The sequence below is a fragment of the Mytilus trossulus genome, chromosome 5, assembly GCF_036588685.1.
Source record: "Mytilus trossulus isolate FHL-02 chromosome 5, PNRI_Mtr1.1.1.hap1, whole genome shotgun sequence".
NCBI lineage: Eukaryota > Metazoa > Mollusca > Bivalvia > Mytilida > Mytilidae > Mytilus > Mytilus trossulus.
Window position 1 is genome coordinate 68,257,951 of NC_086377.1, and position 144,179 is coordinate 68,402,129.

The window sequence follows — 144,179 nt, forward strand, 5'->3', positions numbered from 1 at the left end:
CCCTTAAACAAATATATACTAGTTCAGTGATAATGAACGCCATACTAATTTCCAAATTGTACACAAGAAACTAATATAAAAATAATACAAGACTAACAAAGGCCAGAGTTGGGACAGGCGCAAAAATGCGGCGGGGTTAAACATGTTTGTGAGATCTCAACCCTCCCCCTATACCTCTAACCAATGTAGAAAAATAAACGCATAACAAAACGCACATTAAAATTCAGTTCAAGAGAAGTCCGAGTCTGATGTCAGAAGATGTAACCAAAGAAAATAAACAAAATGACAATAATACATAAATAACAACAGACTACTAGCAGTTAACTGACATGCCAGCTCCAGACTTTAATTAAACTGACTGAAAGATTATGATTTCATCATATGAACATCAGGCACAATCCTTCCCGTTAGGGGTTTAGTATCATACCATCATAACATATATGAGAAGAACATAACCCGTGTCATGCCAACAACTGTTTTTAGAATAAATGTCTTTAGTTATAAACAGCTTTCAATATAGGGTTTTTAATTTCAGAAGGTGTGTCCCTGACAAAATGTCCACTACGAAACGAAGTCATCAAAACTTGCCAATAAACAGTTTTATAAAATCAATGTAATTTTTGTTTGCAAGAGATATAAACATAAGGGTTTTACAAAAGAAGGGATGCTTTTGTAACGGCAATTAAATTGTTGGTAAGAAAAATTGCGCACATCAAATGGACCAGAGTGATACGGTAATTTTGTTATTGTTCACTTCGAAACGGGTCAAATCTACTTCAGTATCTGGTTTTAAAATTATGCAAAAAAAATATCAGTGTACAGCTTAATACATGCTTTGATGAATAAAAACAGTCTTGTTACTACTGCAAAAAATGGATTGTGGGGAAAAAATAAAATAAATGCGAATATGTCCCCTACGAAACAAGTATGAGAGAAAAAAAGTTTCGTAGTGGACACTACCACTACATGCAGCCTTTTTTAATCTTCTTTCAATCATATTCGTGCAAAACAAATAACAAGGGTTAGTTTCATGTAATTTTTATCATGTTTTTATTAACATATAATAGGGTTGATGTCAACTACAAAACTTTTTGTCCACTACAAAACTGTTTTGTCAACTACGAAACGCATCAACATGTTCACTACGTAACATGAGTTGTACCTTCCTATGTGAAGATCTGTCTAATATTTATCGATAAAAAAAAAAAAGGTTCTCCGATTCAGAAAAAAATGAGATTTTTCTAGTATATAAAGTAAACAAACTGGAATGTCTATAGGAAACATTTAAGATTGCAAAAATATATGTGTGTTTAGAAGCAGTTTCTTAGTGGACAAAAGTCCCCTACGAAACAGTACACAAAGTGTGAAAATAATATCATTTTAAAGAGTATTTAAGATTGCACTTTTTGTTTACAAATAGGTCTATAATAGAAGTATTCAAAATAACTCTTGAAATAGAATTTTAGACAAATTGATTTTCCATTTTGTTTAGGTCTGAAAGTTACGCTTTTATTGAAAAACGCCCATTAACGTTTTTACGACAAATTCAAAATCTGGACACATTGTTTTTTAAATTTCTATCGATGAGGATGAGATTTTGTCTTCCAGAGGCCTTTTGATGTTGATGTTGTTGTTTCCCATTGACGCTTTTCATTCATACACTCCTTTTAAGTCACACAATAAAATACTCCATCAAACACAAGGTTTTCGTTACAGACATCCCCCTATTCTAAGAATAACTAAATCAACTACACAATCGTAATTTGTTTTTTAATAATAAAGTATAACTGTCTGTAATACATTTATATCATACACGGATTTCATAAGTCATTTGATTACACAGGATTTCAGAAGTCGCAAGTTTTCTAAACAAATTAAATCACTCTATCTGTATTTCTTTGACGAACAAAATAAAAACAATGTAAAGATAGTACTATAAAAGTAACTAAGAAGTTCATTAGATTGCTATATTCAAATTAACATACATCATAAATCTAATGCAACATTTAAATTAAATAATCATGAATATGTTAACATTTAAACTACTACAGTGTACGCAAATAACTAAATTAACGGTTTATTATCGTTTAAGATGAAGCCGAACGATTGCATGTGTCCTAGAATAGAAGCTACTTGCTAAGCAATGGTACAACACTGGCAGGTATACAACGGTACAGATGAAACTAAAAATATATAAAGATAAATATTGCAAGTCTATTGGCTGTATTCAGGAGAATTATATAGGAGCAATTATCAAGTAATGAATAGGGTGTCTATTTCAAAGCTTTGAGCTTTTACGTGCAGCGTTTTATAACTGTAATCAATTATTTAATGAATAAAATCTATACAATTCTTCTCATCTATATATATTATATTTTTGCTAACGAATAAGTTCCAATGTCTCACTTGTGATGCAATTCTCCAATATGAAAGTTTGAAACAATGCAATTATTTGTATATTGTTAAATGTGAGGCAAAACTTGTATATGCTTCATTAGACTGTTTATTACGTCTATGCATTTAATGCGTTTAATGTGAACTGATATTTAGGTTCTTTTATTACGTTTTTCATTGGTTGTTATTGAACAAGCTTTTGTTAGGTTGGGGTAATCTAAGATTGGTAATATGTGACGTTAGTCTTTATGTTAGTATTTTTTTGTGCTATGATACGATGTGATAAACTGGGCGCTTTCTATTTAGTTCTACAGTGTTTACTTGTGTAATTCCATTAAGCACAGTTGCAGGGCAGATTAACACAACCCTGAAATATGTTGCCCGTTATTGAGTTCATTGCAACTCAACTGACCTTATATTTGTCTTTATATTTTGTAATGTGTATACAATTTGAATTTCTCGTGAGCACCTTTCGAGTAGTTGTCACAGCAATAAATGCAAATAAGTCTTTTCCGGGAAAAAAAAACCGACGGAAAAAGCAGTTGTCAGATACCAACAAATACTGACGAGTAGTATGAAAAAGAACTGCGAACATTTCTACCAGAGCAAACTCGAATATAAATGGTTATATTCAGCTGAAATTGATAAACTTACATTGTCCATGTCTCCTTGGAATGACGCCCATTTACTGGCAGCGCCGATGATAATGCCGGTTTGTCTTGTCTGAATATCACCTGTGTAAAATAGGAAATTACAGAACAACAGCTGCAAATAATTGAAAACTCATTTGAAAAGCTCACGTTTAAAGTTTTGAAATAGTACCGTCGTGTAAATATACTTATCATAGAAATTGAAATGTTGTACGGCAGACGCGAGTGTGGTATACACAATTACCATCAGTGACATTCGAGAAACTATAAGTTAAAACTAGGGGAAGACTTGTGTAAAGTGTAGAAAAGTCAAATGTTTTTATACTATTGGAAGATAAAAGAGTCTTAGATAAGATCTTGAGAATTAATTAGTATCCACATCTAATTCACGCCACCTCTAGTAGGATTTTTCACAATTACTTTAAAGCCCGGCTTTGATTGCTGATAAAATTGTGATAATTTAGAAAGAGGTTAGTGCACTTGGAGGACCCAGGAACATACCGTTGTTTGAAATGACATTTATGGGGTTAAAGTATCCAATACAATGATGGAAGATCCAGCATTTCATCTGGTTGAAAGTAAATTATTATTAGAAATGATCGTGAAGTAGAACTTAAGATGTGAACTGATTAATGATGGATATAGCCCAAGAGTTGATTGCAGAGGAAACTGAATTAAGATGAAGGATATTGCTTTAGGTAGATAGTAAGGTAAAGTTTAAGAAGCTTTTTTTCTATTCAAATGCGAACTGGATTGAGAATTCCAAGAGGTTTCCAAATATAAGTCGTACAGAGAATGAAGTTTTGAAAGGGGTAGTGAATAAAGCTTCGTGCGAATATTATGAATACCTAACTGCTTTTATATAAATCACAACCGATCATTAATACAGACATTATAGAGAGTATGGGATGTATAATGACAGTAATACTATCTATTTACCAGTCAGAAAGGACTGAACGACCATTGAATTTACAGCACAGATCATCCTTTGGCCATCGTAAATATACGTCACAGAATTCATTGCTCCAGGCTGTAATCAGATACAAATATTAGTACAAGTCAAAATGTTTTTCACTTCTCTTTAAAAAAAAATGTCAAATTGATTCAACAACATTTTCTATTCACAATTCATGATGATTTAGCTATAGTTTTCAAATTCTATTGATTTATTCGTGTATCTTCGATAGTTGTTTTCAACAATTGTTTTGCTACAAACTTGAATAGATTGAGTTTTATTCCTGCCGAATTTTTTTCTTGCTTGGTCGCCCATTTTATGATACAGCACTTTCTCCCCGTCATAACGTTTTTCCTAATCATTTCAACCGTTATTATGAAAAGCGATACAATTTATGAAAAGTCTTTTTCTTATAAAAATCATTGCTTCAACATCGTCATTAACGATGATCTAAATACAACATAATACAAGAAAACTATTTTTAACCTAGATATCTTTTGGTTTTTTAGCTCACCTGGCCCGAAGGGCCAAGTGAGCTTTTCTTATCACTTGGCGTCCGTCGTCTGTCGTCGTCGTCCGTCGTCTGTCGTCGTCATCCGTCGTCTGTCGTCCGTCGTCGTCGTCCGTCGTCGTTAACTTTTACAAAAATCTTCTTCTCTGAAACTACTGGGCCAAATTAAACCAAACTTGGCCACAATCATCATTGGTGTATCTAGTTTAAAAAATGTGTGGCGTGACCCACCAAACCAACCAAGATGGCCGCCATGGCTAAAATTAGAACATAGGGGTAAAATGCAGTTTTTGGCTTATAACTCAAAAACCAAAGCATTTAAAGCAAATCTGACATGGGGTAAAATTGTTTATCAGGTCAAGATCTATCTGCCTTAACGTTTTCAGATGAATCAGAGAACCCGTTGTTGGGTTGCTGTCCCTGAATTGGTAATTTTAAGGAAATTTTGCTGTTTTTGGTTATTATCTTCAAGATTATTATAGATACAGATAAACTGTAAACAGCAATAATGTTCAGCAAAGTAAGATTTACAAATAAGTCAACATGACCAAAATGGCCAGTTGACCCCCTAAGGAGTTATTGTCCTTTATATTAAATTTGTACATTTTTACTACCGGTAACATTTTCCACAGAAACTACTGGGCCAAGTTAATTATAGATAGTGATAATTGTAAGCTGCAAGAATGTTCCGTAAAGTAAGATGTACAAACATATCACCATCACCAAAACACAATTTTGTCATGAATCCATCTGCTTCCTTTGTTTAATATTCACATAGACCAATGTGATCGACACAGGCTCTTTAGAGCCTCTAGTTATATTTCATATCTTAAAAAAAAACAATTTGCACATTGCTGATGATTTTATAATCGCTCTAGTTGTATGATTGATTAATACCCTCTAATATACTAGGCAGTATTTATCCTTGTTACCTGAGTAAACTTTGTCATCTTTTAAATCTATAAATCTGCTATAAACTGGATATCATAAAGTATTCTAAAGCTTTTTACAGATAGCAACTGCCTTCTTTTATTAATAATATTATTAAAAAAAAAAGTATACTAAGAATAACTATAATTGTTATAATATCTTATGAAGTAGTAAACTTTTAACTTGTACACCTACTATGTACGGGGCTGATATTTCTGATGTTCCTTTGTCTGTTACGGTACGAAAAAGAACGGTGTTACTCCCACGGTTGGCTACGATCAGTAATGATGCTTCCTCAAGGTCGCTTCCGATACAGTTAGAAACCAGTGCCTCACTTTGAATACCGGAACCAGAAGTTTTAAACTGGAATTCAATGACCAAGCGATTTTTTAGTTCAACATTAGAGAATCGCCAAATGTTTAACATACTCTGTCCATTGAAGGCCGCTGTATGTCCGTTAAGAACGATGTTGAGGAATCCTGCCAGAACGCCATTGCTAGAACTGTCTGTTATACCACTACTGCTATTGAACTCATAAGAAACATCCGGGCCACAACCTACAACTTTAAGAGACATCAAATATTACCAACTATGCTACTGTTAACTATGTGTTTTACACGAAGTTCTAATATACTATTACACATTTATGTAATTCGAAATTTATTTGTACTCTCGCAAGCCAAACCGCTATAATATTATCAATTGATTGATTGTCTTTAACGTCATTGTCAGCACGGTTAGTTATTTTTGGCGTTACGTTATTGTTAGAACCACCAAACTTCAGCAAGAACGTCATTAATAATAAGAGGTTAACGTATTTGTCGATGAAGAAATGTAAGGACTATGAGGAATTTCATTGTCCACGCCCATACATGAAATTGACGTCTCGTCATTGGATGAATATATATTGTTAATATTGTTGTTAATTTACCAATCGCAAAATTCATGGCCGTGTGTTTAGTCATAAAAAAGTAAATAAATCATGTTCTCCCAGACAAAGGTGCCAATCCAATCACGTCCAACGTATTTAATATAACGGCTAAACATATTCTAAAAACCCGTGACCTTGTGTATCTGTCATAATCTAATTAGTAAATCATGTTCTCCAAGGTATCAATCAGTACAAATCTATCGTATTTAGACTCAATATTTTATTTTTTCTTATGTATATGTCATAAACTCCTAAAATATTAGTTTTCTCACAGACTAAATTATCAAGCAGTACATATTCCAACATATTTAGCGTTAATAGGTTTTAAATAGACTGAGATATGCATGACATTATGACCGGGTCAAACAGAATCAATATTATTCAAACAGCTTTGTCATTTATCCGTTATCATAAAACTTATATATCTGTATGATGGTACATGAAGACTTAATATAAATGCATTTGCATACATATACATGTCATTTTGTGTAATTACATTATTGAACATGCTGTTTGTAAACTTTATGCATACGATAAAGAAAAATGACGTCCTACTAAATATACTATAAGGCCCTGGTATTTTCTTCACATTAATTTTAAAATTTTCTTCAACAACTCGATCTATATTTTACTGATTTCTCGTTATTTTGGACATACATTGAACAGAATTACCTGATTATAAATGAGTTATATGTGTAGTGGCCTGCGATTTGTTTACTGTGGCAGAGCACGTGATCTCTGCCACATCCTTTCTTTATTAGGGTTTCTCGGCATTATTCGTAGCCGTCGACCATTTCTATTCCGGGACAACATTTTTGGCGACCATAAATTGAAAGAATCGCCATTTAATTCATCTACGAAAGCACTTTTCAATAACGGTCGTCGGTTTGCCTGCCATACATTGAAAAATTCTTTTCCGTTCAGCAAGACTGCTCTTTGTTCAATTAATTCGTTATTCAATGAATTCCATATCTCTATCGACTTGTCTCGCTGGTTTCCAAAAGTTAGGAACATATCATATGTCTCTTCTTGTTTCATATATTCCCCTTCACCTTTAGTTGTCTTCCTTGTTAGTTCATCAGGGAAGTGTATAGGTGCTGAAGAAGACATGCTATATAACAGATATATGGTAGAGATATATATTATCATAGATATATTTGTTTGAGAAGATTTGAGAAGCATTAAACACATATAATTGTTTGAGAAATATGCATTTATATAGATTTATTGTTTGAGAAATATACATTTTAATAGATTTATTATTTGAGAAATATACTTTTTTATAGATATATTTGTTTGAGAAATATACTTTTCTGTAGATATATTTGTTTAAGAAATATAATTTTTTATAGATATATTTGTTTGAGAAATATACTGTTCTATAGATATATGTGTTTGAGAAATATACATATTTTAAAATATTTATTTGAGAAATAAACATTTTAAGAGATACAACTTTTTGTGAAAAAAACATTTTATAGAAATATTTGTTTGAGAATGTACAAAATATAGAACACCCCCAAATATAATATGCTAGAATGAAAACCATACATTCCAAATTCATTTTGTAATATACAAATGCTTAATAGTTGTCTCTAATAAATAATATAATTTGATACAAAAAATAAGAAATCGTTTCGTATGAGGTGTATACTGGACTTCATTTGAAAATGGCGACGTTCACTTTCACTTTGGTGGAGGGGTACCTTTAATATGTTTAAGGGGGCTCCTGGGTATAAAGAATTTTTTTTTTCTAATATAGGATTTGGCTATATTTTTTCATAAATGAACTTTATCCTATACTTAAAAGAAAAATGAAATGAAAAAATGGGGTCACCGTTCATTTAAGCTAAAATCTGCCTCTGGAAGAAGCATACATTTTTGTTAATGTCCTTTTTTTCTGTTGAACTAATAGGAGAAAAAGAGGAAATATCGAAATAAAAAAATTACCTAATATAAGAAATCGCTTAAATTTTACAATTATTTAGTTTATGTGAAAACAATAATAAAAAATGTAGGTCACCGAAGAGTTAAAAAAGATATTTCAAATTTAAGGCCAAAAAATGGCATTTTTGCACCAAAGGGAGATAATTTGGAGCTTTTTCAATTTTTAAAGTCATCTTGGGCGAAACCAAATCATTTTTTTGGGTTGTTTTTGGTACCATATCATAAAGTAACAACTAATAATGTAATAAATAAAATTTGTAATGAAAAAATTAAGGTTTAATTTTTTGCTAAAATTTTTGTACCCACGAGCCACCTTAAGTGAAAGGGTGATCAGCTTAGACATTAAGTTCATTCAATACCCCAAATATTTTATAAATACAAATATGTAATTCAGTAGTATTGAATTATTTCAAATAATAATTTCATTAATAAAAAAACAAAACATTCTTATTCTGTATTGCATGTACATGTCTCGCCGTAATCATATATTATTAAGCTTATTACAGCTAACTTTTCCCGTCTTAAATGAGCCCCTAGATGCGATTGAATCAAAATGGAAAATAAAACTGAAACATTAAAGAGTCATTCAAATTATGTGTACTGACATCAATGATTAGCTTCTTTCACTATTTTGGTCAGGAATTTGTTCAAATGCAGACACTGGTGACAGAGTACATGTATTCACAATCTAATGAGTTTGAGTGAACTTCATAGAAGTAATACCTTCAGTCAACTAGTGCAAATGTATAGGCTCATGTATTTCCCGAGTTGCTTCTGAGTCAAATATGCATTACAATATTAAAATATATAAGTATACATTAAGGTGTAATACCACCAAATCATGGTACGTCACATCCGGTTGAATACGAAAATAGGTCGAAAAATTTTAGGTTATTAACCATACATTTCATTGCATTGCAGTAACACATTTTCTGTGTCATAATCATATGTCTTGGGTATTTCAAAGCACTATTATCTTTTTTAACTGGGTTTTTTATAGAATATTTTGGAAACTTGAACTTACATGGCTACTAAAGCTTGTACACAGGTTCAATAAGGGGAAAGTTTGATTGGTTAACTTCCAGTGACAGTTTTATATGCAATGAAATGTTATGTGCAAGTTTTTCTATAGTACTGGACAAGATGAAACTTTACTCATGCCAAGTATTTCTTTATTTGAAACAAAGATAAAAGATGCAAATTTAACAAAGACTAATAGGGGAAGATCATTGATGGTATTACACCTTAAATAGATATATATATATAAACATTTTATACTAGTAATAGATAAACAAAGAAAATAAGATCTTTAGCATTAAAGACAATTGAGGGTTATAGTAAACACAACGTGATGCGGAGCAGTTGCAGTGTTACTATTTACAAATATTACACCGTCTTCTTGTCTCTAAGGAATCGTTTTTGCTGTATCCCTGTCTGTTTCCCTATATATCAAGCATGATGATTAATTGCACAGCGATTAGTTGGGTTGTATCTCTATCACCAATAAGATTTAAATTAAGTTCAAAGATATATATAGGTATATGAATGTACATGTAAAGATCTTTAACTTGATTAAAATAGAACACGAAGCCACAAATGTATAAATAATGTTACCCTGTATATTTCCAGAATTCAAACCGGAAGTTATAGAACAAGAACACGTGTTCTGATCAAACCATGTGCCTGGTGCACAACTTCGTGTGATGTTGAAACCATGATTTTCTTCATAATATTTGGACTGGTCTGGTTGATATGGATATCTGTAGCACTCTGTAAAATGAAAATTGTGTTATAATGTAATTATAGGATCTTTTTGTAATGACACTTTTTAGATATGATAGACTGATTACTGATACTAAATTGTCTATACATCATCTTTCAGAAAAAATTACAAGCATCAGATAAATTTGTTCAGGTATGAATCCTAATTGTCGACATTCAACTTTCGTTCAATGTGACAAAAAAAACACAAATAACATATGTTGTTGTTGAATTGTTAGGCACGTGATATATCGCGCAAAAAAAATGTTTCACTATTACTAATAATATACTGCTGAACTTAAGTATGTTAGTAATATATCTATTCCATGTCAATGTTCGAATACGGACCGAAACCCCCATCCTACAATATACATGTAGTCAGAAACCCCCATCCTACAATATACATGTAGTCAGAAACAACCATCCTACAATATACATGTAGTCAGAAACAACCATCCTACAATATACATGTAGTCAGAAACCCCCATCCTACAATATACATGTAGTCAGAAACAACCATCCTACAATATACATGTAGTCAGAAACCCCCATCCTACAATATACATGTAGTCCGACACCCCCATCCTACAATATACATGTAGTCAGAAACCCCCATCCTACAATATACATGTAGTCAGAAACCCCCATCCTACAATATACATGTAGTCAGAAACCCCCATCCTACAATATACATGTAGTCAGAAACCCCCATCCTACAATATACATGTAGTCAGAAACCCCCATCCTACAATATACATGTAGTCAGAAACAACCATCCTACAATATACATGTAGTCAGAAACCCCCATCCTACAATATACATGTAGTCCGACCCCATCCTACAATATACATGTAGTCAGAAACCCCCATCCTACAATATACATGTAGTCAGAAACCCCCATCCTACAATATACATGTATTCAGAAACCCCCATCCTACAATATACATGTAGTCAAATCCTGTAAATCTATTGAAGGACATATGTGTCCACTCTCATTACTTACGTTGTGGCACTTGGATTCTATTTGAGTCATCGTCTGGACAAGGTGTTGTACAAGAGAAATCCTCTAAACATCCAACACCCTGTACGTATCTTTGGTTTGGTCTCGAACAACAGGTGGCGTTCCCTCGGAAGTTAGAGCATGTCCAATAACCACTGCATACACCAGGCATGGCTAATGTCCCGGATGAATAGCTTCTACATGGATCTAATTGGGGGAGAAATCAAAGAACACGATTAAATAAACGAACAGCTGCATAGACAACAGGTTTAAAATACGACAGACGGGCGTTTTCGTCAATACAAGTATGAAGACCAAAATAACATTTTGTAAGACTTTTAGCTTCTTATAATTAGATATTTTCAAAAATGCGGATATCTTACCGTATACACAGTTCACCATCCATGTATATTGACATGTTAAGTACGTAGAGTCCCAAAAAGTTCCGAAAGGACATTTCTTCACATCCTGTATTGCTCCACCGTTTTCATCAGGTCTAACATCATAATATTTGGTGCAATCACCCGGGTAGGGTTTATAACCATAATTAACATCTTTCATACAATTAGGACAGTACTCTGGAACAAAACACAAACATATGTCAGTGAGTATTACATTCATATACATGGATAACAACTGTCATATTTCTGACTTGGCTTTTCTAATGTAGAAACAGGTGGATTAAACCTGGTTTTATAGCTGAGCTATGAATAGAGTTAATTGTCTCCCTCGTATGAACCAATCGAAATTTGGCATTTTAACGTAATGTATAATAATTGTTATATCGGCTTATCTTCATAGATGGGCATAATGCTCACGACCAAATAACTAAAAACTATAGACACAAAGCATCGACAAAAGAGTACTCGTAGCTACTGAAAGTTATTTGATAGTCAATTACAACTTATTAATAAATTAACGACATGTTCTCCCGAACTTAAATATCAATCAGTACACATTACCCGGCTGTTAGTGTACTGTTTACCACAACTTCTCACATCATATATTTTGTATTGTGTTTTATTAGGATTCCAAATTGAGTCTTTCTGCTGCTTTGATGATGAAATATATCGTTTGCCGAGGTTAAAAGGTCAAAAGGTTACTTACTGTCAGGCACTAGTTTTTCTGTTGATGGTAACATCGGAATGACTGTTGTGGTCGCTTTTTCTGTTGTTATTGAAACTGCAGAATAAATGGAAAATATCAATGAATCTAAAGCATTCTCCTTACCTCCAATTGGTTTGGTCACATTTATATTGCAATTTGATTGAACTGTTTTAATTTTTGTATTTGGAATATTGCAATTTTGAATTGAAATCCTTTTAGCACGCAAACACAATCGTTTGTTATCAAATGTTAGGTTTTACGGATGGAAAACCTAGCTGATAATCCTTTGTGATCTGGCTTATATAACAGTGTGCAGAATATTGGAAAACAGAGATCAAGGACGTATCAATATAAAGAATCGAGAACGAGGAGGTTCTAAGATAAAGAATGATAAAGAGGGAAACAGTTAGAATAGATCGAAAAAGGTAGTAAAAAACAAAAATAAATAAAATACAGAAATGAAGATCACCGAATCCAAATACTCATAAGGACAAAGTAAAAATCAGTACTTTATTTTTTTTCCTTTAAAACAGTTGGTACTTAGAAAACTTGTGGATTATAAATCAGTGGTATTACCTTCACAAACACGTGGTCTGAGTTTATCTTCAAACTCCTGTAAGAAGGCTGGGTCTGTCATACTGTTAGTTAGAATCAGAGTCTTCTGCGAATCTGACGCAATTTGTTCAAGTTCATATCTGCAAAACAGGTCTGCAGGTAAAGAACACCATCGATGGTTGCATTTTGTTAAATTGAGCTCGATGAATAGCTTAAAGCGTAAGAACGAGACAGTTCGATAAGATTTGTTGTTGATGGAAGATATAGTGAAAAAATTATGTTATATTCCGTAACTTTTTATAAGACTGAGAGCGATTGCTTGACCTTTAAAATGTTGACCTCAAGATGTCATTTTTTTCTTTGTGTCATTGTTTTGTCCTCTCTTTTCGTAATTTGTACATGTTGAAGGCAAACGCCAGATCTTGCAAATATGCATGTTTTTTTTCTATGCGACATAGCTTTTATACTATTGTCACATAAATTTGCTGCTTTAAAAAACACGTAATTGTCATAAAATGTACAACATTTAGACATATTTCTTTGACGAAAAAAAAACAAAGGACGAAGCACGAACTGGACTTTCTAATCACACACTTAAACAAATTTCTGATTTTGAGGCGGGTAATATTTTATTATTAAAATAGAGAATGAAACTGGGGAATATGTCAAAGAGACAACAACATGTTTTCATATTCATGTGATTTTTAAAACCGAAATATTTAACTTACAAAAATATATATATATAATGAGGCTAGGCAATTATTTTATTATTTCAAGCTACCACATTAGCATATAATTTTTATTTACTATTTCACATGTACGAGTGAGTAGAGATATCCTGGGTTTTGTCAACATTGAATGTACTAATTGCAAGTGATGTGTAAATGCATTTGTCATCATGACTTGACATACCAAAAATGAAAGGTGTGTCTTGTTGAAGTGCTGAACGATTGGAACAATCGTTATGCAATTTTGCATTGCACATGCGCTGTTCCTTTTTAATATTTGACCAGTTACCTGCACGTTCTGTTTTCCCAGAGTGAGACTTTGTATGACATCAAGTACGAACTGTTTCGAGGCGCTAAATTCTGATTCTTTTAGACTGTCCGATCCATCCAGAACAAAAACCAGGTCAACAGGAACATTGCAACTTAAATCGATAGCTAAAATAATAAAACAATTAAGTGAAATAAATAAACGAATACATGATAATATAACATGAACGTAAAACTGAAATCAATACAGAGAATAAATGCATTTTCGAATAAGCCAATGACATGATTGCAGTATTAAGTATAGATCATGAAAAAACGTTTTATTTGTATTTTATTTTCTCTAAGGAGTCAAGTATTTTAAATTAAGAATGGAAATGGGGAATATGTAGAAGAGACAACAACCCTACCAAAGAGCATAACAGCTGAACGGTTCGCCTTTTTTTTTTTTGGTTTGTAGTAGTATGTTGTACTGTTTGGTATACGAGCTGAAAAGCAGAGAAATGATTTCCAATGGACCAGTCATATTCAAGTATTTGAAGATTAAATTTTGGATCAAAAGGCTGAAAAGTAGTCCAAGCAATCGACGTGAAAATAGTACTAGACAACAATGACCTTTTCAAAGTAGAGCATCTGGTTTGGCTGTCTGGGATGCATAAATAAGCAGCCACGCACATTCAGACTAGGACGTTAAATCAATACCAGATAGGAAAATACTTATAAATATGTAAACAATCTTCATACATATGCCTAGAAAGAAAAGCAAGCCAAAAAAGAGATTTAAAACTATGTCGGGTTCAAAAGATAAAATCAAAAATACTTCCAGTAAACCAGAGCCTATTACATCTACACCTATTGCAACTTCATCTATTAAACCACACCATGAGCAGAAACGAAAGCGTGAAGCATTGTCTTCAGATTCTTCTGCAGATTCTTTCGTCCTTGATATTGATTCAGAACAAATAAAAGTCAAAATTCAGAGGATAATCGAAGAATCCGTTAATGTGGCTACAGAAGCAGCTATCCAAGCTGCCAAAAAAACTATCCAAACTGGTCTCGAATCCATATTTAGTCACAGAATTGACATCTTAGAAAGCAGGATCTTTGACTTAGAAAAGAACTACGATAAACAACTTGAATGGAATAGTAAAATTTCGAAAGATCTCGTCGAACTTCTAAACGACAATAAAGCTAAAACATTGAAGATATCCACACTTCATTCAGAGCTGAACATGGTACATAAAGACTTAAAACAACATCGTTTCCAAATAAATGAAACTGCTCAATATACAAGAAAAAAACACCGTGAGAATATTTGGAATTGTACAAACAGAGGAGAAAGAAAATACTCATGATGTCGTTCAAAAACTATTGAAAGAAAAGCTCTCTCTTGATAACATTGACATCGAAATTGCACACAGAATAGGTCCGGTCAAAGATTCTGATGAAAATGTTAACACCAGAAGACCAATCATCTGCAAAATGCTCCGTAGAACTGATAAAATCAAAGTCATAGCATCCCGTCGTAAACTTAAATTAGGCCAAAAAGTTTCTATTAGTGATGAACTTACTAAACTAAACTTTAAACTTTTAAAAAGTCTACAGGAACATGAGCTTATAGATCAAGCTTGGTCTTACAATGGTAAAATCTTTGCTAAACACAAAAACAATGATATCAAAAGAATAATTGACATTGCTGATGTTAGTAGTCTTCGTAAGCTGATCTATTTACTGAAATCACATGTAGTACTGCTGAAAAACTTGTTGTTTCTCGTGAGTTAATGCATTTTCTTTATAATATATATACATATAACCTTATTTATGTTGATTCATGTAACCGATTATTTTTATATTTGTATAAATATATATCTTTAATTGTAAAATTATTTTACTAATCTCATGAGCAACAGATTCCCATGGTTTGCTTCAGTTTCTTTTTTTTTTTGAAATATATCACTTTTGCATTCTTCAATAGTTAAGTTTACAGCAATAAACCTCTTAATTTGTAATTATCAGTGTTATTAATTTTTTATTTTTTTCTTTCTGATCCTTTTGAGTTTTAAGTTTTAATGATCCTCTTTTTTTTAGTCTTGATAATAACCAAATCTCAAATTATTTAAGGCATATAAAGTATGTTGCCAAATTTATAATGCTTAATTGTTTATTGTGTGCATTGGATATCCGTTTGCCTGTATTCATTTCTTTTTTTTTCTTCTTTTTTTTTTTCGCTATGTGTACCCTGTTTGTATTTTTTTGTCAACTTGTATTATATTGTTTGTTTATGTATACGTTTTGCTCAGTGATCCATAATCCCGCAACATTCAACTTGCTTACCTATGATCGGGGTTGATCAGTATAGAGCGTGTATCGGACGATTTCATAATACTATTGTATCAAAGCAATTACGAATAAACAGTTCTCACTTTTTGAATAGCACCTTGTCACACTCTCGTTACGTGTACGTCTTTTGTTCAGTTATTACTGTTCTTTCATTTTCTGTTTCACTACACAAGCTAGCAATGATGATATTTTTTAGTCACATCGGGAACTATTCATCCTAATCCGGGTCCGTCCGGGGATCTATCTGTATGTCACTTAAATGCACGTAGTTTATATTCTTTTGATACCGTATTAAAGTCCAACCGAACTAAGCTAGATGAAATTGAGTTCGTCCTGTGTAACGAACTCCAATATGATGTGATCTGTATAAGTGAAACTTGGTTAAAACCAGATATATCATTTGAAGATATTAAGATTGATAATTATAATACTTACAGGCGAGATAGGGCTGACGGGTCGGGTTACGGTGGTGTAGCCATATATGTTTCCGACCGACTATATTCTATGCGCCGTCAGGAGTTAGAAATACAGGGTCTCGAATTCTTATGCATTGAAGTCAAAACCAAGGATAAGTCTATCCTTGTTAGTGTTTGTTACCGACCGCCGAATGTAACGGCAAATGAACGTAAAAAATTCACTGATAGCTTTACTGCAGTCATTGAAAATATGAAATCACACAGCCCAGATGTGTGCCTGATTCTAGGGGACTTCAACGACCGGTGTGTTTCATGGTTTGATAGTCATAGTCACAGCGAGCTCGGTCTAACTCTTTTTAATCTGGCCCATAGGTATGGTCTATCACAATTAATTGATGAACCGACCAGGTATACGGATAGCAGTGCGACATTGTTAGACCTTATATTCACTGACAATAAACGTTGTGTATCGGACTTCGGAGTTAGCCCACCCCTACTTAATCTCGACCATTGCATTATTTTCTGTAAACTATCCCTAAAAGTAAGTAAATCACGTGCCTTTCAGCGTCGTGTTTGGGATTACAAGTCAGCTGATTTTAATAGTCTGAATACCGCATTATTAAACGCTCCCTTTGATTCCGCATATGAAATTTTTGACGATGTAAACGACATTGCTAGTTATACGAGTGATCTTATCACCTCCGCTTGTTCTGAATTCATACCGAATAAAATAGTAACTATTCGTCATAGGGATAAACCATGGATGAGTAACGAGGTTAGGCGAGCGATTCGCAAGCGTGATCGTTGCTTCAAAAAATATCAACGGACTCGAAGAGACGAAGACAAGTTATATCACATAGTTGCTAGGAGAGAGGTCAATCGCTTAAAACGAGACGCAAAGCAAAAATATGAAATTAATATCATTCGCTCATTTTCTAGAGAAAACCTTAATCCTAAGAAATGTTGGTCCCTTAGTAAATCTGTGTTAGGTGACAATTCAGATAGAACTATCCCCCCTGTAAAAGATAACATGAATCTGATATCTGATGATCTTGAGAAAGCTGAACTCCTTAATTGTTATTTTTCTGCTCAGATGCACTTGGGTCAACATGAAAATGACTTGCCCGCTCTACCGCCATTATCTTTTCTTACAGTAGAGCGACTTCAGGAGATAGTAGCTGTCGAAGAAGATGTTCTTAAATATTTACGCCAATCTAACCCCCATAAGTCATGCGGCCCAGATGGTATATCAAACCATATCCTAAAGTACTGTGCTCATTCTCTGTATAAACCACTCACTAAACTCTTTAACTTCTCACTCCATTCTGGAGTATATCCATCTCTCTGGAAAGTATCTAATGTGTGCCCAGTGTACAAAAATAAAGGCGATAAAAATATCATGTCTAATTATCGACCAATTGCTCTACTATCATCTGTGTCCAAGATCCTTGAAAAAGTCATCTACAAGGCTATCTATGAGTTCTGTGAATTTAATGACTTACTCATCAGTGAAAATTCGGGCTTTAAGAAAAAAGATTCAACAGTGAATCAACTAATTACTATTACTCATGAAATTTACAAGTCATTAGATAGCGGTAAAGATGTATGTACAATCTTTTTAGATGTTTCAAAGGCCTTTGATAAGGTTTGGCACAAAGGCCTGATTTTCAAACTTAAACAATTTGGCATATGTGGCTCACTTTTGTCTCTTGTACAGAATTACCTCTCAGGTCGTACTCAAAGAGTCGTTATTAATGGTCAGACATCATCGAGTCAAAACATCTATGCTGGTGTACCCCAGGGCTCTATACTCGGTCCTTTGCTTTTTCTTATATATGTGAATGATATTAAAGATGGAATTGTCAGCAATATCAAACTGTTTGCTGATGATACGTCCCTTGTCAAACAAATTGATCACATCTCTGATTTTTTCCAAACTCTGAACAGTGACCTCGTCACGTTGAACACATGGGCCCAGCAATGGTGTGTAACATTCAATGCAGAAAAAACTGAGTATCTTATTACTTCTAAGAAGAAGCAAATACCACACTACCCTCCATTGATCTTAAATAATGTAAATATAAAGAGAGTAACATGCCATAAACATTTAGGTCTTATTTTGAATGATAAACTTTCTTGGACCGATCATATTGCTGATATTTGTAAGAAATGTCATAATAAACTGAACACTATCTTGAGGATGCGACATATATTACCTAGATTATGCATTGAAAAATTATATAAAACATTTGTCCGTTCATTGCTAGATTATGCATATGTCATCTATGATAACTGCACTAGCGCCGATTCTGCAAACATTGAACATGTACAGAGACGTGCCTGCATTATATCTACTGGGGCAATCAGGGTCACAAAACATGTCAGCCACGCGGAGTCAAAATAGGACGTTAAATAATAAATACGCAGCCACACCCAGTCAGAATAAAAATTAAGTGTCACGCGCAGTCAGAATAGTACGTTAAATTAAGTGTCACACCCAGTCAGAATATGACGTTAAATTAAGTGCCACGCGCAGTCAGAATAGGACGTTAAATTACGGGTGTTTACTTACGTGCTGTAGAAGCAAAGGAAAGAAGAAAAGCCACGACTAATACTTGAACAACCATGGTATTGTCTATTTCTGTAACGTTTTATTTCTGTAAAAAAATAATAAACATCGTAATACTTGTACAACATGGTTGTATTATTTCTGGATACTATTTCTGTAAAAAAAAAAAATAAACATTGTAATACCTATACAATCATGGTATTGTCTATTTCTGTAAACGTTTTATTTCTGTAAAAAAAAACACATTGTTATACTTGTACAACCAAGTTACGGTCTATTTCTGTAAAAAAAAATAATAAACATTGCAATACTTGTACAACCAAGTTACGGTCTATTTCTGTAAAAAAAAATAATAAACATTGTAATACTTGTACAACTATGTTACGGTCTATTTCTGTAAAAAAAAATAATAAACATTGTAATACTTGTACAACTATGTTACGGTCTATTTCTGTAAAAAACTTCACCCATCGAAAGTGCAAAAGGTGAAAACATGTATATATATATATGCACTATTCCCATTCCGTTTAAACCCATTTCAATATTAATAACATTAAAAACCCCTCTTCCTGTGGTAACTGTTTCGTATGTATACCATACAATCTCTGCAATCAATTATTGTCCGCTTTATAAGACCGTTCTTTGACCAATAGTGGTTTAATTTTACTAATTGTGACTTGGATGCAGATTTGTCTCATTTGCACTCATACGACATCTTCTTATATTTATAGACTTGAGAACTCCCAATCTGATCTGTTGAGCGAGTATAATATAAATCTAGCAATAACGAGTCAAATAACTCATGATATAATAATATTCTGTTTTACAGTGAAACCCTGAATATTAAACTATTATTCTTCAAATATCTAAGTAAAAATAAATTTAGACTGCATTTGAAAAAAAAAGAATAATTTTAACAGCAGAAGAACCTTAAAAATTCAGTCTGAGCAACCACAGTTTGAGAATAGAAACTAAGAGACATGAACGAAAACTAAATACAATTTCAGGAAAACTTGAAATTTTGTCCTGATGTGATAGGCTCTGTCAACACAGTTAACTTAATTTGATAGAAAATTAGCGTCATTTTGTTTAAGAGTGCCCTATATATACATGAGTTAGCTCACTAAGAATGGAATTCTCACAAAATTTGATTGCAAAAGTTTTCAAATCTGAAAAACGAGAATTTAGAAAATCCTTTTATCTAGATAATGACAAATAAAGATTTAGTTTTTAACGCCGATTTAGTTTGTGACCTAAAAATATCAAGATCAGAATAGAAATAGAAAGACCCAAAAGTAAAGATATATATAAATAGAGTTCTTACTCTTTGTATCGGCTCTCTCTACTAGGGCAAAAATGCCACACATGTGTCACGCATGTACCTAAAAACACATGTGTCACAGGTGTGTTACATGCGTTATACACATGTTTCTTGCCACGCATGGGAATCATGCGTGATACACATGCGTTCACATGCGTAACACACGCATGTGAATCACATGTGTCAAAAATACACCTGTGTCACGCATGTGTTGGATAACGCATGTGACCCATGCGATATTTGCATGTGTAACACATGTATAGTAAAACGCATGTGTAACGCATGTTTGACACAGGCAAATTTTGTTGACGTGAAGTTAAATTTTTCACATGATTTTTAGGTAAAATTATTCACTTGAAATTCACTAAAAAAAAAAAAATCAAAATTAAAAATCAAAAATTGTTTATTTTTAACATCTAATACCTTGCATTTGCCTTGTAAGACATGTTTTCCATTGAAAATCTTAATTTACTTTCAAAAAAATCTATTTTCAGTGAAATTCATGTGAATAATTCATAATAACAATGTTCATGTGAAAAAGTTAAATCAATTTTATCTGAATTAAAACATGGAATTAATTAGAGATTAACATTCTTGAGTTCAATTTTTGTAACATACATGTAGATGTACATGATGTATGAGATACAAATTCACCTGAATTTTACTTAAATTCCAAAATTTACTCCATTTTTTATTTGAAGAATTTAATCATCAAAGCTATTTACCTTTTTCTGAAGATTTTCCATAAAAGGGGCACATATATAAATCATCAAATGATTATAATACTTATCTTTGATTTTGCATAGATTATCTCCCTTGATAGTGGATTAGATGTAACTACATTTTTTTTTAAATATTTATCTCTTGTTGTCATAAGGGTGGAATTTGTATATATACATATGTGTGTGTTACGTGTGTATACATATCTGGTTTTAGTTTCCTAGATACCTAGATTAATTTGAAGGACTAATATTGCTTTATCAGTAATATCTCTATGATTCTAGGATTAAACACATGTTTTCTGGAGGTTATTGATGTGTAAACCAGAATGATTAACTCAAACACTGAATAAAAGTCCTTTGGTAATGTTTGTGAGTAAAAGCCCCGGTTTACACATTTTATTAAAATAACCTCTAGGAAAACTGTGTTTAATCCTTAGAATTCTTAAACCAACATATATCATGTATATGTTATAGACTAGTAGACTAGTCTTAGGCCAAACAGGTGCTTCATGTAGTAGGTAATGGCACTTAATTAAAGATTTGCATATCTTATTTAGGATTTTCTTAATATGTATAGCCCTTTTGTTTTAAAAATGACTGAATGTACAATGTTTATGTACATATACATTGTACATGTGAGGCTAAATTAAAAATTACCTGGCAGTTTGGTTGTTCAAACAAACGTGACCAATACATGAATGTTGACCATTCTGATTATCTGTCCAAGTACAAAACTATGCTAACAAGAAAAATACACATGAGCATATAGAATGTACTTGAAAAAGTTTCAGAGTATTTGTCATTGAGGTCTAAGGTAATCTATCCTGTCAGTCAATGCGGCTCATAAGGTTTAGGGGAAAGAAACACTAATATCGTGTTTAAATCACAACAAACACCAGTCACTTAGTCTAAGATCGTCTAATACTTCCTGGGCCTCCCGTAGCAGTGGCGGATCCAGAGGGGGGGTTCCGGGGGTCCGCACCCCCCCTTTATTTTGGCCGATCAATGCATTTGAATCGGGATAATTTTGCACCCCCCCTGCACCCCCCCTTTGCCCTGGGCTAGCACCCCCCCTTTCGAAAATTCCTGCATCCGCCACTGCGTAGGCTTAAACCTTGTTCAATGTATAGAATAATATACCTGTAACCATATAACTTTATCATACATTTCTTCATCTTTTGTTTTGGATAAAAGCAAAGGGCATATAAATAACCTGCCTCTGTTTAGTTTTTAGCAAGCACTTGATGGTGGGTTTACTGTTATACACTTACCACCTCCACGTTTGACCACCTTCTTAGTGTTGTCAAAAGTTACACATGCTTGTGTTCTTTCAAAGTTTATAACATGGGAAATATAAAATGTCCCCAATTTCTCTATTCTATCTATAACTTAAGGGGAACGTAAATATAAATGTTGCTGCCTTCCCGGCATTCTGAGGGAACTAAAGAACTGAGTTTTAAGAATAGATCAACCACGGATTTGTATATTGGATCAACAGTGATAATATTTTTAATCTGTGATACATATTAAACAGTCTTGTTATGAAATTATGCCCCGGGACCGATTTCTCCGGCCTGCAGGTGAAAATAAAACTTTTTAATGCCAAGATTAAAAAAATACAATACATAGACTTTAGCTGTGGGTTTGTTGTTAACAGTGAAATCGAAACAGGATACCAATTGCAATAGTAGTTTATAACCATACATCTATAATGAATTGAGAAAAGTCAAAAGAACGAAAGGTAAAAACGACAGTGACCGTTGGACTTACCATCACATACAAACTAAAATTGTGCCATGCAGTGATCATGAGGGACCTATAAATTTTCATAAGAGTCCCACTGTCGGGCTGCTTAAGAGATAGCCTCTCTAGTCATGCTTCAGTGATACCTAAATAATCAATAAAGTTTTGCCCACATAAAGGGAAGGGGCACAGTGCTCTAAATCAGCCTATGTGCAACACGTACCTCCAAAATCACAGGCACTCGTCTACGAATTTGTTTTCCCTATATACCTTAAAATTCTCTATATACCTTAAAAAGGTATACACAGGCGTTTTTTTTAGATGAGTGCCTGTGTCCAAAATATGATGAGTGAGTTTAGTTACTGTGAATGATAAAATTGAGAAAACAGTTACGAACTTCATCAGGAGCTTCCTGCTCAACATGTGGCAACCTATAATGTTTTAGAATATTTCAAGTGACGGCAAATTTAGTAAGTAAACCTTTGATTTGATTGTTCATACTCCCTCTTTTTTCAATATGACTAATGAAGCAAGATTTAAATTTTTGTATACGTGTGTTGAGACTGATATAATTAGAATTTAGTATTGTTAAATTTATAAGCGACATGTACATTTCTAGAAATGCTCTATTAAGCACTAAATAACTTTGTGGTACCACCTCCGCATATAATGTTTATAAATTTGGTATGATATATATATGTTTGTATGTTTGTAAGATTGAAGATGTTTGTGTATAACAAATTTGTATTGTCTTGGTATCAATCCTGTGATTTTGGATTTTAAACCAATAAAAATTACTTACTTACTTACTTCATTAGTGGCAAGGTTTCGGTGCAAAATATAGTTGACATGCATTTTGTGTCCGGACACATGGACACAACGATAAATTACAAATACTGAATACAGTAATTCAGTTTAACATATATGCTTGATTTAATATAAATGACCACATGACAAATGACACAATTGAAAATTCAATCAGATTCAATTTTCTTAAATAAATAAATTATACTGCAAATCTCTTTTTGCATTGTTTAGGCACCGGACACATCCATATAGAACACCAATGGCTATACTAATATTTGAATTTTAAATCATTCCTGGATATAATCAAGATATTGAGTGAATTAATCGTCAACATAATACAATATTATACCCTTATATGAAGTATGAAAAGGGACAAACTTGCGTTGGCCAAATTCTTGCAACTTTTATTTTTATGAACTTAAAATACGAAATGCGCATGCGCACGTACAATCTATTAATCCAGGGTACAGGGAAACCACTTGAAGGTGTAGAGCCGACTTTTAAATTGGTCCTCCGATGACTATTGATAATAAAATCAAATGGCAATGCAACTATTTCAAAGTAAGAATATGTATTATATACCTAGATAATTATCAGATATCTATGCGTATTAGACGTTTCACACTCGCCTGGCGTTAATGTTCATAATTATAGCGAAAAAATGGGGGAAATAAAATATTTATAGCAGTATATGTAGTATAACACTAAATGATATAAAATATTTTAGTATAACACTATTTCAAACTACTAAAAATATTTTATTTCCTCCTTTTTTCCGCTATATTAAAGAAATTGTCAGGCGGCTGCATTTCTGTCATTGACCTGTATCCTGTGGGTGTTTCACAATTCTCAGGGTTACCTGTGATACTCGCTAGTCCGTTAAATAACCCAGGAATTCCGAAAATGATCCGTTTTCATTATGATTCCTAAGCCATCAGACTGATTTCTTAAGTAATTTTCCTTTGAAATACGGCAGAAAATTCGTAATTCTAGCTACAATGACCAGGAAGGGCCGTTTAACTAGCTGTGTGTGCTGTCAAATTAACTGACCCATTAATTGTATGGCTTCTCTTGACAGCTTTGGTGTCAAACAACAAATGGAAGTTTTTAACGACCTTGACTGGCTATACAGCCCTTGCACGGTCGGCCCTGGCTTGCGCCTTTTTGGGCATTAAATAATTTATATTTTTACCATCACGGTGGTAATTTAAATAATTTAGAAGGTATCAAACACACTAATTACCTTAGCTTTTATAGGTTGTAAATAATTTGTGTATTTCAAATATAAAAAGAATATGTGGTATGCGGATTGTCATATCCGACCGTGCGAGGGCAATAACCCAGCCAAGGTTGTTAAACACCTCCATTTGTTGGATTGCCAATGAGACAATTCTCCACATGAGACCAAATGACACATAAATTAGGTTACCGTACGGTCTTTAACAATGAGTTAAGCCCATACCGCATAGTCAGCTATAAAAGGCCCCAATTCAAAACAATACAAACGAGAAAAATAATATAACGGCCTAGCGTATGTACGAAAGTTGTTTACAACAATTTGAGTTACTTCCTCTTTTTGTCACCTTTCAAAACAAACTCCTTGGATTTACGTTTATATAATTTGTAAAATAGACTAAACAAATCTAAAACAAATCAAATTTCAAATACATATTACTTTTCATTATTTTTCTACCTTAGTACAATTACAGCGTCTAGAACACCCACATGCTGGATGTCGGCTATGCTTCACATTGGGTGGCGTTTTCGAGCGGAGAAAAACGATCCCGGCAAGTTCAAGTACCAAAATTTCTTTTTTGAGAGTTGTTAGTACCAAATGATATATTGCACGGAAGGAACCGAACCATAATCTGTTTCCTGCAAGCAATAGTAGACGTTTCCAGTGGCCTGTTTTCTCAAACACCTCTCCCTAGTTCTTCAAATGCAAGTTTCAGGATAAAATACTACTTTTGACGATTTTTTTCATGTATAATTTACTTAGAAATGAAGTTCAATCATGGAATTTAACCAAATGCCAGCTTGAGGATGTATTCTTCTGACATTTCATTCTCGTTCAGTCTCATTGAAATCTCGTTCTAGAATTATTTCCAAAACATGTCACATAAGAAGAAAATAGCAATGAATTTGAAAATTATCATAATCAAACTTAACTCTGTGAAAGAATTGTCTATCTTATAAATAGTTTTTGAGTAATGAAATTTTCAAATTTTATTACTAATCAAGTCAATCTTTTTTAGTGAAATTTTGAGAAAAATTGGTGAGCGGTACAGAAAAAAATAATTTACCAGAAACCTACCCATTCCATATACCTTTAATTGTCTTTTCAAATTTCATAGATATGTATTTTTGGGATACGATTGCTGTCAAGCAATCTGTAGACTTTTACCATTGACCCTATGACACACTCCCTCACGTCATTCGTTTTATTCTAAACATTCGGCAACATCTCAGATTCTTATGATTGTCTTGCTTTAAAAGGTAAAAACAAGCAAAACAATTGAACATAAACAACTTTCCTGTAATGTTTTACTCATAATCTTCATGTGTGATATTTTCCTTGACTTATATGCGTGTTTTTAACAATACGGAAAATCAGAATTAAACAGTATTTTATATTTAGTGTTTTTATAAATTTAGAAACACGTCAGAGGGAATTCCCAAATTTTGATAACTTGCGAGAGTTCTCTGAAAGCCGATCGATAATTCTATTTCTGTCACAAGAACTGAAGTGGAGTATTTCTATATTTTACCGTTATGAAACTGATATTTGATACTGTACTCTCATAAAGAAATGGAGAACCATTCATCATATCATTTAATAAACGTTCTTGTTCCAAATCGCAAGTCGCGGTTTGTTTATGTATTAATGTCCATGCGTGGTCTCACTAATTAGAGACAAAAGGAATTGTAGAGACAAAAAGCGTCAAGAAGCGACAAGAAGAATAATATTAGCAACAAGAAACTATTTAGCGACAAGAAAACATTTTTTTTTATTTATATTACTTATTCGAAATAAATATTAAAAAACTATGCAAAAGAAAACAATTTCAACGACAGGAAAGTTAATTTTGAAAGGGGGGAAAATGAAACTTGTAAATCTAATTCAATTGCTACATTTATTTTAATAAATGATATTTTATAAGGTATCACAGGAAGTATATTTTGTCTTTTTATTTGTTTTTAAAACCATTTTTGTACAATATATAATTAACTTGCAAAATGCATTATTTGTGCATAATTGTCCAGAAAATACATACACAAATTGTGAAATACAAATTAAGAACTGAAATCAAACAAGAGGAAAACATAATTAAAATGTGAATATTTTTCATCATTTTATTTAGTGTATTGTCTCATTTAACGATATTTTTCATGTTTATGCATATAGATTGAAGATTAAAGGAAACTGATGACAATCTTGAGTTTTCAACAGGTGTTCACTATTCGGTACAATAATTTTATATTCTGGTGCGTGTAATTGATGAAGGTGTTAATGGATGTTATTGTTGCAATAAAACAAAGGACACGCACCTAGTTAATCTCATGTGTTGCTCTTAATTGTGTATTACCTTAGAGTGAAGCCACAGCTAATGTTGGTCCTATCAGGAAAAATTAATTGTACAGTTAGGAAATAATATTTCATGTTTTTGTTTTATTAAATCCTTCAAAAGGAAGGTGACATATCTTTGTTTTTATTTTCATTTTATAGCGTTTACATTTCCTTTGCTCTTACACATGTTTAATTTCTACATCTATCAATATGATAATAAAAAGTACACAATCTCTTCATCGATTTTTTTTTATTTCTTCATCTTTCAATATAATCTTAAAAAATATTTTAATGTATGTGATAACAAAATGTATTCTTGTCGCTAAATAGCTTCTTGTTGCTTTTTGTCACTTATTATTTTTCTTCTTGTCGCTTCTTGACGCTTTTTGTCGCTAATTAGTGAGACCCCACCTGCGTGTAGTTTTCCTGATTTCAAGGGGTATCAGATTGAGTGATTCCCCGCTTCATTGATTAATTTGAAACTCATGGGATTCTTTCTATGTCTGTCTGCATATGGAGGGCTATTGTTGTTGCATAATTTTAAATCACATGCATAATTTAAATTAAAATAAATGTTTCATCGTAAAAATTACCTATAACACCCCTTCAGCAGAAATGGAATCTTCCATGTTATCGTTTCGAGTTGTCTCCCTTTTTGAAGTATTCGTCAAGAAGAATTAACTCGTTAATGCCGGTAAACGTCGTATTATATTAAGAACGATCTCAATGTAAACAGAGGAGTGTGTACGGAAAGGAGTCATGCCCTCTGACCCAAAGGAACTTCAATAATTAAAGAGTAAGAAATGGGTTCCTCCTAAACTGGTCCGCCGTTCTATCTATAGCTACGCACCGAAGGTCAGTGTAGCGATAAGTGAACACAATAGGGGTCCAGTTTAGGGTTCCTCCTGGAATTACGGTGATAAGATACGGAAGCAAGTTAACTCGTACCACGGCATTGGAACCAAAAAAGTTAACTTGTACTACTGGGAAGTCGTAACATTCAGAAAAATATATAAAAAATATGATGTTTTATGGGTTTCTGTTTGTAAACTTAATAGAAATAAAGTTGAATTACTTGAATTTTACACAGGAGTTAAATGAAAACTTAGACAAAAATAAAGTATGTTTTAAAGCATTAATGTTTTAACTGATCTTTCAAACTAGAACATAGGCGGATCCAGCCCCCCCCCTTTTTTTGTGGAAAAAAATTGGTTGATAATAAAGGGAATCATTGAAGCATGACTGGAGCGGGCCCCCTCTTAGGTCAGTCAGCGGGCCCCCCCTTGGGAAAAGTTCTGGATCCGCCACTGTAGAACTCAATCCAGAGGAAAGTTAAAACATTGCTTTAACTGTACCTTATTAAAATTGAACATGTTGAATATGTATATATCCAATTTAAGTTAATTAAAGCTGTAATCCATGATCACAAATTGAATGCTATGTTTACAATTGTTGAAAGCAATGTGCTTTTTTTGCGGGGGAAATGCGGACCCCCTTAACAGGAATCAGTTCAATTTCATTGTTACATTTATTTATAGACAGTAAAAATAATTTTGGCAATCATTTTGACTAACTGCTAAGATTTAATTATTCATGAAAAATTTTCTTCGGGTGAAACTGTATATACCTTAATTATCTACATCTGCCACAGTATTTTCTATCCAATATACAAGGAACATAAGCTACAAATTGATCATTGTACTTTCAAATTATATACATTTTACAGACTTAAGAAGTATTGGGTGAAAGTAACGTATATCATGTATATTCATCATTTAACACCATTTGAATGCATTTAAATAAGTTGGTACGAGTTAGCAATGGTACGAGTTTGCATTGGTACAAGTTTTTTTTTAATGGTACGAGTTTACAATGGTACAGGATAACTATAATTCGATAAAACACAATAAGTACATGGCTCATACACTTGTAACGGGGATTGGCTATTCTTTAAGTTGAGTGACTATTCAGATTGTTACATTTTGCATGTGCAGTTGAATTAGTTTAGAGAATAATACTATCCAGCTGTACCAGGGTTACCGGACAAAAATGCTTGAGACTCGCGCATGTTCATGCTTTTTTTGCAACAGTATTCTTGGATCTATTTCTTTCCTCTTTGATCTTTTGAATTTTGGCCAAATCTCATGCATTTGTTTAATGAAAATTTGGCAGAACTGCTATACATGTGTCAATGAAAACTATGGCAATCGTATCCCTCAGAGCATTCTGCTCTTTGATTTTCAATCATTTATAACAAGAGAGTTGAAAATATGCATTTTGTTCTTTAAAGAGAGAAAAATAAAAAAAATTACAAAATTGTCAATATGGTAAATTTGACACGAAAAAGCATCAAAATCTGATAAAACTGTCTTGTATTAACACCTACCTATAGTTTTTGTGAGTTGAATTTATTCAGATTGGTCCCCTTCATCTTTATTGACAGTTTGAAAAAAAGTTTAATTGTGGAACTGTGATTTTTTTTCACGATAATTGCCCAAAAATGGGTAAAAACTGATTAAAAATGGAAAAATCTAAAAAAAAATTGGGTACTTTCAGAGGCCGTAGCAAAAAAAAGAAGCGCACCACCATATATTTTTTTCTTCACCAATATTTTTTTTACAGTCATATTAATCCAAAAATCAGGTTTAGAAAAAAAAAAAAATTCTAGAAATTTTGGGCTCCTCAGAGGGGTACATCCTGAAATGATAGTGACATCGATTATAACCAACGTGACGTTTCGACGATGAATGAACTCACCACACGGTGAGATCACTATGGTGCAGTCGAATGCGCGAACTTTGACTACGAAAAGCTTCAGGAATTGATGAGATGCCTGCAGTAGTTAATAAAAAACACAGCAGCCATTGAATTTTTGTATATAATCTGTAACGATTGTTTCGAACTGGGAAAGGTACCAGATAAATGGACTAAAAGCATAATCAATCCAGTTTTTAAACCTGGACCTGAAGATAGAACGATTCCTTTAAATTACCGGGTAATTACATTAATATCTGTCCATGTTCTCAATACTCGTTTTATTTCATGGCTCGCAATGTACTGTGTGATTAACAGAACGGATTCAGAGAGAAACGAAGTTGCAAGGAACGGGCATAAATGGAAAGTTCCTGTCTGCGATTCAGTCTTTGTATGATAACGTGAAATGTGCTGTAAAAGAATGGCAAGCCGTTCTCGTCAAAACTATGTTTAAACCATTTTTTTTTTAAATTTACATACTGAGAATTAAAAAGAAAACACAATGAGATTAAAAAACCTAAAAACACACACTGAGAATTAAATATTACACAATGAGATTTCATAAAGACGAACTGTCTTTCTGAGATTACAAAAAACCTAAAAACACACATTGAGAATTGAAAATTACACACTGAGAATTGAAAATTACACACTAAGATTTCAAAAAGACACACTGAGATGAAATAAACTGAAAAACACACATTGAGAATTGAAAATTACACAATGAGATTTGTGCGCACATTTTATGCGCCCATATCTAATTAGTATATTTAATCTGAATCTATTACAAGCTTAAATAACTAGGGGGCAGAACTCGCTTTTCATCTGTAGCCTAGGTTCCTGTCTCCAATTGTCATTGCAATGCGAACTCAGAATAGGACGGGATCCCAGACTATTCTTATTTGGCGCCATGGAATCCTTACAATTTTCTCAAGTAACTGTGAGCAAGCACAACAAAATTATGGCAAGCCGTTCTAGTCAAAACTATGTTTAAACCATTTTTTGAAAAAATTACATACTGAGAATTAAAAAAAAACCACAATGAGATTAAAAAACCTAAAAACACACACTGAGAATTAAATATTACACAATGAGATTTCATAAAGACGAACTGTCTTTCTGAGATTACAAAAAACCTAAAAACACACACTGAGAATTGAAAATTACACACTGAGAATTGAAAATTACACACTGAGAATTGAAAATTACACACTAAGATTTCAAAAAGACACACTGAGATGAAATAACTGACTGAAAAACACACATTGAGAATTGAAAATTACACAATGAGAATTGTGCGCACATTTTATGCGCCCATATCTAATTAGTATATTTAATCTGAATCTATTACAAGCTTAAATAACTAGGGGGCAGAACTCGCTTTTCATCTGTAGCCTAGGTTCCTGTCTCCAATTGTCATTGCAATGCGAACTCAGAATAGGCCGGGATCCCAGACTATTCTTATTTGGCGCCATGGAATCCTTACAATTTTCTCAAGTAACTGTGAGCAAGCACAACAAAATTATGGCAAGCCGTTCTCGTCATAACTATGTTTAAACCATTTTTCGAAAAATTTACACACTGAGAATTACAACAAAGCACACTGAGATTTAAAAACTTCAAAGCACAAACTGAGATTAAAAAAATACACACTGAGATTTCATAAAGACGCACTGAGATTACAAAAATGAAAAACTAACACTGAGAATTGAAAATTACACACTGAGAATTGAAAATTACACACTGACATTTCAAAAAGACACACTGAGAATAGATAACTGAAAACACACATTGAGAATTTAAAATTACACACTGAGATTTGTGTGCACTTTTTATGCGCACATATCTTATTAGCATACTTAATCTGAATCTATTACAAACTTAAATCAAATAGGGGACAGAACTCGTTAGTCAGGCCTTCGATTTGGTTCCAAATTATTTATAAAAAAAACTTTAGAAATACAAGAACAAGAAAAATAGCCAAATAGTTCTTGTGGATGGTCAAAAGCACATGTCACAGAAAAAGAGCACATCTCTATACCTGAAACTGAGGTTAATGTACACTGGCCGAGATATATTTTTTCTGAAACAAGTTCGTGTCTGGATGATGAATAAATGACAGGAAATTCAACCGCACCGTAATAACTTTTATATTGTAGTGATACAAATCAGTATACTTAGGACTAATAGTATTATACTTATATAGTATACACAGAAAATTGGTTTTTGCATTTGCATTCCCGAAGTTACTCATCTCTTCCTTCCTTTATACTGTTTTTATACTAAAGGTTACAATTGAATTCAAAGTTATTTGTGCAAACATGCACATACAGAGTAAACAAAAGAAAATAGTAGCATGAATTCCATGCGTATAGAATTATAGCACTTTTCAGTATACACAACAACGAGATTGGGAAATATAACATACCTGCCAACTGTCACTATTTGCGGGGGATTTTCCCCATGGAGGCTCTCAAATTCAAATTTTGAAAGAGCAATTGTGTGCACATTTTAGACAACACAATTAATTTTACAATGACTTTAGGCTTATGAGAGTATGAAAATTAAAATGTATTTGAATACCCCCTGTAAGGTTTTTTAGGACTATGACAGCCATCTTGCACGCAAAACCCCCATGGGCATTTTGAAAAGTTGGCACCGGTATGCGTTATTTGTATAATAAAGTACATAACCGCCCTTGCATGCCTATGTTTATTTATTAAACCCTGTGCGGGTCAAATTTGCCATTCCAGGATTGGCAAATCTGACTTTGTCGGTTTACAATATATCAAAAATATTTTTTGCCCAAGTGATAGATAATCAAAAATGTTAAATTTCCCCATATGTCCCAACATGTCACCATTGTCACTATTGTCACCACAGCTGATTAAAAGTACATTTCACATGGGAAAAGTTAAAGTTCCCATGGGAAAGGAAAAGTTCCAATGGGAAAAGTAAAAGTTCTCATGGGAATTTTAAAGTTCCCATCGGAATTTTAATATCCCATGGGAACATTGGTAGATAGTTTCTTCCCATGGGACATTTTTTCTTCCCATGGGAACTAAATTTCTTCCCATGGGAAGACATATTTTTCCCATGGGAATATTATTTTTTCTTTTTTCTTTTTTTCTTCTTCAGAATTTGTAAAAGATCTGTGTAATATCGCAATGGACTGACAGTCACTATAGTAACAATGACTGGAACAGTTTAACAAGCATTCCATTTGATAAATTATTTCAACACATTAAAAGTATTTATATCATACTTTTACACTCAAAAGTCTTTTAACATCGTTGAATGATTGATAGAAATTCTACCGTCCAGCGGCGGATTTTACAATTTGAATCTCTCACATTTGTGTTCGGTCAATAGCATCGTGTATTTCATGTAATAGTGTTCGCTGAACTGTCAAGTATCAGAGCCATGCTTTTGTATTTCAGAATTTAATTTAAGAATAAAAATCATAATTCTGTTTTAATCTATATATACATGGGGAATCACGAATCATGTTTAAAATTATTTTCTAATTAAAACCCTATAATTTCATGAAATTGACATCATAATTATTATTAATGTACTTATTCTCTTTCGTCGACGTAACTCGACATGTGTGGTTTTCGCCACTAGAAAGATGTACACTTATTTTTTTTAAATTTAGTTTCATTGATTTGGTCAAATTTCCTAATCATGCTAATGCAATGTTGTTACTCGTCTACACAAAAATCTTTTATTTCTATTCATTTTTCACAAACTTTTGAAAGTCTTGTTAGATTTTTCTTTTATGATCTCTCAGGTAAATATCAAAGAGAATCCAGAGTTTTCCATTTCCAAGGACGAATCAGGATTAAATATAATCTTTATGATATATTCACTTGTACTTGACTCGTAGGCTTTCTTCGTGTAATTCATAGTTTAAAGGAATTATTTGATGAGTTTAACTGTTGATCAACTCTAAAAATATTAGGGTTTGACTAACAGTAGTTCCGTAAAAAAATCTTTCTATAGTTAAAATGTTCTACAATTCATATTTGTAATGGTACTCGTCACCAATGTTGTTTGTGTCATAGAGACGGCAGATTATGTTTTCTCTCTTTAAATCCTGCCACCTTCCAGATTCAATCGGCAAGTGGCGACTGACTACCACATCTATATTCATTTTGCATATTATATAAATGAATTTAGTAAGGTAAATATGTCATTATGAAAAGTAGTTTTCAAATTATTAATTCTTTTTGAAAATACAACAACATTAAGTTTTATGCAATTATGTAATAACAGATAAGCATTCTTGTTGAAACTGGTCTTTGGGTTTCCGTTTGATAAATATTGACACCCATTTATCTCTAACTGTGCATTATAATGACTCTATAATATTGAACATACTCATACCGCAGATCACACAATTATCAAAAACATTTTTTCATATATGATATCCACTTAGTTTCTATTCTGTTATTAGCATAATCAGAGACATATAATACATTATGTCTCTGGCATAATCAAGGATTTCGAAATATTTCGAAATATTTGTAAATTGCAATTTTTTTTAATTTGTATTTTTTCCTCACTAGGTACGTGAAATAATATTTTTAATTTATTGAAAAATTGCATTACGGGCACATTCTATACTTCTATACTTCTAAGTTTGAACAAGGAATTGTATATTTAAATATACAATTCCTTGGTTTGAATTAAGAGTCTAAACTTTTTCAAATATTGAATACGCAACAAAATCTCTGTAAAGGCATTTGATTGGGTATTAGTTTAAAGGTAGGCGTGGTTTTCGGTAACTTTCCTCCAATCATGCACCTGGCCTATTCGACAAAACTGTGTGCGCTGATGCGCGTAAACTGGCTATTGTAACGGCACGTGTTTTACATCGGAATCTGTCGTGCGTGACCAATGTTTATTGTATAATTTCTTGTCATGTGGTCAAATTATGTGACATATACGTTTTAAAGGTTGAAACTTAAATTTGCTTTTTGAAAGATTATCGGCAGTGCCGATATACGGTGTAAAGTGTTTAAAAAAAACCAAGACTTTTAATAATAAAAGAAGGATGCATATCAACAGAGAATATAATCAGGGACTATTATACTAAAGTATTATACTAAAGTATTATAGTCCCATATAGTATAATACATGTATTATATGGCTCAGATATTTTAAACTATAACGTGTTCTGGAAAAAAATTAAGTGTCCGAGAATTTGAATTACCTAATAAGGCAGTGGCGGATCCAGCCATTTGAAAAAGGGGGGGGGGGGGGGGTCCCAACCCAGGACAAAGTGGGGTTCCAACTATATGTCCCCACTCAAATGCATTGATCTTTCAAAAAAAGGGGTTCCAACCCCCAGAACCCTCCCCCTGGATCCGCCACTGTAAGGACATCTCGATCACCTTTGACAAAATATTATTGCATGAATGGTAAATCGCTGATTTATAATCGTAGAAGTGATTTGTGACTGTTATACGTAGAGACATCTATACGCATTCTGGTTTACGTTTACAATGAACACACTATAAAATTGAGAATGGAAATGGGGAATGTGTCAAAGAGACAACAACACGACCAAAATAAAAAAAGACAACAGCAGAAGGTCACCAACAGGTCTTCAATGTAGCGAGAAATTCCCGCACCCGGAGGCGTCCTTCAGCTGGCCCCTAAACAAATATATACTAGTTCAGTGATAATGAACGCCATACTAATTTCCAAATTGTACACAAGAAACTAAAATTTAAATAATACAAGACTAACAAAGGCCAGAGGCTCCTGACTTGGGACAGGCGCAAAAATGCGGCGGGGTTAAACATGTTTGTGAGATCTCAACCCTCCCCCTATACCTCTAACCAGTGTAGAAAAGTAAAAGCATAACAATACGCACATTAAAATTCAGTTCAAGAGAAGTCCCAGTCTGATGTCAGAAGATGTAACCAAAGAAAATAAACAAAATGACAATAATACATAAATAACAACAGACTACTAGCAGTTAACTGACATGCCAGCTCCAGACTTCAATTAAACTGACTGAAAGATTATGATTTCATCATATGAACATCACTGAGGCACAATCCTTCCCGTAAGGGGTTTAGTATCATACCATCATAACATATATGAGAAGAACATAACCCGTGTCATGCCAACAACTGTTTATAGAATAAATGTGTTTAGTTCCGACGCAAAGACCTTATCAGTGACTCAATATTAACGCCAAAATATGCAATCTTTAATGACTTGACAACAGTATCGTAATTATATCCCTTCTTAATAAGTCTATTCAAATGTTTTGTAAGTTTATGAGGTGAATACTGACACCTTTGTGCTTTATAAAGAATATTTCCATAAAAAATTGGATGTGAAATACCTGAACGTATAAAAAGTCTGCATGTTGAGCTATATTTACGAATGATGTCTTTATACCGATGATAAAATTTAGTAAATGTTTTGACTAGTTTGTGATATCGAAAACCCTGGTGTAATAATTTTTCAGTAATACATATATTTCTCTCGTTAAAATCTAAAACATTGTTACATACATATATATATATATATATTGAAATGTCACTGTGTCCAGTTGTGTCCACCTGTAGCCAGCAGATTTTATACGTTTTATATAGAAATAACGTTGTGTCCACTTGTGTCCGCCTGTAACCCCCCATATCAAGAAGTTTTATATAGGAATAGGACTGTGTCCAGCTGTGTCCACCTGTAGCCAGCATATTTTATAAGTTTTATATAGAAATTGCGTTGGGTCCACTTGTGTCCGCCTGTATCCCTTCATTTCTAGAAGTTTTATTTTGAAAAAGTACTGTGTCCAGCTGTGTCCACCTGTAGCCAGCATATTTTATAAGTTTTATATAGAAATTGCGTTGTGTCCACTTGTGTCCGCCTGTGTCCCCTCATTTCTAGAAGTTTTATATAGAAATTGCGTTGTGTCCACTTGTGTCCTCCTGTGTCCCCTCATTTCTAGAAGTTTTATATTGAAATAGCACTGTGTCCAGTTGTGTCCTCCTGTAGCCAGCAGATTTTATAAGTTTTATATAGAAATAACGTTGTGTCCACTTGTGTCCGCCTGTAACCCCCCCCTATCAAGAAGTTTTATATAGGAATAGTACTGTGTCCAGCTGTGTCCACCTGTAGCCAGCATATTTTATAAGTTTTATATAGAAATTGCGTTGTGTCCACTTGTGTCCGCCTGTATCCCCTCATTTCTAGAAGTTTTATATTGAAAAAGTACTGTGTCCAGCTGTGTCCACCTGTAGCCAGCAAATTTTATAAGTTTTATATAGAAATTGCGTTGTGTCCACTTGTGTCCGCCTGTGTCGCCTCATTTCTAGAAGTTTTATATTGAAATATCACTGTGTCCAGTTGTGTCCACCTGTAGCCAGCAGATTTTATAAGTTTTATATAGAAATAACGTTGTGTCCACTTGTGTCCGCCTGTAACCCCCCATATCAAGAAGTTTAATATAGGAATAGCACTGTGTCCAGCTGTGTCCACCTGTAGCCAGCACATTTTATAAGTTTTATATAGAAATTGCGCTGTGTCCACTTGTGTCCGCATGTATCCCCTCATTTCTAGAAGTTTTATATTGAAAAAGTACTGTGTCCAGCTGTGTCCACCTGTAGCCAGCAAATTTTATAAGTTTTATATAGAAATTGCGTTGTGTCCACTTGTGTCCGCCTGTGTCCCCTCATTTCTAGAAGTTTTATATAGACATTGCATTGTGTCCACTTGTGTCCGCCTGTGTCCCCTCATTTCTAGAAGTTTTATATTGAAATAGCACTGTGTCCAGTTGTGTCCACCTGTAGCCAGCAGATTTTATAAGTTTTATATAGAAATAATGTTGTGTCCACTTGTGTCCGCCTGTAACCCCCCATATCAAGAAGTTTTATATAGGAATAGTACTGTGTCCAGCTGTGTCCACCTGTAGCCAGCTTATCTATAAGTTTTATATAGAAATTGCGTTGTGTCCACTTGTGTCCGCCTGTATCACCTCATTTCTAGAAGTTTTATATTGAAAAAGTACTGTGTCCAGCTGTGTCCACCTGTAGCCAGCAAATTTTATAAGTTTTATATAGAAATTGTGTTGTGTCCACTTGTGTCCGCCTGTGTCCCCTCATTTCTAGAAGTTTTATATAGAAATTGCGTTGTGTCCACTTGTGTCCGCCTGTGTCCCCTCATTTCTAGAAGTTTTATATTGAAATAGCACTGTGTCCAGTTGTGTCCACCTATAGCCAGAAGATTTTATAAGTTTTATATAGAAATAACCTTGTGTTCACTAGTGTCCGCCTGTAACCCCACATATCAAGAAGTTTTATATAGGAATAGTACTGTGTCCAGCTGTGTCCACCTGTGTCCACCTGTAGCCAGCATATTTTATAAGTTTTATATAGAAATTGCGTTGTGTCCACTTGTGTCCGCCTGTATCCCCTCATTTCTAGAAGTTTTATATTGAAATAGCACTGTGTCCAGTTGTGTCCACCTATAGCCAGAAGATTTTATAAGTTTTATATAGAAATAACGTTGTGTTCACTAGTGTCCGCCTGTAACCCCCCATATCAAGAAGTTTTATATAGGAATAGTACTGTGTCCAGCTGTGTCCACCTGTAGCCAGCATATTTTATAAGCTTTATATAGAAATTGCGTTGTGTCCACTTGTGTCCGCCTGTGTCCCCTCATTTCTAGAAGTTTTATATAGAAATTGCGTTGTGTCCACTTGTGTCCGCCTGTGTCCCCTCATTTCTAGAAGTTTTATATTGAAATAGCACTGTGTCCAGTTGTGTCCACCTGTAGCCAGCAGATTTTATAAGTTTTATATAGAAATAACGTTGTGTCCACTTGTGTCCGCCTGTAACCCCCCATATCAAGAAGTTTTATATAGGAATAGCACTGTGTCCAGCTGTGTCCACCTGTAGCCAGCATATTCTATAAGTTTTATATAGAAATTGCGTTGTGTCCACTTGTGTCCGCCTGTATCCCCTCATTTCTAGAAGTTTTATATTGAAAAAGTACTGTGTCCAGCTGTGTCCACATGTAGCCAGCAAATTTTATAAGTTTTATATAGAAATTGTGTTGTGTCCACTTGTGTCCGCCTGTGTCCCCTCATTTCTAGAAGTTTTATATAGAAATTGCGTTGTGTCCACTTGTGTCCGCCTGTGTCCCCTCATTTCTAGAAGTTTTATATTAAAATAGCACTGTGTCCAGTTGTGTCCACCTATAGCCAGAAGATTTTATAAGTTTTATATAGAAATAACGTTGTGTTCACTAGTGTCCGCCTGTAACCCCCATATCAAGAAGTTTTATATAGGAATAGTACTGTGTCCAGCTGTGTCCACCTGTAGCCAGCATATTTTATAAGTTTTATATAGAAATTGCGTTGTGTCCACTTGTGTCCGCCTGTATCCCCTCATTTCTAGAAGTTTTATATTGAAAAAGTACTGTGTCCAGCTGTGTCCACCTGTAGCCAGCAAATTTTACAAGTTTTATATAGAAATTGCGTTGTGTCCACTTGTGTCCGCCTGTGTCCCCTCATTTCTAGAAGTTTTATATAGAAATTGCGTTGTGTCCACTTGTGTCCGCCTGTGTCCCCTCATTTCTAGAAGTTTAATATTGAAATAGCACTGTGTCCAGTTGTGTCCACCTGTAGCCAGCAGATTTTATAAGTTTTATATAGAAATAACGTTGTGTCCACTTGTGTCCGCCTGTAACCCCCCATATCAAGGATTTTATATAGGAATAGTACTGTGTCCAGCTGTGTCCACCTGTAGCCAGCATATTTTAAAAGTTTTATATAGAAATTGCGTTGTGTCCACTTGTGTCCGCCTGTGTCCCCTCATTTCTAGAAGTTTTATATTGAAAAAGTACTGTGTCCAGCTGTGTCCACCTGTAGCCAGCAAATTTTATAAGTTTTATATAGAAATTGCGTTGTGTCCACTTGTGTCCGCCTGTGTCCCCTCATTTCTAGAAGTTTTATATAGAAATTGCGTTGTGTCCACTTGTGTCCGCCTGTGTCCCCTCATTTCTAGAAGTTTTATATTGAAATAGCACTGTGTCCAGTTGTGTCCACCTGTAGCCAGCAGATTTTATAAGTTTTATATAGAAATAACGTTGTGTCCACTTGTGTCCGCCTGTAACCCCCCATATCAAGGATTTTATATAGGAATAGTACTGTGTCCAGCTGTGTCCACCTCTAGCCAGCATATTTTAAAAGTTTTATATAGAAATTGCGTTGTGTCCGCCTGTAGTCGGTAGTATTTTTATGTTTTATATAGAAGTAACCGTGTGTCCAGCTGTGTCCGCCTAAATCACAAGTTTTATATAACACTTGGGCTTCTGTAGTAACCTTGTGTCCAGCTGTGTCCGTCTAAATCACACGTTTTATATAACACTGGGCTTCTGTAACCACTATAATAGACATTGATTATTTATCTGTTTATATAGTTACATACATACGTGTCCATGTATCCCCGGACACAAAATGCATGCTAACTATATTTTGCACCGAAAATAGGACATATCTAACTTACTTAGACGTAAATGCGCGTCGAATACGGAAACCGGGAAATCTTTCACCGTGACCGTTTTTTATACTATGACGCAAAAGGACGCTCGTCTGCTGATTTTACTGTTTGAAAGGATGATACAAAGATTGAAACATGGTTCACAAAGCTATTGTAAACAGATATATTGAAATGGGTTGCATTGTCGATTAACTGGAAGAAATCGGGGAACGAAACATACATTTTAGAAAGTGTAGGCAGTGTATTGTTTGAGTACTTGGACCATCAATGACCATGGGAAAGCGTAATGGCCAAATGTCAAAATATTATGAAAGGTAAATATCATAGACCCCCATCATAATCATGCACATTATTTAGGAAGATGATAGTATTATACCTTCATGAAAAACATAGGGGTCACTGTGTTCATGTCATGCATGTAAACCAGAAAATCAGTCAAAAATTTACAAAAAGTTTTAAAACGTAGGCAAGTCAACTCGCCCCACTGGTAAAACGCCCCACTTTTTTAACAACAGAACCTTCTTTTTTTTTTTAAATCGCCGAACTCATGTTGAGGGAGCTTATAGTCTATGCCACCATTTGTATTGAATTGGATACAATTCAGTGGGTGGTGGGGGTTTGATTGAAATTGAATATAAAAGCCAGGATAAAAAAAGGGTTACTTTGACATGTTTGAAAACAATGGACAATGCAGGATAACATTTTCATCCTAGCCAGCCCTCCCCCCTTTTTCCCCCCAAAAAACCTAGTCCAAATAGCTATAAATAACTACCCAAACCCTAGTCCAAATAATTATGATGTCTTGAAAGGCTATTATAATGTTGATGTAAGGCGTCAAAGAAAAAAATTATAATAGCCTTTCAAGACGTCATAATTATTTGGACTACCCAAACCCTTGAAAATCAAGTGGTTATACATCTTATCGCTTGTCGATGTAAGGCGTCAAAGAAAAAAATTATAATAGCCTTCAAGACGTCATAATTATTTGGACTACCAAATCCTAGTCCAAATAATTATGACGTCTTGAAAGGCTATTATAATGTTTTTCTTTGACACCTTACATCGACGATGTAAGGCGTCAAAGAAAAAAATTATAATAGCCTTTCAAGACGTCATATTTGGACTACCCAAACCCTTGAAAATCAAGTGGTTATACATCTTATTGCTAATCCCGGCTGACCCGGTCGCTTGAAATTTTGACGCATACAACATACACTTTTCCATTGTACATGTGGCATCATATATTTTGTATTGTGACGTTAAAATTTTACAGGGACTTGTGTGATATCCAGTAATGGGATAAAATCATGGGGGCGGATCCAGCCATTTAAAAAGAGGAGTTCCCAACCCAGGACAAAGGGGGCCTGAGGGTTCCAACTATATGTCCCCATTCAAATGCATTGATCAGCCAAAAAAAGGGATCCCCCTCCCCCCCCTCTAGGTAAAAATATTTTTAAGTCTGACAGTGTGGCCCAGGTTAAAAAAAAATAATTGTCGTCAGTAAAACTGCATTTTCGGCCATCAAATCAACAATGGACGGTGGCAAATCTTCAACTACTGTACTGTTATTCCGATTCTAATGCATAACAAAAAGAAATAGTATGTTCATGATGTTAGAGCTTGAAAAAATGTATAAATTTGACATACTAGTACAAAAAAATTCCCAAAACTTCATGAATGAATTTTGCGCAAAGAACTTACATTTTGTAAGTCATGGCTAAATGTCATTATGTGACTTGAATCTTCATAGAAATGAAAACGTTCAAATTGGAACCTCTTTGATACCAATTCAAATAAAATAACTGTAAAACGGAGAATTTAAGATGGTGTTGTTCTATTAATGACAACATGTAGTAATCCAATCAATTCAAAATTCAGATCCCTCATTAGTTATCCCTGGTCATGCTGGTTAGCTGTGGAATTGACGGTAATTATATAAACTTTAGCCAATTGTAGGATAAAATTGCATTAGAATCACTTATTTACTACATGTATTATTTAATGTTTGCATTTATTGGAGAAAACATTAATTAACTAACCCGTCGCCAGTAAACTTAATTTGGGACCATCAAATCCACAATTGATGCCGTCGGAGCTTAAAATACAATACAGTTATCTCCTAAAAGTATGCATGGTCACAAAAAAAGCTGCCTGCCGGGTTTACAAAAAATTCTCATGTTAGGGGAAACCAACAATTAATTATCCATGGCCTTACACTAATGAAAAAAAACAGAGATCAAATTACATCAATTTGTTACCAACTATTTATGTCACCATACATCCTTTAACAATGAGCAAAGCCCATACATTATACCATATACTGTAAATTCTGAAATTAATGTATGCATTTATTATTGCTAATTTGTTTTAAATGCGATTTTAATTTTTTCGATTTTGAGAAAAATCCTGTTAAATTCATATAAAATATTTTTAAATGTGAGTTTAAATTATTGTGTTTACAACTCTGTCGCATTTTAGCAATAATAAAAACCTTGCAATAATTTCTGAATTTACAGAAATCAGCTATATAAAAGACCCTATTAAATGAAAATAAAAAATGTGTAAAACGATTCAAACAAGAATACTAACAGACTTAACAACAAATTAAAGGAAAACCTGCACCACTGAATTACAGACTCCTGACATGGGACAGGCACATACTAATATATGCAGGATGTGATTGGGGGCTGGACTATATAGTTAGCAGTTTGTGGTGCCAAAATAAACCCACCTATATATATATATATAAAAGAAGATGTGGTATGATTGCCAATGAGACGATGGTCCACAAGAGACCAAAATGACACAGAAATTAACCATAGTTACTATAGATCACCGTACAGCCTTCAACAATGAGCAAAGCCTATACCACATAGTCAGCTATAACAGGCCCTGAAATAAAACTGTAAAACAATTCAAATGAGAAAAGTAACGGCCTTATTTATATAAAAAATATGAACGAAAAACAAATATGTAACGTTAACACATAAACAAACGACAACCACTGAATTACAGGCTCATGACTTGAAATAGGCACATACATAACCTCAGTCCTTGTACATGATGTGAAAAGGGATTAACTCATCAGATCTATACCATGTATACAAAGAAGAAAGACATCTATTGACTAACAAAAACACACACAAAACGTGCTTTTTGACAGAAAATCTATTGGCATGCTGCAAGATACATGAAAGGTTGTTCTTTTGTTAAATGCCGGATATACATGATACATTGTATATGGATTATAACAGAAATGACAACGTGCTACGTTTGAACATGACTTTAATCTTTCCTATATCATGTATGTATATGAAAATGGTGTATTTTAACAGCAAAACAAGATCTAATAAACATCTGACGGTAATTAATGCCTGAAATGATTTTTTAACTCTATACAGCAAAATATATCAATTAAAATCAGAAAGTTCATACTGTAAATGTATTTTTTAGCTACATGTAAGATGCTGTTCACCTGTTGATCTTCTTTCTGTTGTTTGCTTACATGTTGTTTGCATTCACTCAAAAGAAAAAGTATATATAGTAAAGGTATAAATTAGTGAGCATCAGTTCAACATGTTCATACTACAATGCACATCTAGTTTTTGTCTGGACTTCTTGATTAAATAATTTAGATTTACAATTTAAGCTTGTTACCAAAACTTGGCAAAAGAATGGAAAGTACAGTATTAAAACCACTGGTGAACATGTACTATTATACAGTGTTCCCGCCTGCCCTAAATAGAAGGGCGCCCCGCCCTTGGTGCCCTTACCCCCGCCCTTCTGCCCTCCAAAGCCAAAGAATACCCCCCTCTGCCTTTTAAAAAGATATATTTTACAAATTTCATGCCTTCTGGCATTTCCGGTAAAATTGTTACCTGATTGTGTAACACTAATTAACTGACAATAGGATTAAGTTAAATACCTAATGCCTTTGGCAGTTTTATCACCTCTGCTAATGATTGTTCACTGCTAATTAGTGGATTAAAAATAATTGAACAAATACTAGATATTTAATACAGAATGAAAATGCCCACATGGTTTATAGCCATTTGTAATGTTTACGTATCATAGCATATGTACACATACAAAATATATTTTTAAATATAAAAGTTTAAAACAATTTAAAAGGCATACTAAGTTTTGACTAAATTGGTAGATTGGTAAAAACGTTTTGTTTTATAACCACGAGTATGAAATTGAAAGAAGAACCAAAGAAATTTGTATTTGAACATAACAAGATTGCACCACTTCCTGTTTTATTTCTTGTATTATAATCCTCCTTACATAGGAGCACTTAACAAATGCTTTTATTTTTTAACCATAATGGAGTTTATATCTACTGTAATATATGCAATGGATTATTGCATCATTATAATATAATCATCTCTTGTATCACCTGTTATATTTATAAAACTCCCTACTTAGGAGCACTTTGGTGTGCACTTCTTTATACTTTTTTGTAACAATTTAAATGATTACAAGTTAGGTAACTTTCAATAACACAAATACTATATGTCTAAAAAAGTAATTTTAATGTAGATAATTTAATTACATAACAAATTCAATTTTGTTTAGCTCCATCTTTCAGAACTACTTGTTTATTTTTATAGACTTGTATAATTAAGTTATATAAATTATAAAATTAAAAAAAAAAGATTTTTCTAAGGACTTTTTTCATGATCAAAATGCACAGTTTGCATAAATTAACTTCAATTAAAATGATATGCTTTGTGTCATGGTATGATAATTTGATAAAAAAAAAAATCTTACTGGAACCAACACTTGGAACACATTAATTTCTGAATAAGGTTAAAATACAAGTAATATTCTGCAGCTGAGCCTAGCAATATATACATGTATTTAAGGTTATTAATACACTGCCAAACAGTGCCCTTACAATTTGAGTTATAGCGCTAAAGTGCCCTTTCAGACAAGTAGCACCCTTCTGCCCTGAGATTCAAGCTGGAACACTGAATACTATACATGTAGGTGTGAATGTCCTGAAAAAAGAACAGATATCAAAGTATGTTCATCTGTAGAATTGCAGTTAATTTTGATAATTTGATGTACTGGTAACTTATGTTTTAAGTATAATTGTACATGTACACTGTTGCTTATTTTTCTATCTTTTTAATGTCAAGTATGCTTCAATGCACCCTTACCCTAATCCCCTCCTACTGCCCCATACAATCACACTTGAGATGTCAGAAGTTCAAATAATCATAGCATCTGCAATAACATTACAAGCCTACCTAGGTAGACTGGCCTACCCAATGTATATTTTTGCTTAAATTAAGGGTTGAAAATCAGTTATACTGACTTTTTATGGGCATTATGTTTTTTAGTCTGTGCGTTTGTTTGTTCGTCTGTCTGTCCGTCCGTCATGTCAAAGTTTTTGGTCAAGGTAGGTTTTGATGAAGTTGAAGTCCAAGAACTTGAAACTTAGTACACATGTTCCCTATGATATAATCTTTCTAATTTAAATGCCAAATTAGAGTTTTACCATATTTTCACGGTCCACTTAACATAAAAAAATGATAATGCGGATGGGGCATCCGTGTATTAGGGACACATTCTTGTTTTCTATATGCCTTCATGTTTTAAGCTGAGTTTTGATATGTGATACATGTACTTAGTTTTGAGTCCTGCACATATACATCACTGTACATTGATTGTCATTGGAGTTAAAATGACAATGACAGGGTTTTTTTTAATATTGCTTCTTAGTGTTGATCAATTTACCTTATATATTAAATAAATAAAGTTTATAAATTATTGTCGCAGATTGAAATTTTTTAATATTTTAAAAATAAGCTGAATTAATGAAAAGAGATTGTGCTATAAATTTTAGGGTCTCAACAGTGAACAAAACCATACTATAGAGTCAGCTGTAAAAGTATTATTAAAGATCCTGTCAAAACGAGCAATATTTAAATTACCATGTTCAGTATATATTGGTTATAATATATAAAAAAATCACTTGTTTTCTTTCTCTTAACCAAAGGAGAACTTTATTGTCAATTTATTTTTATTGGAAGATAGTGCATCAGGTTCAGGTTTTATATGATAATCACAGGAATTTAAATTTTCAGTATTAGCTCCTCAGATGTCAGTGGAAGGGGAAGCTATATATATACATTATATGTTTAAATGAAATTGGCAACAGGATTAGATATAGAGGAGATCCTATAGCTACAGTATATGTAACTGGTATGTATTTGTTGAGGTATTTAATGCAAAAATACAGTATTTAAATTTTAATACAAAAATACTGAATTCCAAGGCAATTTCAAAAAAGGGAAATCCATTGTGGTAGTTCCTAGGTTTTAAGAACAAAACATGTTTTTTTTTAGGTTATTGCTTTAATATACTTTGAATAAACAAACTATGTGCCATCACTGCCATGCAGGGGACATTGGAACCCTGTACTTTTTCTTATAGTTAAAACTCCTTAAAAATATATGTCCCTGCATACAATACCAAGAGGTTTCTGTGCACTTTGATATTCATTTGTAAAGTTTACAAACATTCATACCAAATTTCAACCATAATGAACTTCCGCAGCAGAGATAATCAAAAAAGTAGTGGAAATAAACAATTTGCAGAGCATTTGGAGTTTTGAGTTATACCCCTATGGAAGATAAATGACAAATTTTGTAGCTAGATGTTAACAGAATGCATCTATAGCGCTATAGACATTCCATTTTTATATGACCGCCTTAAAAATTTGGTGTTCTTTGTCATCTTTGTAAGCATCGTCCGAAGACACTTAGTTTCCAGACAGTAACCTTAGTTTAAATGAATGGATATCTATGAAATATAAACACAAGGTTTGAAACCACAAAAGGAAGATTGGGATTGATGTTGGGGTTATGGTCCCAACAGTTTAGGAACAAGGAGCCCAAAAGGGGTCAAAATAAGTATTTTTCCTAGGTTCCAGACAATTACTTGTGTGTAAGTGTATGGATCTTTCTGAAATTGTACCACAAGGTTCCATACCAAAAAAGGAAGGTTGGGATTGATTTTGGGGGTTATGGCACAAACTATTTATGAAAAAGGGGCCACAACAATACTTTTCTAATACTTTGTATAAATTGCTTTTTAGCTCACCTGGCCCTTAAGGTTCATGTGGACCCAATGGCTAAAATGGCCGTATTTTCACCTCAAAATTTACAGACAAACCTGGGCATCTGTAAAAAAAAATCAGGCATAGCATGTCCTAGATAAAATTTTGAGGTGAAAATACGGCCATTTTAGCCATAGGGTCCACATGAACCTTAAACAGGGGCTGATCCAGTCATTTAAAAAAAAGTGTGGGGGGGGTGTTCCAATTACATGTCTCCATTCAAATGCATTGATCGTCTAAAAATAAAGGGAACCTCCCTATGCCGTATGGATCCGTGCCTGTCTTAAGTGAGCTTTTCTCATCACTTTGCGTCCGTCGTCCGTAAAATTTTACAAAAATCTTCTCTGAAACTACTGGGCCAAATTTAACCCAACTTGGCCACAATCATCATTGGGGTATCTAGTCTAAAAATTGTGTCCCGTCACCCGCCAAAATAATCAAGATGGCCACCATGGCTAAAAATAAAACATAGGGGTAAAATATATATTTTGGCTAATAACTCTGAACTCAAAGCATTTAGAGCAAATCTGACATGGGGGTTAAATTGTTTATTAGGTCAAGATCTCTCTGCCCTGAAATTTTCAGATAAATCAGACAATGGGTTGTTGGGTTGCTGCCCCTGAATTGGTAATTTTAAGGGAAACTTTGTCTGTGTTCGGTTATTATCTTGAAATTTGTTATAGATAGAGATAAACTTTAAACAGCAATTATGTTCAGCAAAGTAAGATCTACAAATAAGTCAACATGATCAAAATGGTCAGTTGACCCCTTAAGGAGATATTGCCCTTAATAGTCATTTTTTTACCAATTTTTCATAAATGTTTGTTATCTTTTACAAAAATCTTCTCCTCTGAAACTACTGAACCAAATTCAACAAAACTTAGCCAAAATCATAATAAGGGTATCTAGTTTAAAAATTGTGTGCGGTGACCCCGCCAACCAACAAAGATGGCCACCATGGCTAAAAATAGAACATAAGGGTAAAATGTAGATTTTGGCTTATAACTCTGAAACCAAAGCATTTAAAGCAAATCTTACAAGAGGTTTCCTTGTTGATCACAAAAACCAAGGTGAGCAACACAGGCTCTTAAGAGCCTCTATTTTTTTTACCAATTTTTTACCAATTTCAATGGGGTTTTGTTCTTGAATTCATAGAGTTCTCTATTAAATATGCTGATTCAAACCGTGTATTATTTTTTGGGGGAATTTGGTCCCTGTTTTTGAATTGGTCTACTTTAAGGTCCAAATGCCATATATATTATATATACAGGTAATGTGTAGTACACATGCATGAAAAGAGTTAGTTTTCATTATTAATTATTCATTTATTAAAGTAAAAAATAATATGTAGTATTATTGCCAATGAGACAACTATCCATCAGAGTCTAAATGACTGAATGTTAGCAACTATAGACCACTTTACATGTATGTACAGCTTTCAACAATAAGCAAAACCAATACAGAATTTAGCAAGCTATAAAAGATCATAGAATGACAGATGTAAAACAATTCCAAAGAGAAAACTTACAGCCTGATTTACTTAAAAGACAATATAAAGCAAAAAAAACCAACCATGATAAATAGCAAAAAGAAAACTATTATTTCTCCACTACAGTTGTTCACACGATATTTAAATACATATATGTAAGCTTGGTAAATCATTACTTATTTAATTTATGTTATCATTTTTGCTTGATTGGTAAGCCAATATTTGATGTTATATAGTGTTTTTTTTTAATTACAGCAACTGTATTCCAAGAGTCTGATGGCTGATAATGTATTACAGGATTTTATCATTCAAGCAACATCTTAGAATCCTAGGATAAGTGCTAATGTATGAAGGAAGCCTTGGATACAAATAGCAATTACAGCAATTCCATACAGGATAGAACTCTTACACGTGGTCATGATATGGGAATGATGTATTCAAGAAATTTAAAACACATGGAATTAAATATTGTGTATATTTTTTCAACCACAAGTACTTTCAGATTATAATACAATTCAAATTCAAATTATTGTGTCAAATGACAATTATAGTCTAAAATGAATAACACATGTTTTAAACTGAATTTTATATAAATATTTGAAATTACAAGAATTTTTAGCTTATTATGCAGCCAAACTTTGAAATCTTCTAATGGTATATGCTTATTGTTTGTAAACAAATTGTTTTGAAATAAGAAGGAAATGGTTGAAAATAACTGCAATTTATCAATATAATGTGATATGAGGTATAAATCAATCAGACAGCAACACAACAACAAAAGCACATAAAAGGCATTAAGGTGCTAACATACAGTCCTCAACAATAAACAGGTGTCTTAACAATTTCATGATCTACTTAATTGACCAGAGTCTACCAATCAAAGCACTGCTATTAACACCAAATTTTTGAAATATGTTTAGTAAGGATGAGACTTTAGACAACTACGGAAACCCTGGCTTGAAACAGGCACATGAATATGGGTTTGAGTAAACTACTTTTTTTCTTCAAAACTTTTTAAACAAAAATAGGCATCTTTTGCAAGTAAGACAATTAATAATAGGTTAGTCAAGGAGTAGTATGTGTTTTTGGTGCGTGTGTCTGTCTGTCCATTCCTCCATCTTATTTTAACTTAAGGATTTTGGTTAAAGTTGTTGGTCACAGTATATGTAGTTAGCGATGCCGTTGAAGCCCAATCAACTTAATTGACACAAATAAGTGATATAAAGGCTTCTAGTTCAGGTTTTGACCCCGACTTTGTGCTATACTGAACATGAAAAGTGTGAGCAGAATATCAGTGTACTATATTATATAGTGACACTGTCGCACATTTTCTTGTTTTTTTTTTGTCATGCTTCAGCTTATATATTGATTTAAGTTTTGGTTTAACAAGTTACAGATCAGGTTCAAATTGTATTGCAGTCTGATGATTTTTATAAAATGTTTCTTCATGAAGCATTCACAATAGGTAGAACAGGATAAATATGAAACTTCAATAATATTAACTATATGTATACTAATCACTTTTGCTGCACCTGAGAACTAACAAACATATCAACAACCATGATAATTAGACAAATAGGAGGACATTTTGAAAAATATTTAATACAGACACAATGCCTTTTACATGCAGAAATCACGCATGTATCACAGGTGTATTTCTTGTACACATATGATTCACATGTGAAACGCATGATCACATGTGTATATCATGCGTATCACACATTTTGATTTTTTTTTAGTACAGGCACCATGCCTTTTGAATGCAGAAATCACGCATGTGTCACAGGTGTTTTTTCCTACACATGTGATTCACACGTGAAACACATGATCACATGTGTATATCATGCGTATCACATTCGTTTTTCACACATGTGTCACATGCGTGGCATGAAACGTCTCTTTCACATGCGTGTGACACACATGTGAAACGCATGTGTCACGCATGTTCACATGTGTGGCATTTTTACCAGTGTAATCATTAACATATTTTTATGATCATATTTCCGGGCGCATTGCATTTGCGCCAATTTTGAAAAATTCAATCTTTCATTTGCACCACAAGGTTATATTTCATTTGCGCCAAAAATTAACTACTTCATTTGCGCCATTTTACAGGTAATACAGGTTATATATAACTGGAAAGAAATAATCATCGCTCTATCATGAATAATAAAGTTTGTTAGACAGTATTACTGAGAATACAATAATAGTAGTCTCAGAGTATTACCCCTGGATAATTGATTCAGTTCAGTCATACTCATTTCAAAATACAAAACTGAAAGTCACTTAGGTTTAGATCTAAATAGTGTTCACATTTTAGATGTCCATGTATCAATATGGACATTGTCAATTCAGATGTTCTAAAAAAAAAGTCAGAAGTCATTTAGGTGTCCCAAAAAAACCTGCAGAGGAAGAATAACTTGTACGTGTAAAGACAGAATAACAACTGATATGGAACACAAAACAATTATCAAAACTTTAAACAATCGCAACCATTGGGTAAACCAGCAGAAAGTATAATCTCAAAAACTTATTGAAAAGTTTACTTATGGTTTTATGATAACTTATTTCTGAGGAACATGTTTCGACTAACAAGAACATTATCAAAAGCGTGGTTTTTAAAAAAAAAAAAAATTCAATACCTGTATTAATCTGTATCATGCGTATTTACCTGTAATATTGGCGCAAATGAAAGGTTTAATTATTGGCGCAAATGAAATATAGTTTGTGGCGCAAATGAAAGATTTTTTTGGCGCAAATGAAATGCCAATTGGCACAAAAGCAAAGCACCGCATATTTCCATATTTGTTCTAAATCCTATTTAATTATTAACAATCACTCAGTATGCATGTGTTGTTTGTGGTGATATTGTAAGAACTTCTTGTTTGTGGTGATATTGTAAGAACTTCTTGTTTGTGGTGATATTGTAAGAACTTCTTGTTTGTGGTGATATTGTAAAAACTTCTTGTTTGTGGTGATATTGTAAGAACTTCTTGTTTGTGGTGATATTGTAAGAACTTCTTGTTTGTGGTGATATTGTAAGAACTTCTTGTTTGTGGTGATATTGTAAAAACTTCTTGTTTGTGGTGATATTGTAAGAACTTCTTGTTTGTGGTGATATTGTAAGAACTTCTTGTTTGTGGTGATATTGTAAGAACTTCTTGTTTGTGGTGATATTGTAAGAACTTCTTGAGTTGTTTTGATGTATATGTTTATGGGCCCATTGATTAAGAATCAAGATATTTGAATTTGAATTGATAACATATAAAGGACAGCATAAAAGAGAGAAAAATGGAGAATCAAAACCAATTAGTCGATGTTGCCACCGGGAAAGGTGTTAATAATACGAAATAACTGATAAAATTTAACTGATAATTTTTTTATACCTAGGGCAAAGATTAAAATCGGTACATAGTAATTTGTAATACTTTAATAGTTGGTCTAAATTAAAAGAAGAAGTTCCTATTTTCTATGAAATATTTTAAATAATTTCAGGATATTTTAGAAAAATATATTTCAAACTTTACTTAAATTTTTAGTTAAATATGTGTACTTGTACTTTATAAAGGTTTAACACTATGATGGCTGGTTGTATTATAAATGCGTGAATAGTATGGAATCCTCTGATTCTATCCATGTAATCATTAAAAATTATTTCCCACCAAACCAACCCCTACTATATGAAGCCATATTTGAGAATCTTATAAAATCCTTGTTATCGTTTCGTTGTTTTCTTACGATAGAGCGGCTGATGTTAGTCGGAAGACTGAAACAAATACGTAAATGTTACAATGTCCATCCTACCTACACAGACCAGTCTAATGTACCCTCAATCAATCACAACCTCTACATTGAATTGTCAATGCTTAACAAATCTACTGATACATTTTATGTAAATTATAGTTAAAACTAACATCAAAAATGATGGATGCAAGATTGACTGTAAAAGCGAGGTATAAAGCCAACTGTATTTGACTCGAAAGGTGATAATGTTCTCTGTTATACTGGTATAGCAATGTGTGGTTGAATTCTTTAATGTGTGTTCTGAAAAGACGTTAACTATTGGCCACTAGACTACTGAAAAATCTATCTATCCTCAATGCAAAGGGGTAGGTGCGGTAAGACCCTTTTTTTTGGCCCCAAAATATGGCAGTTTTACAAAATTGTTAAAATGTAAACTTTTAGTTATTTATTGGATAGTAAAATGGTTCTTCTACATAAATATGGGCTGTTTTTGAAAATACAATGCACATATATTGGGTACTAGCACCATAAAGTCATGCTAAATTACTGAAATCGTAACAATTTCAGCATTTTACTTAAATTTTAGACGGTTTCCGTGTGAAACGAAAGTGGCCGCATTCGTGTTCATCCAAAATATTGAAATGGAAGTAGTATTTGATGATGATACATAACATATATAAAGGTTGAGGATGAACACGGATGCGGCCAATTTCGTTTTGGACAAAAACCATCTGAAAAGTGACATTTTCCCCCATATTTGGTAGATTTTCCATATTTGAGCTGGAATCGGATCGTTTTTAATGACGAAATAAGTTTAAATCTTTCCTATAAATTAATCGAAACATTTGAAATAGACACTTTTAAGTGTTTAAAAAGTGGTCAAAATCTTTCGTCAGATGAAACTAAAATTTGAGGCCAAAATTGGTCCTTACTTTGACTAAATCATATACAATTTTCCAATTCTTTAAAAACGTTCTTAAACAGCAATTCTTAGCAATCATTAAAATTATAATGCGTGATTTTTTGGCATATAGGGAAAAGATTTTTTCAGTAAATTTTTTAAGCAATATTGCTCAACTTTTGCGGCACCGAAACCGAAAATTAACGATATAAAAAGAGAATGAACACAGACTATTATTCCAAACTTAACACACTAGTAAGGGAGTGGCACATGTTAGAGTAAGCAATTGTCAGGTAATTCATACTCATAGTCTATATACATTTCTTTAAGAAGAAAAAATATAGATAAAGGTACTGTTTCATACAAATAAACTTATCATAGATACGAGGTCTAAATTTTATATGTACGCCAGAATCAGTGACGCTCGAATCCAAAAAAGTAAAAAAACAATTGAGATCCAAAATTCCTAAAAGTGTTGCCAAATACAGCTCATAAAACAATTCTTATCAAATGAGTATATACTAAACTTTATATTTAATACTCTTTCTTTAATCCATTCAGATTTTAATCATATAAAACATTATTCTTATTTTTGTATAAAAATGCCAAAAATAATTTTCATATAATCAGAATATTGATTTGCGCACATTTTAAAATAATATATTTTGCAATGTTATTTTTTTCAACATTACTATATTAATAATAACTTACCGTTCGTGTCCTCCTAGGGTGACAATTGAACAAATAACTACTAAATATCAGTCTTTGTCTGTTATCTGTCCGTAGATTTAATCTAAATTTCACAAGGCAAAGTTGTGACCTGGGATGGTCAAGTCAAACCATATCTGATCCGCCTAAAATCACTGAAGCGTAACGAATTATAAGATCATCTCTTTATCAATATTCAAATTAGTTGTAAATGACAAGGCACATTTGGATTTTTGAATATAACCGATTTATCTGATTGATTCAATGAACATTTGTTTGTATAAATCCCAATATTTAATTCGTATTTCATCAGTTGCCTCAAAAATTCGGACTATAACACATGTACATATCATTCGTACTAAATCGTGACCAGATCTATTTCAGGCGCCTTCAGTCGATGCACAAAATATATTTCGAACTCGGCGGATGTCATCAAATGAAACATTTATTTAATTAAATTAATCTAATTACCGCAAAGCATTAAGTTTTTACAGCTGCAAAAAATAAACATCACTTGTCACAAATAAGGAGATCAAATATTGTTTTCTAAGTCAAGAAACTTAACATTTCCTCCTAAATGTCCGAATTCGTTTAGGTGTGATCTTTCTAGAAGAGGCCATCAAAAGGAAAGTCGATAGAGTTAGTAATTTGTCGTATTTACCCGTCATCGATCGTGATCACAGATTGAAAATCACATTTCGGGGACGACAGTTGATAGGCTTTGGCAAAGGTGGTTAATTTTCTGCGGATTCACTAATCATTTCGATATATTGCTATGCATATTTGAAGGTCTGGATGGGGGGGGGGGGGGGGTCTGTTATTCTGTAAACATTTGATTTTCACCGCTTTTTTCTCTAATCTTTAAAAAATTAACCCCTTTTTTCTCTAATATCCATTTTTTTTGCCCGTTATTCTCTTATCTAATACATTTTTAAGGCCATTATTCTTTAATCATTTAACCCCATCCAAACCCTCATATTTGATTTTTGCCATTATTTTTCGGATATTTATTTTCAGTTCTTACAAGGCCCGGATAACAGTTTACACAATCCTATTCAATCTGTTTCATCCCATTCAAATGATATGGTTATCCTCTCAGATGATTGATTCCCTGTGTCCAAGGTAAAGTGGATATACTATGCAGTATGGGCTTAACTCATTGTTGAGGGCCGTACTACAGTGACCAATAGTTGTTAATTTCTGTGTCATATTGTTTCTTGGGGCGAGTTGTCTCATTGGCAATCATGCCACATCTTCTTTTTTATATTCCATTTACTTTTGTCCACTGTATTACGCGTAAAGTGGACATCCGGTTTACTTTTAAACACTATATCTAACATCTAAAAAGCGTGTCATGCATCTCCCTTTTTTAAAGAATAATCTTTAAGTAAATAGTATGAATTAAACTTATATATACAACCTATGTTCGGACACTGTCCTCGAGATGCAAAACTGTAGGATGGCTTATTTTGTTTATTATCATTAAATACCCATGTGGAACCTTTCAAAGTTAACGATACCAATACCACGCTCTATAAGGAAACTCTATTTATCATTCATGTTAGACAAATCTCTGCTTATGTTTTATATCTGCAAGAACCATAACTCTGTCACTTTTTATGTCGATGTACTAATATATTATTATTTATCCTCACATAAGTGTATAAACAAAGAAATCCCATTAACGGTATAACTAGAATTAATGCGGAAATGTCATCTATGCAATAACATATTATTTCAGGTCACGTGCGTCTAATCAAATAATCGTAGCTAATTATGTCTATGTTTCAGCTCGTACAAGGCAACCATAGATTCTTATATGAAATCTTCTGCCTACCCCCACCCCATCCCCACCCCCCTCACCAACCCCAAGCCCAACAAGTTGAATAAATATCAAATTCGCTTCCCTCTTATTTACCAAAAAACAACCTGACCTAATAAAACATAAAAAAAAATCTATTTACAAACTATCAACTTTGTGTCGAGACATGAACCAACGACAAGCACTAAAATAAGAGGCCCCTCATGGGGGGGGGGGGGGGGTCCTAGTAATCACATAATCACCATTTTTTTGCCAATACAATCACATAATCATTAAATATTTGCTTATCTTTAGTAATCAAATAATCATAAACTAAAAATACAGTCCTAGGTAATCAAATAATCATGAAATATTTGGCTTAATAATCAAATAATCATTAAAAAAACGGCCAAGTAATCACATAATCAAAAACCCCATGAGGGCCCTCAAATAAGACTCGTCGTTGTCGTCAAAACTATGTTTGAACCATTTTTCGAAAAAATTCACACTAAGAATTAAAAAAACACACACTGAGATTACTAAAAAATAAAATCACACAGAAAATTGAAAATTACACAATGAGATTTCGAAAAGACACACTGAGATAAAAGAAACTGAAAAAACACACTGAGAATTTGAAATTACACACTGAAAATTAAAAATTACACACGGAGATTTGTGCGTACTTTTTATGCGCACTAAAAATAGAAACTGGAAAATATGAAAGGAAAGAAGTCCATGAGAGGACATGTTTTAGTTGTAGCTCTATTGTTAAAGATGAACTGCATGTCATTTTAAAATGCCCTTTGTATGTGGATCTAAGACAAATTATGATACATGAAGCTGTACATTTTACTGAACATTTTAACCTTTTATCAGATAATGAAAAATTTATATTTTTATTTAGTAATGACAATGTTGCTGCTATAGTTGCCAAAACCTGCAACAATATTTTATTAAGAAGGAATTGTATTTTATTTCACTACTTTTTAAAGAAACCAATGTTTTACTATCATTTAGTAAAATGTATATTGTGCAATTTTAATTATAAATATGTAAAAATATGTTTATATGTATTTTGCATATAAGTATTTTTAAAATCTCATTGTGTAATTTTAAATTCGTGTGTTATTCAATTTATTTCATCTCAGTGTGTGTTTTTCAGTTTCTTGAAAATTCGGTGAGTAATTTTAAAATCTCAGTTGTAATTTCGATTTCTCAGTGTGTTATTTTAGGTTCTTAAATCTCAGTGGGATTTTTTTTAAATTCTCAGTGTGTAAAATGGTATAAGCATAGTTTTGACGAAAACGGCTTGCCATACTCCTGACTTGGAACAGGCACATGCCTACAGAATGACTGTGGCGGGGTGTAACATGTTAGCGGAGTCATTTTAAAAGCCCGAAATGACAATCTAAATCAATTCAAACGAGAAAATCTAACGGCCTTATCTATTATATAAAAAAATTAAACGAAAAACAAATAGGTAACACGTAAAAAAAACGACAAGCATTTGCATAGTTATATATAATGTTAATATCTATGTTATAAGTGTCAGACTAATGGGGTGTCGGACCAATGGGGTGCCGGGCTAAACGGGATGTCGGAATATCGGGGCGACCCCGTCTGGGGACGCAAACATTTGAGGGAATGCATTTTGTAGCCGGACACACTAACACTGTGATATAATAAAAATATCAATACTTGAATAGTTCAGTAAGAGGCTAAACTCAATACAATTGATCGATGCTTTTTGCCATTTTCCGCGTATAATACGCGTTTATAAAAAAATCCCGAAAGAGGTTTCAACTAGACTGCAACTTCAGAGGAATACGTCCTTAAGTTCAATCTCTGCCCTCGACTATCCTAAAAAATGGCCAATAATTTCATTAAAATGGAAAGTCGAGTGCACCTTTATATGTTCGGGCGTGTTTAAGGTTCATCATCATAAGGAATTTAAAAATATGGCCGTGTTTACCCCTTAAAATTTACTATGAGTACAGAGAAACTGGTACATATATATGACACGCCGTTATTATATTTATTCAATTTCGAGATATCTAATTTAGTTAAATAAGATATCTTATAAACTAATTGAGATATCTTAATAATAAAATGAGATATCTTATATATTAATTGAGATATCTGATTTATTAAATAAGATATCTTATATATTAAATAAGATATCTTATATATTAAATAAGATATCTTATATATTAAATAAGATATCTTATATATTAAATAATCTATCTTATATATTAAATAATCTATCTTATTAAAATGTTTATAAAGATATCTTATTAAATATATAAGATATCTTATTCAAAATATAAGATTTCTTTGTTAATTTATAAGATATCTTATTAACTATATAAGATATCTTTTATATAGTTAATAATAGAGATAATTCGCTAATTCGCTCGTGTATGTAACAACGTAATAGATTTTAGCGAGAGAAATTTATGTATTACTGAAAAATTATTACACCAGGGTTTTCGATATCACAAACTGGTAAAAACATTTACTAAATTTTATCACCGGTATAAGGAAATAATTCGTAAATATAACTCAACATGCAAACATCTTATACGTTCAGGTATTTCACATCCAAAATTTTATGGAAATATTCTTTATAAAGCACAAAAATGTCAGTATTCTCCTCAGAAACTAACAAAACCTTTAAATAGACTTATTAAAAGGGGATTTAGTTACGATACTGTTGTCAGGTAATTAAAGATTGCATATTTTGGCTTTAACATTGATTCACTGATAGGGTCTTTGCATCGGAACTAAACACATTTATTTCTTAAAAAAAACAGTTGTTGGCATGACACGGGTTATGTTCTTCTCATGTATTTTATGATAGTATGATACTAAACCCCTAACGGGAGGGATTATACCTGATATTCATATGACGAAGACATAATCTTTCAATCAGTTTAATTGAGGTCTGGAGCTGGCATGTCAGTTAACTGCTAGTAGTCTGTTGTTATTTATGTATTATTGTCTTTTATTTATTTTCTTTTGTTACATCTTTTGACCTCGGACTCGGACTTCTCTTGAACTGAATTTTAATGTGCGTATTGTTATTCTTTTACTTTTCTACATTGGCTAGAGGTATAGGGGGAGGGTTGAGATCTCATAAAAATGTTTAACCCCGCCGCAATTTTGCGCCTGTCCCAAGTCAGGAGCCTCTGGCCTTTGTTAGTCTTGTATGATTTTAAATTTTAGTTTCTTGTGTATAATTCGGAGTTTAGTATGTGTGCGGGAATTCTCGCTACATTGAAGACCCATTGGTTGCCTTCGGCTGTTGTTTGCTCTATGGTCGGGTGGTTGTCACTTTGACATATTCACCATTTCCTTTCTCAATTTTATATCTTATTTACTTCATAAGATATCTCCATAAGTTAATAAGATATCTCTATATTAGTTTATAAGATATCTCTATTAATTAATAAGATATCTCTATTAGTTTATAAGATATCTCTATTAGTTTATAAGATATCTCTATTAGTTTATAAGATATCTCTATAAATTAATAAAAAATTATTATGTTGATTTATGTATGCCTTCAACTCATATGGGTAAAAATGTGCATTTGTTTAATAAACTTATATAAAATGATGTATGCCATTATAGAACGGGTATCAAAATGATGTATGCCATTATAGAACGGATATAAAATGATGGATGCCATTATAGAACGGAAATAAAACGATGTATGCCATTAAAGAACGGATATAAAATAATGTACGCCATTAAAGAACGGATATAAATTAAAATAATGTATGCCATTATAGAACGGCTTAGTGACCCATTTTGTATTTTGCTTGTGATCTTCACCCTACACACAATTTCACAGCATTCTAAGACTGATGAAATGCATATGATGATAATGAACTACAAACATGACAGCAAAGCTACAGAAGAAACATTAGACCAAGAAATTTATATAAGACTGGAAAGCAAATTTTCTCAGAAATAAAAGAAACATTAATATAGTGTAAGTGTGCTAATCACTGCAACTGTAAGATAATGCTGTTAAAATTGATGAAAAGCTGCAACCCTATCAAGTCACTGAGAAGTGCTACAATGTTTATATATAAGCAGCACATAATCAGTAACAAAAAAGGCTGTTAACTTATTAATTTTTGACAGCAGTACTTTTAGAAGTTAAAATGTTTACTCCAGAATTTTGAAGAAAATAAGAACTACACAAGAGAAAAAAGAAAACTGCACTTCCATTAGACCAGTACATCAAGCCCTTATAAAGAAATTATCATTCTCTCCCTAACTACTTTACATAAAACTCTCAATACTACCCTCATTTACTCAATTTTCCCTTTTTCTCCCTATAGAACATATATCCATACATACCACTCTCATTATTTACCCTCATCCTCCCTTCATTTCTCTCTTATCCATATCAACCTTAACCACCTATATTAGCCTACTCTGTGTGTTAAATATCCCCATGAAGGTGTTAGTTGATGAAAAGATTTTAATCATGAAGTACCAGGCATGGAAGAATGATGAATTTCAATACTGAAAAGAAGTTCTAAACTTTTCATTTTTTTTAATATTGAGCTAATTTGGAGCTGTAGTTTCTATTTCAATATTAAATGGTTATCATTATTTTAAAAATTAAGGTAACAGCCAAAGTTACAATAAGCCAAAATGTGTGATGTAAATTTGTAAAGAAATTATCCTTGGATAACCATTTTCCAGCCAAAATATGTATTTAATCGAAAGGTGTAAAAAATATTTTAGAAAAAATGAAAACAATCATAAAAATTACAATAGAAAAGTAAAAAAACCAAAAGTAAAAATTGCCAAAAGTTTATAAAATGCCAAATGGTACAAAAGTACCTGTCTGCTAATGTACTAGCCAGCTGGCCTGAGGGTTATCTGGACTTTAAGGTGCTAGTTCACCAAAACAAATGGCCGCAGGGACCACCAGTCTCTTCCTTTCGGAGTACCAATTTTAGAGTCTCTGATTTGACTAAAGCATGGCTTATACAGCCAATATGAAAAAACCATCCCCAATAAAAATTTGATTAAAAGATAAAAACATTCCCAATTAAAATATGGATAAAATGATAAAAACTTCCCCAATTAAAATTTGGATAAAAATTAAAAACATCCCCAATTAAAATTTGGATAAAAACATATTGACATAGCCATGGGGCTCTACCAACTTGTACCAGTAAAGGGGATACATGGTACACGGTCTGACCAAGTCACCCTTGGTCACGGTCCAACTGAGATATCAAACTCACTCAGTTCATACCAGTACTATCAGATGTATGGTACTTAGACCGCGACTCGGTCGCAGTCTGACCAAGTCACCCTTGATCACGGTCCAACTGAGTGATCAAACTCACTCAGTTTATACCAGCACTATCAGATGTATGGTACTTAGACCACGACTCGGTCGCAGTCTGACAAAGTCACCCTTGGTCACGGTCCAACTGAGTGATCGATCTCACTTTTAGACCACGACTCGGTCGCAGTCTGACCAAGTTACCCTTGGTCACGGTCCAACTGAGTGATCGATCTCACTCAGTTCATGCATGGGACAAAGAAAAGGTTTAGACCACGACTCGGTCGCAGTCTGACCAAGTTACCCTTGGTCACGGTCCAACTGAGTGATCGATCTCACTCAGTTCATGCATGGGACAAAGAAAAGGTTTAGACCACGACTCGGTCGCAGTCTGACCAAGTCACCCTTGGTCTGACGGTCAGGGTCCAACTGAGTGATCTATCTCCCTCAGTTCATACCAGTACTAGCAGATACTTGATATGTATGGTGGGGACGTTACTATACCTAAATGGGAGGTATAGTATCTGTGAACCCAAAACACAGATGGCGACTTAACTTCCCATACATGTAATCAAGTATCCAATGCTATTACTGACAAGTTATATTATGTTTATAAAATGACTAATGAAAAACCTACAACAATAATAAGATAAAAACATTGCATCCAAGTTTCCTGTGGCAAGAAGTGAAATATTTTTTTAAACAAGTTCAAATGTACTAAGAAGTCCAGTTTTAGTTGGTTTCCTTGAAGGTTTTCAAAAGAAGATGTCACCTTTTGGGTAAATACAATGTGACAGTAACTCAACAATAGAGTAAAACCAAAAAAAGCTAAGAAAATGTCAAAATACAGTCTTTCCCAATAAACGATGACAAGTAATGGTATCTTATTCTTTTTGACTTGCAAGTCTTTGAAAAATGTCACATTTATGTCATACATATGCTAGTCAGATTACCTCCACATAGCTCTGAAATAACTATCAAATATTGATTATTGTCCAATGACAATGTACCTTCATTTTAAAGGTATGCTGTGCACAAAACATAACAGGTCATGATATGTTCTTGATCCGAGGTTACTCAAGGGTCAGATGACAAACAGTGTTATTACTATATACAAGTAGTACAAATTAGTATTACATGATGTACGTGTTAAAAACTATAGGTCACTTTAAGAAAGTTGTAAGAGGTTCCAATATAACAAAACATGATACAATTTCAAATGCAGAAACCATTATGGCCTGATCTATGTAAAAAAAAAACAAGCAAAAAACCCAATTCGAAATGATTACAATTGAATTAAAAGAGAACCTCAAAATTGACAGCAATCACCATACCCCAAAACATAATTCAGCAGATGGAGAGTTGTCTCATTGGCACTCATACCACATCTTCTTATATCTATAGAATCACTATACCCCATGCAGAGGGAGAGTTGTCTCATTGGCACTCATACCACATCTTCTTATATCTATAGAATCACTATACCCCATGCAGAGGGAGAGTTGTCTCATTGGCACTCATACCACATCTTCTTATATCTATAGAATACCCTTAAATATTATTCTGAAGGGATAAATATAACCTGAAACATTATTACAAGCAAATATCAGCTTTTAGTCTTGTGTGGTCTGACCCAGCCAGGGTTTTAAACTCAAAACTCTTCTTCTCAAAATAACTGAAACAAGATTATTTCTAAAAAGCGGAACAAAATATTATCTTAATAATATCATTTTAATAATATTTTAAAGAAACATTAAAAAGTTCAAATAAATGTTATTTATTAAAATGAGAAATGATTTATGTAGCAATCACCTTATATAATACTGCTACTTAAGTCATAGGAATATGGCAATATTGAAAAAAATACACTCTGCTTTAAAAAAAAGTTCATACAGTGTAGGGAAGAATCATAGGTGTTTAAATTGTTACAGAAATTTCAACTTTACAATCGTAATGAACTAGCAAACAGGGAAATGTTATTCTACTTGATAATAGTAAATAGTAAAACAAATAATACAATACATTTTTTTTGTGACTACTAAACATACAAGTAAAACAATACTAGTATTCATTAAAATATACCATTTCTTCTAATACATTATGAAATACTAATTGACATTTCTTTTAAACTATTGCAAAAGAATTCACTTACTAAAATCCAGAGGAGCAATGTTCAATTTCATGAACAGGGTGTTAAATATTATTTTAAATATAAGAAAAAATTTACTTAGTCACAGGATTTACCATAAAATTTAAAAACAAGTTAAATCTTCTTTTCTACAAAACTAGAGGCTCTAAAGAGCCTGTGTCGCTCACCTTGGTCTATGTGCATATTAAACAAAGGACACAAATGGATTCATGACAAAATTGTATTTTGGTGATGGTGATGTGTTTGAAGTTCCTACTTTACTGAACGATTTTGCTTCTTACAATTATATCTATCATGAACTTTGCCCATTAGTAACAGAGAACTATATTTGGTAAAAATTTACATAAATTTACCAAATTAATGAAAATTGTTAAAAATTGACTATAAAGGGCAATAACTCCTTAAGGGGTCAATTGACCATTTAGGTCATGTTGACTTATTTGTAGATCTTACTTTGCTGAACATTATTGCTGTTTACAGTTTAGCGCTATCTATAATAGTATTCAAGATAACCAAAAACGGCAAAATTTCTTTAAAAATTACCAATTGGAGGGCAGCAACCCAACAACCAGTTGTCCATTTCATCTGAAAAATTTAGGGCAGATAGATATTGACTTGATTAACAATTTAACTTCTTGTCAGATTTGCTCTAGATGCTTTGGTTTCATAGTTATAAGCAAAAAACTGCATTTTACCCCTATGTTCTATTTTTAGCCGTGGCGGCCATCTTGGTTGAATGGCCAGGTCATCAGACACATTTTTCAAACTAGATACCCCAAAGATGATTGTGGCCTAGTAGTTGCAGTGGAGATTTTGTAAAAGATTACTTAGATTTATGAAAAATGGTTAAAGATTGACTATAAAGGGCAATAACTCCAAAAGGGGTCAACTGACCATTTTGGTCATGTTGACTTATTTGTAGATCTTACTTTGCTGAACATTATTGCTGTTCACAATTTATCTCTATCTATAATAATATTCAAGATAATAACCAAAAACAGCAAAATTTCCTCAAAATTACCAATTCAGGGGCAGCAACCCAACAACCGATTGACCGATTCATCTGAAAATTTCAGGGCAGATAGATCTTGACCTGATAAACATTTTTACCCCCATGTCAGATTTCCTCAAAATGCTTTGGTTTTTGAGTTATAAGCCAAAAACTGCATTTTACCCCTTTGTTCTACTTTTAGCCGTGGCGGCCATCTTGGTTGGTTGACCAGGTCACGCCACACATTTTTTAAACTAGATACCCCAAAGATGATTGTGGCCAAGTTTGGATTAATTTGGCCCAGTAGTTTCAGAGGAGAAGATTTTTGTAAAAGATTACTTTAATTTACGAAAAATGGTTAAAAATTGACTATAAAGGGCAATAACTCCTAAACGGGTCAACTGACCATTTTGGTCATGTTGACTTATTTGTAGATCTTACTTTGCTGAACATTATTGCTGTTTACAGTTTATCTCTATCTATAATAATATTCAAGATAATAACCAAAAACAGCAAAATTTCCTCAAAATTACCAATTCAGGGGCAGCAACCCAACAACCAATTGACCGATTCATCTGAAAATTTCAGGGCAGATAGATCTTGACCTGATAAACATTTTTACCCCATGTCAGATTTCCTCAAAATGCTTTGGTTTTTGAGTTATAAGCCAAAAACTGCATTTTACCCCTTTGTTCTACTTTTAGCCGTGGCGGCCATCTTGGTTGGTTGACCAGGTCACGCCACACATTTTTTAAACTAGATACCCCAAAGATGATTGTGGCCAAGTTTGGATTAATTTAGTGAGAATATTTACATCGGCAGATTTGATTGCATCAACTACATGTACAAAGTAACTTATAAAATTTGAAAGTATCTCAAATCCTAAAATAACAAAAATATGACAAAACTATAAACATTACAATTTGCAAAAAAAAATACATTTCAATAATTGAACATTTTTTTTCTTTTTTTCTTTTCTTTCTTTCTTTTTTAGATTCTCCATTCTTAAACTACTGGAAGTGTTTTGACTAGACAAGAGTATAAATGGAAAATAGAAAGAATTTTTGTAATGCCAAATACATAAGTAAACCTTCAACTTCCAATCTTGTTGAAAATGGAGAATCTTTACAATATTTTTTTTTTTTGTAAAAAAATTATAAACATTTTTTCGAGCATACACAAAAATAGTCTGAATTACATTCTTTACTGTTGCAGTTATATAACACTACCATCTTATGCAGCCACAGTTATCTGAAAAAGAAATATACATTACTCATGAACATTGAAATAATATTTTTAAATGCAAAACAATTATAATGTATAGAACATTTCTTTTTTTTTTGTTATAAAGTGATTTGTTGACATAAATTTTATCATTATAACATTGTTTTAAAGTATATCAGGCTATTTACATACTTGATTGAATAAACATTTTGTCGTGGTGAACTTTTTAAACGAACTATACAATATAGGTTTTGCTCATTGTTGAAGCATAGGGTGACATTGAGTTGCATCCACATCATTTGGTATCTGGTCAATAGTTGTCTCATTGGCATACATACCACACTTATATGTTTTCATATATGGGGACAACTGAAGATAACAAAAAAACTGAAATCACAAGATTATACATTATACATTTGACATTAATATGCAAGATTTGCATCTTTGCCCGACAAAAATATTGGGCTTTATATTGCTCTTGGATGAAAAGTGCATAAATCTATGTATTGATCCTTACCATAAAAGTCTGCTCCAATGCCCACTCCCAGCTTCAATCCTTACAGACAAACTGTGATGCTAAGCTGAAAAATAAAATAATTCATTAAAAACTTTTTAAAAGGTTCTTTTCTGGTAATATGTATGTATATTGAAAAGATTGAATGATAGGTTGTTGGTTGCTTAAGTTCCAGTGGCAAATCATTAAATAGAGATGGTCTTAAAATGTTATATATATATATGTCATGAACACATGGATGACAGCAGGCCAACAAGCCAACACGATGTTATGTAAACAATTCAGATCCTAAACTTTACTCTTTTTTGGTTACTGTTATAGTAATAAGAGGAGATTCCTTTAAGTGTTCAAATCTTGTTTTCCAATTAAACATTTATAATATTTTCCAAAACAGGACTAGGGTTTTTTGTGTGCCTGTCCCAAGTTAGGAGCCTGTAATTCAGTGGTTGTTGTTTGTTTATGTGTTACATATTAGTTTTTTTTCATTCTTTTTAAATAAATAAGGTTGTTAGTTTTCTCGTTTGAATTGTTTTACATTGTCTTATCAGGGCCTTTTATAGGTGATTATGGGGTATGGGCTTTGCTCATTGTTGAAGAACGTCAGGTGACATATAGTTGTTAATGTCTGTCGTTTTGGTCTCTTTTGAACAGTTGTCTCATTGGCAATCATACCACATCTTCTTTTTTATATACTAACATACTGGTACCTACCTTTGTATTAGCTGTATTAGACCACCAAGTCTTTAATTCCCACACCATGAAAACATATTACAGAAGAACCTGAAAAGAAATTATAATCAACACGTTATACACTTTGTAAATTAATTTATCTGTATAATTTACAAAATATTGTTCAGATTTCTTAAAACCGGTAGACAATTGTTATAAATCATTTTTTTAAATCAATAGAAAAGATAGAAAAGTTTAAAAAAAACTTACATTTAAATATACAATGTAACTGCATAAAAAAAAATCTGAATATTTTACAGTTATCTCCCATTAGAGCAAAATTGTGTTTAAATTGTACTGGTCTTTTCTTGGAAGTTTACTGACTATTTCAAGGATTTACTATTGATATTTAAATAGTAAATCTTGTTCATGTTTCTTGTATCTTTAAATACTGAAATGGTAAATTAATTCATCAATGATGTTTTAAAAGCAGTATTTCAGAAGGGTCTGTTATCTTAAAAGATCTGGCTAAAATAGACTTGCCTTTTCTATTTTCTTGGTAAAGCCTCAGACTTGGTTGAAGATTTAATTGACCATCTTCGTAAGAGCTGCCATCCTGGCTGATAAGGTGGTTCTTCTCAATATCTTATTGTCAATCTAAGTTGTGTCCATTTGGTTTTAGAAAATAACATAACATACATAAAAGTATCAGATGTACTTTCAATCAATAAACTTTAAAAAAAAATTCATGTAATTATTTTAAGTGATGTATCTAGAGAACATCTGATATGTAAAAAATATATGCATAAACGTGAGTATTCCCATAAATAAAAATCTAACATTGAGGGGATTTCAAGTATTTGAAGTTAAACACAGTACAATAAATTACCTCCCTTTGACATAAATTTCACCCTGTTAGAACTCCAAATCTTTGTTTTACATAACAAAAAAAAACAAAAATAGTGTACTGGTAATCAAAATAAAAAAAATAAGTAAATTACAAATATTCAACATATTTCAATAACATTTTTAGTGCAGATGGAGTAATAGCGACTGAATGGTCAATGAAGTTCAACTACTGTTTCACTAGTCTGTCAACTCTCTGAACCCTCACATTCGTTGGAGGATCCACCAGGGGGTTCTGGGGGTTGGAATCCCCCCTTTTTTGGCCTATCAATGCATTTGAATGGGGACATATAGTTAGAACTCCCCTTTGTCCTTAGTTGGGCCCCCCCTTTTAAAATGCCTGGATCTGCCCCCGACATGGTAGGTGTGTTTAACATCAATCTTAATTGACAAGAGTTGCCAGTTTCTCTGTTAAAGGGAATGTTTTCACCAGGCTGTTTCCACAAATAAAAACTGGCAGCCAAAATATAACAAACCATTATCAAAGTGGGGTTAAATACCCAAAAGTCAATCAATCTTCTTTCATCAAGATATTCTTCAACTATGCTCCTTGTAAAATATTCTTAAAAAAATATACCCTTTGTTATAAACTCAGCTAAACATGACAAAGGTGAAAAATATATTACAATTTGCTAAAATGTCATTTGTAATGGTTCTGTAGAACACAGTGTCTAGCCAACTGTTAAACTCAGGCTAAACAAAAAAGAGGGAAAATATCAATAAAAATATTCCTCTCCATCTGATTGTAAAAAGCTTCTGTCCAAGTTTGGTAGAAATCCACCTAAGGGGAATCCAGCCCCTCCCCTTTTCCCTTAAAAAAATTGATTGATTATATAGGGAATCATTGAAGCATGACTAGAGAGTCCCTCCCCCCCCTTTTGTGAAAAGTTCTGGATCTTTTGAATTTAATAAATGTTTGCAGACTGTAAATTATATTAACTGGAAATAAAACGAAGTCCATTTATAAGTAAAATACAGATAAACAGGTACACATTTTCCTTACATACTTATTATTATCTCTTGATCATAAACAAGGTTCAGTCCAAGTTTGGTACAAACCCAGGATAGTTTAAGAAAGCTATTAAAAAAATTGAAAAACTTCCACCACAGAGTGAATATATTGTTTCCTGGCAGAAAGTCCAGTTATAAGTAAAAATTGATTTTTTTTTTAAATCACAAAATTTACTTCTAGATATTATCTTATGGTCATAAACAAGCTTCTGTCCAAGTTTTGTAAAAATCCAGGATAGTTTAAGAAAATAATTAAAATTTCAAAAACTTGAACTACAGAGTGAATATTTATGACCGCCGCAGCAGCCAAAAGGATGAAGAATTGCTATTTCTTGCTTTTTCAACTACATTCGAAGGCTTGACAAAAAGTGAAATAAATAACCAGCAAAATGCATAGTATTTCAATGGTCTATAAAAGATTCATTTATGATAATTCTTATAATAATACTTCAGGGATTGTTGGAGTAATCAAACTATATTGGCATGTTTTAATTTCTACAGCACTTTCATCAGAATAAAAACTTAGTGACAAAAGAGTACAAAATGGTGAAGTGATAATTTGCACTTAATAATTAATGTCAACAGGGGGAATAATGATAAATAAAAAAATAAAAGAAGATATGAAAGTAAACTTTAAAAGAATGTTAACTAAAATTTGTTGAATAGTGTTTGATCAAATTTTGCAGAGGTACATGCTTCCAATTGGCTTCGCTCAGAGTTACTGCCTCTAATTGGGACCACTCTGCCAAGGGTACTGCTTCTAATAAGTTAAGCAGACAGAGGTGTATATGTACTGCTTCCAATCAGCTTCGCAACAAGACAGAGGGTATGTACTCCCAATTAGCTTCACTAAGAGGTACATGCTTCCAATTGGCTTCGCTCAGACAAACGTACTCTTCCCAGTATTGAAATGGTACGTTAAGCAAGTCTGTACTACATCCAGTGTAGTAAATAGTACATAATTGCAAGTCAAATGTCGTCCAAATTTACAAAAACATATTTTATTTAACATTCTTAATCCAGTTAACTTTCTAATCTACCTTTACTTCTTATTTATAATGTATCCTGGTGGTGACATTGTGAAATATAAATTATCACTACAGGATTTTGTACTATCTTGTAGCTTTAATCTCGATAAAGGTGCCATACAAACCAAAATATGTCTAATTAAATCACTGTAGCAATCCCTAAAGTCTTGTTCTTATAAAACATTTAACTCTGTGTTTTATCGAAACCCTACCCTGCATACATGATCCCTGGATCCACTTTATACAGATGACTATATGTAATTGGAGTTTTGGATCGAAGACACAGATGGACAAATACAAACATTTTGCTCTTTAACATATCATTACAAATTAAACAAAGACAAATCTTATTTTGCAGGTTCCCTTAGCTTATGTTTGTGGGATCTGAAAATTGAAAAAAAAATGCATTTAAAGACCTTGACGAACCAGAAAAATATATCACACACTCTGCATACAGTATTAACTACTATCATTTTTTTTTTTACCTTTTAATGAAAATCCATATGATTAATTTAAGCAATAAATAATTGGTTGTCCAGGGGAAGGAGGGACTGTTCAAATCACACCAGAACAAGAATTTGTCCAAAGTACATGAATGCCCCATTCGCACTATCATTTTCCATGTTCCATGAACCATGAAATTCGGTAAAAATCTAATTTTGCATTAAAATTAAAAAGATAATACTATAGGGAACATGTGTACCAAGTTTCAAGTTGATTGGACTTCAATTTCATCAAAAACTACCTTGACCAAAAAGTTTAACCTGAAACTCCCACTTTCATTTCTATGTTCAGTGGGCCATGAATTCAGGGTCAAAAGTCTAATTAGGCTTTAAAATTAGAAAGGTCATATCATAAGCAACAAGTGTACTAAGTTTCAAGTTGATTTGACTTCAGCTTCATTAAAAACTACCTTGACCAAAAACTAGGTCCAGCTTATGCAAGAAAAATTACTGAATATATGTGAGGGGGATATGATCTTTATTGGGACTCCAGGATCTGGTGTTTTTAAGCTTGGGATTTCGGGATTGACCCTTTCGGGATCGGGGAATTATTTTTTCCAATTTTGGGACCTCAGGATTTCGTGTTTTTAAGCCTGGAATTTCAGGATCAGGACCCCTCCTATTCCCCCTCATATGTGGACGCTGTCAGACCAAGCAAATAACAGAATGTAGGATCCTTATGTCTCTCTTTTTTACTTAAGTCAAAGGCTGAACAAAAACCTTTCAATAATTGAACATTTTTTTTTTCTTTTTTTTTTTTTTAGATTCTCCATTTTTAAACTTCTTGGAAGTGTTTTCTCTAGATGTGAGTATGAACAAAAAATAGTATTTTTTAAATTTCAAAGACCTATTAACCTACAACTTCCAATCTTGTTGAAAATAGAGAACCTGTACATAATTTTTTTTTATATGGTAAAAATTATAAACATTTTCTCAAACATACACAAAAATAGTCTGAATTACATTCTCTACTGTTACAGTAAAATCACATAGCTCTTTAATGCAGTCACAGTTACCTGAAAAAGAAATATACATTATTAAACATAATTGTCAAAATTGAAATAATATCAATTGCAAAATAATAAATAACTGGTCATTAAAATCATGATTCGTAAAATATTTCTCTTACTTTGTTTAAGGAGGCTTGCAGGTATGAAAAATTCAGCTAAAAATCAAACATTTGTTTTTTCATTAAAAGTCTTATTTCTCTTTTAGTTATTACTTTATAATTTGGTACAAAAATGACCCTGACAAATCAATTTTGTTTGGCCACAAATGACCTTAAAAATGTAAACATCATTGAAAAATCTCCAAATTATCTCCCTTTAGTGCTAAAAAAATGTAATTTTTTGACATCTAAATTGAAATATCTTTTTTAACTCGTCGGTGACCTATATTTTTTATTATTGTTTTCAAACAAGCTGTACATAAACTAAATAATTGTAAAATTTAAGCTATTTCTGTTATTTAGTTCTTTTTTTATTTTGATATTACTTATATTTCTATTAGTTCAACAGAAAAAAAGGACATTAACAAAAATGTATGCTTTTTATGGAGGCAGATTGTGAGCTTGAAAGAAACGTGATCCCATATTTTTATTTTATATTTATATTAGGTATAAGATAAAGCTTAATCATAGAACAAAATAGCATAATCCTATGTTAGAAAAAAAAGTTGATTTAGACCTGCAAGCCCCCTTAAAGTGATTTGCAGAAATATTTAACTTTCAGTCTTAATCAGCAGAAAAGGATAAATAACAAGTCAATGATATATATCTAACATATTTCTTATTTTACATTTTGTTATGTTTGTATTGATTCTTACCATAAAAGTCAGCTCCAATGCCCACTCCCAGCTTCAATCCTTACAGACAAGCTGTGATGCTAACCTGAAAAATACAATAATTAGTCAGTCAAGATTGTTCAAAAGGATGATTTTTGGTATACTGTATGTATATTCCATATTTTGAATGTTTGATTAATTTGATTGCTGGTTGCTAAATGTCCAGTGGCAAATTAAATTAAAGTCTATAAATATGTAATAGAAGTTGGAAACAGCAAACCAGCATCCCAACAAACGTTTACATAATCAAATCAGATAATTAAGTTTACTCCTTTAAAGAAAGCAAAGATTCTTACTAAACTCTGTCACACCTTCATGCTTAGAGCACATGCTCAAATACATTTTATAATACTTTTTCTTTTTTTAAAGCAGGACTAACATACTGGTACCTACCTTTGTATTAGCTGTATTAGACCACCAAGTCTTATTCCCACACCATGAAAACATATCACAGAAGAACCTAAACAGAATCAAAAAAAGACACATTATATATTTTACAAATCCATTTTTCTATAAATATAAAGTCACTATATAATGTTGATTTCTTACAAAATGTACAAAATTATAAGTATCAACACAACCTTGTAAGATAAATTGTTGACAGAGATGTCTCGCCTAGCAGTGGAAAATGAAAAGATATCTGATGATTAGCAACATTGCTAATTAAATTCGATAATTTATTTGTAATGCAAATAAATACATAATGTCATTGATCTATAGCAAGAACTATTAACCTGACTAAAGCAGAAAACCTGACATAATAAAAATAAAACAAGTCAAAGGTTTTTGTTTGGAATTTAAGTCTGCACAAAAGTGATGTGCAAATTTAAGTTATCTCCCATTGAATGAACAAATCTTGCTGCTAATTGTACTAGTCTCCCCTTGAAGTTCTAAAAATGTTGATCGAAAATCTTGTTCAAGAAAATGGTAATTCAAATTATAAAACTTGTTAAAATTAATACATCAGTGGTGTTATGCGTGCAGAAGATCAGACTGGTGCTGTCATGTTGTCTTAATATGCACTTCTTGTCAAATGTTACTAGAACTAATATTTGGGGTAAATAAACTTGCCTTTTTCATTACTTGGTTAAGCCTCAGACTTGGTTGAAGATTTATTTAACCATCTTCCTTAGAGCTGCTATTCTGGCTGCCTTCAAAGGTTTTCCATCATAGTTTTTTATGTGCTGATCAGTCCACTGAATCCATTTTATCTAAGTAATGAAATGTCCTTTCCATTCTACATCATTATTAGTCATCAGAATGTTCCAAAGCATCTCACATTATTTTTACAATCATGGAAACTGAAGAAATCCTCAATTTAAAATACTAATAATTTATTAATTTCATTTTAAAAGTACTGTATACATACCAGATGTGCTTGTAAACAGGTAACTTGTATTTTGATAATTTCAAAATGTATTCTGTACCCCACAATTTCTTCCCCACAATAAAAGTATATTTTAGAACTATGTTTACACCTTTTTTTATTTACAGAGCTCTAGATAATAGCTTTTAATAAGTTACAAGACATCTGATATGAAAATATTTATACTAATGAAAGAAAAAAGGTACAGTGTAGTAATATTTATACAAATGTAAGAAAAAAGGTACAGTGTAGTAATATTATACAAATGTAAGAAAAAAAGTACAGTGTAGTAATATTTATACAAATGTAAGAAAAAAGTACAGTGTAGTAATAGTATAATAAACACATATAAATTTTTGAAAACAATTTTCAAGATCATAATTAAAGGGAAAATGTGGGGAAATTCTTGAAACAATTCCATAGAAGCAGGTACACAACTTCAGAATCACTGAATGGACACAATTATTCTGTGAAGTTTCAGTGGTACAAGAAAAAGGAGGTGAAATGAAAAAATACAAATATGATGTAAAATTATATTACATGTATCAAGTATGAAAACTTTACATCTAATAAAAAAAAATTAAAAAGAAAGAATTTAGAACTCAAAGAAACAATATAAATACGGATTCTTTATAATAAAAATTAATTTCAATACTTTATAATTCAAATAAATTTAATACTTTATAATTTAAATTAATTTCAAAACTCAAATGGCACGTAATACTTCAATAAAATAGATTTTTACTTTTTATTTTAGTTTTAGAACAAAATTGAGAAAAAGGAATGGTTATTTATATTTAAATTCATAAAAGAAAGTGTTGTTTATTTAAATTCAGAAAAGAAAGTGTTATTTATTTAAAATCCAAAAGAAAGTGTTATTTATTTAAATTCAGAAAAAGGAAGTGTTAATTATTTTGAAATTTATAATGCATTTCATCCAAAAGTATAGGGTTATTTGTACTTCACAAACTTCAAAGCAACTAAACTGTATTAGAACAGTGTGAAATTACAACATCAACACATTACTTACTTCCCCTCCTTACCCAGCAACTTCTTCATCTCTATAACACTAGACCAAACCCTTAAAAACAAGTCCCTGGATTCCCTTGGGGTAACCCTCCCCCAACCCAAACCCTTTAAAAAAAGTCCCTGGACTCCCATGGGGTAACCCTCCCTAATCCCTTAAATCAAGTCCCTGGATTCCCATGGGGTAACCCTCCCTAATCCCTTAAATCAAGTTCCTAGACTCCCATGGGATAACCCTTCCCGACCCCATCCCTTAAAAACAAGCCCCTTGGGTAACCCTCTCCTAACCCCATCCTTTAAAAACAAGATCCTGGACTCCAATGGGGTAATACTCCCCGACTCTAAATCCCATAAAAATAAGTCCCTGGACTCCCATGGGGTAACCCTCCCTGACCCCCAAGCCCTTAACAAGTCCCTGGACCCCATGGGATAACCCCCTCAACCCCCATGCCATTAAAGTCCCAGGACATGTTTTGGGTTAACAGACCCCTACCCCTTAAATGCAAGTGTCTGGAGTCTCACTATCCCTTTCATCAGACCCCTAGGCTTCTCCTCAAGACCTCTGAGCTCTTAAATTCCAGTTCCTGGACGTTGGCTCATTCCACCCAACCTGCTCCAAAGCTCAGTCCCAGGTCAACTATATATAAAGCTGTTGCTATGTGGGGAGAAAGGATAATTAAAGAAAATGAAGCAGAAAACATCAGCAAGCCAGTATAAACTTTACCTTTTATTCTATACATAGTGTTAATGGTTGTGGGTATTGTGATTGGGTATCGTGATTGGGTATTGTGATTGGGTATAGTGATGGGGTATGGTGATTGGGTATTGTGATGGGGTGTCGTGATTGGGTATTGTGATGGGGTATAGTGATTGGGTATGGTAATTGGGTTTCATGTCTAGTTTATAGGTAATGTTCTACTGACTTGCTAGGGTTCAATTTTTAATTTTTTTTAGAAAAAAGTAATGTATTCATGTTGCAATCAGACACTATAATAATGCAGTATTGTAAATTCAAGTTGTTGAAGGTCCAAATCTCAATGAAACACTGAAAATTACAATTTTCAAACTAATTTAGTTATTGTGAGCTAAATTTTGATACCTAAATTTAGGGAATGGAATGGTTATTTATTCAAATTTGGAAAAATTAAACAGTTATTTATTTTAATTCAAAAAAAGATAATTACTTAGACTTATGTCTTTTAAAAAGCATTTTTACTCTTTATTAAAAATTGCACAGATATCGTTTAATGCTTCTTTAATAAATTTTAGTGATTTGTTTGACATTTGATAAAAAAAATAGTAAAAAATTGCCAAATTTTGTTTTTATCATTAAAATCAAATAGATTTCGGTGATTTTAAAATAAATTTAACAAATTTTGATGTTTTTATTCAAAATATTTAAATGGAAAATTCCCACAAAAATAATGTATCCATTACTTCCAGCATGACATATTTCAATTCCGCCTTCCCATGAAGATAATGTATCCATTACTTCAGCACGATATATTTCAATTCCGCCTTCCCATGAAGATAATGTATCCATTACTTCAGCACGATATATTTCAATTCCGCCTTCTCATGAAGATAATGTATCCATTACTTCAGCACGATATATTTCAATTCCGCCTTCCCATGAAGATAATGTATCCATTACTTCATCACGATATATTTCAATTCCGCCTTCCCATGAAGATAATGTATCCATTACTTCAGCACGATATATTTCAATTCCGCCTTCCCATGAAGATAATGTATCCATTACTTCATCACGATATATTTCAATTCCGCCTTCCCATGAAGATAATGTATCCATTACTTCATCACGATATATTTCAATTCCGCCTTCCCATGAAGATAATTACTTCATCACGATTTCATCAAAATTCTGAGATGTTCTGTGTTTCTCAACCACTTTCCAGTCTAACAGAATCATTCTGAAATTAAACTGAAGAAAGGATTAAAATACCTGAAAAAAACTGACTTATTATTATTATACATAGATATTATGTACAGTGGGGTTTTTTTTTTTTTTTTATATTTTTTTTATATATTTTTTTTTTTTTTTTTTTTTTTTATATAAAAATAGAATGTTTGTCACCACCAAATTATCAGAGACCATCTTTCCAACACATTACTTCAAATTAAAATTAAATATATTGCAGGTTACTTTTGATATTGATTAACAAACATGAAATAATAAAAACAAATTTTATGTTATTTTTTATCACAAATCTGCAATGCTTTGTGTTTGTATCAGTCCCAATAAAATATCTCAATTAAATGTTGCTTTAAGCTTTTAGGGAAAAAAATACTGACCAAAATATTAAAAAAGTATAGAGTTCTGCATAAAATACCAAGTAATGTGAGGAAACCAATCGTATGCAGGAAAAGCTCAGTTGTAGTGACATTTATTCTCAGTATTACTAGTGACAGATAAGTACTGAAACTTGTACTAACAAGAGATCTAAACACCTCTACAACTATAACCTCACTGGACAATTGTAAGTTCTAAAATAAAACAAGTATGGACGTCATGCAGTCAGATAAAGCAGAGGTATCTACTGCGCCAACTGTAGGGAATATTTTTTTTCCAGTGTATATGTCATTATGTTTTACCTCACAGGTAACTGTCAACTCAAAGAACTTTTTATTTTGGTGACTGTCATATTTCTTTGCTTGTGTAATTTTTTTTGTGTGTGATTTTTTTGTGTGTGAATTTCTTGTGTGTGAATTTTTAGTGTGTAAATTTGTTGTGTGTGAATTTTTAGTGTGTGAATTTGTTGTGTGTGAATTTTTAAGTCAGTTGTGTTGTATGTTTACACAATTTTGGCTCCTCGTCGTAATTATTAAAATGTTAACCAATTATGTCAATAAAAAGAAACAAGTAAGGCAAATACCACTGGTTTTCAATTTTTTCAGGTAAAATTGTCATAATTTGACTTAACCAGGTTTTATAGATTCCCTTTTTTGAATTTACCATGAAGTCTATGTAAAAAATATGGCACTATGGGATGATTTTTAAGGTCATATTCAAAGTAACCCTCAAGGTTGATCAAGGATGTTAAGGTCAGAGTCATGCCCTTCAGAACGATGTTCATAATACAGCAGCTATACTAAAATAAAAACCTATAAATGGTCTGCAGAAAAAGTTATGAAAATTTAAAAACAAAAATATGAAAGCTAAAGATGAAACTAAAATTGAATAAATTCATTAATATTGACTTTAATTTAAAATCAACTGGAACAGTTATACATTTATTCTGACTCTAAATTTGACATTAACCAATTTTTCTTTAAATAGTAAATTTTTCCTAGCTCAGAAATACCAAACTGTTCTGAAAATTACTAGGATTATATAAACATTCCTAAATAACTTCCCTCCACAGACCAGTACATAATACCCTTAAGATATCTGTCTCTCTGCTCTCTATTATTATCTCTTTCATTCATTCATTTATTCATTCACACATCTTCCAGACAACCTATTTAGGAAGTATCATGTTAGTGTAATCCCACCCAGGTTAGTTCTTGATACTTTGTGAATAAAATGGTTTAATATTGATGTACTAGACATGGAGGGTTGATTAAACAAGAATTTTTATTACCAGGTTTCCATGTGTAAGGTGCACAAAGAGCTAATTATGAAAGGTGTTATTTTATATTACATTTTACAAAATAGTTTAGAAAAAATCCAAATAAAAATAAGTCATGATTACCAAAAAGAAAAAGATACTGTAAGATGGCAACGATATCTGGGAGACCATAAACATCTGACCGTGGGAATTTTAGATTTTTCTGATCTCAATGATTTACTGATTTATTTCAGTTGTACATTGTCTCTACATCTTCTATATAGTTTTCCCACAAAACACTGATCTCATCTTGCTGATTTTTCTCTCTCTATAATATAGTTTTTATTCTATCTCTTTTTAATATAGTTTCAATAGTTTTTATTCTATCTCTCTATAAATTATAGTTTTTATTCTATCTCTCTATAATATAGTTTTTATTCTATATCTCTATAATATAGTTTTTATTCTATATCTCTATGATATAGTTTTTATTCTATCTATTTATAATTCATTTGTATCTATAAATAGTATATGTCCAAGATATGATAAGAAAAAAGGTCATTAAAAGGGAAACACCAAAAAATGTTGACTGACAAGGTTTTGATGATCTGTACCAAATTTCTACTGTGTTTTTTTCAAAGTCTGATCCATACCAAATTTGAAGGTGTGCGTTACTGATAAAGTCTGGTGTGATGATTTCAACGATGATGAAATGTGATAAAGTTTTACCTTGGGTGAAATCCTGAATTCTCACCTAAATCACTAGTGTTTTTGAATGTTTTTGCTGTACAAAATGAATACTCTATTTCTATGATTACTGTACATATGAAGGTCTCTGATATCCCAATGATGATAACATGCTACAACAACATTATACATCTACCTTTGGTAACATATACAATGTCTGACTTAACTAAAATTGTATAAAACAATCATGCTTTTATTTACACATATATACATATATATACAAAGAAAGTAAGGGTAGAGTACTTGGGTAAAGGGGGACTCAGGGAGTAAGACTAAGGGCAGGTTTACTTCTATCTTTTTATAGTTTTCATTTTTGCCAGAGAATTCCTAACCTGTTGAGACTTTTTAAAAGACCAAACCGTCAATGAAGTGTTCAAGATACAATCATCACTATAACATCAATCAACCAATCAATGAAGTGTTCAAGATACAATCATCACTATAACATCAATCAACCAATCAATGAAGTGTTCAAGATACAATCATCACTATAACATCAATCAACCAATCAATGAAGTGTTCAAGATACAATCATCACTATAACATCAATCAACCAATCAATGAAGTGTTCAAGATACAATCATCACTATAACATCAATCAACCAATCAATCAATACCATCAATCATTTATTACTTGTCAGGTAATTTGGGGGCAACTGGCCAAAAATACAAATTTGAACCTACTCCTCTCAACGACACACAATTTTACTAAGCTGAAACATCCGACACCTCAAACTGTACCCTCTTAAAGACCTCCAAAAACCATTCAGACTATGACTCTTCATGAAATGCCTCCTGAACCAAACTCTCCTCATAGCTGCTCTGCCTTCCTCATCCCAAATTACAACTATATCCTGCTCATCAGTAAAGACCTCGTCATCCTCTAGAGACAGCTCCTCCACATCACTTACACATTCTTCTAAATCCAAAGGACCACAGCAAGGTAAAACCCTGGAGATTACATGTACATACTGCATCTGCAGATTTCGACCCTCACTTTCCAAGTTTGCGCCGAACATCTGCAGAGTCTCAACTCTCATCATCACTCTCCAACCTGTGTCTTACCTCACCACAATCCTCAGATAGGGCCTCCAAATCTTCTGAAACCTGAAGAACTTTCCTCTCTAAATCCACCCAAAACTGATCAGCCTGCTGCTGCTCCTGTTCCCAGGTTGAGAAAAGGTCAGCATCATCTGTGTCGAAAACCAACTCATGTTCCTCTACCTCCTCAAACACCGCTGTATCATTTTCAACAGTGTCATCCAAAGTAGAAATGACTTCTACCTCAAATGGCATTGCTGAAAACAATGCAACACGGGGTGCTTCCACCAAACACTGCTCCGGGTCAGCAGCCCTTGGTAGCTCAGGAGACTCCACCACAGGGGAAGGAACACGTTCTAAACACCACAAACCTTGAACCTGGGGTGACCTCTCCGACTCAAAACATGATCTTACCGAAGGACCATACGGACACAGACCTACTAAGTTGACGAACTCTCTCACCATACACAGTATACCAGTCATTTTCTTGCTTTTTTTGTCGTTTTGTCTGAAAATACAGAAGAGTTAAATGATCTTAGTTATGTTTGTTAATAAGTAGACAACAATAAGTTACAATAAAATGCTTTGATGAGCCCAGCCCCATACGACCGCAGTAGTCAAACCCTGAACATTTGGTGCAAGTTTGGATAAAACATTCAAACTTGACTCACCTTCTGAATTTGGTTTGTGATCAAATTTTTGACATAGTATAATGTTTCTGACAGAAAAATAAATGTGGTGAATTTATCTAGCAAAAATTGCAAATTAAGTCAATAGACCATGACTGAGGTTAACTTGAAACAACATTTGTAACTGGTAGCTAAGAGAATTTATGATCATTAATACATTATTCAATTAAACAAGTGAAACCCACTCAGCTGTAGTGGTGATTTTGAGAGTTATTGGTAATAAGGTATACCAAATAACATGTTTTTTTCCAGTGTAAAATTTATCAATTTTTAATGAATAAAGTAAACAAAATATTTTGGCGGTTTATCACTTTGGCGAATTCAAAACTTGTATCAATACTTATGCATTTACATTTTGTTCTATCTGCATAAATGAGCGAAATTTAAGACTCCGTGAAAATAAGCCGCTATACAGCTAGTATTATGTTCAGCAGAATTTTTCCATAAATTGCTTCCAACCTATGAAATAAGACATCTAAATGTTTTGTTGACAGTTGTTTGATTTAGATGGAAGCTAAAACCATGGCAAGTCTTCACAATACTTTTTCAGATTAATTTATAATTGACAATGAAATTCTAGTAAGCAATTTCAAACATGTTTCAACTGAAGTAAACATCCACTTGTAATTTTACCCATCTGATGATTTTATAAGCCTTTTTCAACTGATTTTTTTAGTTCGTTCTTATGTTGTACTGTTATACCACTGTCCCAGGTTAGAGGGAGGGTTGGGATCCTGCTAACATGTTTTAAATTAACCCGCCACATTATTTATATGCCTGTCCCAAGTCAGGAGCCTGTAATTCAGTGGTTGTCGTTTGTTTATGTGTATACATAAAATTGAGAAAGGAAATGGTGAATATGTCAAAGCGACAACCACCCGACCATAGAGCAGACAACAGCTGAAGGCAACCAATGGGTCTTCAATGTAGCGAGAATTCCCGCACCCGTAGGTGTCCTTCAGCTGGCCCCTAAAAATATGCATAATAGTACAGTGATTATGGACGTCATACTAAACTCCGAATTATACACAAGAAACTAAAACATACTTGTTTTTCGTTCATTTTTTTTACATAAACAAGGCCGTAAGTTTTCTCATTGAATTGTTTTGCATTGTCTTATCGGGGCCTTTTATAGCTGACTATGCGGTATGGGCTTTGCATGCTCATTGTTGAAGGCCGTACGGTGACCTATAGTTGTTAATGTCTGTCATTTTAGTCTTTTGTGGATAGTTGTCTCATTGGCAATCATACCACATCTTCTTTTTTATATTGTCTTCTAAAAGTGATGAATTATATTTATATTATCAGTAAATAGGCATCCCTTAGGAGTCAATTGCATGGCATTTTGGGTGATTTGACTTTTTGTAGGTGTTTCTTTGAAAAACATTCTTGCTGTTTACAGTATATTTCTATTTTTAATAATATTCAAAATAACCACAAATTTTCCTTAAAATTACCAATTCAGGGTCATCAACCCAACAACGAATTGTCTGATTCAGCTGATAATTTTAGGGTGGATCAATCTCAACCTGATCAAAATTTTTACCTGAGCATCAGATTTGCTCTTAATGCTTTAGTTTCCAAGTTAAAGCCAAAGCCTGCATTGTCCCTATATTCTTTTTAAGGCATGTCTGCCATCTTTGTTTGCAGGCAGGATCATCAGACAAATTTTAAAACTAAATACCTCAATTATGCTCAAAAATTTCATCTAGGAGCAAGTGAGTATATCTACTTTTAAAGATTAAGAAATTTCTTAATCAAGACTGCAAATTTTTTTTCTATTATACTTAAAATAGGGACGACATCAAAAGATCAATGTAGGATAACAAACTGAAATCAAATGGTTTGGGGGTGGGGTGGGGGCGTTTAACTGCTGCAAGTTTGGTTATCCAACATTGATTTTTACATTTATCAATATTGGTCCCTTAATATATCTTGTATATTGTTGTATACATTGTAGTTTGGAGTTGCAGCTGTGAGGGTTTAAATAGGATATTAAAATCACAAAAGAAAGCTGGTAGATTAATACCAGACACAGACACTTCTCCTTACAAGCCCTTATTCAAACACTAGATAAAACTAGGCTTTTATATGCACTGATTGTTAAAGTGCATTATTTACGGTTCCTATTTTTGGCCACTGATACAACTAACCAAGGGTCTACGGCCAGGTAAGATACTCACAAACCATGTAAAACATAAATGGTCAAGTTTTTTCAATTGAAAGAAGGCATTTGTTAACTCAGAGAACTAAATAGTTCATGAATAGGATCTACAAAACATTCATTCTATTAAAGGTTTTAAGAATAAAACTGAAAACTAATTTGTTCACACATGCTTTTTCATAATTCTTAAAATATTTCTTTCTAATGGTAATTTTTGAATTTATATTTAAACATTTTTAATTAGTACAGTTTATTGTATCCTTCATTCTGCCAGACCCATTTTATATACATTTTATTTTGTTACGGATTTAATTTTTTGTTTCACTTTTTTTAATAGTTACAAAGTGTATGTAAGTGATCGTGTTTTAATAAAAAGAATTATTGAATTTTAATGTAACAGAGTGACACAACTTTGTTTGAATTACATCTTTGATGTTTTTCATGACTAAAATGTCCAGAATACTTAGTATAGATACCAGTATACTACCATTTTGGATTGTAAAATAGCAGTTCACCACTGGCTGATCCAGAGGGTGTCCAGAGGTTGGACCCCTTTTTTTAAGCGACCAATGCATAAGAACAGGAAAATATGGTTGGAACCCACTCCCCTCCACTTTTGAAAATGGCTGGATCTGCACATGAGTTCACTTTAGGTCTAGTTCTTTGCTTAAATCTGTCAATTTTTAGATAAATTTATGGATTCAACTCTTTATCTGAATAAAGTAAAACAAGTGATTTATTCTCATTTATGCAAGAAACAAATACATAAGTTCGTTCAAATTCAAATTGTTAACTTAGTAATTGAAGGGTAGATAACTCCAAAGGTAATTTTTATTAAAAAGAAATGATAGAGAATTTCTCATATATAGATCAGAAAACAACATTCAGTCATTACCTTAGGACCTTCTCATATTTTATTTCAAAATTCTATCTAAAATTTTTTTTTTATTCACAAAAAAGTGTTTCTTTAAAGGGGCACTAGCTGTCAAAATCATGGTCACCAATTTGACTCAAATTCTCATATTTGATTTATAACTATGTAAAACATTTATCCAAACTATCAAAAGTCTAAAATAAAGTTTACAGAGCATGGGGTAGATGATATATAGGTTCGTTTTGTATGTATTTTAGTCCACTGACGCCATCTAATTAACTATCGATTTGACCTCAGATGACCATATAAGCGATGCAAACATTAATAAAGATATGAATAGATAAAACCAACACGTGCAATTGGATTTTTATAGGTCTGTTTGATTTTATTTTATAGATTAAAAATAGATGTTTCTCATTGTTTTTAAGTGCATCAAATTAGTAATCAAATGATTTACCGTAGTTTCACTTTCATTGTTGACATTCTTTTTCTTTTAAAAATAACCAGTACACGTACAATGCATGCGTTGTCAATCTCTAGCTAGGGGTTAAATTGAAGTTCACATAAATACGGATTGAAAGAGGTCGACTAATTCACTTGCATGTGAATGACTAATTATCAATGTTTCTCAGCGTAATTTGACAAAATTGATCCTTTTTGGCTGCAAAAAGCAAATTGTTATTTTACCATTTCAATTTCATTATTAATTGAACAGAAAAAATCAAACTTTAATATATTTTTTACATATCTCGTAGCTAGTGTCCCTTTAACAATCTACGCAAATATAGGCAGTTTTAACCGATACTTTTCATTAAATATTTTTTAAATTTTTTTAAAAAATTGGCAAATCTATCTTCTGGCAATGTATCAGAAAATTCTATCTGAGTTAATATATACAAAAATTAACAATAAAAATGTTTTTTTCAATAACTTCCACAAAAAGAAATACTTAAAGAGGAACTCTAGATATTTTGTAAATGTCAAATGTGTAGAATTTCTTTTCTTTATAAGTGGTATAAAAAACAGGAATGCTTTGCCATATTATGTAAAAGGGGAATTCAAAAACATAATTTAACTTAACAACAATTTGCATTGATGCTTACAAAGCCATAATTTGTACTGATTTATAAATAGAGGGTATTCCAATTTAATTTTCATTATGTCAGAAATTCAAGTTATTTTACAATGTTCATATTAATGCATGTTGTTTCAAATATTTTTATTTTGTTTACAATTAAAGAACCTATGTCAGCATTCTCACCCTACCCACACATTGTCATCAAGCAAGCATAATCACACCAGTCACCAGATTCATAAGTTCACATACTTCCTACATAATATAACTAGAGGCTCCAAGAGCTGTGAGAATGAATGAAACAATGCAGGGATGATTCCAGGTGTTTTCAAATGGGTCCCTTGAACATCAAATTGGGAATTTTTATCCCAATTGGGAATTTTTTATGCATAAAATCTAAGACGAAATCATATCATTTTCCTGTAAAAACGGAAAATGTATATAAAGTTTAACCTCTACACTGATTTAAGAAGTTGAAACATTTTGAATAATTATGGATAGGCTACTGATTATGACATACATATGATTCTTATCTCATAGATATGATCACCAGATTACTTGAAAGTTATTGGATTGAGAACAGGGAAGTTGTATTACATGAATATCATTGTACATGATGCACTAGTCCAAATAATTTGCTCTTAGCCGAGGTCTCATTGTCAAGAATCAGTCCGGTCGACATTGCGCATGCGTGAATTCAGATACCCTACATGGATACAATCGTTATATAGAAGTTGTATGGAAAATAATCTTTAACAGACGATATTCGATTTTCTTCTCAGTTCTTTTCTTCACTGTTGAGATCATCATAATCCTTAATGTGTCTTATTTTTAGTGATATAAATTATTTTAAATTAATGTTTAAACTTAATGCAACAAATTTAGATTTTTCATAAAGGGATGTCAAATGGCTTACATTTGCCGTTATTCTTGCAGAAAATGTCATTTTTAAGAAAAGTGGTCAGTTTTGAAAAAATAAATAAAATACTTTTACTGATGACATTCCTTACCTGTTGAGACCAAGAGAAAGATGAAAAGTTATAGTTTAATGTGGTGTAGTTTATTTTTAAATTGGTTATTGTCTACTTGCACCAAATTTGATTTAAAAGTAGGCGATTTTAAGTTTTTATTCTATCAACTTTTATTTGACAACAGGATACATTGTTTGTGTAAACAGATAGCAGCCTGTTACACAATCTTATTTATACAGTCACGCTGAGACATAATAATTCATGTGATATAGTTTAAACGACGTTTTGTATTAACTATATGTTTAGGGCTGAAGGAATTACAAAACACTAAATAATATGAAATTCACGTTTTTATAATTGAAGTTATTTATAATCAAAGTTTTTGTTTGTGTCTGTTTTCACGTGCTTATAACCGATATTAAATAAAGTATGAGGATGCAATCGTAATCTAAACGAATTGTATTAATTATCAATACACAATCACTTTTTTTTTAATTAATGGGATTAAATGCGTTTGGAAATTTAAAAGACATTTTCGGATTTTAATATTTGTATATATATAAGGAAGTGGTGAGGTTGGCTTTTTAAACATTAACTATAAATATTTTAGACTTTTTATTTGTTTATTTTGTATTGATATTCATTTAAAAAATCATCAGAATCGTAAAATTTACAATTTAATTCTAATAGATCATTGTAAATGAAATTATCATCTTAATGCATGTATGATTTATTTTGAAAGTTGTCCTCCATGATATATACTCTATTATTAATGTACAGAATTATTTCATATACATATATAAAATGTTGTTTGACAAAAATCTGTTTCGTCCTTTGTTCTAATTATTTTTTACGTCTCTATTGAGATATTAATTATGTAATTTTAACGGGATGACCTACTCTCCATCCACGAAATTCACAGGCTACTACTATATAGGGTTCTGTAAACTTTAATTGAATAATTTGGCTGTCATGATGTATGAAACACTTTCTTTTCCTTCATAAATGATTTAAACAGCGCCATAGATATTCATAGATATATGTACTGTATATCTACTTATTTATATATCTGGTTTAACTTAGAAGTTAATACGATAATTTACAAAATAAGACGAGGTGGTATGATTGGCAATGAGAATGGAAACGAAAAATGTGTAAAAAAGATAGACAACAATCCGACCAAAGAGCAAAAAACGGCCCAAATCCACAAATTGGTCTTAAATGCAACACAAGAATATTCCGCGTGCGCTAGTTTGCCCCTATACACAAAGTTAACTATATTTCATCAAAAAGAACACCACACCTAACTCCGTAACATAAATGAACCAAAGTTTAAAAAAAAAAAAAACTTGCACGCACGCACACAAGACTAACAAAGGCTAGATGTTCCTTACTTGGGACAAGCACAAAAATGCGGTGGGTGAAACGTGCTATATAACAGATTATATGTTAAATGTCGAAACAATGAAAATAGGGGGAAACCCAATTAAACGAACAGGTATATGCTTAATCAATAACACCAAGAAAATAAATATTTCAGACAGCAAGAAACGACAACCACATATATAGTTACAAGTAATTTGTTCCTGGCTTTATAAAACGGAACTAGAAACCGTGATATTCAGCGGGGTTAAAATGTTTGTGAGTGCTCAAATATATCTGTGGTATTAAAGCACAACACACGACAAAACTGTTGAAATTAGTAGAAAAGGCTTCCTTGTCAGATTGGTACGAAACTTATCTACAGAATACAAAAGATCTAAAGTACCGATTTGAAGATAAATTATCCACCAGTACACATCCAAAAAAATATTTAAAAAAAACAAAGAGATGTGGTATGATTGCCAATAAGACAACTATCCTCAAAAGTTCAAATGAAGTGGACGTATTTAATTATAGGCAACCGTACGGCCTTCAGCAATGAGAAACACATACCATTTAATCGGCTATAAAAGGCCCCAACATGAAAAAATATAAGATTATTCAATTGAGAAGACTACATTCATAACAAAACAATTTACGAAAAAAAATATGACCGACATTAACCAACACTTTATTTTACTCGAGGAATTGTGTTGTTATCCGCACTCAAAGTATACTGTTAAATTTAATAATTTTGAACTGTCGATGAATGTTTGAAATTAAATAAAATGAAAAACATTTCGAATTCTTGAGGTACCAGGTATATAGGAAGCTGTGGTATGAGTGCCAATGAGACAACTCTCCATCCAAGTCACAATTTCTATAAATAAACCTTTATAGGTCAAGGTACGGTGTTCAGCACGGAGCTTAGTCTCACACCGAACAGCAAGCTATAAAGGGCCACAAAAATTACTAGTGTAAAACCAACGGTCTAATGTATATAAAAAAAAAATAGAAACACTTGTGAATCACATAAACAAACGACAACTACTGGACATCAGATTATATGAATAAAAAAAAAGAATCGTTAGACAACAGCCTTTCAGCCAATTACATGTGAAATAGTTGTACTAAAATTTCAATTACATTTCAGTCAGTTTGATGCTCAATTCATTTTAAAAAATAATATCTATTTTTATTTATATGCATCTAACATTTACCAATTGAGATCAAACATCGTGAGACGTTTTAAATAGGACTTATAATCTTCTTTAGAAGTCCCGGGTTTTAACATAGATCGAAGATCCTTCCGGCCTTCAATCCATTTAACAAACTGCAACAAAATAAAGAAAACATGATTCGAAATTATCTTATAGATAACATCTGGTATTGGTTTTCACTGAAATTATCTTTACAAAACAGCGGGTGTTCGACCCCTCAATTGTGCGTCTTATCGCACATGTCAAATTATCATGTAACCGCATGTGGAGCGAGGATGGGTTATAATCCTTGTCGATTCTATTAATTGTTATCAAATTGAGTTATCTCCCTTAAACCGGACAGATTCTTGGCAATGACAATGCAGGGATGATTCCAGGTGTTTTCAAATGGGTCCCTTGAACATCAAATTGGGAATTTTTATCCCAATTGGGAATTTTTTATGCATAAAATCTAAGACGAAATCATATCATTTTCCTGTAAAAACGGAAAATGTATATAAAGTTTAACCTCTACACTGATTTAAGAAGTTGAAACATTTTGAATAATTATGGATAGGCTACTGATTATGACATACATATGATTCTTATCTCATAGATATGATCACCAGATTACTTGAAAGTTATTGGATTGAGACCAGGGAAGTTGTATTACATGAATATCATTGTACATGATGCACTAGTCCAAATAATTTGCTCTTAGCCGAGGTCTGCTTTCACACCAATATTGACAAACATGTTTTTGATCAACCCGCTGGGCGATCTTCTTTTACGAGATCAAATAATCCTATAACATTTTAATCAATTGAATACGGCTGCTAAAATTGTTTACCACATGTTGACATAATCCACTAAAGTCAAAATATTGGATACTTCATAAACATCTTTGCCTATATTTTTCAACCTATAACAAATAAAGTCCTAAACTTTTCCGGAAATACCGTTTTTTATTTTATTTTCATGAATTGAGAATTCACAAATATTTTTTTTGGGCCGCTGGCCGAATTTAGGGCCACCAGTCTGCCCTAAACTATATAGTAGAATCATGCATCCATGCAATGCAACAATAATATTATCAAATCTGCAAATATAGTCATTTTAGGCATGAAAAATGTTTAAATGAGTGTTTTTCAGTTTGAATTCATGCACAATTTCTACCGAGACAGATCTGTTTGGGAGAAAAATTGTCTTTTTGGGAATAATTTTGTCATTTTTTTTCAAATTGGGATTCTTCTCCAGGGGAAAAAGCCTTTATTCTCCAATAATTTAAGGCAAACAATATCACTGTATTAATTCAATATTATGTTCTGAATATACACAAAATATTTGTCACTGGACTTCCAAGGGGTTAGACCTAGCAGTGGCTGATCCATAAATTTTCACAAAGGGGAGGGGGCACTGACTACTTAAAAGAGTTGCTTCATTTTATATTCAACCAAATTTTCCCAGAGTCGGGACCCAGTCTTTAACCATAATCCACCTCTGGCTAGGGGAGTTGACTCTTGAAATATCAGCTGAAAGTTTTTATTGCATACTAATTATTAGTAATAGTTAAGAGAAATAATTTTGTGGATCAATAATGAATATTCTTGAATAATTCTTATATTTGTCAACAGGTCAAAATAAACATATTTGTCAAAATTTATAAAATAAATGAGCCAAATCCAAAATTGCTGGGTACTACCCTGCATGAAGACAAGACTCAAACGCACTCAAATCATCTTTCATGGCAGTTTATTGTATTTGACTGATCTTCACATACATTAAAATTGGCTGTGAATCAAGGGCTTTAGAGCAGTAAAATGCCACCTTTGGTAACTTAAGCACGTTTAATTCGTATCAACAATTAAATATAAGATCTTTGTAATAGAGTCGGCCATTTTATATTTTCTGACATTAGGATGTTTACGTTTATTGGATCATTTATCACTCATCAAGTATGTATTCGCGTCTAGGGGTGATTTCTTATAGCATATATATACAAAGATTAACATCGACAGCAGTATAAATTCACAGGAAAAGTTGATACATAATTATACTCTTTAATATCAGGGATGTACTCTGGATTATGATAATTTACCCACTCATAATTGTACTAAATTTAAATGATTGGTATTTTTATAAACTGTGTAACTATTTCAATGTCAATTCAATATTTGTATTTGCCATAATTTAAATTCTATTTTTTTTCCTTCAAACTCAAAAAACCCGTCTGACTTACTCAATATTTCTCGAATTAAGGGAAAGAGTTATAGTTGACATGCGTGACAAAATCATTTCATTAACCAATCAAATTAGCGAATCTAAGCAACGTAAATATGCCCCGGGTGTATTTCTTTACGGTTGAGTATCCGGCCCGAAACTTACGGAGTTTTAAAAAAAAACTAATTAGGGAGCTACCATTTGATTTTTATGGGGGGGGGGCTAGGATGAAATTTGAAAAAAATAGGCAGGACAGGAGTTTTGAGTAAAAAAAAAGGCAGGATGAGACACTTGCAAAAAAAAAAAGGCAGGACGACAATTTAGGTAAAAAAAATCAGGATAAACTAAAAAAAAAAAAGGCAGGACCGAACAGAGTGAAAAATAAAAAGGCAGGACAGAGATTACAGCTGAAAAAAAATGCAGGACAAAATTTTTCATCCTAGCCCCCCCCCATAAAAATCAAATGGTAGCTCCCTTAGTGATTTTTTTTCTCCATAAAATTCCAGATTTTAAAAAGGCAGTGTAAAATGTACATTTAATTGTGAGAACACTACAAGAAACACGAGAACAAGAAAACAAGGAGCGGAAACAAGAATCAATTTACAAACAGAAACAATTTGTACACAAGAAACTAAAATTAAAATAATACAAGACTAACAAAGACCAGAGGCTCCTGACTTGGGACAGGCGCAAAAATGCGGCGGGGTTAAACATGTTTATGAGATCTCAACCCTCCCCCTATTCCTCTAGCCAACGTAGAAAAATAAACGCATTTATAACAATACGTACATGTAAAATTCAATTCAAGAGAAGTCCGAGTCTGATGTCAAAAGATGTAACCAAAGAAAATAAACAAAATGACAATTATACATAAATAACAACAGACTACTCTAGCAGTTAACTGACATGCCAGCTCCAGACTTCAATTAAACTGATTGTTTTAATCTAGCACAAGATAAATGTTGCCACTCGACAAACAGGACTGAACTACACATTACACTGGCTTCCTTTGAATCTGCATCATGTGTGCATAGGGTTCTTTTATTTCTCTTCATAAATGCTCTTTATAGCTTTCCATGCATATTTTTGACAATACTTTTTGAGTAAATCAATGTTTACAATTGAGTCCATACAAGAGGCAGTTACAAGTTTAGGTCTTGCTTCAACTTGTTCCTTTGTTATTAAAATGTTGTTATCAGCAGCATTTTTTTGCTAAATCGCTTCCAACAAACCGTCTAATAAAAGAAATCTGATTTCTTTGGATCTGTTCTTATGAAATGGTCCGCAATTGCTTTCCGTGTCCTCTTTTTTGGAAGACCGATGACTGTTTGTTGTAGTTGTCCATATATTTCTCTATCACTGCTCTCTTTCTGCTCCCGTTTTACCTCAGACCGTAGTGAAAATTGTTTCAGGATATATGCCCAACTTGGCAAGCATATGGTGTCACCAACTCTTGATATTTAAATTCAGGTGAATCATTCAAGAATTAATGCTGAAACAGAGTTCTCTTTTGAAATATACCATTTGTCTTGAGGTCTCGTTCTTTTCGCAAAGACTTTAATGTAATAAGAAAGTGTTCAGCAAAATTTGGTAATGTGGAGAAATGATGTATCACAGATTTATAAATATTTTAGAAAAAAACATATTTTTAGTAATAAAATTGAGAATGGAAATGGGGAATGTGTCAAAGAGACAACAACCCGACCAAAATAAAAAACACAACAGCAGAAGGTCACCAACAGGTCTTCAATATAGCGAGAAATTCCCGCACCCGGAGGCGTCCTTCAGCTGGCCCCTAAACAAATATATACTAGGTCAGTGATAATGAACGCCATACTAATTTCCAAATTGTACACAAGAAACTAAAATTTAAATAATACAAGACTAACAAAGGCCAGAGGCTCCTGACTTGGGACAGGCGCAAAAATGCGGCGGGGTTAAACATGTTTGTGAGATCTCAACCCCCCCCCCCCCCCTATACCTCTAATGAGTGTAGAAAAGTAAAAGCATAACAATACGGACATTAAAATTCAGTTCAAGAGAAGTCCGAGTCTGATGTCAGAAGATGTAACCAAAGAAAATAAACAAAATGACAATAATAAATAAATAACAACAGACTACTAGCAGTTAACTGACATGCCAGCTCCAGACTTCAATTAAACTGACTGAAAGATTATGATTTCATCATATGAACATCAGGCACAATCCTTCCCGTAAGGGGTTTAGTATCATACCATCATAACATATATGAGAAGAACATAACCCGTGTCATGCCAACAACTGTTTTTAGAATAAATGTGTTTAGTTCCGACGCAAAGACCAACAATGTATATACAAACGTGTTTTCATGCTTTTAATTGATATTATAAAGTTATAAATTATTTATTTATGAACATCTTCAATAAAAAAAAATTATTGTACTATATTTCTAATGCTTCATATTGTGATAAAATGATTTTAAGTTATTACTAAGCTTTTTTCTTCTCTGCTAATCACATCAATGAATAGTTTTATTCAGTGCAGGCTAAATAGCAAATTTGCTATTTTGCCGGTGCCGGTCAAATAGCAAATTTGGTATTTAGCCGGTGCCGGTCAAATAGCCACTGCCATTATATTTTGTGCACTTTTGAAATAAAATATTGTTAAAACTAACAATAAATATAAGACATATTTAAACCACTCTTCTGGAGACCAAAGTGGAAATTTGAATATTACTTGCATTAGATACTTGTATAACATTAATATCAGTTAATAGGATATTGATTAGGTTTTGACTTATAATAAATTTACGTAAACTTTGGCACACTAGTGTATGTGTTGTACTGTTTCAACACTGTTTCTAGGTTAGGGAAGGGTTTGGCGCCAGCAATGTGTACAGGGCCATAACTACGTTGAGGAAAATGCCTCATGTTGGAAATTTCAAAAAAAAAAAAAAGAACTGAAACAAGATTGTCTTCATATCAACCTGAATTGTTTTCACGGAAAGTGTCTTACAAGAAGCAAGTTCTCTTTACTCTCTGATGTCGCCCCTGCATGTTTTCACGGAAAGTGTCTTACAAGAAGCAAGTTCTCTTTACTCTCTGATGTCGCACCTGCATGTTTTTCATGATCCATGTTTCTATTTTACTTTCAGTTTTCAGAGTTGATGGTCTTTTGTTTGTACTTATGTGTCCTGGGTTTGTCTTTTGTTCATTTATTGTCCTACTTTATAACTATAGTATGCAGAGTGTTGATTTTCATTTGTAAAGTATGGTTTTGCAATGTTGCATGTCCACCGATGTTCAGACAGTGTACGAGAAAATATTTTAAGAATATACGATGCTACAGGACATAGAAAAAAAAATCGTTTCTGCATGGAGAATTGAACTTGATATCAAAGAATACAAAACTGGCTCTTTTTTGTAGATAAAACTAGATAACTGACATGGTTTAAATTAAAGTAAGACCACCAATTTCCCGGTATCAAATCATCTTTAAAAAAACGTCAATGTATTGCCATATGACATTTTACATTGAAGGCTTAAACTTGCATGAAGTCGTGACCCTTAAACAGAAAATAAAAGAATATGGAGTAAACGTGCACAGGACCTTATCTCACACAAAGTCAATATGCATAGAAAAAATACAAATGATCAATGGCCAAAGTTTTTTTTCCTGTTCTTCCTCTTGATAGTTGATGGAGGTTCTTTGACAACAAAAGAATCATTAATACCGTAAAACATGGTCAAGATGGACCTTAGTGTCGACTTAAGCAGTACTAGTACTTAAAGTATAATACTGCACTGTACTATATTTAAACCTAGTCGTAAAAAAATCACCAAAGTTTGAATTAAGCACAATACAAGACAAGAGCAGACAGACATAATGATTATGAGAATTTCGGGTTTTGCTTTATCCTGCATATCGGTATACTTTTAATGTTGTCCCCGTAAAACCTAAAAGTCTTAAATTACAACATGTACAATGAATCTATGTTTTTGCTTTGTGACAGGAATATTGTCCAAAGAAATAGCTAAAAATTAATTGCGTTTCAATGTAAGAAAAAGTCTTGGAAATGCTTAGAATGCAAGATTTTGCGTTATTTTTCTCAGAGCATCTTGGGGCCTTGAGCGGCCCCCAAACCTTTCGCCAATTTTTTTTCGCCTCGCTACACTCGGCGAATATATTTTGCCTCAATAATAAAAGAGGCTAGTTACGGCCTTTGTGTTTAACTTCGCCACATTCTGTGTACCTGTCCAAGTCACATGTAACTCGTTGGTTATCGTTTGTTTCTGTATATCATATTATTTTCCCGTGTATTGTTATGTAAATATATCAGACCGCTACTTTTCTCGTTTGAATTGTTTAACATTTTTTTTTATTTCGGGGCCTTTTATAGCTTTCTGTGAATTTTTGCTCATTATTGAAGGGCGTACGGTGATCTATAATAGTTGTTAAATTCTATGATAGAGATGGAATTGTCTCATTGGCAATTCTACCATATCTTTTTCCTATAAGTTAAATAATTTCCGAGGCCTGGTTTGTCGAGCGATCTAAGAAGTATATCTACAGTAATCACTAGGATGTCAACACTGAGGTTGTAAAATTCGATAAACCCCGCTTGAGGCAAATGCGTTCGACACATGTTCGACTCCAATCCTTATCAACTACTTCGTTTAATATTGTTCCTCACTCCCTTATTTAAAAACAACAAACTGTTGTCTTATTCCTTACACTCACTTCATTTGAACTTTGATGGAGAGTTTTCAAATTGTCCAATCATACCACATCTCCTTATTTTGATATTACCGGACTGCTTGCTTATGGTGTTCGTACTGTGTACTGTGTACTATGTACTATGTATTTGGTTTCGATAACAAAAAATATACATACACACGTTGTTTTACTTGGTAAAGTGTTTTTAATCACATGCAAAATTACCGTCTGTCAAAGATTAATATGTATAAACTCACAAAACGCTAAATCTGTTCTACAGTAACCAATAAAATTGTATTGAAAAGAACAGAAACATAATGATTCCTTGAAAGTTTCTAATTCGTGAAAAGTTTCAGTTTAGATCTTCATACTAGACTTCCAATTGGCTTTTCAAAATACTAATCAAAGTACTGAAATACTGAACATCGGATGACCGCAAGTTCTTGTGGATGGTCAAACCGTGACGCACTTGTCTCAGAAAAAATCACATCTCTATACCTGAAACTGAGATTAATGTTCAGAGATATATTTTTTTTCTGAGACAAGTTCGTGCGTGGATGATGAATAGATTAGAGGAAATTCAACCTCACCATAATAACTATTATATTTTTAGTGTTACAAATTACTTGTTTTTCCAGAGATTCACCGCAAACTATAAAAGGCTTTGAAAGTTTGCCAGAAGATCACCACAAAAAGTGCAATAAGTTCGCCACAAACTATATAAGGCTATCAAAGTTCGCCAGAGGTTCACCACAAATATTCGCGAGAAGTTCACCACAAACTATATAAGGCTATCAAACTTTACGGCAAGTCTGCCGCAACCTTGATTTGCATGGTAAAAAGTCAAGGTGAAGACTATTTGCAGCAACATAACCGCAGTGTATTCACATCAATTTATTTGACAATTTTGACCTTTGAAAATCAAAATTTTACATACATTGACTTTGACATATCCAGAGTCTAGATCTACGATGTACAATGATCCATCAGCACATTGATGACTATATAATTATATATATATATAATTATGTGAGCCCATCACAAACAGACAGTTAATAAAAAGTAACAATTGAAAAAATCAAAAATTTAATTTGTGCAAAAATAAAAAAATAACTGATTTACATATACTTATATGTAAAATAAATATCTAAATATACTGACTTTGGATCAGGTTTTTTTTAACTGATCCAAAGAATAAACACTTATGATGTTTTGTGGAAGTGAATTCCAGAGTACAACTATGTATGGAAAAAAAACTGTACTTAAAGTATTAATCTGTTCTGGTGCTGAGAGTCTGATATTGTAGTGAGTTGGTGAATCTGGTGTTTTTGACTGGCTGTGGTGAGAGGTAAAGGTTTGGATCGACTGATATAAGTTGGTGTGTGATCTTATACATCAGGGGCGGATCCAGCCATTTTAAAAAGTGGGTTCCCAACCCAGAGTAAAGGGGGGAGGGGGTTGTCAACTTTATGCTCCAATTCAAATGCATTGATCGTCCAAAAAAGGGGGTTCCAACCCCATCCATGCACCCGACCCCCCTGGATCCTGCAATGGGCATTTTGAAGTGTTGGCAGGTACATTATTTGTGATACCAAGTTCCAGGTATTTCCACTTTATATGCTCTTATTATCCATCTTCTCCTGGGTTTGAACCCAACCCCACTGAAAAATTGTCATTTCCCGTCTATTTTCCGATTTTAAAACGACCTTGAGAGGTGAACATTGACCAGACTGTGTTTTTTTTGTCATTTAAGTCTTACCCTACAGTTACTGCAGTCCATAAACATAAATAAAACAAAAAGTATGGTCTTTTCAACAACAAAGCAAAAGCCTGAAACATCTATACTTGTATATAAAAACAAAAAAATAGAGAATGTTTCAGAATATCCTTACTTGGGTCTGCTGATTAAATCAAATGGTAATCTTAGTCATAGTACAGCTGAATTAACAAAAAAGGCAAAAAAGGTTTTGTTCTCTATTAAAACATATACTAATTCTCTTGGCAGCCTTCCTATCAGAGTGTAACTTATTTGACACCTTAGTGAGACCTATATTGACTTATAATTCTGAAATAACATTTTTGGACTCATATATAACATATTTCAAGGCTAAAAAAAGAGCTTTGGTTTCTGGAAAAATTGTGGACCCATTTAATTTTATTGACAAGACTCCAATAGAAAACTTGCATCTTGGGTATTGCAAGTTTACCCTTGGCACTAACAAGAGTGCCTCAGATTTTGGTACAAGGAACGAATTGGGAAGACTGCCTATTGAATGTCATATAAAAACCCAAACTATTATGTATTTAGCAAGGCTTTTCACCTCAAATTTGAATCCCTTATTACATGAATCTTTTCAATTAACTAAAACTTTGGATTCTAGTGGCACCTATTCATGGTTCACTTTTGCAAAAGATATTCTTTCTGAATCTAACATTGATATAGATAGACTAAAAACCTGTGATAATTTAAAACAATTAAAAAATTTTAAAAGCTATATTAAACCCCAAATAAACTCATACTACAACAACCTGTTGATAAATAAGTTAACATCTATTGATGATAAAAGTAAATTAAATTTATATAAAGCACTTGAGCCAAATCTATTGATCAAACCTTACCTCTCTAACTCAAACTTTGAATTTAGAAAATTAATTACAAAACTTAGAATCAGTGACCATTCATTATTAATTGAAAAAGGGAGGCATTTTAAAATTCCTCGCGAAGAGAGACTTTGCAAAAAATGTAAAGTACTAGATGATGAGAAACATTTCCTAATAAATTGTTCTCATAATTCAAATATTAGATTAACATATTTTGATTGCATTAATAGAGAAAGTAATTTATTTGCTAATCTCACTGACAATGACAAAGTTATATATATACTTAACCCATCAACACCAACACAAGTGAATAAACTAGGATCCTTTATAAAAAAGTCAATGGAACTGAGGACAGGGGACCCTTTAATATTTACCTGAATTTGTGTATATATATTGAGTTACTTAGTTATTGTCTTTATTTGTTTTTGTTGTTGTTATATGTCACAAACTGTAAAGTTTATATGGCAATAAAACTTTGAATTGAATTGAAGTGAATTAATCATGCCAACTGGGAGTATATGGGACTTAAGTGTCTTGCTGGCGAATTATTATTGTCAAGTCAGGTCTACCTGAGACTACTATAACTGTTATAGTAGTCTCAGGGTCTACCTATTAAATGACTGGGTTATTTTACGGATTTTTGACAAAACGGTGACCTAGATTTTCACTGGCAGGGGCGGATGCAGGATTTTGGAAAGGGGGGGCTAAGATTTTTAATTTCGCCGAGCCGGGCGAGGCGAAAAAATATTGGGACCTTTTTGGGGCTAATAAAAACATAAAAGAAGTGTAATATGCACTATTTAAACGGTTCCTGGCTTGGGGCATGTATATTTTATAGATGCTGTAAAGTGTAAGGGTTGGACATTTTTTATGCTGTATTCTCCCTATTAATTGTCTATCATAAAATGATAGTTTTGATCCAAAGCTATGTACTGATATATTTGATGTAGGTAGGACTTGTCAGTAAAAAATAGACAAGGAAATTCGATGAAATTTACAATTTGACCGACACGAGTTAAAAAAGACTCACAAGCAGTTTTTATCAAAATGTTTGATTGATATTTTTCACCCAACATAACTTAGAGAACCGAAGTGAGGGGGTCCAAATCCACCAAAGATTACGAAAGTGTCTGAAATGGCAACGAAGTTAGAATGACGGTCGACAAATGGAGACCTAAAGGTCACACCCAGCAGGCAGGTTACAGTCTGGTCTTGAACAAGTATTCAATATATATAAGTCCGGCGAAACAGACATTCCAATCAGACATGCAAACCCCGGCCACAAAAAAAAACTACGCCCGTTTTTATTCTTCATGTTCATTTCATGCTAAATAATTTTGTTGGAAATTTTCGTTTTTAAGAGCAAAAAAGTGGACAAGACTATTGTTTTCAATCCAGATACGGCCAGAATTTTTGTTTTAGGCAAGAATCAGAGTCAATTTGTTCTCTCTCAAATACACTGACTGCCTCCTCAAATCAAATGGATCGTACACGAGACTTGAAAATTTTCTAGAGCTTATACTAAAATTGAGAATGGAAATGGGGAATGTGTCAAAGAGACAACAACCCGACCATAGAAAAAACAACAGCAGAAGGTCACGAACAGGTCTTCAAAGTAGCGAGAAATTCCCGCACCCGGAGGCGTCCTTCAGCTGGCCCCTATACAAATATATACTAGTTCAGTGATAATGAACGACATACTAATTTCCAAATAATTTATTGTACACAAGAAACTAAAAATAAAATAATACAAAACTAACAAAGGCCAGAGGCTCCTGACTTAGAACAGGCGCAAATATGCGGCGGGATGACTGAGATTATTATTCAACTTTGTTATTTATAAAATAAGCTTGGGCATTTGGGGTTAAACATGTTTTCGTAGGTAAATAATATTGTGGAAATTTTTTTTTCATGAGAGTGTAATAGTCTATAGAGTATAATATTTACTATTACTTCCTGTTTGGTGGAATAGTGAAATAGAAGCCAATACGTTCTTACTCAATCCTGTGTCGCTTTGAAGGTTTCCTGATTGTCATGACATCCTCAGCCTAAACAATGTGTATTACTGTAATTTGAATTTCAAAATGACCGTGTGCCGTTTTTTTCAACGCACTGGTTAACTCCACCATAGCAAATTACATCACTTTGACAATCAGTAAATACTAGCGAAAAATATCTTTATAAGTAAAGAATTGTCGTATAAAAATTAAATACTCGGGAAATGGCAAAATTCACGAAGTCTAGTCCGATTAATAAGTCTAATGCAATTAGTTTGTAACGATAATTTTCATTGGGCGTTGATAAATATTTTGAGGGGTTAGATTCCACGTTCTACCAGTCCGTAACTAAGAAAGCCACCATTTTGAATTCCGATTTTTTTTTTGGATATGTAATTTCTCAAAAAATTAACAAGATATTCTCATTTTGAGCCTCAAAATCTTCTTTTTGTCTATATTGAAACCATTATGAAGCGTACGAAAAGTAAAAAATTAATACGTTTAGAATTCATGTTTCACACCCAGATTAAACACATGACGTCACACTGTTAAGATGCTAAAAACAATGCGACAGTTTCGTGGACTTTTTCATTAATGTCATTTTTAAGCCAAAAAATAACATTTATTTTAAGATGCGGCATTAAAATGGAGATAACTGTATTGTATTTTAAGCTTGGCCTTCGTAAAACTTGATTTTACTGTCGCAAATATCCGTTTACCTATGGACGCGGAATTTACGACAGTAAAATCTACGTTTTACGAAGGCCAAGCTTAAAATACAATACAGTTTTCTCCTAATTTTACAAAAAAAAAAAAAAAAAAAAGTCCGAGCAAAAGGGGGGGGGGGGGGCGTACGTGTGAGCCAAAATTTGTTCCTGTGAAAAAATATGTCCTGGGAGAACTTTTTTCACAGACAATTTCTATACAATTTGTTCCATCTCTATGAAATAAGTTCCACACTTTACTTGGTGAAATAAGTTCTGGGTTGGTGAAATTTGTTCCTTACCTAGTGAAATAAGTTCCATGTTTGGGAGATTTGTTCCTTACTTGGTGAAATAAGTTCTGGATTTATGAGATTTGTTCCTCACCTGGTGAAATAAGTTCCATGTCTGTGAAATAAGTTCCACTGGTTGAACAAGTTATCTTGCATAGTGAGCATTTGTCATCAGTGAGTTTAAAGTCATTATAAAAAAATCATGTTTTATATTGGTAATGGGATAAATAAAAAATGTTTTAACATCCAATTTGGATCACGTGGAGTAAAACAAAAGTTTAATAACATTCTCAATTTATAATACTAAAAATGACACTTATGAACCAGGAAAGAGTAGAATAAAAAAATAATAATAAAAGTAATTCCGAAAAAAAGTTTAATAGTTAAAGATGAACATTTGTACTTTTTTTGAAAAGGACAAAGTGACTGATCAATTATATTAAAAGACATAAAGAGACAAAAGACACACTCTTTTAAAACTGTGCAATGACCATAGCTGAAAACATGCATGATTAGAACACCCATGACAGATGAACAGGCAACAAGGAGATCGAATACCACATAAATGATAAAACATAGATATAAATTATGATACATGATCATCCCTTTTATTTCTTATCTTCATCCTACAGTCATGCCTTCAATTACAAATGTACCCCACGCTAGCACTGTACTTTTTTTCTCAGTGTGAAATAGGTTCGAGCAGAACATTTTCCGAAAAAATATTGATTTCTATAAAATACCTTCGTTCAAAACTAATATCACAGGAACTAATTTCACTTATTTTTTTAAATTTTAATATTGGAACAAAACTCATGATGCTGTGATTTTTGTTCCTGGAACTTATTTCATACTTGGTTGAAAAATAAAGTTCCGGAACAAATTTTATAGTGCTGGAACATATTTTCTGTGACATAAGTTCCGTTGGAACATATTTCATATGAAATTTGTTCCGGCGGAACAAATATTTTGTTACATACGCCCTCTACGGCCCCTCTGAATCCGCCACTGACTGGGATAAAGCTGATGACCGTAATTTGTAAAGGATGACCGTAATAACGTATTTATAAGACTGCATTATTCTATAGGTAGAAGAAAATAAGACTTGCTTCAAATACACAGTTCACCAACTGTATTAAATCGTATCCGAATGAAAGAGGAATCTTGCTAGCTTTGAACATGAGCTATCTTGTAGACAATGTGCTTACTATGTAAACATTTTAACCTGCCTGTAACTTATAACCATTTGCTTATAACCCAGGGAAACAGGTGTATATATGTTGCACCTGCTTTGCACGATAGTGTTGCATATATATTATTGGAGGGCACCTTTTAAATATACAAGGGGGTTGGATTGTTCAACAATTTTTACATTTCTAAATCTATCCGATGTCAAATGTATATAGTACTGTAAAAAATCTAAATTATACAAGTGAAAACCAAATTATAAATTTAGAAGAACTAACTATAGCATTCAAAAGATGTTCCTCCAATTTTAAAGTCAGTCAGTGGCGATTATGTCCAAGAAGGGTGTCCAACGGAATTAAAAATGAACTTTATTAGGTCGTTAGTTTTCTCGTTTGAATTTATTTTACATTGTTATTTCACCCTATCCTATAAGTATTTGCTTTATCAAAAAGAAAGTTATTAGTGTTATTTGTCTTCTAGAAATAGTAACAACGTATACTGTACTACGGTACAGTATGGTACAGTATGAAACTCCAAAGTAAACACATACCACATAAAAAGATAGGACAATCTAATAAAAAAAATAAAGCTGTAGGTCTCAACCAAGAAACATTGAAAGCAATAAGGAAAAAACACAGATGCTGGACAAGGTATATGGAAACAAAAAGTAGCGAAAAATATAAAGAATTCTGTAAAACTAGAAACAAGGTCAAGAAACTTACCAGAAAAGCAGTCAAGATGAAAGAGAAAGAAATTGCAAAGCAAGTAAAAAATAATCCGAAAAAGTTCTGGCATTATGTCAAATCTAAAACTAAAACTAGAACTGGAATATCCGATCTCGTCATGAACACACAAGATGGTAATGATGTATTAACAACCAACGACAAAGAAAAGGCAGAAACACTTTCGAGTTTCTTTGCCAGCGTCTTTACAAAGGAGGACGATGGAGACATTCCAAAACTTAAAGGACAAACTGTCAAGGAAGCCATGAATTATCTCGTAATTAAACAGGAGAATGTTCAAAAACGCCTGAAAAACCTGAACACCAATAAATCACAAGGACCCGATAATATTCATCCTAGACTTTTACATGACGTGTGTGATGCACTATCAACACCAATAACCATAATTTTTAATACGTCCCTGAAAGAAAAAACTATACCTCAAGATTGGAAAGAAGAATGTATTACAGCCATATTCAAGAAGGGCAACCGAAAACAGGCATCAAATTACAGGCCAGTAAGCTTAACGTGTATACTTTGTAAACTGTTAGAAACATTTGTTAGAGACCATATGGTGTCACACATTAAGCTAAATAAATTATTTAGTGATTACCAGTTCGGATTTCTATCAGGAAGGTCGACTACATTACAGCTACTACATGTTCTCGAAAAATGGACTAAGATTCTCGATAATGGAGGTTCCATAGATACTATATACCTTGATTTCATGAAGGCATTTGACACTGTCCCCCACAAACGACTGATTGGAAAATTAAAGAGTTATGGAATATCAGAAGAGATAATATCATGGGTAACATCATTCCTTAGTGGTAGAAAACAACAAGTACGTGTCAACGGCAGCTACTCAGAATTTAAACAAGTAACAAGCGGCATACCTCAAGGCAGTGTCCTGGGTCCTATATTGTTTGTCATCTACATAAATGATCTATCAGAAATGCTTGACTCGGATTGCTACATGTTTGCTGATGATACCAAAGTCTTTCGGCAAATACAAACAACAGATGATAGTGATGCACTTCAAACAGACTTATCACATCTAGAAACTTGGTCAAATACTTGGTTGCTAAGATTCCACCCAGATAAATGTAAAGTCCTAACAACAGGGAAACAACATGATAAAAACCACAAATACAACTTGTGTAACACCACACTAGAACATGTTGACAAAGAAAAAGACATAGGAGTGACCGTTGATAGTAAACTAAATTTCGAACAACATATGAATGAAAAGATAAATAAAGCCAATAGTATTATGGGACTTATTAGAAGGACATTTACCTGCCTCAATGAGGAAATGTTCCTATTACTGTATAAAGCATTAGCAAGACCAAACCTTAAATATGCCAATGCTATATGGAGCCCATTCAAAGTTAAAGACATAACAGCAATTGAAAATGTCCAAAGGCGAGCAACAAAACTGATACCAACCTGTTACCTGTTACCTATTCTGTACATTCCACCTTTATCAGATGAACCACTTCAGTCGGAATATCCTCTTGAAGTGTAGAATCCCTTATATTCACTATTGGATTAAAACATCTTCTTTATACACTTATATACACCGCCACCACACTTATTTAAAAGTATTCAAACTGTATATACAGTCATATTTTAAAATCTAAAACTTGATAGATTCATCCATTGTTATTTTGTCCTTTATCTCACTCGAGTCTCTCTCCTCATCGATAGAATATATATACATCACATCTATCCACCAATCACATAGACTGTGAAACTTGCTCAGCTCAGCAAATGTCTAATTCACAATCCTTATACTTAAACATACTCATCAAATGCAAACTGTAAGTCCTAACCCTTACACTTACACATAGTATATACCCCTAATCAGAGAGCCTTATTACAGAATAAGATTATTCATAGACTTAAGGTTATGAACCGTTACATTGTTATTTGTACTTAAGACTTAGCACCAAATAAACATTTAAAATCTAAAAATAATATGTAAAGTTATTACTGATCATATAAGCGTTAAAAAGACCACTTAACTTTAACAGTCAGTTTAAATCTTGACTTATCATATTCATCTATACCACACTCAAAAAATAAATTTCACTATATATGTCTCTTTAACTTGGAAAACTATATGAACAGTCTTTATAGTAACAAACTAGTTCTCTTATGATGTAGACCAAAACATAAGCTGCTTGACAGACGCTCAATTGTTGTCCATAATTGTTTTAAAAACTGGAATTTTGTACAGTCCACTATTAATTGTAATAGATTATCTTCAACGTTAAATAAGTCATCCACAAGAAGAGCATTTATCTTATCATTTAGTAGATTTCTTAGTAGCATAATGAATTTCCTTCTCACTCCTTCCAAAGAGTTACATTTTATAAGAAAGTGCATTAAATCTTCAGATTGTTTAAAACACAGAGGGCATAAAGAACTTGTTCTATTTCCATTAAATTTTGCTCGATCAGCTTGAAGAGTGTAAGTCCCACTTATTATTTGGCTTTGACACATGCTCTTTTAACGGATAAAAGTTCTGAACCACAACTCTCCCAGATATTATGAACTACACCAACTTTAAAGTTATCAACATTTAACATTTTCATAGATACTTTTGTCCTAGCTTCAAGAATTAAAATGTTTTTCCAATAGTCATTCACTGCGTTATAAACCAATTTTTTCCAAATATGCTTTTCTGGGACTAAGTCCATTACCTCTATAGGGGATGGTAATTCATACATTTCTGTTAATTTTATAATTTGAATAAACCAGCTTTCAGAGTCTCTTGTTTTCAAAGCAAGCTGTCTTTGAGCGATACTGCGTTCAACTGACCCGTGATTATCTGCAATGTTACGAAATAGGGAAAGCATTTTTTTGTGAATTTCAGATTCTATAGGAAGCTGACCAGTCAAAACTAAAACAGCAGAATTCGCAGTGCGTGACGGCAGATGCTGGATTTGTTTCAGCAATTGTATATAGTAAACAGATAGTTTAACATTGAAAGACCTAGAGTATGAAGAAAGGTTAAAGAAGCTTACTACCGACACTTAAATACAGACGCATGAGAGGTGACATGATAGAAGCGTATAAATTAACATCTGGAATATACGACGAAGCGCTACCTAACCTACTCACATAAAACACTACTTCTGCAACTAGAGGATACAACAAAAAACTGACCATCCAAAGATGCAATAAAAATATAAGATCCAACTTCTTCACACAACGAATTGCACCAATATGGAACAGCTTACCCAGCAGTGTTGTGAATGCACCAACTATTCAGACATTTGAAAGTCGCCTAACTTGGCCCTAGATAAATTTTGGACAAATAGTGAAATGAAATATAACTGTAGAGCAAAAGCTGACACAGGAACCGGAACCGAAACAAGTCAGCAAATAACGGAAGATCTGAGCATAGTGGAGTGATGGTTCGCACTGAAACCCGGACCGGACCGGACTCCGGACCCGGACTTGGGTATGAAACGCGGACCCGGACCCGGACTGGTCGCCGGACCCGGACTGAATGCCGGACCTGGACTGTGGGTTTTAACCACTTTCAGAAATATTTTTTTAATATTTATACTATCATATAATAAATAATAGTATAGTTTAAAAAAATCCACATTCCGAGCGCAAAATTGACCAAAAAGATTAAAGTAAAGTATAAGGAAGAGATAAAATAATTCCCTTGTCGTTATTGTTTTATGGAAATTAATAAAATCTTTTTATTATCAATGAAAGCAAATTAATTTTTTATTCAAAGGAAGAGTGAAGCGCAACAGTTTGAAACATTCGAGGATTATATTTCTTTGTTTGTTTTCTTCTTCTAGACATAAAGGGAAAAATAGAATTCCTTCTTTTCTAAATAATGCGCCCGTGTGTTTATATTTCTCTAAGAAACTGTATAAATAAATTCATAAGAATTCCTATGATCTCTTATTGTTCCTCCGAATGTTTATGATATCTTATTGTTCTTCCAAATTCTTATAATATCTTATTGTTCCTCATAATTCTTTAGACTTTTTATTGTTCGCCGAATTCTTATGACTTGATTTTTCCTCCGAATTCTTATGACCTCTTGCTGTTCCTCAGAAGCCTTGTGACTTTTTATTGTTCATCCGAGTTATTATAATCTCTAAGACTTATAGTTCCTACGAATTTATATGCCTTTTAATTGTTCCTCTTAATTCTTATGATCTTTTACTGTTCCTCCTATTGTATTATTGACAAAGTTTTACACAGACTCGCTTTAGGATATTGAGTTAATTGAAAGAAAACGAAAAAAGAAGACACAACCAGGAATTACTTACAAGATACGTTAAGGCTGTTGGTAATTCAGTGTTTTTAAAAATAACCAAAATATAAACCATGATGGATTGCTTTTTACCTTTAGTTGTTGGCCATGTACTAGCTGTGATCAGTAACTGCGAGCATTCTCATATTTGTAGTTGGTGTCGTTATGTTGTGTGGCTGTATAAGTTGTATAAGTACCCATCCAAGTATTAGTACCAACCCAAGTATACTCTGTTTTTGTAAATCTATTTGTATCCATCTGATGAGTTAATATTTTTTTCAACTGATTTTAATAGTTTGTTCTTATTTTACAGCACTGCCCCAAGTTAAGGGGGGGGGGGGGGGGGGGTATCGCCTTCAAACGAGTTAAAACTGGCAACATTAAGTATGTGCCTGTCCCAAGTCAGGAGCCTGCAATTTAGTGGTTGTCGTTTGTTGATGCGTAATACATTTGTATATCTTTCATTATAGCGATTTCTTTTCCTTTTGTGATTATTAGGGCCTTCTATAGCAGATTTTCTTGTATGTAATTTGCTCAGTTTTGAAGGTCGTACTGTGACCTATAGTTGTATATGTCTGTGTCATTTGGTCTTCTTTGTCAGCTCTCATTTGCAATCACATCACATCACATCATTCTTATTCTTATATCAACATCTCAAATAACGCTTCACTGGTCAATAACTATAGTATTTTAATTACTCCATTTTTTTCTACAGTAAAATAAAAAAAAAGAAGATATACTTGCTTATTTCGGATTGTCATCACAAAGTCTATAAAAATAATTGAACAATCAGATGTGAAAAAGTGTCAAAGACTACACTATCAATCATAATCAAGCATGTATAGAAGTTAGATTTAAAGGGGCATTAGCTACGAGATATAATGAAATAATAAATAATGTTCAATATAGTGAAATAATTTTATTTGACAATCCATTGTCAAAATGAACTGAGATACCTCGCTTAAGAATTATTCACTCGTAATCTCCGTATGAGTAGTATTCCTTTGGTAAGAAATACAGAAATAATCTTGTGTTATATACAATGAGTGGCATATTACAAAGGCCGTATCCATTAACCGGGATATTTTTTACCCTAAGATGGTACTCTGAATAAAATATTATGCAGCTCCTGATTGGATGATACAAAGTTTAAATTGCTCCAATAAAATTTAAGCAACGATCGATCATCCATGTAATACACAATGTTGAACAGGTGAGTCCGGACTGTGACCTGACATAACCCCGGACTAGTTTGAAGTTTACTATACCTGCGTGTATTGCATTTCGACGACTAACTGTATGTACACTGTTTATTGTCGTAAAGTATATTGACGGGACCTTTGATCAAGCATGTAATACAGAAAACAATTATAAGTTATTTATCCGACATTTAACGAAACAATTACATGTACTAGCCGAGTCCGGATGGTGACCTGAAGTAACCCCGGACTAGGTGTATTCGCAAACTATAGACATCGATAGAGATATAAAACTTCACAAATTATTTGATGAAACGAACTTTATCATTTTTATTCATTCATTTTTTTGCTTACTGGATTATCGTCTGAAACATTAATAAAAGACGTTTACCCGAGAATCAACAAAATAATACTAGGCGAGTCCGGACCGTGACCTTAAATAACCCCGGACTGGGAGTATACAGATTGTATATAAATATACCAAATTATTAGTTAAATTGAAAGAATTTTTTTCCTGTATTTCTTTTGGCTTTTCCTTTATTCATTTTTCTATTTCTTAAATTATTCGATAGTCATCGGAAAAATCAATAAACGACATTTAAGCAGCGATCACCCATGTAATACACAATGTTGAACAGGTGAGTCCGGACTGTGACCTGACATAACCCCGGACTAGTTTGAAGTTTACTATACCTGCGTGTATTGCATTTCGACGACTAACTGTATGTACACTGTTTATTGTCGTAAAGTATATTGACGGGACCTTTGATCAAGCATGTAATACAGAAAACAATTATAAGTTATTTATCCGACATTTAACGAAACAATTACATGTACTAGCCGAGTCCGGATGGTGACCTGAAGTAACCCCGGACTAGGTGTATTCGCAAACTATAGACATCGATAGAGATATAAAACTTCACAAATTATTTGATGAAACGAACTTTATCATTTTTATTCATTCATTTTTTTGCTTACTGGATTATCGTCTGAAACATTAATAAAAGACGTTTACCCGAGAATCAACAAAATAATACTAGGCGAGTCCGGACCGTGACCTTAAATAACCCCGGACTGGGAGTATACAGATTGTATATAAATATACCAAATTATTAGTTAAATTGAAAGAATTTTTTTCCTGTATTTCTTTTGGCTTTTCCTTTATTCATTTTTCTATTTCTTAAATTATTCGATAGTCATCGGAAAAATCAATAAACGACATTTAAGCAGCGATCACCCATGTAATACACAATGTTGAACAGGTGAGTCCGGACTGTGACCTGACATAACCCCGGACTAGTTTGAAGTTTACTATACCTGCGTGTATTGCATTTCGACGACTAACTGTATGTACACTGTTTATTGTCGTAAAGTATATTGACGGGACCTTTGATCAAGCATGTAATACAGAAAACAATTATAAGTTATTTATCCGACATTTAACGAAACAATTACATGTACTAGCCGAGTCCGGATGGTGACCTGAAGTAACCCCGGACTAGGTGTATTCGCAAACTATAGACATCGATAGAGATATAAAACTTCACAAATTATTTGATGAAACGAACTTTATCATTTTTATTCATTCATTTTTTTGCTTACTGGATTATCGTCTGAAACATTAATAAAAGACGTTTACCCGAGAATCAACAAAATAATACTAGGCGAGTCCGGACCGTGACCTTAAATAACCCCGGACTGGGAGTATACAGATTGTATATAAATATACCAAATTATTAGTTAAATTGAAAGAATTTTTTTCCTGTATTTCTTTTGGCTTTTCCTTTATTCATTTTTCTATTTCTTAAATTATTCGATAGTCATCGGAAAAATCAATAAACGACATTTAAGCAGCGATCACCCATGTAATACACAATGTTGAACAGGTGAGTCCGGACTGTGACCTGACATAACCCCGGACTAGTTTGAAGTTTACTATACCTGCGTGTATTGCATTTCGACGACTAACTGTATGTACACTGTTTATTGTCGTAAAGTATATTGACGGGACCTTTGATCAAGCATGTAATACAGAAAACAATTATAAGTTATTTATCCGACATTTAACGAAACAATTACATGTACTAGCCGAGTCCGGATGGTGACCTGAAGTAACCCCGGACTAGGTGTATTCGCAAACTATAGACATCGATAGAGATATAAAACTTCACAAATTATTTGATGAAACGAACTTTATCATTTTTATTCATTCATTTTTTTGCTTACTGGATTATCGTCTGAAACATTAATAAAAGACGTTTACCCGAGAATCAACAAAATAATACTAGGCGAGTCCGGACCGTGACCTTAAATAACCCCGGACTGGGAGTATACAGATTGTATATAAATATACCAAATTATTAGTTAAATTGAAAGAATTTTTTTCCTGTATTTCTTTTGGCTTTTCCTTTATTCATTTTTCTATTTCTTAAATTATTCGATAGTCATCGGAAAAATCAATAAACGACATTTAAGCAGCGATCACCCATGTAATACACAATGTTGAACAGGTGAGTCCGGACTGTGACCTGACATAACCCCGGACTAGTTTGAAGTTTACTATACCTGCGTGTATTGCATTTCGACGACTAACTGTATGTACACTGTTTATTGTCGTAAAGTATATTGACGGGACCTTTGATCAAGCATGTAATACAGAAAACAATTATAAGTTATTTATCCGACATTTAACGAAACAATTACATGTACTAGCCGAGTCCGGATGGTGACCTGAAGTAACCCCGGACTAGGTGTATTCGCAAACTATAGACATCGATAGAGATATAAAACTTCACAAATTATTTGATGAAACGAACTTTATCATTTTTATTCATTCATTTTTTTGCTTACTGGATTATCGTCTGAAACATTAATAAAAGACGTTTACCCGAGAATCAACAAAATAATACTAGGCGAGTCCGGACCGTGACCTTAAATAACCCCGGACTGGGAGTATACAGATTGTATATAAATATACCAAATTATTAGTTAAATTGAAAGAATTTTTTTCCTGTATTTCTTTTGGCTTTTCCTTTATTCATTTTTCTATTTCTTAAATTATTCGATAGTCATCGGAAAAATCAATAAACGACATTTAAGCAGCGATCACCCATGTAATACACAATGTTGAACAGGTGAGTCCGGACTGTGACCTGACATAACCCCGGACTAGTTTGAAGTTTACTATACCTGCGTGTATTGCATTTCGACGACTAACTGTATGTACACTGTTTATTGTCGTAAAGTATATTGACGGGACCTTTGATCAAGCATGTAATACAGAAAACAATTATAAGTTATTTATCCGACATTTAACGAAACAATTACATGTACTAGCCGAGTCCGGATGGTGACCTGAAGTAACCCCGGACTAGGTGTATTCGCAAACTATAGACATCGATAGAGATATAAAACTTCACAAATTATTTGATGAAACGAACTTTATCATTTTTATTCATTCATTTTTTTGCTTACTGGATTATCGTCTGAAACATTAATAAAAGACGTTTACCCGAGAATCAACAAAATAATACTAGGCGAGTCCGGACCGTGACCTTAAATAACCCCGGACTGGGAGTATACAGATTGTATATAAATATACCAAATTATTAGTTAAATTGAAAGAATTTTTTTCCTGTATTTCTTTTGGCTTTTCCTTTATTCATTTTTCTATTTCTTAAATTATTCGATAGTCATCGGAAAAATCAATAAACGACATTTAAGCAGCGATCACCCATGTAATACACAATGTTGAACAGGTGAGTCCGGACTGTGACCTGACATAACCCCGGACTAGTTTGAAGTTTACTATACCTGCGTGTATTGCATTTCGACGACTAACTGTATGTACACTGTTTATTGTCGTAAAGTATATTGACGGGACCTTTGATCAAGCATGTAATACAGAAAACAATTATAAGTTATTTATCCGACATTTAACGAAACAATTACATGTACTAGCCGAGTCCGGATGGTGACCTGAAGTAACCCCGGACTAGGTGTATTCGCAAACTATAGACATCGATAGAGATATAAAACTTCACAAATTATTTGATGAAACGAACTTTATCATTTTTATTCATTCATTTTTTTGCTTACTGGATTATCGTCTGAAACATTAATAAAAGACGTTTACCCGAGAATCAACAAAATAATACTAGGCGAGTCCGGACCGTGACCTTAAATAACCCCGGACTGGGAGTATACAGATTGTATATAAATATACCAAATTATTAGTTAAATTGAAAGAATTTTTTTCCTGTATTTCTTTTGGCTTTTCCTTTATTCATTTTTCTATTTCTTAAATTATTCGATAGTCATCGGAAAAATCAATAAACGACATTTAAGCAGCGATCACCCATGTAATACACAATGTTGAACAGGTGAGTCCGGACTGTGACCTGACATAACCCCGGACTAGTTTGAAGTTTACTATACCTGCGTGTATTGCATTTCGACGACTAACTGTATGTACACTGTTTATTGTCGTAAAGTATATTGACGGGACCTTTGATCAAGCATGTAATACAGAAAACAATTATAAGTTATTTATCCGACATTTAACGAAACAATTACATGTACTAGCCGAGTCCGGATGGTGACCTGAAGTAACCCCGGACTAGGTGTATTCGCAAACTATAGACATCGATAGAGATATAAAACTTCACAAATTATTTGATGAAACGAACTTTATCATTTTTATTCATTCATTTTTTTGCTTACTGGATTATCGTCTGAAACATTAATAAAAGACGTTTACCCGAGAATCAACAAAATAATACTAGGCGAGTCCGGACCGTGACCTTAAATAACCCCGGACTGGGAGTATACAGATTGTATATAAATATACCAAATTATTAGTTAAATTGAAAGAATTTTTTTCCTGTATTTCTTTTGGCTTTTCCTTTATTCATTTTTCTATTTCTTAAATTATTCGATAGTCATCGGAAAAATCAATAAACGACATTTAAGCAGCGATCACCCATGTAATACACAATGTTGAACAGGTGAGTCCGGACTGTGACCTGACATAACCCCGGACTAGTTTGAAGTTTACTATACCTGCGTGTATTGCATTTCGACGACTAACTGTATGTACACTGTTTATTGTCGTAAAGTATATTGACGGGACCTTTGATCAAGCATGTAATACAGAAAACAATTATAAGTTATTTATCCGACATTTAACGAAACAATTACATGTACTAGCCGAGTCCGGATGGTGACCTGAAGTAACCCCGGACTAGGTGTATTCGCAAACTATAGACATCGATAGAGATATAAAACTTCACAAATTATTTGATGAAACGAACTTTATCATTTTTATTCATTCATTTTTTTGCTTACTGGATTATCGTCTGAAACATTAATAAAAGACGTTTACCCGAGAATCAACAAAATAATACTAGGCGAGTCCGGACCGTGACCTTAAATAACCCCGGACTGGGAGTATACAGATTGTATATAAATATACCAAATTATTAGTTAAATTGAAAGAATTTTTTTCCTGTATTTCTTTTGGCTTTTCCTTTATTCATTTTTCTATTTCTTAAATTATTCGATAGTCATCGGAAAAATCAATAAACGACATTTAAGCAGCGATCACCCATGTAATACACAATGTTGAACAGGTGAGTCCGGACTGTGACCTGACATAACCCCGGACTAGTTTGAAGTTTACTATACCTGCGTGTATTGCATTTCGACGACTAACTGTATGTACACTGTTTATTGTCGTAAAGTATATTGACGGGACCTTTGATCAAGCATGTAATACAGAAAACAATTATAAGTTATTTATCCGACATTTAACGAAACAATTACATGTACTAGCCGAGTCCGGATGGTGACCTGAAGTAACCCCGGACTAGGTGTATTCGCAAACTATAGACATCGATAGAGATATAAAACTTCACAAATTATTTGATGAAACGAACTTTATCATTTTTATTCATTCATTTTTTTGCTTACTGGATTATCGTCTGAAACATTAATAAAAGACGTTTACCCGAGAATCAACAAAATAATACTAGGCGAGTCCGGACCGTGACCTTAAATAACCCCGGACTGGGAGTATACAGATTGTATATAAATATACCAAATTATTAGTTAAATTGAAAGAATTTTTTTCCTGTATTTCTTTTGGCTTTTCCTTTATTCATTTTTCTATTTCTTAAATTATTCGATAGTCATCGGAAAAATCAATAAACGACATTTAAGCAGCGATCACCCATGTAATACACAATGTTGAACAGGTGAGTCCGGACTGTGACCTGACATAACCCCGGACTAGTTTGAAGTTTACTATACCTGCGTGTATTGCATTTCGACGACTAACTGTATGTACACTGTTTATTGTCGTAAAGTATATTGACGGGACCTTTGATCAAGCATGTAATACAGAAAACAATTATAAGTTATTTATCCGACATTTAACGAAACAATTACATGTACTAGCCGAGTCCGGATGGTGACCTGAAGTAACCCCGGACTAGGTGTATTCGCAAACTATAGACATCGATAGAGATATAAAACTTCACAAATTATTTGATGAAACGAACTTTATCATTTTTATTCATTCATTTTTTTGCTTACTGGATTATCGTCTGAAACATTAATAAAAGACGTTTACCCGAGAATCAACAAAATAATACTAGGCGAGTCCGGACCGTGACCTTAAATAACCCCGGACTGGGAGTATACAGATTGTATATAAATATACCAAATTATTAGTTAAATTGAAAGAATTTTTTTCCTGTATTTCTTTTGGCTTTTCCTTTATTCATTTTTCTATTTCTTAAATTATTCGATAGTCATCGGAAAAATCAATAAACGACATTTAAGCAGCGATCACCCATGTAATACACAATGTTGAACAGGTGAGTCCGGACTGTGACCTGACATAACCCCGGACTAGTTTGAAGTTTACTATACCTGCGTGTATTGCATTTCGACGACTAACTGTATGTACACTGTTTATTGTCGTAAAGTATATTGACGGGACCTTTGATCAAGCATGTAATACAGAAAACAATTATAAGTTATTTATCCGACATTTAACGAAACAATTACATGTACTAGCCGAGTCCGGATGGTGACCTGAAGTAACCCCGGACTAGGTGTATTCGCAAACTATAGACATCGATAGAGATATAAAACTTCACAAATTATTTGATGAAACGAACTTTATCATTTTTATTCATTCATTTTTTTGCTTACTGGATTATCGTCTGAAACATTAATAAAAGACGTTTACCCGAGAATCAACAAAATAATACTAGGCGAGTCCGGACCGTGACCTTAAATAACCCCGGACTGGGAGTATACAGATTGTATATAAATATACCAAATTATTAGTTAAATTGAAAGAATTTTTTTCCTGTATTTCTTTTGGCTTTTCCTTTATTCATTTTTCTATTTCTTAAATTATTCGATAGTCATCGGAAAAATCAATAAACGACATTTAAGCAGCGATCACCCATGTAATACACAATGTTGAACAGGTGAGTCCGGACTGTGACCTGACATAACCCCGGACTAGTTTGAAGTTTACTATACCTGCGTGTATTGCATTTCGACGACTAACTGTATGTACACTGTTTATTGTCGTAAAGTATATTGACGGGACCTTTGATCAAGCATGTAATACAGAAAACAATTATAAGTTATTTATCCGACATTTAACGAAACAATTACATGTACTAGCCGAGTCCGGATGGTGACCTGAAGTAACCCCGGACTAGGTGTATTCGCAAACTATAGACATCGATAGAGATATAAAACTTCACAAATTATTTGATGAAACGAACTTTATCATTTTTATTCATTCATTTTTTTGCTTACTGGATTATCGTCTGAAACATTAATAAAAGACGTTTACCCGAGAATCAACAAAATAATACTAGGCGAGTCCGGACCGTGACCTTAAATAACCCCGGACTGGGAGTATACAGATTGTATATAAATATACCAAATTATTAGTTAAATTGAAAGAATTTTTTTCCTGTATTTCTTTTGGCTTTTCCTTTATTCATTTTTCTATTTCTTAAATTATTCGATAGTCATCGGAAAAATCAATAAACGACATTTAAGCAGCGATCACCCATGTAATACACAATGTTGAACAGGTGAGTCCGGACTGTGACCTGACATAACCCCGGACTAGTTTGAAGTTTACTATACCTGCGTGTATTGCATTTCGACGACTAACTGTATGTACACTGTTTATTGTCGTAAAGTATATTGACGGGACCTTTGATCAAGCATGTAATACAGAAAACAATTATAAGTTATTTATCCGACATTTAACGAAACAATTACATGTACTAGCCGAGTCCGGATGGTGACCTGAAGTAACCCCGGACTAGGTGTATTCGCAAACTATAGACATCGATAGAGATATAAAACTTCACAAATTATTTGACGAAACGAACTTTATCATTTTTATTCATTCATTTTTTTGCTTACTGGATTATCGTCTGAAACATTAATAAAAGACGTTTACCCGAGAATCAACAAAATAATACTAGGCGAGTCCGGACCGTGACCTTAAATAACCCCGGACTGGGAGTATACAGATTGTATATAAATATACCAAATTATTAGTTAAATTGAAAGAATTTTTTTCCTGTATTTCTTTTGGCTTTTCCTTTATTCATTTTTCTATTTCTTAAATTATTCGATAGTCATCGGAAAAATCAATAAACGACATTTAAGCAGCGATCACCCATGTAATACACAATGTTGAACAGGTGAGTCCGGACTGTGACCTGACATAACCCCGGACTAGTTTGAAGTTTACTATACCTGCGTGTATTGCATTTCGACGACTAACTGTATGTACACTGTTTATTGTCGTAAAGTATATTGACGGGACCTTTGATCAAGCATGTAATACAGAAAACAATTATAAGTTATTTATCCGACATTTAACGAAACAATTACATGTACTAGCCGAGTCCGGATGGTGACCTGAAGTAACCCCGGACTAGGTGTATTCGCAAACTATAGACATCGATAGAGATATAAAACTTCACAAATTATTTGATGAAACGAACTTTATCATTTTTATTCATTCATTTTTTTGCTTACTGGATTATCGTCTGAAACATTAATAAAAGACGTTTACCCGAGAATCAACAAAATAATACTAGGCGAGTCCGGACCGTGACCTTAAATAACCCCGGACTGGGAGTATACAGATTGTATATAAATATACCAAATTATTAGTTAAATTGAAAGAATTTTTTTCCTGTATTTCTTTTGGCTTTTCCTTTATTCATTTTTCTATTTCTTAAATTATTCGATAGTCATCGGAAAAATCAATAAACGACATTTAAGCAGCGATCACCCATGTAATACACAATGTTGAACAGGTGAGTCCGGACTGTGACCTGACATAACCCCGGACTAGTTTGAAGTTTACTATACCTGCGTGTATTGCATTTCGACGACTAACTGTATGTACACTGTTTATTGTCGTAAAGTATATTGACGGGACCTTTGATCAAGCATGTAATACAGAAAACAATTATAAGTTATTTATCCGACATTTAACGAAACAATTACATGTACTAGCCGAGTCCGGATGGTGACCTGAAGTAACCCCGGACTAGGTGTATTCGCAAACTATAGACATCGATAGAGATATAAAACTTCACAAATTATTTGATGAAACGAACTTTATCATTTTTATTCATTCATTTTTTTGCTTACTGGATTATCGTCTGAAACATTAATAAAAGACGTTTACCCGAGAATCAACAAAATAATACTAGGCGAGTCCGGACCGTGACCTTAAATAACCCCGGACTGGGAGTATACAGATTGTATATAAATATACCAAATTATTAGTTAAATTGAAAGAATTTTTTTCCTGTATTTCTTTTGGCTTTTCCTTTATTCATTTTTCTATTTCTTAAATTATTCGATAGTCATCGGAAAAATCAATAAACGACATTTAAGCAGCGATCACCCATGTAATACACAATGTTGAACAGGTGAGTCCGGACTGTGACCTGACATAACCCCGGACTAGTTTGAAGTTTACTATACCTGCGTGTATTGCATTTCGACGACTAACTGTATGTACACTGTTTATTGTCGTAAAGTATATTGACGGGACCTTTGATCAAGCATGTAATACAGAAAACAATTATAAGTTATTTATCCGACATTTAACGAAACAATTACATGTACTAGCCGAGTCCGGATGGTGACCTGAAGTAACCCCGGACTAGGTGTATTCGCAAACTATAGACATCGATAGAGATATAAAACTTCACAAATTATTTGATGAAACGAACTTTATCATTTTTATTCATTCATTTTTTTGCTTACTGGATTATCGTCTGAAACATTAATAAAAGACGTTTACCCGAGAATCAACAAAATAATACTAGGCGAGTCCGGACCGTGACCTTAAATAACCCCGGACTGGGAGTATACAGATTGTATATAAATATACCAAATTATTAGTTAAATTGAAAGAATTTTTTTCCTGTATTTCTTTTGGCTTTTCCTTTATTCATTTTTCTATTTCTTAAATTATTCGATAGTCATCGGAAAAATCAATAAACGACATTTAAGCAGCGATCACCCATGTAATACACAATGTTGAACAGGTGAGTCCGGACTGTGACCTGACATAACCCCGGACTAGTTTGAAGTTTACTATACCTGCGTGTATTGCATTTCGACGACTAACTGTATGTACACTGTTTATTGTCGTAAAGTATATTGACGGGACCTTTGATCAAGCATGTAATACAGAAAACAATTATAAGTTATTTATCCGACATTTAACGAAACAATTACATGTACTAGCCGAGTCCGGATGGTGACCTGAAGTAACCCCGGACTAGGTGTATTCGCAAACTATAGACATCGATAGAGATATAAAACTTCACAAATTATTTGATGAAACGAACTTTATCATTTTTATTCATTCATTTTTTTGCTTACTGGATTATCGTCTGAAACATTAATAAAAGACGTTTACCCGAGAATCAACAAAATAATACTAGGCGAGTCCGGACCGTGACCTTAAATAACCCCGGACTGGGAGTATACAGATTGTATATAAATATACCAAATTATTAGTTAAATTGAAAGAATTTTTTTCCTGTATTTCTTTTGGCTTTTCCTTTATTCATTTTTCTATTTCTTAAATTATTCGATAGTCATCGGAAAAATCAATAAACGACATTTAAGCAGCGATCACCCATGTAATACACAATGTTGAACAGGTGAGTCCGGACTGTGACCTGACATAACCCCGGACTAGTTTGAAGTTTACTATACCTGCGTGTATTGCATTTCGACGACTAACTGTATGTACACTGTTTATTGTCGTAAAGTATATTGACGGGACCTTTGATCAAGCATGTAATACAGAAAACAATTATAAGTTATTTATCCGACATTTAACGAAACAATTACATGTACTAGCCGAGTCCGGATGGTGACCTGAAGTAACCCCGGACTAGGTGTATTCGCAAACTATAGACATCGATAGAGATATAAAACTTCACAAATTATTTGATGAAACGAACTTTATCATTTTTATTCATTCATTTTTTTGCTTACTGGATTATCGTCTGAAACATTAATAAAAGACGTTTACCCGAGAATCAACAAAATAATACTAGGCGAGTCCGGACCGTGACCTTAAATAACCCCGGACTGGGAGTATACAGATTGTATATAAATATACCAAATTATTAGTTAAATTGAAAGAATTTTTTTCCTGTATTTCTTTTGGCTTTTCCTTTATTCATTTTTCTATTTCTTAAATTATTCGATAGTCATCGGAAAAATCAATAAACGACATTTAAGCAGCGATCACCCATGTAATACACAATGTTGAACAGGTGAGTCCGGACTGTGACCTGACATAACCCCGGACTAGTTTGAAGTTTACTATACCTGCGTGTATTGCATTTCGACGACTAACTGTATGTACACTGTTTATTGTCGTAAAGTATATTGACGGGACCTTTGATCAAGCATGTAATACAGAAAACAATTATAAGTTATTTATCCGACATTTAACGAAACAATTACATGTACTAGCCGAGTCCGGATGGTGACCTGAAGTAACCCCGGACTAGGTGTATTCGCAAACTATAGACATCGATAGAGATATAAAACTTCACAAATTATTTGATGAAACGAACTTTATCATTTTTATTCATTCATTTTTTTGCTTACTGGATTATCGTCTGAAACATTAATAAAAGACGTTTACCCGAGAATCAACAAAATAATACTAGGCGAGTCCGGACCGTGACCTTAAATAACCCCGGACTGGGAGTATACAGATTGTATATAAATATACCAAATTATTAGTTAAATTGAAAGAATTTTTTTCCTGTATTTCTTTTGGCTTTTCCTTTATTCATTTTTCTATTTCTTAAATTATTCGATAGTCATCGGAAAAATCAATAAACGACATTTAAGCAGCGATCACCCATGTAATACACAATGTTGAACAGGTGAGTCCGGACTGTGACCTGACATAACCCCGGACTAGTTTGAAGTTTACTATACCTGCGTGTATTGCATTTCGACGACTAACTGTATGTACACTGTTTATTGTCGTAAAGTATATTGACGGGACCTTTGATCAAGCATGTAATACAGAAAACAATTATAAGTTATTTATCCGACATTTAACGAAACAATTACATGTACTAGCCGAGTCCGGATGGTGACCTGAAGTAACCCCGGACTAGGTGTATTCGCAAACTATAGACATCGATAGAGATATAAAACTTCACAAATTATTTGATGAAACGAACTTTATCATTTTTATTCATTCATTTTTTTGCTTACTGGATTATCGTCTGAAACATTAATAAAAGACGTTTACCCGAGAATCAACAAAATAATACTAGGCGAGTCCGGACCGTGACCTTAAATAACCCCGGACTGGGAGTATACAGATTGTATATAAATATACCAAATTATTAGTTAAATTGAAAGAATTTTTTTCCTGTATTTCTTTTGGCTTTTCCTTTATTCATTTTTCTATTTCTTAAATTATTCGATAGTCATCGGAAAAATCAATAAACGACATTTAAGCAGCGATCACCCATGTAATACACAATGTTGAACAGGTGAGTCCGGACTGTGACCTGACATAACCCCGGACTAGTTTGAAGTTTACTATACCTGCGTGTATTGCATTTCGACGACTAACTGTATGTACACTGTTTATTGTCGTAAAGTATATTGACGGGACCTTTGATCAAGCATGTAATACAGAAAACAATTATAAGTTATTTATCCGACATTTAACGAAACAATTACATGTACTAGCCGAGTCCGGATGGTGACCTGAAGTAACCCCGGACTAGGTGTATTCGCAAACTATAGACATCGATAGAGATATAAAACTTCACAAATTATTTGATGAAACGAACTTTATCATTTTTATTCATTCATTTTTTTGCTTACTGGATTATCGTCTGAAACATTAATAAAAGACGTTTACCCGAGAATCAACAAAATAATACTAGGCGAGTCCGGACCGTGACCTTAAATAACCCCGGACTGGGAGTATACAGATTGTATATAAATATACCAAATTATTAGTTAAATTGAAAGAATTTTTTTCCTGTATTTCTTTTGGCTTTTCCTTTATTCATTTTTCTATTTCTTAAATTATTCGATAGTCATCGGAAAAATCAATAAACGACATTTAAGCAGCGATCACCCATGTAATACACAATGTTGAACAGGTGAGTCCGGACTGTGACCTGACATAACCCCGGACTAGTTTGAAGTTTACTATACCTGCGTGTATTGCATTTCGACGACTAACTGTATGTACACTGTTTATTGTCGTAAAGTATATTGACGGGACCTTTGATCAAGCATGTAATACAGAAAACAATTATAAGTTATTTATCCGACATTTAACGAAACAATTACATGTACTAGCCGAGTCCGGATGGTGACCTGAAGTAACCCCGGACTAGGTGTATTCGCAAACTATAGACATCGATAGAGATATAAAACTTCACAAATTATTTGATGAAACGAACTTTATCATTTTTATTCATTCATTTTTTTGCTTACTGGATTATCGTCTGAAACATTAATAAAAGACGTTTACCCGAGAATCAACAAAATAATACTAGGCGAGTCCGGACCGTGACCTTAAATAACCCCGGACTGGGAGTATACAGATTGTATATAAATATACCAAATTATTAGTTAAATTGAAAGAATTTTTTTCCTGTATTTCTTTTGGCTTTTCCTTTATTCATTTTTCTATTTCTTAAATTATTCGATAGTCATCGGAAAAATCAATAAACGACATTTAAGCAGCGATCACCCATGTAATACACAATGTTGAACAGGTGAGTCCGGACTGTGACCTGACATAACCCCGGACTAGTTTGAAGTTTACTATACCTGCGTGTATTGCATTTCGACGACTAACTGTATGTACACTGTTTATTGTCGTAAAGTATATTGACGGGACCTTTGATCAAGCATGTAATACAGAAAACAATTATAAGTTATTTATCCGACATTTAACGAAACAATTACATGTACTAGCCGAGTCCGGATGGTGACCTGAAGTAACCCCGGACTAGGTGTATTCGCAAACTATAGACATCGATAGAGATATAAAACTTCACAAATTATTTGACGAAACGAACTTTATCATTTTTATTCATTCATTTTTTTGCTTACTGGATTATCGTCTGAAACATTAATAAAAGACGTTTACCCGAGAATCAACAAAATAATACTAGGCGAGTCCGGACCGTGACCTTAAATAACCCCGGACTGGGAGTATACAGATTGTATATAAATATACCAAATTATTAGTTAAATTGAAAGAATTTTTTTCCTGTATTTCTTTTGGCTTTTCCTTTATTCATTTTTCTATTTCTTAAATTATTCGATAGTCATCGGAAAAATCAATAAACGACATTTAAGCAGCGATCACCCATGTAATACACAATGTTGAACAGGTGAGTCCGGACTGTGACCTGACATAACCCCGGACTAGTTTGAAGTTTACTATACCTGCGTGTATTGCATTTCGACGACTAACTGTATGTACACTGTTTATTGTCGTAAAGTATATTGACGGGACCTTTGATCAAGCATGTAATACAGAAAACAATTATAAGTTATTTATCCGACATTTAACGAAACAATTACATGTACTAGCCGAGTCCGGATGGTGACCTGAAGTAACCCCGGACTAGGTGTATTCGCAAACTATAGACATCGATAGAGATATAAAACTTCACAAATTATTTGATGAAACGAACTTTATCATTTTTATTCATTCATTTTTTTGCTTACTGGATTATCGTCTGAAACATTAATAAAAGACGTTTACCCGAGAATCAACAAAATAATACTAGGCGAGTCCGGACCGTGACCTTAAATAACCCCGGACTGGGAGTATACAGATTGTATATAAATATACCAAATTATTAGTTAAATTGAAAGAATTTTTTTCCTGTATTTCTTTTGGCTTTTCCTTTATTCATTTTTCTATTTCTTAAATTATTCGATAGTCATCGGAAAAATCAATAAACGACATTTAAGCAGCGATCACCCATGTAATACACAATGTTGAACAGGTGAGTCCGGACTGTGACCTGACATAACCCCGGACTAGTTTGAAGTTTACTATACCTGCGTGTATTGCATTTCGACGACTAACTGTATGTACACTGTTTATTGTCGTAAAGTATATTGACGGGACCTTTGATCAAGCATGTAATACAGAAAACAATTATAAGTTATTTATCCGACATTTAACGAAACAATTACATGTACTAGCCGAGTCCGGATGGTGACCTGAAGTAACCCCGGACTAGGTGTATTCGCAAACTATAGACATCGATAGAGATATAAAACTTCACAAATTATTTGACGAAACGAACTTTATCATTTTTATTCATTCATTTTTTTGCTTACTGGATTATCGTCTGAAACATTAATAAAAGACGTTTACCCGAGAATCAACAAAATAATACTAGGCGAGTCCGGACCGTGACCTTAAATAACCCCGGACTGGGAGTATACAGATTGTATATAAATATACCAAATTATTAGTTAAATTGAAAGAATTTTTTTCCTGTATTTCTTTTGGCTTTTCCTTTATTCATTTTTCTATTTCTTAAATTATTCGATAGTCATCGGAAAAATCAATAAACGACATTTAAGCAGCGATCACCCATGTAATACACAATGTTGAACAGGTGAGTCCGGACTGTGACCTGACATAACCCCGGACTAGTTTGAAGTTTACTATACCTGCGTGTATTGCATTTCGACGACTAACTGTATGTACACTGTTTATTGTCGTAAAGTATATTGACGGGACCTTTGATCAAGCATGTAATACAGAAAACAATTATAAGTTATTTATCCGACATTTAACGAAACAATTACATGTACTAGCCGAGTCCGGATGGTGACCTGAAGTAACCCCGGACTAGGTGTATTCGCAAACTATAGACATCGATAGAGATATAAAACTTCACAAATTATTTGATGAAACGAACTTTATTATCATTTTTATTCATTCATTTTTTTGCTTACTGGATTATCGTCTGAAACATTAATAAAAGACGTTTACCCGAGAATCAACAAAATAATACTAGGCGAGTCCGGACCGTGACCTTAAATAACCCCGGACTGGGAGTATACGGATTGTATATAAATATACCGAATTATTTGTTAAATTGAAAGATTTTTTTTTCCCGTTTGGCTTTTGGCTTTTCCTTTATTCATTTTTCTATTTCTTAAATTATTCGATAGTCATCGGAAAAAACAATAAACGACATTTAAGCAGCGATCACCCATGTAATACACAATGTTGAACAGGTGAGTCCGGACTGTGACCTGACATAACCCCGGACTAGTTTGAAGTTTACTATACCTGCGTGTATTGCATTACGACGACTAACTGTATGTACACTGTTTATTGTCGTAAAGTATATTGACGGGACCTTTGATCAAGCATGTAATACAGAAAACAATTATAAGATATTTATCCGACATTTAACGAAACAATTACATGTACTAGCCGAGTCCGGATGGTGACCTGAAGTAACCCCGGACTAGGTGTATTCGCAAACTATAGACATCGATAGAGATATAAAACTTCACAAATTATTTGATGAAACGAACTTTATTATCATTTTTATTCATTCATTTTTTTGCTTACTGGATTATCGTCTGAAACATTATTAAAAGACGTTTACCCGAGAATCAACAAAATAATACTAGGCGAGTCCGGACCGTGACCTTAAATAACCCCGGACTGGGAGTATACGGATTGTATATAAATATACCGAATTATTTGTTAAATTGAAAGATTTTTTTTCCCGTTTGGCTTTTGGCTTTTCCTTTATTCATTTTTCTATTTCTTAAATTATTCGATAGTCATCGGAAAAAACAATAAACGACATTTAAGCAGCGATCACCCATGTAATACACAATGTTGAACAGGTGAGTCCGGACTGTGACCTGACATAACCCCGGACTAGTTTGAATTTTACTATACCTGCGTGTATTGCATTACGACGACTAACTGTATGTACACTGTTTATTGTCGTAAAGTATATTGACGGGACCTTTGATCAAGCATGTAATACAGAAAACAATTATAAGATATTTATCCGACATTTAACGAAACAATTACATGTACTAGCCGAGTCCGGATGGTGACCTGAAGTAACCCCGGACTAGGTGTATTCGCAAACTATAGACATCGATAGAGATATAAAACTTCACAAATTATTTGACGAAACGAACTTTATCATTTTTATTCATTCATTTTTTTGCTTACTGGATTATCGTCTGAAACATTAATAAAAGACGTTTACCCGAGAATCAACAAAATAATACTAGGCGAGTCCGGACCGTGACCTTAAATAACCCCGGACTGGGAGTATACAGATTGTATATAAATATACCAAATTATTAGTTAAATTGAAAGAATTTTTTTCCTGTATTTCTTTTGGCTTTTCCTTTATTCATTTTTCTATTTCTTAAATTATTCGATAGTCATCGGAAAAATCAATAAACGACATTTAAGCAGCGATCACCCATGCAATACACAATGTTGAACAGGTGAGTCCGGACTGTGACCTGACATAACCCCGGACTAGTTTGAAGTTTACTATACCTGCGTGTATTGCATTTCGACGACTAACTGTATGTACACTGTTTATTGTCGTAAAGTATATTGACGGGACCTTTGATCAAGCATGTAATACAGAAAACAATTATAAGATATTTATCCGACATTTAACGAAACAATTACATGTACTAACCGAGTCCGGATGGTGACCTGAAGTAACCCCGGACTAGATGTATTCGCAAACTATAGACATCGATAGAGATATAAAACTTCACAAATTATTTGATGAAACGAACTTTATCATTTTTATTCATTCATATTTTTGCTTACTGGATTATCGTCTGAAACATTAATAAAAGACGTTTACCCGAGAATCAACAAAATAATACTAGGCGAGTCCGGACCGTGACCTTAAATAACCCCGGACTGGGAGTATACAGATTGTATATAAATATACCAAATTATTAGTTAAATTGAAAGATTTTTTTTCCTGTATTTCTTTTGGCTTTTCCTTTATTCATTTTTCTATTTCTTAAATTATTCGATAGTCATCGGAAAAATCAATAAACGACATTTAAGCAGCGATCACCCATGTAATACACAATGTTGAACAGGTGAGTCCGGACTGTGACCTGACATAACCCCGGACTAGTTTGAAGTTTACCATACCTGCGTGTATTGCATTTCGACGACTAACTGTATGTACACTGTTTATTGTCGTAAAGTATATTGACGGGACCTTTGATCAAGCATGTAATACAGAAAACAATTATAAGTTATTTATCCGACATTTAACGAAACAATTACATGTACTAGCCGAGTCCGGATGGTGACCTGAAGTAACCCCGGACTAGGTGTATTCGCAAACTATAGACATCGATAGAAATATAAAACTTCACAAATTATTTGATGAAACGAACTTTATCATTTTTATTCATTCATTTTTTTGCTTACTGGATTATCGTCTGAAACATTAATAAAAGACGTTTACCCGAGAATCAACAAAATAATACTAGGCGAGTCCGGACCGTGACCTTAAATAACCCCGGACTGGGAGTATACAGATTGTATATAAATATACCAAATTATTAGTTAAATTGAAAGATTTTTTTTCCTGTTTTTCTTTTGGCTTTTCCTTTATTCATTTTTCTATTTCTTAAATTATTCGATAGTCATCGGAAAAATCAATAAACGACATTTAAGCAGCGATCACCCATGTAATACACAATCCGGACTGTGACCTGACACAACCCCGGACTAGTTTGAAGTTTACTATACCTGCGTGTATTGCATTTCGACGACTAACTGTATGTACACTGTTTATTGTCGTAAAGTATATTGACGGGACCTTTGATCAAGCATGTAATACAGAAAACAATTATAAGTTATTTATCCGACATTTAACGAAACAATTACATGTACTAGCCGAGTCCGGATGGTGACCTGAAGTAACCCCGGACTAGGTGTATTCGCAAACTATAGACATCGATAGAGATATAAAACTTCACAAATTATTTGATGAAACGAACTTTATCATTTTTATTCATTCATTTTTTTGCTTACTGGATTATCGTCTGAAACATTAATAAAAGACGTTTACCCGAGAATCAACAAAATAATACTAGGCGAGTCCGGACCGTGACCTTAAATAACCCCGGACTGGGAGTATACAGATTGTATATAAATATACCAAATTATTAGTTAAATTGAAAGATTTTTTTTCCTGTATTTCTTTTGGCTTTTCCTTTATTCATTTTTCTATTTCTTAAATTATTCGATAGTCATCGGAAAAATCAATAAACGACATTTAAGCAGCGATCACCCATGTAATACACAATGTTGAACAGGTGAGTCCGGACTGTGACCTGACATAACCCCGGACTAGTTTGAAGTTTACCATACCTGCGTGTATTGCATTTCGACGACTAACTGTATGTACACTGTTTATTGTCGTAAAGTATATTGACGGGACCTTTGATCAAGCATGTAATACAGAAAACAATTATAAGTTATTTATCCGACATTTAACGAAACAATTACATGTACTAGCCGAGTCCGGATGGTGACCTGAAGTAACCCCGGACTAGGTGTATTCGCAAACTATAGACATCGATAGAGATATAAAACTTCACAAATTATTTGATGAAACGAACTTTATCATTTTTATTCATTCATTTTTTTGCTTACTGGATTATCGTCTGAAACATTAATAAAAGACGTTTACCCGAGAATCAACAAAATAATACTAGGCGAGTCCGGACCGTGACCTTAAATAACCCCGGACTGGGAGTATACAGATTGTATATAAATATACCAAATTATTAGTTAAATTGAAAGATTTTTTTTCCTGTTTTTCTTTTGGCTTTTCCTTTATTCATTTTTCTATTTCTTAAATTATTCGATAGTCATCGGAAAAATCAATAAACGACATTTAAGCAGCGATCACCCATGTAATACACAATCCGGACTGTGACCTGACACAACCCCGGACTAGTTTGAAGTTTACTATACCTGCGTGTATTGCATTTCGACGACTAACTGTATGTACACTGTTTATTGTCGTAAAGTATATTGACGGGACCTTTGATCAAGCATGTAATACAGAAAACAATTATAAGTTATTTATCCGACATTTAACGAAACAATTACATGTACTAGCCGAGTCCGGATGGTGACCTGAAGTAACCCCGGACTAGGTGTATTCGCAAACTATAGACATCGATAGAGATGTAAAACTTCACAAATTATTTGATGAAACGAACTTTATCATTTTTATTCATTCATATGTTTGCTTACTGGATTATCGTCTGAAACATTAATAAAAGACGTTTACCCGAGAATCAACAAAATAATACTAGGCGAGTCCGGACCGTGACCTTAAATAACCCCGGACTGGGAGTATACAGATTGTATATAAATATACCAAATTATTAGTTAAATTGAAAGATTTTTTTTCCCGTTTTTCTTTTGGCTTTTCCTTTATTCATTTTTCTATTTCTTAAATTATTCGATAGTCATCGGAAAAAACAATAAACGACATTTAAGCAGCGATCACCCATGCAATACACAATGTTGAACAGGTGAGTCCGGACTGTGACCTGACATAACCCCGGACTAGTTTGAAGTTTACTATACCTGCGTGTATTGCATTTCGACGACTAACTGTATGTACACTGTTTATTGTCGTAAAGTATATTGACGGGACCTTTGATCAAGCATGTAATACAGAAAACAATTATAAGATATTTATCCGACATTTAACGAAACAATTACATGTACTAACCGAGTCCGGATGGTGACCTGAAGTAACCCCGGACTAGATGTATTCGCAAACTATAGACATCGATAGAGATATAAAACTTCACAAATTATTTGATGAAACGAACTTTATCATTTTTATTCATTCATATTTTTGCTTACTGGATTATCGTCTGAAACATTAATAAAAGACGTTTACCCGAGAATCAACAAAATAATACTAGGCGAGTCCGGACCGTGACCTTAAATAACCCCGGACTGGGAGTATACAGATTGTATATAAATATACCAAATTATTAGTTAAATTGAAAGATTTTTTTTCCTGTATTTCTTTTGGCTTTTCCTTTATTCATTTTTCTATTTCTTAAATTATTCGATAGTCATCGGAAAAATCAATAAACGACATTTAAGCAGCGATCACCCATGTAATACACAATGTTGAACAGGTGAGTCCGGACTGTGACCTGACATAACCCCGGACTAGTTTGAAGTTTACCATACCTGCGTGTATTGCATTTCGACGACTAACTGTATGTACACTGTTTATTGTCGTAAAGTATATTGACGGGACCTTTGATCAAGCATGTAATACAGAAAACAATTATAAGTTATTTATCCGACATTTAACGAAACAATTACATGTACTAGCCGAGTCCGGATGGTGACCTGAAGTAACCCCGGACTAGGTGTATTCGCAAACTATAGACATCGATAGAAATATAAAACTTCACAAATTATTTGATGAAACGAACTTTATCATTTTTATTCATTCATTTTTTTGCTTACTGGATTATCGTCTGAAACATTAATAAAAGACGTTTACCCGAGAATCAACAAAATAATACTAGGCGAGTCCGGACCGTGACCTTAAATAACCCCGGACTGGGAGTATACAGATTGTATATAAATATACCAAATTATTAGTTAAATTGAAAGATTTTTTTTCCTGTTTTTCTTTTGGCTTTTCCTTTATTCATTTTTCTATTTCTTAAATTATTCGATAGTCATCGGAAAAATCAATAAACGACATTTAAGCAGCGATCACCCATGTAATACACAATCCGGACTGTGACCTGACACAACCCCGGACTAGTTTGAAGTTTACTATACCTGCGTGTATTGCATTTCGACGACTAACTGTATGTACACTGTTTATTGTCGTAAAGTATATTGACGGGACCTTTGATCAAGCATGTAATACAGAAAACAATTATAAGTTATTTATCCGACATTTAACGAAACAATTACATGTACTAGCCGAGTCCGGATGGTGACCTGAAGTAACCCCGGACTAGGTGTATTCGCAAACTATAGACATCGATAGAGATATAAAACTTCACAAATTATTTGATGAAACGAACTTTATCATTTTTATTCATTCATTTTTTTGCTTACTGGATTATCGTCTGAAACATTAATAAAAGACGTTTACCCGAGAATCAACAAAATAATACTAGGCGAGTCCGGACCGTGACCTTAAATAACCCCGGACTGGGAGTATACAGATTGTATATAAATATACCAAATTATTAGTTAAATTGAAAGATTTTTTTTCCTGTATTTCTTTTGGCTTTTCCTTTATTCATTTTTCTATTTCTTAAATTATTCGATAGTCATCGGAAAAATCAATAAACGACATTTAAGCAGCGATCACCCATGTAATACACAATGTTGAACAGGTGAGTCCGGACTGTGACCTGACATAACCCCGGACTAGTTTGAAGTTTACCATACCTGCGTGTATTGCATTTCGACGACTAACTGTATGTACACTGTTTATTGTCGTAAAGTATATTGACGGGACCTTTGATCAAGCATGTAATACAGAAAACAATTATAAGTTATTTATCCGACATTTAACGAAACAATTACATGTACTAGCCGAGTCCGGATGGTGACCTGAAGTAACCCCGGACTAGGTGTATTCGCAAACTATAGACATCGATAGAGATATAAAACTTCACAAATTATTTGATGAAACGAACTTTATCATTTTTATTCATTCATTTTTTTGCTTACTGGATTATCGTCTGAAACATTAATAAAAGACGTTTACCCGAGAATCAACAAAATAATACTAGGCGAGTCCGGACCGTGACCTTAAATAACCCCGGACTGGGAGTATACAGATTGTATATAAATATACCAAATTATTAGTTAAATTGAAAGATTTTTTTTCCTGTTTTTCTTTTGGCTTTTCCTTTATTCATTTTTCTATTTCTTAAATTATTCGATAGTCATCGGAAAAATCAATAAACGACATTTAAGCAGCGATCACCCATGTAATACACAATCCGGACTGTGACCTGACACAACCCCGGACTAGTTTGAAGTTTACTATACCTGCGTGTATTGCATTTCGACGACTAACTGTATGTACACTGTTTATTGTCGTAAAGTATATTGACGGGACCTTTGATCAAGCATGTAATACAGAAAACAATTATAAGTTATTTATCCGACATTTAACGAAACAATTACATGTACTAGCCGAGTCCGGATGGTGACCTGAAGTAACCCCGGACTAGGTGTATTCGCAAACTATAGACATCGATAGAGATGTAAAACTTCACAAATTATTTGATGAAACGAACTTTATCATTTTTATTCATTCATATGTTTGCTTACTGGATTATCGTCTGAAACATTAATAAAAGACGTTTACCCGAGAATCAACAAAATAATACTAGGCGAGTCCGGACCGTGACCTTAAATAACCCCGGACTGGGAGTATACAGATTGTATATAAATATACCAAATTATTAGTTAAATTGAAAGATTTTTTTTCCCGTTTTTCTTTTGGCTTTTCCTTTATTCATTTTTCTATTTCTTAAATTATTCGATAGTCATCGGAAAAAACAATAAACGACATTTAAGCAGCGATCACCCATGCAATACACAATGTTGAACAGGTGAGTCCGGACTGTGACCTGACATAACCCCGGACTAGTTTGAAGTTTACTATACCTGCGTGTATTGCATTTCGACGACTAACTGTATGTACACTGTTTATTGTCGTAAAGTATATTGACGGGACCTTTGATCAAGCATGTAATACAGAAAACAATTATAAGATATTTATCCGACATTTAACGAAACAATTACATGTACTAACCGAGTCCGGATGGTGACCTGAAGTAACCCCGGACTAGATGTATTCGCAAACTATAGACATCGATAGAGATATAAAACTTCACAAATTATTTGATGAAACGAACTTTATCATTTTTATTCATTCATATTTTTGCTTACTGGATTATCGTCTGAAACATTAATAAAAGACGTTTACCCGAGAATCAACAAAATAATACTAGGCGAGTCCGGACCGTGACCTTAAATAACCCCGGACTGGGAGTATACAGATTGTATATAAATATACCAAATTATTAGTTAAATTGAAAGATTTTTTTTCCTGTATTTCTTTTGGCTTTTCCTTTATTCATTTTTCTATTTCTTAAATTATTCGATAGTCATCGGAAAAATCAATAAACGACATTTAAGCAGCGATCACCCATGTAATACACAATGTTGAACAGGTGAGTCCGGACTGTGACCTGACATAACCCCGGACTAGTTTGAAGTTTACCATACCTGCGTGTATTGCATTTCGACGACTAACTGTATGTACACTGTTTATTGTCGTAAAGTATATTGACGGGACCTTTGATCAAGCATGTAATACAGAAAACAATTATAAGTTATTTATCCGACATTTAACGAAACAATTACATGTACTAGCCGAGTCCGGATGGTGACCTGAAGTAACCCCGGACTAGGTGTATTCGCAAACTATAGACATCGATAGAAATATAAAACTTCACAAATTATTTGATGAAACGAACTTTATCATTTTTATTCATTCATTTTTTTGCTTACTGGATTATCGTCTGAAACATTAATAAAAGACGTTTACCCGAGAATCAACAAAATAATACTAGGCGAGTCCGGACCGTGACCTTAAATAACCCCGGACTGGGAGTATACAGATTGTATATAAATATACCAAATTATTAGTTAAATTGAAAGATTTTTTTTCCTGTTTTTCTTTTGGCTTTTCCTTTATTCATTTTTCTATTTCTTAAATTATTCGATAGTCATCGGAAAAATCAATAAACGACATTTAAGCAGCGATCACCCATGTAATACACAATCCGGACTGTGACCTGACACAACCCCGGACTAGTTTGAAGTTTACTATACCTGCGTGTATTGCATTTCGACGACTAACTGTATGTACACTGTTTATTGTCGTAAAGTATATTGACGGGACCTTTGATCAAGCATGTAATACAGAAAACAATTATAAGTTATTTATCCGACATTTAACGAAACAATTACATGTACTAGCCGAGTCCGGATGGTGACCTGAAGTAACCCCGGACTAGGTGTATTCGCAAACTATAGACATCGATAGAGATGTAAAACTTCACAAATTATTTGATGAAACGAACTTTATCATTTTTATTCATTCATATGTTTGCTTACTGGATTATCGTCTGAAACATTAATAAAAGACGTTTACCCGAGAATCAACAAAATAATACTAGGCGAGTCCGGACCGTGACCTTAAATAACCCCGGACTGGGAGTATACAGATTGTATATAAATATACCAAATTATTAGTTAAATTGAAAGATTTTTTTTCCCGTTTTTCTTTTGGCTTTTCCTTTATTCATTTTTCTATTTCTTAAATTATTCGATAGTCATCGGAAAAAACAATAAACGACATTTAAGCAGCGATCACCCATGCAATACACAATGTTGAACAGGTGAGTCCGGACTGTGACCTGACATAACCCCGGACTAGTTTGAAGTTTACTATACCTGCGTGTATTGCATTTCGACGACTAACTGTATGTACACTGTTTATTGTCGTAAAGTATATTGACGGGACCTTTGATCAAGCATGTAATACAGAAAACAATTATAAGATATTTATCCGACATTTAACGAAACAATTACATGTACTAACCGAGTCCGGATGGTGACCTGAAGTAACCCCGGACTAGATGTATTCGCAAACTATAGACATCGATAGAGATATAAAACTTCACAAATTATTTGATGAAACGAACTTTATCATTTTTATTCATTCATATTTTTGCTTACTGGATTATCGTCTGAAACATTAATAAAAGACGTTTACCCGAGAATCAACAAAATAATACTAGGCGAGTCCGGACCGTGACCTTAAATAACCCCGGACTGGGAGTATAACACATATTTTGTTGTATTGTTCAAATACGTAAATATATTTTTTTTTTGAATTGATGGAAAATAATAAATTAAGTAAACTTCACTATGCTTATCCTTCAAGAGCGTACAGCCACCTTTCGGTTTATATAAATATTTTTTTTATTTTGTACGAGGATTATTTACATTTTAGTAATTTCTTTACATTTGCACTGTACCTTTATTTTGTCTTGTATACTTATTGTACGAGTTTTGTCTCTGATATAGACACCTGAAACAGGTTCCTTGATATAATCGTTATTGGCAAAATGAGTGATTTTGAGTTCTTTTTCATTTCAAATACCATAGATGAATATTTTAGGACAGACAAGGAACAACCAATGAAATGCATATGCGATGTTTTTCATAAAACTCGGTCGATCGATTGTGTATGAATGCTCCAAGTGATTGTACAGTAGATTTGCAAGCGATTGTACTGTCAATAAACATATCTGACATAGAGAAAACTAATATATTTGGAATTCTCCTTGAACAATGGCTTTGAAACTTTAGACAGGTGAAACTATATATCAGAAAAGGTACACGTGAAAATTCTGGTAGAAACGATTGGTTTTTCGATGTTTATTTGACAGTTTTGATCGCTGATGTGAGACAGCTTTAATCGTTCTACTCAGATCTCCACCATTCTAAGAAACACGTTTTTTTTATTATTTAATTGGTTCATAGTTACATAGAAAATTATTAAGCTATCAAAATTTAAAGCAGAAACGTCATAAAGTAATATTAGAGTTCATCAAAGTTTCCATCAAGCAACTTGTAATTTTCAAAATGTCGGATCCATGCTTGACAGTCTCCAGAATGACAAAAATATTAGAAAACCGTACAGTTCTGTTCCCACAGTGTATACACAATTCTTAATAACATTACCACAAAACACAGACACGTTTAATTTTTTTAAGTGTCATTTAAACCACTCTAAAGTAAAATTCCTTTACAAATGGAAAAAAAATGCTGAAATTTTCGTTTCCGTTCTCTAACATACACGAAGGTTTGACTTTACCAAATGTTAGGAAACTTATACACAACAAAGAGATCAAGTTCGAATGTTGGTTATGTCAATGAAACCTTTCTGGAGTTGTTATACTACGTAAAAAATAAAAAAATTAAATGATATATGATATGCAAGCGGGTACATCGTCTGTGTCCCATGGACACATTCCCCATTTACTCTGAAACATGTTATGTTCATACTGCTGCTGAGTTTCACAATTTAATATATGTAGTAGTTTGTCGCTTGCCTATTTTGTAAACGGAACCTACAAATATTGAAGGATGGGATCCATAAACAGTTCAACGTTTTTATTGAAAATGCCTCTACTCCATTTATAGTTGTACATCTTGCGGTAAGGATACCCTTGAAAAACATTAACTGGCACAAAAGGACTCCTGCCAACTATAGTCGTTTTTAAAATATTTTTTCCTACGTTTATGAAACAAATAAATGTCTGAGAATATAAATAAGATTATTGCTTAAATCATTACATAGTTCAAAGTCAAACTAGCGGTGTTCCGTGTAAAAACAGTTTTCTAAATATCATTTTGGTCATAACACTTTTTACATTTGTTTATAATTCGGTTTTTCCCTAATTTACCAGCATGACTAATGGTATTATTGCCAGAGTTATTGTGAGGTGACATGACTAGGTATTATTGCCAGTTCCTATCGGACTTTTATACACTTATTACACAATTACGTAATGCAGGTTCATGCATCGCGTCACTAATGCCCATATAAACTACTGTCACGGTATGTATCAGGTCTGGTTATACAGGTCTGATTCATTTTCATAATTATTATAGATGTAATGCATCTTGTATATTTCTGCCAAAATAAACTTCCTTCTGGATAGTTTCAGAAACATAATAATTGTATTATATGTCTCTGATAGATGAACAAAAACAGGAAAAAATAATTTTAAGAAAATCAACTTTCTCCCTATAATTAATAAAAAAAATATTTCTATGGCTTTCTTTTAAAGTCATTTGTAAACATTGATACACATATATATATATATATATATATTTTTAAACTCATTTGTAAACATTGATACATATATATATATATATATATATAAACGAGTCTAAATTGAAAACTACGTTCAAACCTATGACTGCGTTGGATAAAAACCGCAATTTTTATACGTGTGCATGTCAAACAAATTTCGTTGTAGAAGGGTCTAAAAACAGCACAAACAACATTTTCCAAAAGACCAAAAGAGTGAAAAAGTATATTTAAACAAAACGCATTTGACTAACAGGTCGAACAACTGATGTTCTTTAACCCTGCTGACTGCCATTGGCGATTGCCAAATAAAATTGATCACAGGTTGTAACAAAATGGATCTTATTATAAATTTAATACGTCACAGAAAAAAAAAATTGTTAACTTGTGGACAGGATGTTGTGCCACAAACATTCGGTGTCAATATTTCTTTAGTACACCATATCCGGATTTCGACAATACATGTCTCTTCAGTGATGTTAGGGATCAAAAGGGTATTTGGAAGGCCATATTAAAAGCACCCTCATTTTTAGAGAAAGTACCCTCATTTTTAGATTAACTCTTGAATTTTAAGAGTCAATATATAGGATGAACGGATCATATAAACCGGAGGGAAAATATGATACATGCCCAAACAAAAAATATAAACGAGTCTAAATTGAAAACTACGTTCAAACCTATGACTGCGTTGGATAAAAACCGCAATTTTTATACGTGTGCATGTCAAACAAATTTCGTTGTAGAAGGGTCTAAAAACAGCACAAACAACATTTTCCAAAAGACCAAAAGAGTGAAAAAGTATATTTAAACAAAACGCATTTGACTAACAGGTCGAACAACTGATGTTCTTTAACCCTGCTGACTGCCATTGGCGATTGCCAAATAAAATTGATCACAGGTTGTAACAAAATGGATCTTATTATAAATTTAATACGTCACAGAAAAAAAAAATTGTTAACTTGTGGACAGGATGTTGTGCCACAAACATTCGGTGTCAATATTTCTTTAGTACATATATATTTAAAGTAGTTGCACAACTGTAAATTGAAGATTCAGAATCATTGCAAGTCTAACTTGCATGCTAGACTATACAAGAGTAAGAGCAAAATTTGATGATCTCATAATTAATATAATGTGTTACGGTTCTCCAAAAATTATCTTCCTTCCACTTAATTAAAAAAGAAAAGGTATTTATAAGAAAATTCATAATTTTTGACAGTCCGGGTCCGGCATTCAGTCCGGGTCCGGCGTTCAGTCCGGGTCCGGGTCCGGGTTTCATACCCAAGTCCGGGTCCGGAGTCCGGTCCGGTCCGGGTTTCAGTGCGTACCTGGAGTGATCCAGCGCTCAGTTACAGACTATGTAAGACTATGTAAGACAGTATGCTATTAGCTTTTTACAACAAATTTCAAGTAAATATTTTTTTCGGAAGCACTCTTGAAAGTCCTCATTCGGAACTTGACAGCATCATGTTTATGAAGCGGCCATATTATCACTGATACTGCGGTTGGAACCCAGATAAAGCAGAGAGTCATACATTTGTTTATGGTAAAGCTATCCTATTCTGAGGATTGCAATTTATAATTATTATATAGAAATTCAAAATATAAAGGAGAACAGGGTCAAAAGTCCTATAGTCACCTAGACATTTACATCAACATTTCATATAGAAACACATTTTTTTTCAAAAATATCTGAATGACATGGTTGTATTCTTACAAATAAGGTGTTTAAAGACACAGAATTGTGTAATGCACTACCGTCTAGTATAACGTAAGGGTACCCAAATTGCACTGAGTACCCAAATTGCACCTATTTAGAAAAAATAGCAACAGAAATCTTACAAGATTTCCTAGAGACTAAACAATTTGTATTTTTATGTTTTGATACTATGCACGTCTTTCACCATAGGTAAACATATTTAGATATACACAAAACGTTCACAGTATTTATCAACAGATGGACTGTTTACTGAAAAAGCAAAATGTACGAAAACGTCACCATGCGACGTCATCAAAACGTCACCTTTTAAAAATTAGCAAATACAATGTATTATAAGTTTCCATTTCGTAAAGTATGAAGAGTAAGCATGGAATAATATTCAATTGTTCAAAATATTTGAAGAAATTAAACAAAAGCTCGGTTATTAGACTTTTGACGATGTGAATTTAAGCATGGATGCAATTTGGGTACTCCTCATTACAGAATCATGGATAGTTTGGAGGTTGATTCAAACCCAATTTTTTATGACTCAATATGGATTAAAAAATAAATTGGCATACCTATACAATAAAGAATGATAGGGCTATAAAATAAACACAGTATGGACATTTTTTTCTTAATCATAAAAAAACGTAGGTGAAAAAACTGTCAAAATAGGTGCAATTTGGGTACCGTCACGTTACATGGTCTAGACCCCTCATTACGCGTTGCCAGGGGACACATTGGAAATACCAGTCGTCCGTCTGTCAGGTCGTGTTCTGAGGCAGGTCCCTCCTGTTAGTGCTCTCACAGTCAGGCCTGTACAATTCTAACCACATTTGATATAACGTATACTCTCGGTTAATATCAACAATATCCCTGACAAGTTCTAAAATGATGGGCAATCAAGTTTTTTAAAGAGTTATTCCCCTTGGAAATATTAAATTTATAGAAAATGGCCTTGCTAGCACTCTAACAGACCTGTACTACAGCCATACAATTCTTCTCTGATTATTTTATAAAACTCACCATACTTTAAGTTAATATTTGCAAAATCTTGGACAAGGTCCATAAAGGTGTCCAATCATCTTTTCTCAAAGAGTTATGCCTCTTGGAAATATTAAAATTATGGAAAATGGCCTCGTTAGAGCTCTCACAATTACAATTCTTGGCAGATTTTTACCAAACTTAAATTTTTATAGGATATATAGTATCAACATTATCTTGAACATGTTTTTATAATGGTGGCCCTATAATGGTGGCCCATCACCTTTTTTTCAAAAGTTATGCTCCTTGGAAATATTAGATTTATGGAAAATTGCCTTGTTAGCTCTATCACAGGTACAATTCTTACCAGATTAATTAGATAAATCTTAAACCATAGGTTATAAACAACAATGTGTCAGAATAGTTCTATAAGGCCAAAAAAATATATATATATTTCTGTTTAAGGTAACATGCTTTAAAAAAAAATAGGGTAGGTAGGTCAGTATTTTCATTTTATTTTATTTTTTTATTTTTTTCATTTTATTTTTTGTGACATGATTTTTGAGTGTGCGGTTTCATCTTGTCATGGGCTGAGTTTACCCGTATTTTTAATGAATGGATTATTTTTTTTGTTATTGATTGGAAAAAAATGTAGGCAAAATGGTTATTTCATCACACCACTCGCAAATATCTTTAAACAGCTATCATATTCATGATTATGAACATTAGGATGTATCAGGCAACATTATATTCACTTTTAACACGAGTTCAGTTTATTTTTCACTCTATGATGGAAATAAAATGGCTTAGGTTCTGCACTTATAATAGGGTTGGTCGGGTAACCGTAAACAGACAAATATTTTTGTTTGGCCTAATGGTGGTTGTTCCACTTTTTATGCCTCTGATGTAGCGGAGAGGCATTAAGTTTTATGTACACTGTATATCTGTCTGTACATCAGTCCAACCTTATGTCCCAAAGTTGGTTTCCATTCTCCAACTTAAGTTTGCCTCATCCAAATTTAATGAAATTAATGCACAATGCTAACTACCACAAAACATAGATCAAGTTTGAATTTAAGTGGCATCACTTGAACCCTCTTACTGCCGGAGGGACACATATGTCCACACTGACTGTGTCAGAGGGTCAATTATGTCCATATTTCAATTTATTCAATTTCGCCTCAGTGCTGTATCTTTCACATGAAAGACTAAATATTAAACATGATTACATGTTTCATCAATGGGTCCCAAATGTAACAGTCTTTATGGAATGACATTATTGTAGAGTGGACATCTTACTTCATAGACGTTGAGCTGTTGTATTTTCTGGCACACGAAATGCAGCCTTCAAAAACAATGTTTAATCCCTCTAGACTTATGTTGGAAAAATTGCTAATTATTTTATTTCTGTCCTGTAAATTTAGCTTGGCTTTACCAAATAGTATGAAACTTAAATACTTAATACTCTAGTTTGAAAACACATATCATGTTTAAATTTTGGTTGTTTCACTTTAACTGTTCTAGAGTTATGCCCCTTTAAAAATGGTAAAAAAAAGGCTGATTTTTAGCTCACCTGGCCCAAAGGGCCAAGTGAGCTTTTCTCATCACTTGGCGTCCGGCGTCCGTCGTCCGTCGTCCGTCGTCTGTCGTCCGTCGTCTGTCGTCGTCCGGCGTTAGCTTTTACAAAAATCTTCTCCTCTGAAACTACTGGGCCAAATCAAACCAAACTTGGCCACAAACATCATTGGGGTATCTAGTTTAAAAAATGTGTGGCGTGACCCGGTCATCCAACCAAGATGGCCGCCACGGCTAAAAATAGAACATAGGGGTAAAATGCAGTTTTTGGCTTATAACTCAAAAACCAAAGCATTTAGAGGAAATCTGACATGGGGAAAAATGTTTATCAGGTCATGATCTATCTGCCCTGAAATTTTCAGATGAATCGGTTAACCTGTTGTTGGGTTGCTGCCCCTAAATTGGTAATTATGAGGAAATTTTGCTGTTTTTGGTTATTATCTTGAATATTATTATAGATAGAGATAAACTGTAAACAGTAATAATGTTCAGCAAAGTTAGATTTACAAATAAGTCAACATGACCGAAATGGTCAGTTGACCCCTTTAGGAGTTATTGCCCTTTATAGTCAATTTTTAACCATTTTTCATAAATCTAAGTAATCTTTTACAAAAATCTTCTCCTCTGAAACTGCTGAGCCAAATTAATCCAAACTTGGCCACAATCATCTTTGGGGTATCTAGTTTAAAAAATGTGTGGCGTGACCCGGTCAACCAACCAAGATGGCCGCCACGGCTAAAAATAGAACATAGGGGTAAAATGCAGTTTTTGGCTTATAACTCAAAAACCAAAGCATTTTGAGGAAATTTGACAGGGATAAAAATGTTTATCAGGTCAATATCTATCTGCCCTGAAATTTTCAGATGAATTGGACAATCGGTTGTTGGCTTGCTGCCCTCCAATTGGTAATTTTTAAAGAAATTTTGCCGTTTTTGGTTATTATCTTGATTACTATTATAGATAGAGATAAACTGTGAACAGCAATAATGTTCAGCAAAGTAAGATCTACAAATAAGTCAACATGACCTAAATGGTCAATTGACCCCTTAAGGAGTTATTGCCCTTTATAGTCAATTTTTAACAATTTTCATTAATTCGGTAAATTTATGTAAATTTTTACCAAATATTTTTCTCTGTTACTAATGGGCAAGGTTCATTATAGATATAATTGTAAGAAGCAAGAACGTTCAGTAAAGTAAGAACTTCAAACACATCACCATCACCAAAATACAATTTTGTCATGAATCCATTTGTGTCTTTTGTTTAATATGCACATAGACCAAGGTGAGCGACACAGGCTCTTTAGAGCCTCTAGTTTCATTTCCATTCTCTTACTTAAGTATGCCTCATCCAAATGTAATAGAGTTAAGCTCCTTTACAAATTGAAGAAATTCTAAAAAGAAATTTTCTGAACCATTAACACAATGTTAATTACCATGAAATACAATTTTATCAGCTTTGAATTTTGGTGGTGTCACTTTGACCGTTCTAGATTAAAGCTCCTTTGGAAAAATTGCTGAATTTTTTGTTTCCATTCTCTTACTTTCATGACTTTAGTTTGCCTTAAACAAATTTTCTGAAACTTAAACACAATACTTTTTACCACAAAACTCAGATCAGGTACTAATTTGGGTAGTGTCACTTTCACTGTTCTTCAGTTATTTTTGTTTATAGCTTTATATGATATGCAAGCATCATCCCATGAATACATAATTTCACATTTATGTTAAAAAATGTTATGTCTCTTGGAAGTATCAAATTTATGGAAAATGGCCTTGTTTGCCCTCTCACAGGTATGCATTTGACAGCAGACATGGTTTACAATGTATTCTACTATAAGTTCTGAATTTGGACACTTTAAAATTAGGAGATCTAATTATTATGTGCGGTGGTATGATTACAAATGAGACAATTCTCCAACACAGACTAAATGAAAGAGAAGTTAACAACTATATATATGCCATGTCAGTTAACTGCTAGTAGTCTGTAATTGTTATTTATGTATTATTGTCAATTTATTTATTTACTTTGGTAACATGCATCTTCTGACATCAAACTCGGACTTTTAATGTGCATATTGTTATGCATTTACTTTTCTACATTGGCTAGATGTATAGGGGAAGGGTTGAGATCTAAAAACATGTTTAACCCTTCCACATGTTTGCGCCTGTCATAAGACAGGAGCCTCTAGCCTTTGTTAGTCTTGTATGATATTTTAATTTTAGTTACATGTGTACACTTTGGAGAGTACTTAGTATGTCATTAAGGGGCCAGCTGAAAGATGTCTCCGGGTGCGTGAATTTCTAGCTGCATTGAAGACCTGTTGGTGACCTTCTACTGTTGTCTGTTCTGTGGTCGGGTTGTTGTCTCTTAGACACATTCCCCATTGCCATTCTCATTTTTGGGATACGATTGCTTTTAAGCAATCTGTAGACTTTTACTATTGGCTCTGAGCAATGCCCTCACGCCAACTGTTTTATTCTAAACACTAAGGAACATCACAGATTCTTATGATTGTCTTGCTTTAAAAGGTAAAAACAAGCAAAGGGATTGAACTTAAACAATTTTCCTATAATGTTCTTTTCATAATCTTCATGTGGTACCGCTGTAAAACTGAGGTTTAAGATTGTACTTCCATAAAAAAATAGAGAACCATCTGGGTCGTTTAATATACGTTCTTGCCCCAGGGTTTGTTTTGGTAATTATGCGCATGCATGCGTATAGTTTTCTTTACTTCAAGGGGTATTAGATTAAATGGTTGCTCTGGGTTCCCCACTCAATTAATTAATTTATAACTCATTGGATCTTTTCTATGTCATGTATGTATGTCTGTTATTGAGGTTTATTCTTGTTGCATAAT

General features: G+C 33.2%; 2 protein-coding genes and 3 long non-coding RNA genes across 7 annotated transcripts in view; 2 read left to right on the forward strand and 3 right to left on the reverse strand.

Moving 5' to 3' along the window:
* Positions 1-1,969: 1,969 nt before the first annotated feature.
* LOC134718240 (uncharacterized) lies at positions 1,970-55,075 on the reverse strand. The gene is made up of 13 exons (XM_063580734.1): positions 54,471-55,075; positions 19,062-19,146; positions 13,759-13,904; positions 12,763-12,952; positions 12,187-12,261; positions 11,463-11,657; positions 11,083-11,286; positions 9,933-10,088; positions 7,103-7,468; positions 5,636-6,003; positions 3,984-4,074; positions 3,049-3,128; positions 1,970-2,183 (listed from the first exon to the last, which is right to left on the reverse strand). Exons 2-13 carry the CDS (start codon positions 19,114-19,116, stop codon positions 2,130-2,132), a joined length of 1,980 nt encoding a protein of 659 aa, XP_063436804.1. The 5' UTR covers positions 19,117-19,146; positions 54,471-55,075; the 3' UTR covers positions 1,970-2,129.
* Positions 45,475-50,071, forward strand: LOC134719119 (uncharacterized). Its single transcript, XR_010107512.1, has 3 exons — positions 45,475-45,522; positions 46,592-46,709; positions 49,370-50,071. It is a non-coding gene; the product is annotated as an uncharacterized LOC134719119 (long non-coding RNA).
* Positions 55,076-63,349: 8,274 nt separating the features above from the next.
* LOC134719120 (uncharacterized) lies at positions 63,350-72,888 on the reverse strand. Of its 3 annotated transcripts, none has more exons than XR_010107514.1 (3): positions 72,819-72,888; positions 72,408-72,471; positions 63,350-65,979 (listed from the first exon to the last, which is right to left on the reverse strand). It is a non-coding gene; the product is annotated as an uncharacterized LOC134719120 (long non-coding RNA). The 3 variants fall into 3 exon arrangements; XR_010107515.1 differs by lacking the exons at positions 72,408-72,471; positions 72,819-72,888 and adding exons at positions 66,470-66,533; positions 67,178-67,248; XR_010107513.1 differs by lacking the exon at positions 63,350-65,979 and adding an exon at positions 67,684-71,599.
* A 7,277-nt stretch (positions 72,889-80,165) lies between these two features.
* On the reverse strand, positions 80,166-90,797 carry LOC134718241 (uncharacterized). The gene is made up of 2 exons (XM_063580736.1): positions 90,751-90,797; positions 80,166-80,685 (listed from the first exon to the last, which is right to left on the reverse strand). Exons 1-2 carry the CDS (start codon positions 90,789-90,791, stop codon positions 80,166-80,168), a joined length of 561 nt encoding a protein of 186 aa, XP_063436806.1. The 5' UTR covers positions 90,792-90,797.
* Positions 90,798-138,464: 47,667 nt separating this feature from the next.
* Positions 138,465-144,179, forward strand: part of LOC134719121 (uncharacterized) — a 14,810-nt gene continuing 9,095 nt past the window's right edge. Inside the window, exon 1 of the long non-coding RNA XR_010107516.1 lies at positions 138,465-138,604. This is a non-coding gene — a long non-coding RNA (uncharacterized LOC134719121). The remainder of the gene's footprint in view (positions 138,605-144,179) is intronic.

Excerpts from the sequence above, each read along its gene's own strand:
- LOC134718240 (XM_063580734.1), bottom strand. The coding sequence starts at position 19,116 with ATGGTTGTTCAAGTATTAGTCGTGGCTTTTCTTCTTTCCTTTGCTTCT. Across the intron at positions 12,953-13,758 it reads TGGGAAAACAGAACGTGCAG|CTATTCATCGAGCTCAATTT; the intron begins GTAACTGGTCAA and ends TTACGCTTTAAG. Across the intron at positions 10,089-11,082 it reads TAGAATCCAAGTGCCACAAC|AGTGCTACAGATATCCATAT; the intron begins GTAAGTAATGAG and ends TTCATTTTACAG.
- LOC134718241 (XM_063580736.1), bottom strand. The coding sequence starts at position 90,791 with ATGTCAACTATAACTCTTTCCCTTAATTCGAGAAATATTGA. Across the intron at positions 80,686-90,750 it reads CTTAATTCGAGAAATATTGA|ACAAAACGACAAAAAAAGCA; the intron begins GTAAGTCAGACG and ends CTGTATTTTCAG.